Source organism: Phoenix dactylifera, chromosome 8, assembly GCF_009389715.1.
Source record: "Phoenix dactylifera cultivar Barhee BC4 chromosome 8, palm_55x_up_171113_PBpolish2nd_filt_p, whole genome shotgun sequence".
In the NCBI taxonomy this organism is placed as follows: domain Eukaryota; kingdom Viridiplantae; phylum Streptophyta; class Magnoliopsida; order Arecales; family Arecaceae; genus Phoenix; species Phoenix dactylifera.
In genome coordinates, this window is record NC_052399.1 from 21,745,104 (window position 1) to 21,879,451 (window position 134,348).

Below are 134,348 nucleotides of genomic sequence, written 5' to 3' on the forward strand. Positions count from 1 at the left end.
ATAGTTGTGGAGAAGCAGAGTAGCACAATCTAAACGTGGATGGCATCAGAAGTGGAGTGCATTACCCAAGTGCTTCGCATTGGCATCTCGTGTTCCAGGGAATTGCCAAGAGATGGAAGATGGCATCGAGGAATTGTATGTGATCAGGGATTCTTTCCGTAAAATTAGAAATTCGAGGTTTGGGAGTGATGGTGCTTAATTTAAAGGTGAAGCTCCATCCGCCCGCTATCTAGTAGTAGCATGTAAGGAATCGAATGAAATAAATCATGACGTGAAACACAGCATGCTCCATTCAACTGGCGAAGATCCCAAATCATTCAGGAAATGGATTAGCATCTATCTTTTCTCCTGTTTTTCTATTCTGTGTTTTTGGGTCTTTCGTATTATAGTAATGTCAACTTTTTCTTTTATGGGGAAAAATTATCAAGTGTTCCGGTAAAGTTTCAATCAGAACAACTCCATCTTCCCAGCCATTGCTTGCAGAAAATAAATATGCTACAGGGTCGCTTGTGGATTAAAATTCATCCCCTAGGATTGATCGTTGTAAATAAATACTCAAAGTACGCCATACCGGTCCGAATCGAATGGTATGGAACATACCGTAACAAACCGAGCAGTACGGAATGTACCGTAACATACCAATTTAATACCGATATTCGGTATGAATGGCGTATTGACACTCAGTATATTAAAAAAACTGTACTATATCGATACTGTACTATTGTGGCACTGGTACGGAGTTCGGTATCAAAATGGTGAACCTTTCAAAGACTCATAATAATAGAGAAAAAGATTATTTGAGAAGAATAAATTTGAAGAGAAAATCAATAAAATTTATTAATAAATAAAACTAACAAAAATTGGACCAAAGTTTTTGGCTTTACTCTAAGGGCTCATTTGGTTCGCGAGAAGCATTTTTCCTCCTAGGAATATGTCTGAAAAGCAGATTCCTGGAAAGAAGATACCTGAAAAAGTATTTTTGGCATGTTTGGTTGACAATGGAAAAGTGACAGATTTCCAAAGTGCTTATGTTTGGTTGACCATCCACTTTTCCGAAAAAGTTGTGTAATTTCTATTTACCCTTAATAAAAATTAGATTTTTAATGCCTCTTTAATGCTGAGGGGCTTTTTTGAAAAAAAATAAAAATAGAGTGATTTCCGGCTCACGGAAAAATAACTTTTCCATATTTTTCATGGGAAAGATTTTTTCATGAAACGTGGGAATCATACTCTTATGGGAATACAACTTTTCCGTCTCTCTTCTTTGAAAACTCCAACCAAATAAAAGGCATCTCATTACTTTTCCGTTGACCACACTCTTCTCCCTTTTTTTCCTGCGAACCAAACGAGCCCTAAGAATGGCTTGCAAAATTCTCTCCTACAGTCCATACACCAAGAATCAGAAGAGGAATAATGGCATCTAAAACAGAAGACTGGACCAAAGTTTTTGGCTTTACTCTTTTTTTGGGTAAAACAAAAGACTACTCTTCAAACTCAGAAAAGGATCCTATAGCTTGGTGCATCTAAAACCAACTTCTAGACCTGAGCCAAGTCAATCCCAAGATATGAATGGTACAAAAATTCAAATGGGGTTAGATAAGGTTAGACCCAACCATAGTGTAGTCTTGAAGCAAAAGGAAACCCTATGCTTGACCTTCCAAAGTAGTGACGAAGGAAGTAGTTAGCAGGAGTTACTACGCCATCTAATTAGCACACACTGCTCATCCGAGTTTAAACTAAGACCTACCATCTCACGGGTTTCTGCACAACCTAGTATTGATTGAGGTCAGCTGTCATTGACGTTGAATTTAAAGGCAATGCGACACAAAAGTCATAGGTTTCATATTTAAAGATGGACCCACCAAGATCCACCGAACACTCCAAGCAATTTGATGATAAGAATAGGAAGCACAAAAGCAACATCAACAATAGGAAACAATAAAAGCAATCGGAAATCAAATCAAATAATAATAATAATAATAATAATAATAATAATAATAATAATAATAATAATAATAATAATAATAATAAAAATAATAAGAAAACAACAACTCACGAACGACTAGATGAGGAATAATGGCATACTTGGTAAAGTTTATGAATGGCTAGATGATGAAACATTCAATAGACCACGACGTCAGATTGGTGACGGCTGGAGGTCGGCAGATCTTTGATTCGTCTGTCATTAGTGTCGAACTTAGAGCCGCATGAGAGGGTATCACCTATGCGAGATGTGTTTTGGATGCGGATCGTGTTCTCCTTGAGGGGGACTCAGCCACGGTGATCGAGTAGGTTCAGGGTCGAAGATGCGCTGCCAGCAGAATGCGGTTACTCAACGACATCCGCAGACTTTTGGATAAGTGTGTCTCTCATCAGGCTACACATGTCTACAGGGAGGCGAACAATACTGCGGATTAGATGGCCTCCTATGCGGCTCATCACTTCGGAAGTTTTTCTAGGAGAACCACGTGTCTACCCCTTCTCGTTTGCACTATCTCCTTTTTCTGATTTTGTGGGCTGTACCCATTCCCGTTGTGTATGAGTCGTTGATGTATTAAAAAAAAAAACATTCAATAGTTGGCCAATAATTAAATTGATAATGAAAAATTACAAAACTATCAAATAGAACAAGAATAGAATACAGAAACTAAAAGAAAAAAAAAATCCAGTCATAAGAACTTGGTGATTATGGTTCAACTTGCATCATTTCAGTAATCTGGAGGAGCATGCCAACAAAATCATGAGTCTGAACAACTCTGCTCCAGAAGATCATCGCATTTAAAATATATGAATAAAAAAAGACCAGTTACAATCTTCCCTGCTCCAAGTTTAAATTCATCTTGCAGTCAATAAAGAATATGAAGACAACAGGAGGATGGAAGCCTGAGGGCCGATGACCAAGGTTCTGAATCCTGGAAAGACTCTGTTAGGTGATTTTTGTTTTTTTAAGAAAGAAGACTGACTGCGGGGGTATACCTTGTGTTTACACCTTTCTTTTCAATTTCCTTATATCTCATGTATATTAGTAATTAATCACTTTAAATATACAAAATGAAACCCCATGTCACTTGTTTTGTCCATTTTCCTTAAAACAAACTTAAATCGTTATCATCATCCATAAATTCATTGAAATCTATCATTATATAACAAGTGAAGAAGAATGCCATCCAGAAAATAATCCTGTTTTCAACTAATCAAATGACTTGACTGAACTACAAAAATTCCAGGTTTTCACACTTGCAAGCTACAGAGACTTATATTGGCAATTTAGTAGGTGGTGGCGTTATCTCCCCAAAACTAGTCATAGATCATCAGGTACGAGCATGTGGCATTCCATTATAAGCTACCATGCATGTACATGCAATAGAAGTTTAAACCAAGAGTGCAGCTAACTGAAAAGCCTCTATAAAGTGAGGGAGGAGTCCCACTCCTACTACACCCAACCAATGCTCATGGAGTTCTACTATGGCTCTTCTGTCTTGAAGACCCTTCAAACTTACTTGATGTGCATCATTTTCTTGTTCTTCTTCCATGCAAGCATTTTAGCATCCCAAACCCCCACTCTCGCTCCCATCATGAATTCCCTCCCTACTACCAGCTCAACCGATCGCATCGCTCTCCTCTCCTTCAAGTCTTCGATATCTGATGATCCATCAGGATCCTTGACATCATGGAATCACTCCCTCCACTTCTGCGATTGGCGAGGTGTCACATGTGGCAGCAGCACCAGAAGGGTCACAGAGTTGGACCTTGCATCCCTCAGTCTGGTAGGATCACTATCACCATCCTTAGCCAACCTCACCTACCTCAGGAGAATACACCTTCCTGGAAACCAATTCCATGGAGGCATCCCTCAAGAACTCGGTCGTTTGCCGCACTTGAGATATCTCGATCTAAGCTTTAATTCTCTTGAAGGGGGAATTCCAGCAAGTTTGTCTCATTGTTCACATCTTCAAACAATCAGTTTGAATGACAATAAGCTGCAGGGTGCGATCCCTGGCAGTCTCAGCCAATGCTCGAGGCTTGGAACACTCAGTTTATCGAATAATATGCTTCAAGGACATATTCCAATGTCATTTGTGAACCTCTCCTCTCTAACTTACCTGCAGCTGTCCAATAACAGTCTCACAGGAGGCATTCCACATTTCATAGGAAGTATGTCGACCCTTAATTATCTTGATCTGTCAGCCAACAATTTTATAGGAGGCATCCCTCCTTCACTAGGGAACCTTTCTACTCTCACTCATCTTGATCTATCCCAAAATAATCTTGAAGGAGGAATCCCTCCTTCATTAGGGAAACTCTCTTCACTCACAACTTTCTTATACCTAGCCTTTAATAGTCTTTCCGGAACCATACCACCTGCACTTTGGAACCTTTCTTCCCTCACTTTATTTGGTGTTGAGAATAACAATCTCCATGGGTCCCTTCCATCATATGTGGGAGATGCTCTTCCCCAGCTTCGAGTTTTCAACTTGTATGGCAACCAGTTTCATGGTCCCATTCCAATGTCATTTTCCAACACCTCCAGACTTGAAATCATCGATCTATCTATAAACAATTTTTCAGGAATTATCCCACCAAGCCTAGGAAGATTACAAGGTCTTTCAAAAGTGATTCTTGCCTACAATATGCTAGAAACCAGGGAAGCTGCTGGTTGGAGCTTTCTTGATGCTTTAGCAAACTGCAGCAACTTAAGAGGATTGCAGCTAGACAACAATAGGCTTGGTGGCATGCTACCCAAATCTGTGGCCAATCTCTCCACAACACTGACATGGCTTTCCATGGGACATAACCAAATATATGGAAGCATACCTTCAGAGATCAGGAACCTTGCCAACCTGACCCTTCTAGATTTGGGTCCAAACCTTCTAACAGGTTATATTCCTGCCACTCTTGGGATGCTACAAAACTTGCATGTATTAGACTTGAATGGAAACAACTTTTCTGGTAGAATCCCAATAAACCTAGGCAATCTCACTCAGTTGAACCAGCTTTACCTAGGATTTAATGAGCTGAACGGAAGCATACCCACCAGCCTTGGCAACTGTCAAAACTTGGAATACTTGAGCCTTGATCACAATAAACTTACTGGTAGCATCCCTGTGGAAGTCCTTCACATCTCCTCCCTCTCGACATTGCTTGGCCTTTCACGCAATGCATTGACAGGGCTGCTACCTTCAACAGTCGGAAGCTTGAAAAATCTAGACATTCTTGATGTCTCAGAGAACCAATTATCCGGCGAAATTCCTGATCGTCTTGGTGAATGTCAGGTCATGGAGTACCTTAACATGAGAGGAAACTTCTTCAATGGAACCATTCCTTTGTCTTTGGCCAATTTAAGAGGCCTTCAGCTGCTAGATCTCTCATGCAACAACTTATCCGGGCGCATTCCAGAATTCCTAGAGAGCTTTCGTCTGCTGCAGAATTTGAACCTCTCTTTCAACAACTTGGAGGGTGAAGTGCCAAAAGGTGGTGTTTTTGGAAATATCAGTGCTATTTCAATCCAGGGAAACACCAAGCTCTGTGGGGGGAACCCAAAGATGAACTTACCACCATGCTCCATTGAAATACCTGCGAAGCGACACAAGTCTCCTAGACTCGCAATTGTGATCTCTCTTGTAGTCTGTGCAATTCTCTGCCTGATCGTGTTCTTCTCTCTATTTGCCGCTCGCTGTTGGTCTCAAAAATCACGAAGAGAATCTCCGGCCATGACATTAATCAAAGATCAACATATGAGAGTATCATATGCTGATCTTCTGAAGGCAACTGATGGGTTCTCTCTTGCAAATTTGATCGGAGTCGGAAGCTTTGGTTCAGTGTACAAGGGGATTATGGATCATGGTGACCAAGAAATTGTTGCAGTGAAGGTACTCAACCTCCAACAACATGGTGCCTCTAGGAGCTTCTTTGCTGAGTGTGAAGCCTTGAGAAATATTCGACATCGTAATCTTGTGAAGATCCTAACTTCATGCTCGAGCATGGACTTTGAAGGCAATGATTTCAAAGCTTTAGTATTCGAGTTCTTCCCTATTGGAAGTCTAGAAAAGTGGCTGCATCCAGAATCTAGCGAGCAGAGCAACTCGAGAAAGTTAAGCCTAACCGAGAGGTTGAACATAGCTATTGATGTAGCTTCTGCAGTAGAATATCTCCATTATCATGGCCCAAAACCTATAGTTCACTGCGATCTTAAGCCAAGCAATGTTCTGCTCAGCGACGACATGACGGCACGTGTGAGTGACTTTGGATTAGCAAGGTTCCTAAACAGGACCATCAGTAATTCATTTCTCAATCCGGTAAGCTCCATGGAATTGAAAGGATCCATTGGATATGTTGCTCCAGGTGCGTGTTTTATTTGTTAATTTTCTCTATTATTTTGACTATAGCTCGTTAAGTAATTGATCATCATCTGTAAGGTCAGGATAGATACAGTCCAGATTGTTTTGTAGACTTTGATGTTACTAGTAACTAGTAAACTGTCGAGCATGCTTACAGGCATTACAGGCCAAATACTAATGGTTCCTGTTATTACTAAGTTTGCTATCTGTGCAAGACTTCATACCGCCATTAGGTAAGATGTTGCATGAATAGATGTTCAGCTCGAACAAAGCCATGCTATTTATAAACTTCCTTTTAAACATTATCAGCATTATATTCAGAAAATTTCTACTCAAATGACCATGATCATATCATAATACTTCATTTTTGTCAACAATTGAATTGCAGATATTGCTTTTGTTAATCCTTAATATATCCAAACTGTGTCTATATCCGCACTCACTGAGTTTCATATGGCAGAGTATGGATTGGCCAACAAAATCTCCACTAATGGGGATGTCTACAGCTTTGGAATACTCCTGCTGGAGCTATTTACTGGAAAAAGACCTACTGATGATATCTTTACAGAAGGATTCAGCCTTCATGAATTTGTTCAAATGGCATTCCCACATGAAGTCCTAGGCATCATGGATCCGCACATGGTCTTGCAGGAGGAAGATGGAGAAGCCAGTGACTACACTCGAAACCTGAGTGACATAAGAGGAGAAGCGGAAAAGTGCATAGCTTCGGTGCTTAAAGTTGGCCTTTCGTGTTCCAAGGAATCACCGATTGAGCGAATGCAGATGATGGATGTTACTAGGGAATTGCATGCAATCAGAGATGCATTACGCTTGGATATCATAGGATGACAGCAAAAGGGGCTGGCTGTGAGATGGTGTTATGATTATTGCTCACTAGTAATAATAGGCCATTGGTGTCAACCATTTCGTGCAACAGATCTTCGTCTATTTAGTTGAGCTAAGCTTAACGCGCGGACTGCAGTTTCCAGAGATCAGCAAAAGGATACAATTTGTAGGAATTGCTGAAGATGTCTTAAGATCATTTGCCATTGTTCTTGTTATCTTCAGATGAATGGAATCTATATGTATATTTGCAAGTTGTAATATACTATAGTTAATTTTGAAAGAAAAATTCAAAGGCATGTATAAGATCAGAATGAAGATTTTTTCAGCATTCAGGAGATGAAAATATTACATCTAATAAAAGATTAGCTCAAAGGCTATCAATTAGAATCCTTAGCCCTACTCAAGTTGGGACCAAACATGCATCCATGCGGGTGCTCTCACGAGTAGCTACAAGGGTTCTAAGCTAGGTCCTCTCTGATACTCTATGTAATTACCCATGACATCACCCTTAAAGGACTACCTAGAAGGTCACTTGGTCTTGCCAAGATCTCCCATATGCATACCCAATATAAGACTAAACATAAACCTGCATGGCTCCTCATATTAATTATTCTATCGACCTTGTGTAAGTTCTCCCTCTAGCCTATCTACCAAACTTAATGCTATGTCAAGGCTTCCCCTTGATTTCAATGAAGGCGTAAAAGCTTCAGATAATCGATGATAATATATAAAATAAAGAAAATGACGGTATCTCCCAACTAAGTTATAATAAAAATGAACCTTTTTGCATCAAAAAGTACATAATCTGGCGATGTTGGAGGAATCGTTTGCCAAGAAAGAGCAGTCATGGGGATTCGAGGAGGTGGGAATTTGGTGTTCAAGGAGATGCCCTTTTTCTCAAAAAAAAAAAAAAAAGAAGCAGATTTTCCCCTCTAAGAACCGTTGCTGACCAGTGAATTTACTTACATGTCCACCTCTTGTAAGTTGTGAGTCGTGCAGTCCACCAAAATGCTTTACTAATAACAAAGAAATTTAATTTAAAACGCCATCTAATTGGTGGATTTGCTGCAATCTTAGGCTGGCTAATGTTCCTTTTAAGTTGATATTGTGAAAGCGTGCCATCCGAATAAAACAAAGCGATGATCAAAGACCATCCGAGTAACTCTTTTTGAGTGAGATTTTTTCAATTGCAGCAACACTGCTGCACAGCTGTTAATTTCATGATAGATTTCTTTGGAATCGAGACAAAAAGAAGGTTTGGCAGCCAAAATTGAAGGAATCACGAGATATGCCGACATGATCACAAGTTGGCATGAATTGAGTCTTCTATCAACATCTATATCGGTTGCAGCCATAGATGTCAAGAATACATCCAAAAAGAGGCTGATATGGCCAATGGGGTGGCGGACTTGGCAGCATCTTTTGTTGCTAACTATTTAAAAGACCACCTATGGGAGGGCGAGACAGATCTACCTACGGCTCTTCGTGATGTGCTGCTTTTTATTTTTTTTAACTGCATTCGTACACGTTATGTATGATGCTTCCGTTTTAGCAAAAAAGAAGAAGAAGAGGAGGCTGACATGGCCTACCACCTTCCAAATTTTTTGAGGACAAACTGGAAATTAGCTTAGCATTTCCCCGAGTCATCGCTCCTTGGCATGGCATCGCTTCACAGTTCACTCCCATTGCCAGAAACGTATTTTTCGTGGACTTTGACATGATAAGACTCGCAAGTAAACTAAAGCAGGTGATTTCAATGAAACCAATTCTAGCATTATATTCTGAATGGATACTCTTAAGAAGCCTTGCACTCTCAATGGATCTCTCGGCCCCCAGTGGACTTAACCCGGATCTTGGATAAGTCAAAAATGGGGGCTGTTGCAAGTCAAAAATGGAGGACTCGATGTTCCGCTAAGTCGCACATTCCAACTGCTGCAGCTGGGAAAAGCTTCCAAAATGCGCCTGATTGCACGACGCTTGGCCCTGGCATTGGCTACGGCTCTCGTCAGACATCGGTATCACCCAAAAAGAGGTCGACGTGATGATCACCTTTGAAATTTTCAGACTTAGACACAACAAGATTCACACGTAAACTAGAGCTAAAGCAGGTGATTTCAACCATCCAACCCAAGGATAAGCGTATATTTAGGTTTTGCAGTCCCAATTTACACGCTCCGGCAGCCACTCAAAAACAGAGCAGCCATCGCTTATATTAGATGGAGGATGCCTGATGGATCGTATTGTGATTGCCCTCCCTTCCTCCATTATCCTCCCAATGGATCTCTCATTCATCCATTCCATTCTCAGGGCGCTTTGGCTAATGCATGCCGTCCTTCTTCTACCAAGCTATGCCACCTCACCTGCCTCCCGTTCTTCAACTTCCACCACCACCATCTTAGAAGGGAACAGGAGTGCTGCCGATCGTCTTGCCCTGCTCTCCTTCAAGTCCATGATCTCAAATGATCCATCCCAAGCCTTGGCCTCATGGAATGACTCCGTTCCTATCTGCCATTGGCAAGGGGTGGCATGCGGCCGTCGCCACCCCGAAAGGGTCGCTGCCTTGAGACTCGAGGCCCTGAACCTACTGGGCTCCATATCACCCTCCTTAGCCAACCTCACCTTCCTCCAGAGGCTCCATCTCCCCAACAACCTCCTCCATGGCCGCATCCCGCCGGAGCTTGGCAATCTACCCCGTCTACGTTATCTCAATTTCAGCGGAAACTCCCTCGAAGGCGGAATTCCGCCCGCTCTTTCTCGCTGTCCTCGTCTCCAAGAACTCATTCTTGGGAACAACATGCTTCAAGGGGAGATTCCGTCTGCTCTAAGCCAATGTCGAGAACTCCAAATCCTGAGCCTACGCCGCAACTTTCTCACGGGGAGCATCCCTGATGAGCTTGCCTCCCTCTCGAAGCTCACCTACCTCGACCTCCGCGGCAACAACCTCACAGGCAGCATCCCTCCTTCCTTGGAGAACCTCTCCTCTCTCATCGACCTCGACGTCAACACCAACTCCCTTTCAGGCATCATCCCCTCCTCCTTGGGTCAGCTCTCATCCCTCGTCTTTCTTCTTCTACAATATAACAACCTCGTGGGCACCATCCCTTCTTCTCTTGGAAAACTCTCCTCTCTTCAGTACCTGGACCTATCGCATAACAATCTAGATGGAGACATCTCACCTTCGCTAGGAAACCTCTCCTCTCTTCTCGATCTGAACCTATCGTATAACAATCTAACTGGAAGCATCCCACCCTCGTTAGGGAACCTCTCCTCTCTCACCGAGATGGACCTCAGCATCAACACCCTCTCAGGAGAAATCCCTCCTTCCCTTGGACTCCTGCCTTCAGTCATCGCTCTCTATCTCTCGGGAAACGCACTATCTGGAGGCATCCCACCTTCATTCGGGTCCTCCAGTTCTCTCACTCTCACAGCTATCGGGCTATCGCATAACAAGTTGTCGGGCAGGATTCCTTCCTCCTTCTACAACCTCTCGAGCCTCACCATCCTTGGTGTCGCTGATAACGAGCTCATCGGCACTCTTCCACCTGACTTGGGCCGCTCTCTTCCTAATCTCCAGTCACTCCTCATGTACTTCAACCAATTTCACGGGCCCATCCCCGCGTCGCTCGCCAATGCATCAGGCCTCCAAGACATCGAGCTCACAGGAAATAACTTCACCGGAACGATCCCCACGAGCCTGGGTGCCCTGCCGGAGCTATACTGGCTGAGTCTGGACAGGAATCAACTAGAAGCCGGAGATACCCATGGCTGGAGCTTCCTCACTTCCTTGACGAACTGCAGCAACCTACAGGTGCTGCAGCTTGACGACAACAGGCTCCGAGGCACGCTGCCCAGCTCCATCGCAAACCTCTCCACCACCCTCCAATGGCTGGTTCTGGGAGGGAACCAAATATCAGGCAGCCTTCCTTCCGATATCGGGAAATTCTTCAACCTGACTCTCCTCGACCTGGGCCGGAGCCACCTCACCGGCAGTATTCCTGACTCCGTTGGAGAACTCCGGAGCTTACAAAGACTTTACCTGTCTAATAACAAGTTGTCAGGTCCGATTCCCACCTCCATCGGCAACCTGACTCAGCTGAGCGAACTTGATTTAGTAGTCAATTCTTTGACTGGTAGCATCCCTGCGACCCTGGGTAACTGTCAAGCTTTGGTTTATCTTGATCTTTCGTACAATAAGCTTACAGGCGGCATACCCAAAGAGGTTGTCAGCCTCTCCTCGCTCTCCCAGTACCTCGGCTTGTCGCATAATTCGCTCGTCGGGGCCCTGCCTTCGGAAATCGGTAGCTTGACAAATCTCCGCGGGCTGCAGTTATTTGAAAACAACTTAACTGGTGAGATTCCTAGCAGCATTGGAGAATGCCAGGTCTTGGAGTTCCTATACATGAACGGCAACCACTTCCAAGGGATCATTCCCCAATCGATGAGCAATTTGAAAGGGATTCAAGAGTTGGATCTTTCGAGCAACAACTTGTCAGGTGGTGTCCCACGGTTTCTAGAGGACTTCAGGTTTCTGCAGCACCTGAATCTCTCCTTTAACAATTTTGAAGGTGAGGTGCCAACTAAAGGAGTTTTTCGAAATCTGAGTGCCTTCTCGGTTGTTGGTAATGACGATCTCTGTGGTGGCGACCCAAAATTGGGGCTGAAAAAATGTTCCCCACGAACCAATAAGAGAAGAAATCGATCGGCGCCGATCAAAGCGATCATTCCAGTTGCTGCTGCACTGCTGTTTCTACTCCTGATAATATGCTTGCTAATCATTCGTTATAGGTTATATAAATCAAGAAAGCAGGTGCCATCAGCAGCCTTGGTAGAAGAACAGCTTATCAGGGTCTCTTACTCTGACCTTCTTAAAGCAACAGATGGGTTCTCATCGGCAAATTTGATTGGTGCTGGAGGTTATGGTTCAGTGTATAAAGGAATTATGGAACTTGCCGAAGAGAGAATTGTAGCTGTGAAGGTACTCAACCTTCTGCAGAGAGGGGCTTCCAGGAGTTTTATGGCTGAATGTAATGCTTTGAGAAGTATCCGACATCGGAATCTCGTCAAGGTAATAACATCCTGTTCCAGTGTGGATTATAAAGGGGATGATTTCAAAGCTCTAGTTTTTGAGTTCATGCCTAATGGGAGTCTGGAGAACTGGTTGCACCCACAAGCAAGTGATCAAAGTCGAGAGACAAATCTAAGTCTCATCCAGAGGCTGAACATAGCCGTAGACGTTGCCTCTGCATTGGATTATCTTCATCACCATGGCCCAGCCCCAATCGTTCACTGTGATCTCAAGCCAAGCAATGTTCTTCTCGATGAAGATATGACTGCTCATGTAGGCGACTTTGGGCTGGCAAGGTTTCTTACTAAAACGGTTAGCAAGGCATCTCAGAATCCATCCTCATCAATTGGAGTGAAGGGGACCATTGGGTATGTTGCTCCAGGTAAGGATCTCATCCATGACTGCTTTCAACTTTTGTATGTTTATTTTCCTTCTTTTTTTTTTTTTTTTTATTGTAGGCAGCATCTAAGTCGTAACTTTTGTTTGCTAACCTGAATGTTTCTTTCATGCATCATATTTTTCCATATATCAGAATGTACGTAGTTGATTTCCTTCTGCATGATTCTCCTTCTGCAATTCTGAAAGGAAAGCGCATGCTTGCTGACTTGATTTGTATTAAAATAAGTAATGCATTCTGTGGCAGAATATGGGGTGGCCAACCAAGTATCTACTGAAGGAGATGTGTACAGCTATGGAATACTTCTGTTGGAGATGTTTACAGGGAGGAGACCGACCGAAGAGACACTGAAGGAAGGCACAGGCCTTTGTAAGTCTGTTGAGATGGCCTTTCCTGAAAGAGTCATTGATATCATAGATCCATGCCTACTCTCAGAAGAGAAAGATGGAGGAGTAAGACGAAGAACACGAGAGTTCTTGGTTTCCATGCTTAGGATTGGCCTCTTATGCTCGAAGGAATCACCAAAGGAGCGAATGCAGATGGAAGACGTGATCAAGGAATTGCTTAAGGCCAGGGATGCATTAACAGGTGGAGAAAGGAGAAACAGAAACCGTCCTAAAGGAGAAGGTCCATCAACCGTTGATGACGATGAGTGGGTGTGAGAATAAAGAGCCAATGTGTTTTCTTTGGGATATCAAAGAGATCATGCCTTGTTGTGACGTTGTCCATCCTTTCAGTTGCCTGTGTAGACTTATGGAGAGATGGTGTAATAAAACGAAACAGTTTTCTCTCTCTTTTTTTTTGGGTGAGGGGAAAAAGGAGGAGGTGAACTACTTCCCCCAGATTTTATTATTAATTGGATTTGATATTTACGAGAATGAGATAGACAAGTAAGATAGAAGAGGAATTAGTTACCTTTTTTTTTTTTCGTGACAACGAAGAGAGGATGCTAAGAAGTGCTTGATTGCTCTCCTTTGCTTTCCCGCAACTTAGGTTTCCCCATAGTTGGAAGGTATTCAGGGTGTTGTTGAGGATTGAAAGCCGCCAAGTTGTTTTCAGAGTGTTGAAATTAAGCCTCGTGGGCGGAGTATTTAGAGTCTTCAAATTCGCCAAGTTGTCCATAGATCTTGTAAATTTGTCATCCAATCTTTTATCCTAAGATGCAACTTCGAGGAGAACCAAATACTTCGAGTGAATGGGCATTTGATGAAAAGATGCCAGAAAGCTTCTGCATTTGCACTGTACAAGGAGCATTCCGATCAAACTCCCCAGCCTTTTCTTGCTAGTATCTCATTAATTCTCATCTAATCTGTTCTTCAAAGCAAGCCAAAAGAAGACTTTAGCTTTATAATAAGGCCATAAGATACCTCCGTGATTGATAAATTTGCAGTATGAGTTCGCAGTATAGTTTCCATTATTTGTGAACTTCCACGCAGGCACATCAGCAATTTTTGCAGGTCAGACCAGCTCCAACTCCTCCGTCAAAAGCTACAATTGTTCAAACTCAAGTAGAATGAGAGCAACCTGGATCATAAGGATCCTAGAAGGTTGATTAAACCATAAGTATCCTATAACTTCTAATCATAAATGTCAAAACCATTAATATAAATTAATGGTTCCTATTCTGAGTCAACTTGTTGCTCGAAGGTTCCAAATGAGTCATTATCTATGTTAATTATTTTACTAATAACAAAGGTCTTCCAAGGCCAATGCAAAGTTAATAGCACAGAAATTGGGTGGATTGGGTGGTTTGCCTGTCTTGCCTGATTAATGCATCAAGTCTCTTTTCTCTCTCTCTCTCTCTGTTCCTTTTTTTTTTTTTTTTGATAAGATGGATGAATCATATAAATTTAATATGAGTGCAACCAAAGAAGTCAGGAAACAAAAGAAGGTGGCAAAATCAAACCGCTAGTCTACAATGCTTTTCTTGATTTCTTGACAACCAAGAAACTTGGAGCAAGGTTTATTTTCCTACATCGGGAATCGATAACGCATGAACGTCGCAGGAATTTTAAAAATGGGCGAGGGATGGGGGAGAGTGGAGTTGGTCGCGATAAGGAACTGGTCGCGTCAAGAACGCAGAACAGAAAAATTCAGATATCGCTGTCACGTTAGCGTCTAAAGTCAAAACTTCTACCGATAGTTTATTAACTTTAGAATTCCGAGAGTAGCTGATGATAAGGATTTGAACGGCCATAGGGAACTTCCGGACGAGGTACTACACTCTCTTTGCCACTGATGAAATGAGAAGGTATCCGTGCTAAGATATTCGGCGATCCGGATACTGAAAAAAAGAAAAAAAAATCTATTTTTTGATTTTTTAAATAAAATGACTGCTTTGGGACTCCCACCTTGCAGCCTTGCAGCCTAAAATCAAGCAAATCCCAAATCTTTCATCATTGCACCAAGCAATGATCTCTCATAAAATAGTCAACTAAAACAAATCCTGAAGCGTAGACTCTAGAGTATTTGTCTTGTAGTGGAGGAAAAATTACATCTTTCTTGGATAATACGAATGGCCTACTATGTGGGCTCTACATAGACGCCATTCACCATTCCACATAAAAGCCATTCATATTGCATACTCGGGTTCGAATTCATGTTTATTTATTTATTTTTGCTAATCAACACCACACCTGCATGCGAAACAGAAATCCCGATACGTGGCATCTTATAATCCCTAGTGTACACACAAGACGGATGCAGCAATTCAAGGGCAGAGGTGGATATGTCACTTGCCTCACAAGTAATCCACCAAAGAATTCTTTTATATGTAAACACGGCCGCTAAGCAAGCAAATTCAAGCAAACATATGACTCCAGCTCCACATAAACAACGACCCATTTCTTTATGTCTTTATATCCTCGGTCCTCTCTGTTGAGCTCTGATTCCTCGTTTTAGAATTAATTTAAAAGAAAAGAAAACAAAAAATAAGAGTTAGGTAACTTCTTTGGTTTATTTAAGGTTCCCCTTCCCTCCATATGATAACCTGGATATCCTAGAAACTGCAATCCTCCCAATGGCGCTTGTTTGTGATCACTTCTTCCTGAGACAAACTTGGCTGCCTTCTTTGATCATCCATGCTGCCTTTCTCCTCCCATGCAAAGCTGCCATCTCTCCACCCTCCAATTCCCCAACCACCATTGCCGCCTTAGGAAAGCTTAACAATGTCACCGACCGGCTCGCCCTCCTCTCTTTCAAGTCCATGATCTCCAATGACCCATTCCAAGCCTTGGCCTTGTGGAACGACTCCACACCTACATGCCAATGGCAAGGGGTGGCATGTAGTCGACGCCACCCCGAGAGAGTCACAGCACTGAACCTCGACTCCCTGGACTTAATGGGCACCATATCACCCTCCTTAGCCAACCTCACCTTTCTCCAAAGGCTCCACCTCCCAGGGAACCAACTCCATGGCCACCTTCCATCTGAGTTTGGCAGTTTGTCTCGCCTACGATATCTAAATTTGAGCATGAACTCCCTTGAAGGAGGGATTCCACCCGCTCTGTCTCAGTGCCGTTTTCTCGAGGTTCTCAGTTTAGGGAATAACAAGCTCCAAGGAGAGATTCCTTTCAACCTCAGCCAATGTCGACGTCTCCAAATCCTTAGCCTACGCAGCAACTTTCTAGCAGGAAGCATCCCCGGCGAGCTCGGCTCTCTTTCGGAGCTCACCTTTCTCGACCTGCGCATCAATAAACTCACAGGCAACATCCCTCCTTCCTTGGGGAACCTCTCCTCTCTCATCGACCTTGACGTCAATACCAACTCCCTTTCAGGTACCATTCCCTCCTCTTTGGGCCAGCTCCCATCTCTGGTCTTCCTACTTGTTCAGAGTAACAACCTTGTGGGCTGGATCCCCTCTTCTCTTGGAAAACTCTCCTCTCTTCAATACCTGAACATGTCAAATAACAGTCTGAAAGGAGGCATACCACCTACACTGGGGAACCTCTCCTCTCTTCTGGTTCTGGACCTATCCCATAACAATCTAACCGAAGCCATCCCACCTTCACTTGGGAATCTCTCTGCTCTCACCAACATGGAACTTAGCTTCAACACCCTCTCAGGTGAGATCCCACCTACAATTGGGTCCCTCCCTTTTCTCACCAACCTTTATCTCACTGCAAACACTCTCTCTGGAGGCATCCCACCTTCATTAGGGACTCTCCCTTCTCTCAAATTTCTCGGGCTGTCGCATAACAAATTCTCGGGCATGATTCCGTCATCCATCTACAATCTTTCGAGCCTTATTTCCCTTGGTGTGGCTGATAACCAGCTCGTCGGCACCCTCCCACCCGACATGGGCCATGGTCTTCCCAGACTCCAGAGCCTCTTGATGTATTTCAATCAGTTCCATGGCTCGATCCCTGCATCACTAACCAATGCTTCCGGCCTCCAAGACATCGAGCTCACCGGAAACCAGTTCACCGGCACAATCCCATCAAATCTGGGGGCCTTGGGCGAACTGTATTGGCTAAATCTAGATAGAAATCAGCTAGAAGCCAGAGATGCCGACGGCTGGAGCTTCATCACCTCATTAACGAACTGCAGCAACCTACAAGTATTGGAGCTTGACAATAATGGGCTTGGAGGCACATTGCCCAGCTCCATAGTCAACCTCTCCACCACCCTTCAATGGTTGGGATTGGGAGGAAACCAGATATCAGGTACCTTGCCAAATGAAATTGGCAAGTTTGTCTACCTAAACTTTTTCGCCATGGACCGAAACCTTCTCACTGGAAGTATTCCTGCCACCATTGGAGAACTTCAGAATGTGATAATCCTTGACCTTCATGCCAACAACTTCTCTGGCGGAATTCCATCCACCATTGGCAACCTGACTCAGCTGAACGAACTTTATCTAGGAGACAATGCCTTGAGAGGAAGCATCCCTGTGACCTTGGGGAACTTGACAGCCTTGGGACATTTAGACCTTTCATACAATCAGCTCACTGGCAGCGTACCCAGAGAGGTTGTTAGCCTTTCCTCGCTTTCCAGATACCTCGGCTTGTCGCATAATTCGCTCGTCGGGGCCCTCCCTTCAGAAATTGGTCGCTTGAAAAATCTCCGTGAATTACATGTTTCTGAAAACAACTTGACAGGTGAAATTCCTAGAAGCATTGGAGAATGCCAGGTCATGGAGTATCTGTATATGGAAGGCAACCACTTCCAAGGGATCATTCCCCTATCAGCAAGCAATTTGAAAGGTATTCAAGAATTAGATCTTTCACGCAACAACTTGTCAGGTGCCATCCCTCAATTTCTAGAGGAGTTTAGATCTCTGCGCTATTTGAATCTCTCTTTCAACAATTTTGAAGGAGAGGCGCCAACCAAAGGAGTCTTCAAAAATCTGAGTGCCATTTCAGTTGTTGGAAATGATGAGCTTTGTGGTGGTGACCCAAAATTGCAGTTGAAGCAATGCCCCCTACAAAACCGTGAGAGAAGACACAAAACTCTGCTAATCAAAGTAATCATCCCAGTTGCTGCTGTGTTACTATGCCTAGTCCTACTAATATGTTTGCTAGCTATTCGTTCTTGGTTCGATGGTTCAAGAAAGAAATCTCCACCAAACACCCTCTTGGAAGACCAACATGTCAGGATCTCTTACTCTCAGCTGCTTAAAGCAACTGATGGATTCTCTGCAGCAAATTTGATTGGGACTGGAAGTTACGGCTCAGTGTACAAAGGGATTATCGATTTCGGTGAAGAAAAGATTGTGGCTGTCAAGGTACTAAACCTTCTACAGCGAGGAGCATCTAGGAGTTTCACAGCTGAATGCAATGCCTTGAGAAGTACCCGACATCGAAATCTCCTCAAAGTAATAACATCCTGTTCCAGTGTGGATTATAAAGGGAATGATTTCAAAGCTATAGTCTATGAGTTCATGCCTAATGGGAGCCTAGAGAAGTGGTTGCATTCAGAAGAAGGTGATCAAAGTCGAGAGAGAAATCTGAGCCTCATCCAGAGGTTGAACATAGCCATAGATGTAGCTTCTGCATTGGATTATCTTCATCATGATGGCCCAACTCCAATCGTTCATTGTGATCTCAAGCCAAGTAATGTTCTTCTCGATAACAACATGACTGCTCATGTGGGTGACTTCGGGCTGGCCAGGTTTCTTACTAAAACTGTTAGTAAGTCATCTCAGAATTCATCCATATCAATTGGACTGAAGGGGACAATTGGGTATGTTGCTCCAGGTGAGGATTTAATGCATTCCTTCCTTCAAGTTTGACATGCTGGTCTTCCAAAATCATGAGTTCTCTAACATAGGCAATATGCTAATTGAACTTATAAAGCATTGAATCAATATAGCTCAAGCTTTTTCTAAAATTTTGATACAACTTCAATTGATGTTCAAAACTAGCACTATGATGATCCAATCATAAATGATTAGTTTTACAAGCTCAAACTGAATCTTCAATACCAAAATATTATTTTTATGCATCAATTTTCTAAATACAAATTCAGAATATAATTACTTTCCCTTGCCTGATTCTGTATTATAATAAAATAAAACACAAGCATACTGATATAGTTTGTGTTAAAATATAAATTCCATGGCAGAGTATGGGGTAGCCAACCAAGTCTCTATTGAAGGAGATGTTTACAGTTATGGAATACTTCTGCTAGAGATGTTTACTGGGAAGAGACCAACTGATGAGACATTGAAAGAAGGCCTAGGCCTTCATAGGTTTCTTGAAATGGCCTTCCCTGAAAGAGTCATGGATATTGCAGATCCACGCCTGCTATCAGAAGAGAGTGACGGAGAAGCCAATGATAGAATTCAGGATGCTGGTAGTATAAGTACACAGGAGTGCTTGGTTTCTGTTCTTGGAATTGGCCTCTTGTGCTCCAAGGAATCACCAAGGGAACGGATGCAGATGGCAGATGTGATAAAGGAATTGCTTGTGACTAGAGATGCACTAACTGAAGCAGGAACTTATGGGGATAGGAGACGCAGAGACCGTTTTAATGGCGAAGGCCCATCAACCATTGACAACAATGGAATGAAGTAGAAATAAATAACCAATACATTTTCTTTGATAATTGAAGAGGTCATATATAATTGTCTATGACTGTCACCTATGTAACTTTTATTCTTGATTCTGCAATTAAAATTTCAAATAAGCTGGATGGATTTTATGCCTAGGAGAAGAGATATCAGAGAACCATTTGCTTAATCTGAGATGCAATGTTTGTACTCTTGCACTCTTCATATTTATCATTAACATTATATTACATAGTTATAGACTTATAGTGTTTTGGTAACTAACATATTATCATATTTAAGTTCACAGTTAATTATAAATTTACTACGGGTGTATTTGTCAGCCAACTAGGTGTACTGAGTTCATTTCCTGCATATGTCTTGCACCACTTTTAACTTTCAAAGGGTTTTTTTCTTGTTTTCAAGTTAGTGTGCTTCCAAAGGAGAGGGGAACAAATAATTCACATGAAATAGGAAAAGATATGCCATCACAAGAATTTTGATGATACGGAGCATAATTTTGAAAGAATGACCTTCATTAATTGGTCAAATAAACAAGTTCATGTCTCTAAAAGGTGGTTAATTTCATCTATGAGGAGAAACGGGGAAAAAAACAATACAAGGACTTGATGATTTTTAGCATCTTTCAAAATTAAGGTTCACCTGGAGATGGCTTTCACAAACTGGTTTAGTGAACTAAACATGCACATGGCATTACCCAACAACGAAGGTTCCTTCTCAAATTTCTCAGAGACCTTTCAAACATAAGCTGCATATGATGGATATGAAAGAAAAAGAGATGAATAAACAGAAAGTGGGCACATTCAATACAAACCACATAGGAAAGTGTAGACACATTTCATATGGGACCTTAGTTTTTGCAAATTATTAAATAAGAGGAATTGAATAGAAAGAAGTTCAAAAATATGTAGTGCCAGAAGCTAACCTCAGTATCTTATCATCAGGACAGATAGGCTGTTCTTTAGCTAGCAAATATCTATTTGGCCTATTTACATCATCATAGAACACTTTCCACAAATCTGCCAAGCAAATCAGACAACCAAATGATGTTAGCTGAAATCCATACAATCTGCTCAACTTGATCTACTTAAATAGGACAAGCTGAGTATATGATTTTGCTCACCCTGGATGGCATCTAAGAATTGCACCAGATGGCAACAGTCTCATCGAGTAAACAACAGTAAGTGCCGCATGTCCAAGGCAGAATGTTTAGCACCTGAGAAGACAAAGCTAAAGAACAAGTAGAAGATGACGCTAATGATTGATTAACTACTGCAGCCTATCAACAAAGTCAAAGCATACGTATGTATAATTTAGAAGTTTCCCAGACAAACTGCTCAAGGATAACCCCTTTTTCTTTGTTTGTTAGGTTGGATTTGATTTTAGGACAGGGCATAAACTGAAGAGTAGTGAGAGCTGAAGCTGAAAGATCTCCTTCATGTCATAGTCATAACTGACATCTTTTCAAATGTCAGCAATCAAACTGTGTGGACAACTCCACTAAAATAAAGGTCATAGCCTACCATGCCATCAATGGCAAACGTATCCAAAATTTCTTCTTTGAAAGTGAAATTTCAACAGCTAAGGATTACTAATTGAGATAGTTTTTTAATTAGAACTTGCGAGATAATATTGAGCAAGTTTTGGATAATTTTCTTGATCTAAACAAATTGTTCAAATATCAACAGAATTAGAAAGAAAAAAAGAGGATCAATTTTCAAGTCTTGCTATTAAACAAGATTATTTGTTTAATGCCTAACTTTTTGCTTTTGTCATGCTTCTAGGAAGTTGTCCTCAAGTCAATTCAAGCCTCGGCAAGTTCCTAGTTTAGCATGCAGACTTAGCATCGGAAAAATAGTACCCATGCCATATGAAGTAGCTAAAAGAGTATACCAAGTTTGATCTGAAAACACACTTTAGGACTGCATGGATTTTTAGCATGTCTTGATAAGTAGCTTCTTGGGTCTGATATTATGTTGATGGAATATTCTTACCAAAATTGGGTGGTTGATAACAACCATCATTTTTTAGATTCTCCATTTTACCATGTATCTTTTCTTTCTGTAATGTCCTTGCCAACAGGTGTAAATGAGTATATTGATTTCTAGACAAGATTTTCTAGGCATTGAATTAGTGACTGAGCAAGTGCTAGGCATAATATGATATGATACAATATGCAAAATCCTAGGCCGAACGTTAAATCTCGCAAAGCTTAACGATGTGAAAAAGAAGACCAAGGGAAAGAGATCCATGCAAGTTCTAAATCTTATTAAATATTAAATTATGACTTCTAGCCTATATCCTCTATAGATCCATACACATGGCAGTAGAGGGATATTAAGTATGCCATGAGTTAAGGAACACGATCACCTTAAGAAGTATTTATGCAACTTGCGGACATAAAATCCAACTCCAACATCTTCACTGACAAGGCATGGCTTCCACAATATAAGAGGTCTTGGCTAATTAAAAAAAAAAATTACTCAAGAAGGCTATGTAACAAGAAGGATTAACTTGGCATGTAAAACTGCACTGCTTAAAGTACCATAAATATGCCTCAGGATACTACATAAGTTCAATTTGATTTTTTTAATAAGGATGAAGCTTCATTTCACAGTATTAAGCAACAAAGGAAAAGGTGGACGACTAACTTAAGGTTGATAGCATATCATAAAAGAAAAGCTAAACTTACATAACGGATCCTAATTCAAATAGATGGCAAAGGAACATTGATAAAGTAGAAAATACCAGGAATAAGGCAACTTCATTATAGTTACACTTATGGTTGCTACAATGACACGTGTGATGCATGTGATAGGATTTAGCCTCATAGATTGGACTGGTGGAAACGCAGAGCTTCACAAGCACTCCACTCTAGAGTTTGGGCTATACAGTAGAATAGATATACAACATTACGTGTCTCTCACATATTAAATATTACGTATGTTAAAACCCAAATAAGTTAAATCTTCCAGAAATTTCAAGGTTACCTTTAGGGTACAAAAAAAATTTAAATAAACTTCATAGCCAGTATAGCTGTCTATAGGAAATAATAATAGATATAGTATTAGTATTGCAAAGATGTATAACTCACCTAAATTGTGTTCAGAAAAAGAGTATTCAAAACAAACATGTAAATAATGTCAAGGTCCAGTTTCTAAAATACAAAAAACTTGTAACTGTTGCTTTTCTTTGAGAAATAAGTTCTGCTAAAGAAGAGCCTATCTGAAAGCACACATTTTATCACTAGAATTAGAATTAATCTTTCGGCATGCAATGCCAGTCTTTAACTGTACCAGTAAAAAAAGAAAAACTTTGGAGTTTTCATTTAAGATGTAAATCACATAATGGAACATCTGACAGAATATTTTTCTTTGAAAAGGAAGTCACACACAGGGTCATCTGAAAGACGAGCTGCAATCTGTTCCAATATTTCAACATCTGATAATCAGGACCTATCATAACTATAACTTCAACTTCATCATCTGCAGGCTTCAGGTCACTTAAGCTGCACGATAAGTTAAAAGAGAACTGAAAAATACAAATAGAAAGATCTATGAATAACAAACTCTCCAACCATCACAGCCACCAGCAGACCAGTAAATGGTAACTACAAGATACGAATGTAGTTTTTTTTTTTTTGGTGAAATAGGATTGTAGATTTTTTTATGCTAGGATTGCAAGATGATAGCAGAATGCAGCATAAGTGCATAGCAGAAGCCAAAGATATGCTTAAGTTTCTCATAGTTATCACTGTAATAGTTGAGAGTCATGAGATTTGCCTATTTGACTAATAATTTGTTTATTAGAGTTGAATGTTCTTCCTTTGCCAAACCTTGCCTTTTTCTCCTCTTCACCTAGACACTTTCCAAGTCTACGATAGCCAAAGATATGCTTAAGTTTCTCATATTTATCACTGTATTAATTGAGGGTCATGAGATTTGGCTATTTGACTACTAATTTGTTTCTTAGAGTTGAATGTTCTTCCTTTTGCCAAACCTTGTCTTTTTCTCCTCTTCACCTAGACGCTTTCCAAGTCTAGGATACCCTGGAGGTTTTCTCCTCAGTATCCTTATGCACTCTAATCTACAAGGTAATTTCTTTACCAACCTATTGGTTGTTGAGGCCTGTCAGCAAACCCCCTGCCCTTCACCAGGAACTCAACAGAAGTCCAGAGGATTGACTTTGAAGAGGGTGGAGCCAGTCCTTGAACACTTGTCAGTGATATTAAGGGGAAGATCCCCTAGCTGCGACAAGAGGTGCTGGCATTCAGAGGATTGACTTCCAAATAAAAACTACTAAAAACTTTTCAAACCTTGATGTATCACATGCTGGGCCCTTGAAGGTGACCTTGTATGTGTTGGACAGAAGTTTGTTGATTAATTGGTTATGTCAGCAGAAAATGCAATACATTGCTCTACAGAGTTAAACAAAAAAATGAGCAAAAACTGAAAAGGTAGTGTTAAGACCGTAGGCGCTGCCATCTCACTAAAACCCGCAGATGATAGTGAAGGCTTAACCATGGTCTTTAAACCGACCATCCCAAGCCTCCCCCCCCCCAACCCGGGATTCGATTGCGACTTGGCCCACACCGGCCTCCGCCGCGGGCGAACCTTGCTGACTTGGCCCACACCGGCCTCCGCCAACAATCCCCCCCAGCAAGCGAGCCCTACTGACTTGGCCCACACCGGCCTCTGCCAACAATTCCTCCCCCCAATAACGAAGTTTTCTTTTGTTTTTTTTATAATCGCTTATCCTGGGAATCAAACCCGTGCCGCTGGCTTTGATACCACTGTTAGGACCGTAGGCGCTGCCATCTCACTAAAACCTGCAGGTGATAGTGAAGGCTTAACCATGGTCTTTAAATCGACCATCCCAAGCGCCCCTCCGGCGTTCGATTGCGATTTGGCCCACACCGGCCTCCGCCGCGGGCGAGCCTTGCTGACTTGACCCACACCGGCCTCTGCCAACAATCCCTCCCCAGCAAGCGAGCCCTACTGATTTGGTCCACACCGGCCTCCGCCAATAATTCCCCCCCTCAGCAAGGGAGTTTTTTTTTTTTTTTTTATCACTTATCCTGAGAATCGAACTCGTGCCGCTGGCTCTAATACGATTGTTAGGACCGTAGGCGCTGCCATCTCACTAAAACCCGCAGGTGATAGTGAAGACTTAACCATGGCCTTTAAACCGACCATTCCAAGCGCTCCTCCGGCGTTCGATTGCGACTTGGCCCACACCGGCCTCCGCCGCAGGCAAGCCTGGCTGACTTGGCCCACACCGGTCTCCGCTAACAATCCCCCCAGCAAGCGAGCCCTGCTGACTTGACCCACACCGGCCTCCGCCAACAATTTCCCTCCTAGCAAAGAAGTTTTTTTTTTTTTAATCGTTTATCCTGGGAATCGAACCCGTGCCGCTGGCTCTGATACCAATTTCTTGAGGAAGATCTGAATCAAAACCTTCGAAACAACGAGTATATCACGAAACAAGAAAGGGGAAAAATAGATCGCACACAATATTTACATGGTTCGGCAAGATTTGCCTACGTCCACGGTGAAGACAACAAACTAGAAATTCAGTATGTAACAAGAGATTACAAAGTTTTGTTTTTTCTTTTGCTCACAAACCCAAATCCCCATATACCCTATTTCTTTACCTAGTTTTAACCTGGTTCATATATATATATATATATATATATATATAGGGGATTGATAACCTACTCTCTGTTATGGTAGGTTATCAATATACCCATTTTTCATTGGACAAAAATATCCTTACTTTTTTATAACTCTTAAGGGTATTTACGTCTTTTTACAATCCCACATTAACTCACCTTTCTCAACCCCCCAATTAATACTTTTTTCCTCTCTCTCTCTTTCATATATATATATAAACAAACATACAAACAAATACAAACAAACACACATACATGCATGCATACATACGTACATATATGTATGTATATATATATGGGTACATACCCATATATATATATATGGGTATGTACCCATATATATATATATATATACCAAGGAGAGAGAGAGAGAGAGTATTAATTGGGGAGTTGAGAGGGTGAGTTAATGTGGGATTGTAAAAAGACATGAAATACCCTTAAGAGTCATAAAAAGTAAGGGTATTTTTTATCCAATAAAAAATGGGTAGATTGATAACCTACCATAACAGAGAGTAGGGTATATATATATATATATATACGGACATATATATATATATATATACATATATATATATATATGTATATATATATGCTGTAGGGTTAGAGAAGGACGGGAGGAGGAGATAAGAGGCGGCAAATAAACCGGGTTTACATGGGTTTGAAACAAAGGAAACTAAATAAAATAAGGAATCTACAGTTGCTACTGCATCTGGGTTGAAATCAAGACACGTTCAACAGGTAGAACTTGCTCTCTGTTGATTGAAACTGAGAATGAATAATATAGTGATGACAAATTTACACAATTAGCTGAGACTACACAGTCTTTTACTCCCATCTATATTCTATTTGGTTTTAATGATAATCTGGCCACTAACAGTTGACTTGAATTGCATGTATTGTACTTCAATCTCAGTTAGATATATTATCTATCCAAAATTAATTCTAAATACTGTTATAAAAATTTATCACCGGATATCTTCTGCTGGAGGGACTGATAAAGGAAAAGGTACCTGGAAAATCCAAAGTTTGCATCTTTCCTGATATTTTAGAACAGCAGCTGCTTCAACATCAGGAAAAATGACTTTTACACTCTTAAAGTGAACCAGCCAGAAGAATTCAGTGAATGAAGATTGAAAGAAACCATTTTTGACAACAGAACTCCCTTAAAAAAGTATAGAGAAAGGACAACTTTATCCTTTACATAGACAGAACAGGGAGTTACATAGTTATGCAAATAATGGTAAAGTGATTCATCAGTTATGCAAAACAAATATGAAAAAGACCTTCTGACAAGAAGAAACAGAACCACAAACTGGAAGACAGAAGGAAAAAAGTGTGCCTCCGTGAAACAACTCAACCATACTCATGTTCTACAGGTAATATATTAGATTGTATTTTAGTCTACACTAATTTATTCTCCAGCATAGCACCCAAAACATTTAATCAATCTATAGACATTTCCCCAGTCCATGTGGCAAATTACATATCAAAAACATACCTAACGTTAAAAGTGCACGCAGCTAAAATTAGAGTGGATAATCTATTCGCATAAATGCTACTACTTCAGCTATAACCTGGGATCGCCTCTTATAGACCAACAATTCTAGTAGTAGGTTTCTTGAAATGAGATTAACTAATCTCCAGCATGATGTAAAAATGAGGGGGGGAAATCAAAAAGTCAATTATAGAGCATGCTGCAGTGCATGTGACAGAACATAAAGAAATCATCCAACAATACAAATAATACATGGAGCCCAAAATAGAAAGGATAATCTTTACGGGTGAAGGTTAATCCCTTAAAATAGAACCTCAAAGCATCATTCTATGCCTTCATTCCTAGTTTAATTATACACATTTATCAAAGATGCTTGTCAATGTTATCAAATCTCTCCAAAAAAAAATAATAATAACCAGAATAAATGAACTCATGCTTATAGACCAATTTGCTAAGATAAACTGGTTAACAAAATATTGTAGTTAAGAACTACAATGCACTGATTTTGGACTGGTACTGCTTTAAATTGTGTCATCAGATTTAACTGCAGTAGTGCAGCATACAATGCCACTGCATTTGGCACATCCCTTGTTCAAAGGAAATGCTTCATGTCTTTTCCATCCAACTTTCATAGTTTCTATTGTTAGAAAGTAGAATAAACAATTACCAGGTGCATGATCCATGAATCAATTCTGTTCCCTTCACTTACAAATGGATCTATAGTATTTATTTTTTTCACAATATTGTCTATGATGATATGTAACATATGGAGTTGGCACTGCCTCAGCATAGAAGTATCTATCAGTTTGAAACATGTTATGCAATGCAACTTTGGTACAGAACTAGAAAACGAACCATCAACACAGATAACAGGGTGCAGATGGAACAAAGATTTTGATTGTCTTAATGTACAAAATTTACTTTCTGAAGTTAAAGATTTTAGATAAGTGTAGCCTGCCTCACACCAAAATCACATATGCAACCTTGAATATGGTCTAATGCATGCTTATAATGCCAGCACATTGTCTCGGTTTTGTGCCATGTTTAGTCTAGAAGAAAACATGTCAGGGTAAGGCCAAGTAGGGGTGAGACTCAAGAAATGGATATAACATGCAACTTAAAAATAATTTTAATTCAGACCTGGATTCCTGTTTCTTCTATTAGTGACTCCAAAATTATTCTTGATAATTCCCACAGCTCAGCTTGAGCCCCATGAGCCTCAGTTAATTGTAATTGAGGTAGTAAAAGTTCTAACTGGGAGTAAAAAGAACAAAAAAAAAAAAAATCTTTATGATTGAATCGATATCAGCAGCAAGAAAATATACGGACAGCATACCTTTAGTACATTACAAATAATTGTGGAAGCATCATTTGGGACTTATCATAAAGCAACTTGCATACATTCCTCACCCTATTGTACTTAAAAAAATACTCCTGTTTTTGGGCTCCATCCTCTTTTAATCTCTTCTTATGTAAAATTTTATTCATATTTCTTGTTAGAGAAGGTAATCTCAAAATTGGATTGTGTTTGTGGATTAATCGAACTTGAGTATGATATCTCCAGTTGGTCGGAGGCCTCTTAATGACAATGTGACGATTAAGAAGATCTCAACTTGGTTGGAGCCTCAATTCCTTGGGTTCTTGGGCAATCTTTTGTCTTCCAACACAAACATGAGAATAAAGTAGACCAAATTGGGTTGAGAGAAACAAACATTGATCCCTTAAGCTGTGATGTCATGAATATGAAAGGAGAGGGACCAAAGGTATTTTGTGAACAAGCTCAAGTTGAGCGGTCATTTAATTGTTTAAACTAAGAAGGAATTCGGATCTTTGATCCAAAGAGGCAAGCATTTTCAACTCTTGAGTCAGAATGCTTGAGATTCGTTCGTGATAATAGCTGTTTGAACTTCTAATCGTTGGTTCAAACCAAAGAATAAAGAAAGAGGATTTATTTTGTTCGACACTCTCAACCTTACCTCAGTAGCTGGTTGGTGATTTGGTGCCCCGGTATCTACTTGAAAACATGTCTCGACCATGTTATTCTCAACCATTCACGAGTAAAATGGAAAAAAAATAAATAAATAAATCATAACTACCGGGAGAAGGATTAGATTATGGAACAATCGCATGGTGAGTTGGTGACAGATGAAAAATTTGCTCTAGAGAACAAAGCATATAAGACAGAAAGGAACTTAATTCTTGCTATGAAAATAAACCAAAACAAACATTATGAACTTACTAACGATCTCATTCCTCCTGTAGATATAAACACAGCGCTCTTTCGACTTTCAAATCGCATCCACCAGGTCTGAAGGCAAGAAGCTGCAGAAAGGAGAAATCCAGTAAAAAAAAAGGGGGGGATAAACAATGTTATCAAGCAGTAAAACCATCCATTATAATCCAGAAAAAGAAAAGAAAGGCAATTTATCAAGACATAATGCAAACGAAGACCATAGTTCTTGAAGATTACGACAAAGATCGCAGTTCTTGGATATTCGCGATGCAACCCTATCCACATATTTTATCTGCAAACGAGATTCAGTTGGTGTCGTATCGAATCTGAGGATTAAACGTAAATAGGGATTTCAAGAACCGTCGTCCTCCGGCTCTTGCGGCTGTTGTTGATCAGCTGCCTCGGATTGGTGATTGGACCCACGCGGTCAATCTCCTGGAACTTGCGACGGGCAAGAAATCTTCGGATTCGCGAGGTGGCAGGCTGAGTGAGGAAGGCGGAGACTGGGGTTGGAAAAAGGCAGGCCGACTGATGATGCCGTCCTTCGAACAAAGGCAGGCCCGGTCTTCAGATAGTCCAACGGATATCAGAAAAATAATTAAATTAATGAAAAAAATGTTGGGTGCTAAGATTTTTTTTAATAAAACCCCTCTTACCGTAAAGGGATTGCGTGCAAAATTTTTAGGTAATAGACTAGACAGCGGGGGTTGGCCCTCTCCAAAATATTCTTAATGCCCAAAATATTTTCAATTGCCTAAGACTTTTTTAAGCTTGCACGGGCCTCACATTAAGCTATAGTATATTTGCAATTGATGTGAGTAAGGGATTATAATTCCCATTATATCATCTAATTAAAAAAATTTAATTCCTATTTTTCTTTTTATTGTTATTCTTTTAAAATATTTGGTGATGAATTTGAATTTGGGTCCTGAATAATTACAAGGTTTCATTACTATTAGACTTTATGTTCCTTGCATTACATTATGAGTAACTTTTTTGTTTTTTTGGGAATGAGTAACTTTTTTTTTTTCAGATGCCAGATCTCCCATTATGAAAATAAAGTAATAATCTTTTTTCTTAACCAACGGCAATCTGGATTCGCCCACTATTCTGTTATAACAACCATCATTTTTTTTTCCCAAGAAAATGAGGAGGCATTGTCCTCCACCAATGCTCCATTAAGAGAATGAAGACTAATCTATAATATAATATAATGTGAATAAAGGAGTTATATAAATGTTGCATAGTTTAACATATTAAGATATTCTTTGTAATTTAAATCTCTATGCAATTTTGGAAATATATTTAATATGGTTCCAAGCATGGTGACTGAAGCAAATAACACCACTTCCTTTTTGGTGTTTGCCAAACAGTTATCACGATTGGATAAAAATGGCTGTTATTTAAGGTAAATTAGGTTTTTGAGGGGTCGGATATGCTATGACAAATTAATTGCATTATTAAAAGTACTCAAGAAGGAAGAACCATACTCCAGGAATAACCTTAGTCCTGAAACCCAGGCAAAAATGGTCTCCTCTGCAGTTTGTTATTAAACCTCAATTTTGAAAGAGACTTATTTTGGCGTCAGCCAGATCCTATGGTTGGAACAAGCTAGACTACATTTTTTTATGCAGAATTCGACTTTGAATGACTTACAAGCCATTTGACAGTGAACCTGTTAAAAATTGGAATTGAATATTGCTTATATTGTTTCAATGGAGAAGGGTAAGCGTGAGAGAAAAGGGGCAGTGTTCAGGTATGGACGGATGGTTCAGCATGTGAAAATGCAAAAAAAAAAAAAAAAAAAAAAAGAAAAGTAAAGAATGTAAAGAAAATAACAACTTGAATAGATCTGAATCCAGAATAATAATCAAACAATCTCCAGAACAATCTCTATTTTTTCTAAGTTATACAAGCACAAGGGATGAGTTCCCCACCAATACAGAATTACCAACATATATCTCGGTTATTCAATTCACAGACATTGTCCAGATTTAGGACTCGTACTCTTGTCAGCAGCAAAGGATTTACCACAACTGCAAGTTTGCATTGCGTTTGGGTTCTTAAATGAGAAACCTCCACCAATGAGTGCATCACTGAAGTCCAGCTGCATACCATATATGAAGAGAAGGCTCTTCGGATCACAAACTGCACAAGTGAAAAAAGGAAAAAAAAAAGGTTGAGTCAAGGTTTATTGCCAAAAAAATGGAAGGAGAGGAAAAAAGGCTGCTTACTCATTATAACAAACAAACATTCAATCAACTTTAACCCCGCTCCCTCCCTCTCCCACAAAAATTAAAAAAAAAAAAGGAAAAAAAAACATACAATCAACAACCCTGATTGTTCTTTTCTGATCTTTCCCCATTAAATGGGTAAGCAATATTCTACCACAACCTAGACTACAGTATTATGGCAACAGACCTAGATAGCAATTTTATGTAAGTCACTCAGTTCTACCATGATTACCCATGGTTGTCATCTAAGCAGACAACAAAACAAACAGCTAAACTACTACCAAAATCAGCAAAAGTAATATCATCACTAATATGTAATCCATGAGTATTTCATCAAGAAGTCATAAAATTTGCAGATTCTTCAAATTAGTCAAGAGTTATTGGATAATTTTACTGTTTGGGAACAGTTTGGAGAATCATATGCCAAATAAAAATCAGGAATAACTCGAGATTCTTATTATAATTTATAGAATAATGTTATTATGCAGTCATTCAACTTTCGTAAAATAGGTACAATATGTGTTTGTTACACAAGCTGCACACGCTATAAGTAATATAAGCTATCATTTTATAGCTGATACAAATTATCACGTTGTTGCTCATCTCTTCTAGCTATGCATTAGAACAGAGAATACACAAGTTTGGACAGGTAATACAAGTTAAAAAATATTACGAAATTATGAGTTGTTTAATAACAAATATGTATGCATGGCTAATAAATACTATGGGTTAAATTTTTTGTTGGACCCATTGACTTCCTAACCTTTTTATGAAGATGTTATGGAATTTGAGCAAGAGGTGAATGAAACTCATCAAATTTTGATGATTTTCGACATTATTTAGGAGAGAAAAAAAAGACCCTACCCCCACACCTCAAGCTGCCTTAACCAGCGCCCAGCTGCCTAAATCCTTGGGCAAGTGCACAGGCAGCCCTCTAGACCTAAGGGAGCTGCCTATGACCTAAGATGCTTAGGGAAAAAAGCTGGATTGGGTGTTGGGGCTGGGCGGGCATGTCAGGGGAAAAGTAACTTTGGCATGGAGTTATCCCAAGGCAGCCAACAGCTATGGGAACAGCAGGATTCAGTAGCAGCAGGCCAGTGGCCGTGTCAAAGGTGGCAGGAACAAGGCACAAGAATAGCTGCTGCTGTGGTCACTCCCATGGGAAGCAACTAGTGCTCCTTGCAACAGCCCCCATAGGCAGTGGTACCTGCTGTTGTCCTCAAATTACCGTAGGCAGCAGCAGCTGCAGCTATTGTAACTGCTGCTGCCATGGGAAGCATGCCGGCACCTGCTGCTGCAGTGGGTGCCTTGATACCTGAGCGTCAACCTAGTCAATGAGGCACCCCCAGCCACCCAGTTAAGGCCTACTGTGTTTAGAAACATTGAATTTCATGTATTCTTGTCCTTGTTTGGCTTTCAGACACTATATGTTCAGCCTATATTACAGTTAAATCTATATTCAGTTACTCAAATATTTCTTCACTTCAAGTTAGTACCTTACTCCTCTATATGACAATACTGGAACTTGAACTGCCAGGTAATGATAGTTAAAAAAACAGAGTGTAAGTGCCAAGGGTGAGAATTTTCTTTGAGTGATTCTGTTTCGGCGCATTCTCCCTGTACATTGCTTTATTCAAAAAATGGAAACCCAGAAAGAGAAGATTATCTTTGTTTCTTGCATGTCGTCCAGTGTGTAAACTATGAATAATCACTGCATGTCAAATAGTTAACACCTATTGATGGCTAGCCAATTTGAAATCTGTATATCATAGCCAAATTCTCTTAACTATTTTAACAGCTAAAGAAGAACTTATGTAAAAGAGATTAATATTAATCAGGTAAAAATACTCTATGCAGTATTGTCAAATTATATTTTACAGTCGGAGGGAAGGAAAGGTTTTTTTTCTAAAGAATTGATCAGGAAAATCACTAAATATGATGTCTTCAAAAATTATGCTTATAAGGAATTGCCTCCCTAAGGTTTCAAGTTTCATGAATCATCAGCATTAAAGAGCAGGTTCCTACACTTCTTCATCTTAAAGGATGCCAAGCTATATTTCATCACATTTTAGAATGAACAACAAATATGATATTTCAATAGAATTTTTTTTTAAAGTTCCTGCATGCAGTAGTAATCGCTCTGTTGATGTCAAAAGAAAAGGGAGAACAAGAATCACATGCAGATCAAAAAAAGCTATGCAATTTTATGATGGATTAGTTACATCTTGTATTGATTTAAGTGTCAAACATCAGGTATGAAATACTGGTTGAGCAATAAATAAAATCCACATAAAAGAAAAACAAAACCTTACCAATTGTGAAACCATCATATTCTATAACCGAATCATCAGATCTTGTATTAGCTCGACTATCAAACTCCATAGTGTAAGACATGCCAGAGCAACCACCTTGCTTAACTCCAATTCTTAAGCACAGATCTTCATTTCGTTCCGACCTTACCTTATTCAGATGGTTCAACGCCTTGTCAGACACCGAAATTGCAGGTGCAACATTACCAGAGGCCAGTGCTGCTGCAACTTCGAAGAAATAACTATGAGATATTGTCTCCCAAAAAAAAAATATATCCAGCTAAAACTTGATATTTGTCACAAATCTGATTACCCATTCAGAATAACGAAAGTCCTGAAAGAACACTATACATCAAAAAAAATCCTGTTTCATATTGAAAACTTGGTCCTCTCACAGGTTATTTATTACACAGAACCAAGAGAAATGACTTATCCAATCCTCATTTGTAAGTTGACAACTGCTATGTGGGAAAAAATTAAAGATACAATAAGTAAATGGCATAAATACATAATTATAAGTAGAATATACTTTACTGATGTGATCTACACAAAAATTGCCACAATAATACATGATCAAGCCAAAAATCCAGAAAATTATTAACATTTTTCCATTTAGATGAAACAAAATCAATTTGAGATCAAATCGGCAGCCAAGCATGCAGGATAACTATGGATGAGGTAACATACAAGCAGGTAACAGGAGCTTAAGAACAAGTGCAGGGTACTCTCTTGACTTAAAAGAAAAAAGAAAGAGAAATTAGGGGAAAAAAGAGAAAATGCATACCAATTACATCATATGAATGTAAGCAATCAATCTGCAAACTTCAGAATAAATAGGTTTCAACAAATCTTAAATACATGCTGAGAAAATGCCCTCAGAAGGTGGGATGAGTATAAGGTAAGAAGATGGGGATCAGCTCCTCCTAATCTTAGAACAAAGACATTCTAGCTTTTTGTGGAAGCTGTAGCATCTAGCCTCCATCCCCCCTCCCAGAAATCCAGATTCTGTTCAGCGAACTTTAAAAGTTTCCATAGGTAAGTGTTAGCCACTTAAAATGTCATGAGAATTCAATTACTTCCTCACCACATGGTTTAGGTTTCTGAGGTCAGGCAGTACTAAATCTTAAAAAGAGTACCATGGAATTCTGTACCAGTGGAGAAGAGGGAAAGCAGACAGGAACAAATAAAAGAAGATAAATTGAATAACTCCACTTGAACAAAGCTTCAAAAGTCTATATATTGTAAACTCATTATATCTCGATATTCAAACTCTCTACCCTAAGGGGCTTTTTGGTTAAAAAGTTTTGATAAAACAAATTTATATAAAATTTAAAATCAATGAGTTTTACAAAAAAAATAAATAGTTGCTCAGTTCTTCTTCAATAAAACTTTCTTTGCTAAAACTGATAAGTCGTAAAGCCCACAAAAAAAGTTTTACAAAAAACAAGTTCCCCTCCATTTTTCATGAAACATGTGTTACATAAATCATGTTTTACAATTATCTGCTTTAGAAAACTCATAGACAACCAAAATGTCCCTAAAAGATTTAGTATAAGGCTACCAGTAGAGAAAGAAGAATGATTCCAAAATGAAAAAACTAAATCCTGTTTATTTGATTATATGGCTTTTGGAAACCCTAAAATCACAATCACTATTTCTAAGCCACATTCATAAACTTTATAGGCCAACTGTAGCTCAAAAAAAAATATTACCAAAGGAAAGACTTTAAAACCATTTTTGGGGCATTAAAGGAAAAATCATTAATTTGTGGCAGCTTCCACAGGTATTCATTGAAAAGGTCATAACTTCGCTATCTGAGCTTCGATTTGCATGACTCTTAAATCACTGGAAGTCTAATTCGTCTGAATAAATTTTAACCACGCAACCTCCCACTTGTGATGGTTTTGGAACAGACCATTCAATTATTGTTGCCAGTAACCTTTTTTGGTCAGCAATTTGCATCCGATGCTTTTGTTACACTACCCAGAAGCTTGTTCTCAAGATAACAGAAGAGTCACTGAAACTCAAAACGCATATCCATAATCCTAGATTCAGTAAAAGAAATTTCAAGATTTCATCATAAATAAAATCTTGAAATCTAATAAAATGAATATGATCCCTTTGTCGCAGTAAAACAAAACATTACTACGATTCCTTGCATCTTGATCAAATGGCGCCTTTGCCACTCTTGTGACCTGAATATTCATGTTTGTCTTTGCATGGCATCCGAGCACTATATGTTACATCTACATATAGTAACTGAATATATCTACAGTCTATATATATATATATATATATATATATATATATATATATATATATATATATATATATATATATATATATATATATATATATATATATATGCCTTCACCAAAACAATTCCAGGGTTTCAGAAAGAAATTTCTTTTTCTAATCTCTCTAATCATCATCTGAGTCAGGTCAATTTTCGATACATAGCATTAGCGACAAGAATCGATCATCGAAATCAAGAAATAAACAAAACCCATAAACCTGAAAGCAAATCTCAGCGTGCCATGAATAGTAAAATTCCCAATCAAGAATCCAAGAATTGCAAGGCAATCAATAAACCGGAAGTTTTTAACAAGAGAAATAATATCGGATAGGCGAGAGATCTGGAACAAATCTAGAAGGAGCGGAGAAGGGGTGTGGATCACGTCACCTGAAGCCGCGGAGCATCGAATGGAGATGGTCTTCCTGCGGTTGAGAAGGGTAGCGAAAGAAATAGAAGAGCGGACGGCGGCCGGTGTCCGGGGATTCCCAGGTAAACGGCAGAGGAAGGAGCCAGGGGTTACGGAGAGCGCCATGAGAGGCGGGGAGAGAGAGACCGGAATTCTTGGAGAAAAAAAGTTCCAACAAAATCCAAGAATCCTCGCTTCTTTTCTTCTGAAACTCTCGGTTCAGTTTTACCCCACCGCCAGAATGGGGGCTTGCCCGCCTGCCTCACTTCTGGTTCGGTGGGACCCACTTCCAATTTTTTCAATTATAAATTTAAGTATCTGGGTAATATTGAGACGCGGTGGAGGTGAAAATGGATTGGATACCGGTATATTTATATTTATATTTTATTTTATTTGATAAATAAAGATATGAATATAAATATTGGTATTGGTATAATATAAAAATTTATATTTATATTTATTTTAAATACTAGATATTAAATATATATATATATTGATATAAATCGAATAATTAATTTTAATGACTACAAAATTAAAGATCTTACTAAATAGATAATAAATTAAGTTAATAGCACGCTAATATGATTACATATTTTCTCTAAAAAATTATGAATGCTACATAAAATGAAATAGAATCAGATATTCAGAATAGTTGTCTTTCTATATTCATATCTATTTTTCTTTAGATATAGAAATGAATACGAATATTAGTTGGATACTTAAAATTTTATCGAATAAATTCGGTCCATTTTTACCCCTATAAAAGTAACTCCACGCTAAAAATATTTTAAAAAAATGCATCATGGCATTTTTATTTCTATCAAAATTCTTATAAAGTTACTGTTGAACAAAAATGATGCACAAGAATGATGATTGATGGCTCTAATCCTACTAAAATATAATTTTTATTTTTATCCCTGGTTAAATTTATTCTTGCCGGTTTAGAGATATATTTGTCTTTTCTCTTTGTTAAAGACTTGATAGATGACTGTGCAACTCACACAGCAAGTCAGCAACGAGAAGTCATGTCTAGAGTCCAGAAAATATAAACAGTTGCTTGCATGACCACATAGAGGATCTTAAATTATAGCTCATCCAGGCCCTAAAAGTTCCTAGATCTAGTCATCTTTTACCCTAAATTATGATCAACATCAGAATGACAATATGCAGAAAAAACATACCTACACCACAGGTTTCTTCAAAATGTTTCAATTGAAAAGCTTCATTACCCTCGTGGAATTGAATATAGAAGTTGATTCTTCGAGTAAGTCCTTTTTAAGATTACCAAAACAAAAAGCACAATGTAGGAAAGCAATAATCCTTTTTGATATCAACTTTAAATTATTCCCAATCTATGCTTGCTCGCTTAAGTACATAATCTATTGATAGGCCACCCTTATTAAGAAAAAAAGGGAAGAAAAAGCATAAGGTTACATCAAGCTCGCTTCTTACATAAACAAACTAGAAAAGTAGAAATACATATATAACTGAACTTTCTACTCGTTATGAGGCAGATTTGCCCCCTCTTCAAAGATTTCGACCACTGATAACTTGTCTTTAACTACCTTGAGTTTATTGGCAACATCTCGCATGTCCATTCGTTCTTTGGGCGATTCTTTCGAGCACGAAAGTCCAATTCCAAGTAACGAAGTAATGCATCTCCTCGTTCTCATCCTGGCAGTATTTTCATTTCTACTGTTGTTATTAGCTTCTTCGCATTCTTCTTGAAGGATCTGGGGATCCAAAATCTCCATGATTCCTTCTGGAAAAGCCGTGCTGACAAATTTATGAAGATTTAAACCATCCTTGAACATGTCGTCTATAGGTTTCTTTCCCGTAAGAATCTCTAGCAAGAGTATTCCGTAGCTATATACGTCTCCCTGTGTAGAGATTTTGCTGCCCATCGCATATTCTGCATTTCATTGGTACATCGATTGCAGAGTTATTGATATATAGTTTAGAAATAAAGATAATTTTTCATTCAAAACAAAACATAGGCTTATGTCATGAAGTAATCCATATAGTTATCTACAATTTCATTCAAGTATGCATATGAAAGGGCGATGAGAGAATATTTTTGAGCTCTAATTACCTGGTGCGACATATCCGATGGATCCTTTTATCCCCATCCAACTTGTTGAATTCTTAGATGTTGCAGAGCTGGAAGTCGAGAGAAACCTTGCTAAGCCAAAATCACCCACATGGGCAGTCATATCATTGTCAAGAAGAATATTGCTTGGCTTAAGATCACAATGAACAACGGGCACTGCATTGCCGTGATGTAAATAGTTCAAACCAGAAGCCACATCGATGACTATGTTTAACCTTTGAGTAAGGTTCAGCTTCTTTGCCTGGTCATGTTCGGGAGCTTTTGGATGCAACCACTCTTCTAGGCTCCCATTAGGCATGTATTCAAAGACTAGAGCTTTAAAGTCATTACCTCTTGAATCAATAGTCGAGCACGAAGTAATAATCTTAACAAGATTCCTGTGGCGCATGTTTCTTAAGGCTTCGCATTCGGCGCTGAAACTCTTTAGCGCGCCAATTTGATGGAGGTTGAATACCTTCACGATGATGTCCTTCTCTTCAAGATCGATTTTTCCTTTATACACGGAACCAAAACTTCCGGTGCCAACCAAGTTGCCTGACGAGAAGCCATTAGTTGCTCTGTGGATGTCCGCATAAGATAATTTCTTGTACTTGTCCCCTATATTGGAGACACAGAGAGATTTTTCACCTGCCTTCCTTGGTCGACAACGAATGGCCAGCAAACACAGTACAAGGACTATAGTGGCACCTGCAACTGGTATTGCAACCTTGAGGAACGTTCTCTTTGAGCCTTTGACATGGCAAGGCGGCAGCTGCAAAGCTGGATCACCCCCACCAAGCCTCCTATTCCCGAGGACAGAAATTTCGGTGGCATTATCGAAAATACCACCCTTTGGGACTTCGCCCTCAAGATCATTGAATGAAAGATTAAGATACTGCAGAGAACGAAGGGACCTGAAGAAATCTGGAATTGGCCCGGACATGTTGTTTTGAGAAAGATCCAAGTCCACCATGCCTTTCAAAGATTCAAGTCCTTGAGGAATGCTGCCTTCAAAAAAGTTGCCTTGCATGTATAGGTGTTCCAAGAGCTGGCAAGCACCTAAGGTGGAAGGGATGCCACCGGACAATCGGTTCTCGGAGACATCTAAACGACCAAGGTTAACCAAGTTGTCTACTTCCATTGGCATGGGCCCGGTGAGATAATTATGTGATAGGTCCAGATATTGTGCAAGGAGGGAGATGCCTACGAGTTCCCTTGGTATGCTTCCAATGAGAGCATTGTGGGAAAGGTTTAATAGTTCCAAATTTCTGCAATTTCCAAAGCTTGCAGGGATGCTGCCGCTAAGTTCGTTTTCTTGCATATAAAGCTCGTTCAATTGAGTGAGGTTGCCAAAAGTAGAGGGGATCGGTCCTGATAATTTGTTTCCTGATAAGTACATCACATGTAAGTTCTGAAGCTTTCCTATGGTCTCTGGAATTTCTCCCATGAAAAGGTTTCGATCTAGGAAAAGCACAGTTAGGCTAACAAGATTCCCTATCTCTGCAGGAATGGGCCCGGATATTTGATTGTCCCCAATCGATAGCCATGCAAGCTGTGTGGAGAGATTGCCAACCGAACTAGGCAGTCGGCCCTCAAACTTGTTTTGGGCCAAGATTAATGTCTCCAAAACGCTACAATTAGTCAGAGAAGAGAAGACGCTCCAGTCATGGGCTTGGAGCTGATTCCAGCCGATGTTCAGATCGCTCAGGTTTTGTAGGGATCCCAGATTGGAAGGCACTAATCCACTGAATGAATTATTGGAAAGATCAAGCATCTGAAGCCCAGAAGCATTGCATAATGAAACTGGGATCGGTCCATGAAATTGGTTCCCTTGCATGACCAAGTTTTGGAGGTTAGGAAGAGTGAGGCCCATATTTGGTGGAAGTGTCCCGGAGAGCCTATTGCTCCCCACACCGAAATAGGTGAGCGACGAGCAGTTGTAAAGAAAAGTTGGGATTTGGCCAGACAAGTTGTTGAAGGTCAGATCCAACTCTTGTAGGTCAGGGATGTTGCCTAGGCTTTCTGGAATGCTTCCCATCAAGTTATTGCTGGCAAGATAAAGATACTGGAGAGAGGAGATGTTCCCCAATGAAGACGGGATGCCTCCTGAAAGTTGGTTCATAGACAGCCCGAGGAAAGAAAGGCTCGAGGGGATGGCTAAGAAAGGTGGCAAACCTCCCATCAGATTGTTCTTTGCTAGATTGATAAAGGCTAGGGATGAACTGTTACCAAATGATTGAGGGATGCTACCTGATAGCTTATTCGATTGCAGATCCAGATGTTCAAGTGACAGACTGATCCCTATTGAATATGGGATCTCTTCCGTGAGACTGTTCATTGATAGGTCAAGATATTGAAGGGATAAGCTAGTTCCTAGCAAGGAAGGGATGCCTCCTGTCAGACTATTGTATGCTAAGTTAAGATATGCAATTGGGCTGCTGCCTAGCATGGGTGGAATTTCGCCAGTGAGGTTATTGTTTGATAGATCAAGAGCATACAAAGAAGAGCTATTTCCTAGCAATTGTGGGATTACTCGAGCAAGGTTGTTATCAAATAGGTAAAGAACATTGAGGGTTGAGCTATTGGCCAGGAATGGTGGAATGCCTCCTGTGAGACGATTGCCTGAAAGATCAACCAAGGTGAGTGATGGGGTACGTCCCAACAGAGGAGGAATGTAGCCTGTGAGATTGTTATTGCTTAGAAAGAGGGTGTCGAGCTTTCGAAGAGAGCTGAAGTCGGTGGGGATTTCTCCGCTGAGTTTGTTGTAATCTAAACTAAGGGTTTGGAGGTTCAAACACTGGCCAAGATTGGACGGGATTTCACCTTCAAGAGAGTTCATACTTAGGTTAAGGTACTGAAGTCGAGAGAGACGACCTAGCTCTTGTGGGATGTGCCCGTTGAGTAGGTTATTCGGGAAATGGATTCTCCTAAGAAAGGTGAGGTTGGCTATGTTGGGTGATATGATGCCCGTGAGGTTAAGAGAATCAAGGTCCAAAGCCGTGACCCTTTGTGGGTGTCGCCGACCGCAAGTGACGCCCAACCACCTACAGTGATTGTGGGATTCGTTTCTCCAGGAGGCCAAGGCTCCAAGAGGGTCAGATAGCAGTGACTTGAAGGAAAGGAGAGCTAGCTTGTCGGTGGCAATGTTTGGTAGGATGGGATCATTAGCAGCGGCAGCTAGTGCGGAGTAGGCGTGCAAGGAGCATAAGCTGAAGAGAAGGATGAGAGCTATTGGCCGGAGGACTTTGATATTCTTTAGCTGTGGTTGATCCATTTGATAGGAGTAGGGAGATATGGACCGTATGGTTGCTAAACTAAGGTAGTGTGGATTAACTTCACGGCAGAGATGCCTTTTTATAGGGAATTTGACATAGTGGTCATGTCATGCATTCTTAGAATAATAAACAAAAAGAAAAATATCGGTCTTGTCATGCAAAAGATGGCGTGAAGAATGGATCTGCTCTTATGGAAAAGGGAGTGCTCCAGTCCAAACTAGAAGACTTGAGAGTGGTGTTGACTGAAAGAGGAGGGCGTCGACAGTATGGGATACTTAGTAGGACAAGAGACTTCTAATTTGTTTCTAAGCAAAAGACTTGGCCGGGCAGACCTACTTGTGGAAAATCCATTTGATAGGAGTAGTGACGTATTTTTGGTTAAACTAACATAGCATGGTTTAACTTCATGGCAGAGGTGCTTTTTTTTAATAAGGAACTTAATGCATCGATAATATCATGCATTCTTTGCAAAATTAAAAATAAGAATAAAAATGTCGATCATGCCATGCAAAAAATGGCGAAAAGAATGGAGTCATGGAAGTGAGGATGAAAATGGCAAAGACAGCTCCTATGGAGCTGAGAGTATTATATTGCAAACTTGAAGACTTAGGAATTGTGTGGACTGGAATAGGATGGCATGGATGCAATGGGAGACCTAGTAGAAGAAGAGACCTCCAATTTGTCTGAACATAAAAGTTTTGTTCTGAAGCAGAAGACATGGCTGAGTAGACCTACTCGTGGAAAACCCATTTTGATAAGAGTAGGGAGATACTTTTGGTTAAATTAAGGTAGCAGGGTTTAACATTTCGGCAAAGCTGCTTTTTTTTTAATGAGGAACTTAATGCATCGATTATGTCATGCATTCTGCCGAAATAAAAAAAAAACGATAAATGCTGGTCATGTTATGCAAAAGATGGAGAGAAGAATGAAGTAAGGCGGAGGCTGCTCCTGCAGAATAGAGAGTGCTTTAATCCAAACTAGAAGACTTGGGGATAGTGTTTCCCGAAGAGGACTAGAGGAGGGCATCAGCAAAACGAGAGATGCAGTAGAAGAAGAGATGTAATTTGTGTAGACCTAAAAGTTTTGTTTTGGAGCAGAAGACTTGATTGAGTAGATAGATTCTTATCGCCCCTCCGCGGGCTGATTCTTTCTATGTTAAGCAGAGTAGAATGACTTGCTTAATTAGAATATAAAAATGCTTCAGTAACTCAGTAATGTAAACTCATGAGGCCACCCTGCAGGCTTTTATTGTGAATTGTGCCGTGTGATGAAACATAGTGGACGGTGCAAAATAGCTGAGCGATATTTGGAGTGATTTTTCCGAGTTACCGTTGCACTGCTCATGAATGTCATAGTAGTACTCTATTTTGGGTTCGATAGATGAATCCTAGTTTTAATTTGCGTGGCTTCACTTGGACCTCATCAAAGGTAGAGATGGGCACTGGGCCGGGCCGTGGCGGCCCGGCACGGCACGAAGCGGGCCGTGCCTGGCACGGCCCGCCAGCTACAGTGCCGGGCCGTGCCTGGCACGGCCCCTTTGAGAGGGCCGTGCTGGGCTGGAGGGTCCTGGCCAGCGGGCCGTGCCAGGCACGGCCCGCTTCGGGCCTGGGCCGGCACGGCCCGGTCTAGGCCCGCGGGCCAAGCACGGCACGGCCCGCGGGCCAGCACGGCACGGCCCATAAGGGCCTGGGCCGGGCTGGCACGCGGGCCTGGCACGGTCCGGGCCTGGGCCCGGCTCGGCCCGATAAAAATTAATGCTTCATAAATTTTTTTAATAAATTAATAAATATTGAACACTAAGAATTTATGATTTATGAATATAAAGCCACCTTAATGGTGGGAGGTTTGGCATAGACCCCTACCAGTTTATTAATTTAAATCAAAATGGTACATGAAGGGAGGTTTGGACCTTGGTCTGACCTCTAGAATACAATAAGAAACTAAGAAAGGGCCGAGGTTTGGACCTTGGTCTGACCTCCAGAATACAATAAAAATGTACAATTATAAAAAATTAAGAAATCTTACTAATCATCAGTGATTCAGTGAATCAGTATTCACTCTTCAGTCTTCAGTCTTCAGTCTTCAGTAGTGTTTGTATCATCATCATCAGAGGATGTTGTATTATGTCCACCTTTATCTTGAAGTCTTGCCTCAGCATCCAGCCAATCCTTGAAGCAGAGAAGCATCTCCACCGTTTCGCCCGTCATCCTACTTCTCTTTTCGTCAAGAACACGCCGACCTACACTAAAAGCGGATTCCGATGCTACCGTGGACATCGGCACAGCTAAAATATCGCGTGCAATTGCAGACATAACAGGATATTGATTTCTAACACTCTTCCACCAAGATAATACATCTAGATTCTCTATTTGATTTTCATCATATGCAGAATGAAGATCATTTCGTAAATAAAATTCTAGTTCACTACTTAAACATAAAGAAGATGAAGAGGAACTTGAAGCATGTTCTTCTCTGTGCAATGAATGAAAAAATAGATGACGAACGAGAACTACTAGAAGGAGAAATAGAGGTTTGTATTTGTGTTCTAGATCCACGAATTTTTTCATCATATATAGCATAAATATCATAAAGAAGTTTTTTTACCTCATCTTTAGCAGATTCAGCATCTTGATTCATATTTTCAGAGTATGCATCAAGTAAAATTAGCACGCCATTTAATTTAACTCTAGGATCAAATACAGCAGCTAAGTTATGCATAGGACATATCCTGTCCCAATACTCATTCCATTTAGATTCCATTAGGTCAATAATAGGCATTAAAACATCATCATATCTATGTTCTGCAAATTTTTGACTAATTATATATGCTTGTTGTAAAAATGAACATGAAGTAGGGTAATAAATACCAGAAAGAACATTGGTAGCATTATAAAAACTAAGCAAAAAATCTTCCAAAATTTTTCCTTTATTCCAATCAGTTTCAGTCAATGTAAATCCTAATCCACGATCATTAATATATGCACTTAATAAATTTTTATATGGGTATGCATCATGTATCATGCTATATGTGGAGTTCCAACGAGTAATTACATCAAGTTTAAATTTTTTAAAACGTTTACCATGATTTATGCATAATTCCTTAAATTCTTGAAGTCTTGATCTAGAAGCATGAATAAAAGAAACTGCATTTCTAATTTTTGAAATCACATCTTGAATCATGCCCATGCCAGCTTGAACAGAAAGATTTAAGATATGACATGCACATCTAATATGCAGTAAATTTCCATCTAATATGGGATGCAATGAGTCTTTTAATAATACAACAGCAGAATTATTATTAGATGCATTATCAAAAGTAATAGACATAATTTTATCATTAATATTATATGAACATGCAGTTTGATAAATTATATTTAAAATTTGTTGCCCAGAATGTGGAAAATCAAAAGCACGAAAAGCAAGAATACGTTTATTTAATTGCCAAACATTATCAATATAATGAGCAGTAATGGCAATAAAACAATTACTACCTACAGATGCTGACCAAATATCAGAAGTTAATGAAATTTTTACATTTAAAGTAGAAAGTGTTTCAATTAAATTTTGTTTCATTGCTACAAAATTGGTCATAGCTACTCTTCTAAATGTACGCCTACTAGTTCTTTTGTAAGCAGGTTGTAGGTTTAATTGAACATATTCTTCAAAATTAAAAGATTCACATAAACTAAAAGGTAATTCATCCTTAACTATCCATTTTACAAGTGCTTTTCTTTAATTTTCATGATTATATGCAAAATTACCTACAAGTAATCCCCCTTGTATATTAAGGGTACTTTGAGTTTGAGCATGAGAATCATGCATCCTATGACTCTCTTGATGTCTTTTTAAATGCCCTGTTCCCCCACTACTACTACAACTATAAAGTTTGGCACATTTTTTACATTTAGCTTTCCAGACTCCCTCAACCATAACTCTATCAAATTCATTCCATACAGTACTAGTCCTCTTACGAGAAGAGGTTTGACCTTCACTCGGTTCACCAGTTCTAGAGGAACTAGGAACAGGGGGTTGGGGATTAGTTTCTTCTCCCTCAGAAACAGGAATGTCAAACTGACTTTCCTCAAAAGATGACATATCTATGATTAATTTAAAAAATAAAAACTAACCGCAAGGAGGAATTGAGTAGAGGGTCGGAGGGCAGAGGCAGAGCCGAGATTCCGAGCTTCCTCTTGTGCTCTCAACAGAAGCGACCTTCTCTTCTCAACAGGAACCTCCTCTTATGTAGCACTTGAACAAACTAAAAATTAAATTGCTAGAAGAGCACTTTAGAAGAGAGAAATAATAGCAGTAGAGAAGGAGAGAATGAGAGGTTTGGTGTGGTGAGAATGAGGGAGGAATGGGCTATTTATAGAAGCCAAAAAATTTTTTTTTCCCAAAATACCCCTCAATTCAGCCGTTATTGGACTGTTGGGAGGGGTAAAAGGGTCATTTTCACGAAAATAGCCGTTGGAAATGGCTATTTTCCTCCCCCCTCTCCAGACGGGCCGTGCCTGGCACGGCCCGTCTGGAGCCGTTACGGGCCGTGCCAGGCACGGCCCGTTTGGAGACGTTGCGGGCCGTGCCTGGCACGGCCCGTTTGGAGACGTTGCGGGCCGTGCCTGGCACGGCCCGTGGCGTGCCGTGCCCGGCCCGGCCCACCAATAGAGGGCCTGGGGCCGGGCCGGGCTGGCCTTCCGTGCTGGACGGGCCGTGCCTGGCACGGCCCGTTTAGTTTTTGGGCCCGGGCAGGCACGGCCCGTTTAGTTTTTGGGCCCGGGGGGCCTGGGCCGGGCCGGCCCGGCACGGCCCGTTGCCTACCTCTAATCAAAGGCCATGTTAATGCAGAAGAATTGATCGTCCAAATGGAGATGAAAAGACGTATGGTGGACGGTAGAGGGATCTGGAGTGCCGTAGAACAAGGATAACGAAAATGCCATTTTCTCCCTTCTTGACTCCTCTTCTGTCTGCTTCCAGCTTCCACCTTTTTCTCCGTGGAGCCCATTTCGACCGACATTTTTGCTCGTATTCGAGCAGGCTTGGAAGCAGCCTGGGAAGATGCCAACACCTGCGCGATGTGGAATATTCGTACCTCTTGTCATGACTCTGGAAGAAGAGAGAGTATCTTCCACACTTGTTCCAGCTAGCGGAAAGAATGCCATTCGAAAGATGCGGATGAAGTCATCTTTCACGACTGATTCAACGAAGACTTCTTCTTCCATCTCTCTCTTCTGTCTCTAGAGTTTATTTCTTAGAGATAGTCATTGCCTCCTACCTCCTAATTCTATTTTCCGGCAGGACAGCGCTTTCCTCGAAGTTTCTTATAGACAGTCGTCCACAACCTGCTTGCCTACAAGTAGGAAATGTTCGCGGATGTTGGACGGGGCAAGTTTCGTGGTTGGGAATAGGATGGCTTGGAAGGCTCTTCACATTCTCTCCATGCTCCTGCTACTTTCAAGCACTTCTCTCGTCTCCCTTGCCCGTGATACCGGCGTTGTAGCAAGCCCGCCTTCGCCACCACGTAGTGAGTATCCCCAACTAATGCTTTTGTAACTCGAAAATATCGCCACTCAGCCGGGGTAGTGTGTTCTCGCTCCTCCCTTTGAATTGGTATCGTGAACTATATATACTATACCATTTAATGAAGCAAGGTGATTCGTAGCAATTTTTAGTGAGTTATCGTAGCATTACTCTAGTTTGTACCGAGATGAGAGGGAAAAACAGGGAGCAATCTGCACAGAACCCTTGCGAAACAAAGCGAACGCGGCAGGGATGACGGCCATGTAAGTGGGTGGCCGGTAGAGCCCTAGAAACACGACTTGCTGGACTGGGTTCATATTTTGAGCAGCCAGACCTGGGCTTCAGATATCTCGATTGACCATGGAACCGACTCGGGATTGGCTGTGGGGACAAAACTCATTTATGTATATGGAAGCCGTTGCTTTATCCATGTGATGATGGATGTATCGAGGGAACTTTAAAGATATTTGTTATTTTTTACTCATAAAACTCACAAGGCTTCATAATCCAAAGTCCGTGTTACAACAGCTCTCCTTGAAAACGCTTGTCGACCATTGCAATGATGATAGGGGCCGTTATTTGATTAGTTAGGTGAATTAAATTTTAATTATTAATTTACAACAAAGCCACATCGACTTTGATGGAGTGCCAAGTTGTGATTCCAATAAAAAGAACCACAATGTTTTTTCACGCTATCAGAGCCATTTCTAATCTTTATTTTTAAGCAATACCGAGGATTTGCATTTTTGACCTCCTCAAAGGATAAATATCTATTTCTGAATTTTACGCAGCATGTAGTATGTATGGACTTTGAAAAACTGACGTACCGATCACTATAATTGATGCAGAGAAGGACGGACCCGGCGCGAGTTTTCCCTGTGAAACAAGAAGTCGCAAGAAAGGTCATTTACACCCTTCGTGCGGAGCTCCAGGCAATGCGTATCCCCAGAATCGCCCCCCACCTGTTCGCCAGAATTTTATTACTAATGGTGCTTTGAATAGGAACAGAGCGGTTGCATCTACGTATCGCAAAGGATGCGCGTACCGCCGTCGGGGAGGGGCATGCTAAATTTTAATCTCGGAGAAAATTCAAGATCTATCCTCCGTATCTTTCGTACAGCCGTCGGAGAGGTATCCTAGAATTTAATCCCGGAGAACAGGCAAGATCTGTCTTTCTCGTGTGTGTTCTCGCGCGCGTATACACACACACACACACACACACACACACACACACACACAGATGGCCAAAATAAATTTCCTCAATTCTCCTCTCCGTTGATACTATATTTCTAACGCTTAAAATATAAGGATATCTGAGCTTCAGGTTTAGTAATTTGAGTTCTGAAATAAAAATACATTTGAAAACTCTTGTATTACATTCTGCATTGTTGCTACTTTTTTTTCAGATTTCTAACAATAAAAAATACGTTCAGTCTGCTCTCTCTCTCTCTCTCTCTCTCTCTCTCTCTCTCTCTCTCACGATGAGGACCAACAATGAGGGAGAGGAAGGAGGGATGGGGCCGACAACATGGTCAAAAATAAGAAAGAGCTCAATGTTGAATGGAGAGGTAGTTAAAGAAGCCGAAGAAGAAAAAAAAGTTTGCCATGCACAAGAGCTGTCCCTCCATCAGAATCATACTGAAATGCTTTGGCCTGATTTAGAGACGCAGCCGATCTATAAAGTTCTACGTTGAATTGCTAATATGATTCTCTGATTCAGTAAATGATTGTTGGACCAAGACATATATGATCATGTAGACTTGCTCTCATGCCTTGTGCGGATGGCTAAGATGATTTCATAGATCGCGGCTCCACTAATCTAGCGTGGGCACCTGAATGCATGCACGAGAGAGGGTTTTCAGAGTATCTGAACCCAAATACTTCATACGAAAAACAAATAAGAGTCAAAATAAAGATCTACACTTTGATACTGATCTATAATGTTTAATTTTCTTTTAAATCCGGAATTAGCTTATTTTTCAGTTTTCAATCGTGCAACGTTTAGTCCAAAATTTAACGTATGGTATGAAATCTTTCTCATAAATCAGCAATCGATCGAGTTTATCAATTTATTAACTTGCCACGTGGTGGACAAAAGCCCCCCAATGCAATGGCTACAAACCTAGCTTTCATATCTAAAAAGCTCGAGTTGTAGCAAATCACAGCTGAACAATGCTTTCCCGCCCATCTAGTTTTGCTCCTTGGCCATACGATTTTTTTTTTTCCGCTAAAAACATAGGTAAGAAATTCACCTTCACAAGCAGCAGCAGCATTAGACGCACACAAGGTATACCAGACTAAGCGATCACAACCCTCCTCGTAAATGATAAAAGATTCTCCGCATGAAACGTAGATAGTGCACAGGTAACATCTGAGTAGATCTTAATACATAAATCTATATTAGATATATGGAATACATCCAACTTCCAATTCCCTGGCAACCCATTCACAATAATTCGTACAGCAGGGGAACTTGCCAGTAGCCAATTTGGGGCGGGGCACGGCAACCAGGGACCTTGAACTGCCGAGTTCAGGCACAGGATATTGCTGTTGCTGAAATTTCCCATGGGCCACCAGCAGGAGTGTGGGGAGGTTGTAATGGCTAATGATAGCTTACAGGTCTATCTCCCATGGGCCACCAGTGGATAGTTCATCATTTCACCAAAATGAGTACAGTGGCAAAAATACAAATATTGGCATCATGTTGGAAAGGAAAAAGGGAAAAAAAAAGAAGAAAGGACAAAATTCCTAAACGTTCATCTATATTTTTGACGAATATTATGATGCCAACTTTATGAAGCTTTCAGCAGAGCTGCCTTCATTTCATGTTACAAATGTAGTTACAAAAGAAATGCTCAAGTGGCGCATGAACCTATTTGTTTCCACCTTTGGAATAGGAATCGCGAAGGGTAACAGTTCTATTGAAAACCAGATTTCCTGGAGCCGTATCAGAATCCACAGCAAAGTAGCCTGAAAACAGAAAAGAAAGAATTGCAACACAAAGCAGAGTCCAAAAGAATGCAAATAAATAGGTAATCCTCAGTTCAGTAGAGAGAATTGCAAAAAAATAAGTTCATGCAGAATTGCGAGTTTTGCATTCAAATAGTTCAATTCAGGTCTAAAGCAAACTGGAAACAGGAAACCAGATGTTACCTAGCCTTTCGAATTGAAACAGCACTAGCAAGTGAAGGTACTGCATATGCTTCTGGTATCACATCCTCAGAGCAGGGATTCGAATCAGATAGCCAGTCTTCCAGTTCGGCAGGATTCTGATGTGCAACAGTTTTTAAGAAGAACTTATCGCACAATCATTTGGCAAAGGTCAAAAGAAACAGGCAACTGAACACAGCAATACCCACCTCTGAAATAAATAAATTCTCAAATAATTTTACTTCGACTTTGAGCGGATCGACCCCAGGAGAAGGTTAAGCAACCCAATGATCAACACCCTGCATTACTTATCAAGAAGATTAATTGATTATCTATTATCTCTGGAGTTGCTGTCTGTTATGTGCTTTTCTGATAACCATCAAAAAGCAAATTAGAAACCTTCGGTTTTGTTTTCTTTGAAGGATCATACTCAGCTCGGATCTCAACTATAGTATCTGAATTATTCCCATGTATAACTTCTGTGCATTTTATAGGGAAGGTGTATCTGCAATTTGGAAAGAAAATGAGGAACACTTTGTATACAAGCAGTTTTTTGAAGTATAGAAGATTGATTTTATAGTTCCATGCATCCTTGCCTGAGGAGAACAGATTTACCAGGGGCAAGCCCATAATAATCTTTTGAATCCTTGAGGCGAAAATCGGAGCGTTCGATGTATACAACATTTGTGAAAGGAACCTATAGCAAGACCTTTAAGACATTGATTAATATCTTGTTAAACTTTGTCAGTTTATACAACAAAAATGAAAGATGAAAATATTTATCTTATCATGGTACAAGAAGTTTTCTGCAGTCAACAAAAACAGAACGTGAACTCGTATGCAGTAGGCCCTAAGCTAAAATCTCTCCCAGAAAAGGGAAAATAATGTCTCTGGCTGTTTTGTTATCTGGAAAGTTTGTTGGCTTAAAACTAAATAAGAAAAATAGTTTTCCCACATTGGAAATTGCAACTTCTCAGTCCATATGGAAAACTAATTTCCATACTCATAATTCCCTGCAGAGCAAACAACTGGAAAGTTGGTTTTCCAGAAGAAAGTAATTTCTTAAATCCATTGCGAAGAACCAAACAGACATGCCACCAAGATGGTAGCCCAGTTGGAACGGGGCGTTTGCTTCCAACCAAGTGGTTCCAAGTTCGAAACGCGCGGGCGTCGATTAAATTCGGGGACCGGATGCCCCATGCCTGGACACGGGGTCTGGAAGCGCTATTGGTTGGCTGGTAGCCTGGGTGGTGCCAGGTGTGACGTACTCACACGGAGGATCGGATCGGGTAACCGAGCCGGCCCACGGGTGGGGAGGGTATGAGTAAAATAGGTCGGGGTGCCCAACACACGACTCGGTCTATCCGTATCGAACATTCTCCTGGTGGGGTGGGGGCCCAGTGGTCGGGGCTGCTACGCGGAGGTGGGCTTGTCCCTTCCTCCCCCCTTCCCCTTTTCTTTAGCACAAAAAAAAAAAAAAAGAACCAAACAGGCATAACAAGACTATATTCATTTGACATATAAAAGCTACGCTACAAGCAAAGAAGGGATAAGCTGTTGAATGATAGGTCAAGATATTGAAGGGATAAGCTGGTTCCTAGCAAAGAAGGGATGCCTCCTGTCAGACTATTGTATGATAAGTTGAGATATGCAATTCGGCTGCTACCTAGCATGAGTGGAATTTCACCAGTGAGGTTATTGTTTGATAGATCAAGATCATACAAAGAAGAGCTATTTCCTAGCAATTGTGGGATTACTCAAGCAAGGTTGTTATCTGATAGGTAATGAACACAGAGGGTTGAGCTATTGGCCAGGAATGGTGGAAATAATGAGAGAAAAATATGAATGAAGAAAGCTATTCATCAATATAAAAAATGAAATATTTACATATAGTGAGAAGATCATGGACTCAAGTTACCTTCTAAAAAATAATTTTTTGGAAGCCTTCTCCTCTCCTGCACTCCCGTACAAACTCTTTATAAGAAAGCCACTGGGAAGAAAAAAATAAAACTTAAAAACTAAAATTACATACCATCCCATGACATAAATAAGAACAAAATATTTAGTTGCAGCTTTTAACTCCAAAAAATCGGTGCAGTTGGTTCCTCAGCTTCTAGTAGATTTCAGGAGACATCAAGCCCATAAAGGCTCTGCAATTTTCCCAGGCTCGGAGGGATCGTGCCCGTGAAGTTGTTAAGATGAGGTCCCTCGAACTGATTGTTTGAAACGTTGATTCTTTGGAGGAAGATGAGGTTGGCAAGGTAGGGTGATACGAGACCAACCAGGCTGAGAGAGTCGAGTTCGAGATACACAATCTCTTGGCACAGAGATATGGTATTTTAAAAAACAATTTTGCATAACATTCTGCATTCATGCATAACTATTTCTTTAATCAACACAGAGAGACATGGTGTTTTAAAATCTTAAAACTAAAACAATCTCTTATTAGAACATAATCTAAATTACAATTTCTATTAAGCAATCGCATCAAGTGAAAGTATTCTTGGTTACCATACTCATGCAGTCAATTTTTTTACATTTTGGATCATAGTAACTGGCTAAAAATGAATTTTGTATGTAAATACAAGTTCAAGTTGATAGTTGTATGACAATATGACAAGCATTACAAGGTTTATGGAACAACCATGGATGTCCGGTTAATACACAAAAGTGCTCAGGTGGATGGTATTGGTACAATAAAACACGAGTTCGTGACTTCGTGTTTTACTTGGAGGATGTACTTCCATGCTTGCTGTGCGAGTCCAACAAAATATGGTACATTGAGTCTTGATAAGAGAGCTGGAAAAGCTGAAGAACGATGTACGCACACGTAGCAATGCTAAAAAAGAAAAGGAGAATCTTAGTACCAATACCAGTATATAAAGCCCAATAGATAGAGACAAGCACACACATGGATATACAACAAGCTTAACCAATTGGGTCAACATTCATCCAATGTTTAAATCTCAGGCGAGATCACGTTTTGTGTCTGTGTTAAGTATGGCAATGAGAGAGATAAAAAATATTGGTCCCAAAAATCTCAGGGAAAATAAATCAATAAAATCTATTATATAGCCGAGATGATAAGAAGATATAAAGTGAGATATTTTGCCATGAAAGCAAAAATCGCAACTGAGATGACAATATTATTGATAGGTATTTTTCTTCATATCAGCTGATTAGGCAAAGTATCTTTTATTTTTTAAATAGTTCCAAAACTCCTTATTGAAATCTTGGCCAATATAACCAAGATAATCCAGCACCCGACTAAGATGAAAAAATGGCTCATGCAGTTATTTATATTATAATTTTTTTTCTAAACATGAGCACATGACAAGACAATTCAAAATTAATACATTAACAACCATTTGCACTAAAAAAAAGGGTCTGTGAAAAATAATATATATATAAATAGGTTAAAAATATGATATCTGTGTCCTACTCTAATCTTTAAAATTGAAAAAAACAATCAATAATAATTATTTTTTTTTAAAAAAATGATGGATAACCACGGGAAGGGCTCATCAAAATTTCTTTAAGATCATGAAATAGATTCAGGTCATGAACAAGATACAGAGGTGGGCATAAGAAAATGCCCATGAAAAACAAAAATAGGTAAGATTACATATATTAAAAAGTAAATGATATAAAATTTTAAAAATTAAAAAATGATGTGATTATGTGAATGACCAAATGAGGGAATCTCTGGAGCATAGTCATGGAAATCTCCTATGGAACCATAGGCATTTCACAATAATACACAAATAATTGTTCTTCTATATACTAAAATTTAATTCTATTCTTCCTTGGTTCTCAATTTAGAAGCCACCAATATGTCAACCTTGCCATAGTATATCATTAATTTCCTCAAGATTGTGAACCGACTTATTTATTGACAAATGGTTCCATTTAAATTTCATTCAACTGTTGTTGACTCGAAAAATGATTCCACAGCAAGTGATTGCAATTAATAATGATTACTGGAAGTCTATCTGCAAAATGATATAATTTGCTTACTGACAATATGTATATTGTTAACTACAATTATATAAATGAGTAATATATATTTTTTTCTTTATTAACTATATGCATGCATCTGTATTGATGCTTAATTAAATGAAAAATGAAATTTTTCCCTAACATTTCAAGGTACCAACTAATAATTTTCAGTTATGGCACACATTAATAAAAATTATTTAAATTAATTTAATAATTATAATAAAATAAAGTATTTGAAGTGTTTGTATAAATTAGATAATATTATGCATACGTATCTCAACGGTTAGCATATTATCTTCATTCAGCATTGAATTTCACAAAGATAGTCAATCTCAATTTAACTATATAATTTAATGCATATTTAATATTTTGCAAAACTTAATGTTCTTACAATTATCAATGTTACATTATATGTTCATTGTTAATAATTTAATTTTAGTTTTAAGTCTGAACCAATTATTCTTTAATACCTTTTAATCTATTATATTAATGATTAAATATCATTACGTATACTAAGTGATATGTAAGGGATAATTATCCCTAGTTTCTATTATTTGGCATTTTCTAAATAATAATCTCTATACTTTATATTAAATATTAATCACAAAAATAATTTACAAGTCAAATTCCGATCTCAGCTGATATTATGATATCTTGGCCGAGATATACCAAGATATCTCGGTCATTAAAAAAGAATTATTTTAGCGTTATTGCCCCAATCAAGATGACCTAGATCGGTCTTCCAAAATTTTGCACTCCTCCATAAAGTCAAGAAATATCAGATGAAACCTTATGAACATTCTGGTAGTTTCTCTAATGCTCCCTATTAGGAAGAATGCCATTAACAGCATTATCCACAAAAAAATGGCAAGGATAAATGACTAATAAGCAACTCTCATATGTTTGGTTCTGTTACTTTTAAATCAGTACCCTTCGCATTGCAAGAAAAAGCTAGAATATAATTTACACTTGTAATATTAAATAATTGGTCAAACTATCACATATGACATGATTGTCTAATATGAAATGCTTTCTCAAACCTTACAAATAATTTTATTCATTTCATCCAAGCTTTGATGGCCATTTTACCAGTATTTAGACACAACCTTAACTAGTTAAGGCATATGATAGTTTTAAAGGAGATAGGGATCTTAGCATACGTGGTGATGGCAAAAACTTATCTGTGGAGTGTTTGACATGAAAAAATAGGGTGGCAATGCAAGGGGAACAAAAACTTAGCAAGGCTGGAGATCTTAAAGGGCATGGAGGAAGATGATCTTATTCGGTTTTCCCTTAGTGCTAGCATAGGTCGTAGAATTTGTTAGACATCCTTGATAAATCAACCATGCCTGGATACAATACCTGACCCTTCAATTTGCTTTTCGTTTACTTCTAACAGTACCCCCATAATCAAACAAGAGACGACATTTATTATATACTAACAGAAAAAATCAGTCCTCTGTGGTTTTTTTTTTCATTATGGATAAAAAATGATGTCTATATTATTAAATAACCTCCATTATTGATTGCAATTTTATAAGGTGATGAAGGCTTGGATATCAACAGATAACAGCTTTGTTTGCTCAGAAGATGCAGTTGATGTTAATTACAGTAAAGTAATAGCCTATGTTGGGACGATAAAATGCATTATCAAGCTTGCATTAAGAGAAGTACCTGCCAAAACATATTAACAAACCAATCCAAATTAATGCACTTATCCATGTTGATTCCTTGTAAGCAATCCACACCTGTACGGCAAAGGCTCATACATGAGCAAGTGTTCTTTCCCATTCTGACTAGAATAAAATTCATAGAAATCTACATGGTGAATATGCAAATCAACATAATCAAAGAAATATATACATGCATATATATCTAGCAGTTTTAATACTCAAAGCTTGTATCTAATAAAATTATACCTTGGTGCCAAGTGCATACTGAATCAGCCATTTTTTCTAAACATTTTTTTTCTGAAACAGTCTTGAAAAAAGACTCTTGAAGCATTAGGTTCTAAGTAACAAAAAACTTCAAAGCATATAACATGCAGATCTTAGGCTTTTCTTTAATATCAGTGGGAAGCAAACAAAGTGTGAATGTATATTATTTATGCAAATATAGAAGCAAGAATTAGTAATAGCAATTCTAATTTCTGAAGGAAATGTGGTCTGAACCTAATAGCTTAAAAATAAACAAAGAATCATGCCGTAGCTACTTATCCTAGAAATGATGAACCGTAGCTCTCATAAGATTTGAAATGTGAAAGCATCTAAGAATCATTCATGTAACCATCTTGAAGGACCTTCTATTTCTAGAATACAAGATAAGCCACTAAGGTGAACAGGCCTGACCTTTAGATTTTAGAAGTCATCCCTACAACTTGCTCCATTGAAAAGGAAAATAACTGTTTAGAGGAAGTTTACAGCTTGTACGTTCTTCACCAAATCAACCTTCTAGAGACTGGAGAATGTTCCTTGATTGAGATCCTCCTCATGAAGCCAAGTAAAATTCTTAAACTTTTGCTTTAAAGCTATATTATATTGGAGTTCTGTCAAGATCTGTAATAAATGCTTTGAAGAAGAAAATCTTATGCCAAATGAAGGATATGGTCGATAGTTTAAGTTTGCGAGAATATGGATCGAGGTATTGGTGAAATGTGTTAGGTGGTCTTCGTTCAAATTCTGAAAAAAGGTTACTGATATATGCATTTCACCAACTGTAATCTATTAGCAGTTCAGCTTGACAAACCATTATTATCAGTTTTTTGTAAGGTTAAGAAGATAACGGGTGACTGACAGGGGTCAGCACAACTAGGCATGCATTGTTAATTTGGAATTACATAGTTAGGTCAGCAAAGGAGGTTGCATAAAAGGTGAAGATTGGATATTATGGTTGAACTCTGCATAAGGCTATGGGATTCTTTTGTCAGTTTGAGAAGGACCAATATCAAGTAAACAGCAGCATGACAAGTGGACATATCTACAGGAAACTTGGTCAAGCTTAATATCATTCCAGCCAAAGCAGGAGCTTTCATGCACAACCCCAATGAGGTTAGTTAATAATTATGATCTGTAAAAGAATAGGTGGATGAACCATCTTTCTACATTCTCAGATATTAGGACAGAGATCCCTGCATTCTTCAAACTGGGATGCATCCTGCTATCTAAATGAATGAATTCTACAAATCACATTAAACAGCTTTTGAAATAGTCAACAATTTTCAAGAAGAAAAATGACAACTACTTTGCTAGTGTACCAGGAATGGCCCACAAGTTTCGCATTCTCCCAATTATTTATGCAAAATCTTTGCCTGTCTATTTTCTATGAAGAACTTTAAGTTCAAAAGACGTGCATCATAATTTCTGAAACTATCTTTTGAAGTGCTGAAGTTACAAGTCGTAACCACTTGCCATTCAGGTTTCTAATTAAAAATAAAATTGTTTAATATAGAACAAAGGATAAAAGTAATATATAGTCATGACTTACTGATATAGCAACAACATTTATATAAAAGTCAATCAAGGTTGCAGCCATCCACCTGCAAAATTATTAAGCAATAATTTAGATTAGGTTCAATCGTTCAGATGACATACCTCCATATATAACAATAAAGAAATAGAGCAATGGGTGGTAGGCCATTATATTGGACAAGTCCCACAGAAAGTTGATGCATCATACCGCATTCATCAGCATGACATCAGATGGATTCACAAAAAAAATTTAAATGTCATTCATAGCCTCAGCTAATGTCATGCTTATGAACATGGTATGACACCAGCTGTCCCAGAAAGTGGTCAACCAAGCATTGTCCAATACTCACAGAGAGAGTTCAAGGAGAAGCATGTACTTTCAGAACCACAAGAATGACAATAAACAAAAGGACTATAAAAACACCACTCAAATGATAACACCTACAAAATATATAGGTTATGTATGTTATGACATAAAAATCCGCAACAACAGGTTCTGCTTAAGAACTAGCAAGGCATGGAATCAAAAATCATAGCATATTGAGAGCAATCTCAGCCACATAATTTTTGTTCATGCAAGGACATAAATCATAAGGGTGCCATGTCAGAAATAATTTTAAAAGTCCAGGGACATATTGATGATTACAATTAGAATATGATGACTTAATCAGCTTTCAAAATTTGAAACCAACAATGCTTTGAAAGTTAAAGATAGATGTAATATGCTACCAAAAATAAGATAGCAAGAACAAATCAATTTTTTTGTGTTTTGGCCCCCAGTTTCGGCTCTCAGTCAAGTTTCAACCGACGCTGATAGGTTTCGGTCCAGATTCGGTGCTTTCGACCAATTTCACCCCAAAACTGACCAAAACTAGCTATAGATGCTTCTTTTAAGTATTATTTTGGTGATTACAACAATATTGAGCTCATTTCTTTATTACTTGAGTATACAGGCTATATAATATTGTTTCTTAATAATTTTCCTTCTTTTTTTATTCAAGAGATGACACAAATAATGGGCATAATCTTGATTGGCCAAGATATCCAAAAGAATGACCTTATTACAGCATATTGCAAAGATTTTAACAACAAATACGAGACATTTCAAAGATATAACATCTTTTTTTTATATAAAAAACAAGGAACATTCTTTAACTACCTGCAAATGATTAAAGCCACTTATTAACTTCAAAAACATAAGAATCCAATGTAACTGCGAGTTCTATTAGAAAATGAGAAAAGATTTGAATGCATTTAGCACGAAAAGGCTTTATAATTGGTAAATTTAAAGAACTTTTGAGCATCTGAAGTTCAAGAAGGAAATTCTATACATATTATACATATAATATGTTCACTGCAAAAACTAGCATACATAGTTACACTCCTAAGCAATACTAGTGTCAGCCTGAGATTGTCAAAACTACATAAATAAAGAATATATGACGCACAAAATGTTTTGAAATGTTATCTACTAACTTTTCTTGGCTTCTTTTACTTCTACTTTTTTTATTAAAAAAATAGAACTTCTTTGAGGCCAAAACTCTGAAACTTGGAGCAAAACCCCAAAAATCACTTAAACTACTGAAACCGAAACTCCATAAACTCAGCTGAAACCGAAACTAAACCGAGTTTTTAAACCTTAGAACAAACATCGCTTCTTTGAGCTCAACATTCTATAAAGTAAAAACTAAACAGAAAGAAGCTTTTTTCTTAATCATTTATATAATTAATTTCTTAAGACTGACGTTCTCATCATTTTCATATTTTTTGATATCAAGTTTTGTATTAGGTACTTGGCATGGTGTTAGTTGTGTGCAATGCTCTATGTTATATTATATGTATTATGTATGTATTATTTGAAGTAGAAACAAATTTAGGCCATCAACGAAATGCAATGCTAACCTTAGAAAAGAAAAAGAAATAAAGAAAGGGCAGCAAGTAATAGCTTACGGTGTCAACAACTCCTTCCGAAAAGGAAAGCCATCAATAATGATAGTATATACGACAGTTGCCAATACAAGCACGCCCAAGATGCTGAAAAGAATTCTTCCAAACATGACAAAGGAGAACTTTAACTTATGTTCATCATCATTCCTGAAGAAAATTAACAGTGCTCATATTAAAATATGACAGATGGGACAAAATAACAGAATCAGACTGCTGATAAAAAGTTTTGTCCTATCCTTAAACGAACATTTTTTTCTGAATTATTGATGTGCAATTGATAAAGAAATGAGAAATCCATATATTATACAACATGGGAACTTTGCATCATCATTATTTAAGTAATTTTCTATATTAAATATCTCTGATTTACACACTGAAACGTCAATAAAATAAATATGCTCTGCATCATGTGTAGAATACAGTTCCAAGATTTTTTTCTCTTTCTCAAGGATTATATTGCAAGGGTTATGCCTAGGGGTGCAAATGGGTCGGGTCGGGTCGGGTCCTGAGTGACCCCGATCCGATCCGATTTTTTGTTCGGGTCCTAATTTTGGACCCAGATCCGACCCGGTTGAAGATCGGGTCGGGTCCGGATCGGGTTCGGGTCCGGATCGGGTCCAATTTTTTTGTCCTTTTGGGAAAGAATTTGGGCAGATCTAATTTGGTCATATCATAATTATGAGGTGCTGGGTGACCCATGACTTGAAAGACTTGCAATTGACCTCCACTCAGAACAGAGGACCCATGACGTACTAACTAAGCCGGTCTGCAAGCCAAATTTCATATCACACTATTTTTTTATCTGTATGACTGATTGGACGGAACTTGGTGTCTCCCAGCTCCCCTCTCACGACTCACGAGGGCAAAAAAAATCCCAGACCTTCTTCCAAAATCCAATTCCATTGCAGAAAACTGGCACATGACCCATATTCAGTTCAGCGTTCCCTCACTTTCTCCCTTCAAAAGTTAAAAGAAACAAAAACCAAAAAACAGAAGGAAAAAAAAAACAGCTACCGAGACACCAGAGGTATCAACAGTGTAATAGATCAAGAGAGAATCCTGACAGGCCGAGGTTCCTTTGGATTCTGTGAACCTATGCCTATTGCTATCCTTCCAGGCTTCAACCCGACTCCCCTTAGGCTTTTCCACTTCTTTTCTCTCTCTCTCTCTCTCTCTCTCTCTCTCTCTCTCTCTCCGGGTCCATTCGGGTTGGGTCGGGTCGGGTCGGTAAACCCAGACCCGACCCAAAAAATGATTCGGGTCTAATTTTCGGACCCGACCCAGACCCGCGGGTCCTAAAATTCGGATCGGGTCGGGTCTACGCGGGTCAGGTCGGGTCGGGTCTACGCGGGTCAGGTCGGGTCGACCCGACCCATTTGCAGCCTTAGTTATGCATGTTCATCTGACTTGATTTTGGGAGGAAGACTACAATTATATCCCTTGTTGGAATGTCTTAATGACACCTTACTTGACAGGCTTGTCCAGTTATTTCACCCATTACTGCTGTTACTGGACAGATGAAAGTTGTCCATTGCTTGATTTGCATGTTGGAGATGCCAAGAATATATGATCGAAGTAACCTTCCTGTGTCTGGTGGGCTCCATTTGAAAAATATAGAGTACATCGGTTAATCCGCTGTCAAAATGAGCTTAACAAATCCAGTCCCCAGGGAAGAGATGCCCGTTTGAAGGCATGGTAAACTTTGCAATACAGTTTTTGTTTCACGGAATTGTGATGATAGAACAATATATGCACTTGTCATAGAAAAAATTTCTTAAATAACTATATGGTTCACAAGTCCATAAACTCCCATAAACATTAATAAGCAATAGGTGAGGCAACAAAAACAAACCAAAACCAAATGCCTATTTTCATTTCTTAAAAAAAATAATAATAATACCAAACAGATTAAAGAGCATGTTTTATGGTCTAAACGTCACAAATTTGTTACATCAACATGACCATCAAGGTAAATCGTATCCCATCTATTTTTGGCTCATTAAAGATATTATTTGTACAGCATGTATTATTTAGGTGCATGTAGTTGTATATGAAAAATTCCATGAGTTACAGATTTGAATAAGCTTCATCATTGTAAGAAAAGGTTGAAACGTGCAAAGAAAATTAAATTTCTGAGAATCCTGTATGTAAGCTTATGTCTTACCTCAACAAGACATGACTCACGGGATCTTTTACATCCGCAGAAGAAATGGTGAATAGTTTCTTGACAATATATGCACATGTTGCTATGCTAATAGAGAAAAAAGAAAAATGTATTAACCCAAGAATATATTAATGATATACATGAAGAACACATGGAACTTGAAGGGAAACCATTGAGTGAAGTATGCGTAAGTCCTACCAAAAAATAAGTACATATAAGAAATACAAAAATAAGTACACATAGAAAACAAAAGCTGATAGAGTTTGAATGACACTTTAAAAAAAGCCAATTAATATCCTGCCAGCATAATAACAGAACATTTTTAAAATATTGGAACTCCTTTGAAAAGAGAAAAATAAGACAAGCACATAATTTTGTAAATTATCATTCCTAAAGATACAGAAAGTTAAAGAAAAAAATAAGAACCTAAAACTGATGGTAGATAAGACATGGATGTTTGGAAAACAAGTACAGAAAGTCCAATTGCAGCAATAGTAGTGGAGAAAAGGTCATTATGTCCACATAGGATTAAGAATATACACTGGTTTGCAGTAATTTCAACAACCGATGGATAGCAGAGTTGCACTCCTTGACACATTTAGACTTGCAGATAAACATGAGACTGAGCATTTTAGTGTTCAGTATAAGACAAATAAAATATAATAAGAAACATTTACTAACTTTAAAAAAAAAAAGAAAAAGAAAAAAAAAGACGAATAAGAAGGATACCTGCCAAAACATGTTAACAGAACTACCCATAATACCGTATTGAGCCATTTTGATTCTCTGTAGGCAACCCAAACCTGAAAGAGTAGAAAGAGCATAAAAGGCATGATACTGTTCCCTTCTAAATCCAAGCTATTATAACAAGTAGGCAATTTGATAAAAGGTGTATATCTACCAAAAAAAAAACAAAAGTGTCTCCTTTTCTCATGAATCCCAAAAGAGCCTGCAAACCAGATGGTTTTCCTGCTCTACCTCTTCTAATAGTTTAAAAAAAAATCAAACCAAAGAATTTGAATTGGATTAGATGGATAAAAGGAGAAAAGAGTGACCATGCAAGGAAAGGAACCTTTTTCTTGTTAACGGATTAATCAGGAGTATGCAGGAAGAATTTTACAACTGCACCAATTGTTTTCCCTTTATGGAAAAAACCGCACCATGGGTTTAATTCAAAGTAATGCAAGCTAGATATAGGAAAGATGAGGATATCTGATGGTAAGGAGTTGGTATGACTAAATGCTGTGCTATTTGGCAAGGATTAGCAAAATAAATAAAAAAAAAAAATCTCATTATGTTGCTCATTTGTAGTCTCACAAGAATCAAGATGTTCAAGTGGCATATTATGCTTTCCACACTCCAAATAGACATACCGGACTCATCATTTAAAATGGAACCTTTTCTTTTTGGTTTTTTTTTGGCTCGATGAGGAAAATGGAACCAACATGATAATCAATTACTGGATTTCTTGATACTAACTTCTTGTTGTGGGGTCACGGGTTATCCTTAGCTGCGTGCCAGAACAAAATCCGGGGAAAATGCTAGAAGCAAAACAGCACTAGGACCAGTTGCTGCGAATAGGCTCTTAAAATCCTTCAGCTAGTTTTCCCTTCATTGAATTGATCTAATCCATTCATTTGTCTATTTACCCAGTCACAAAGCATTATTAATGTATTCTGCTTTAATTCTATGTTTCTTCCTTCCCATTGTATAAAGGAATACCCTGTCAGAAAGAAAATTAGGAATGGAGCATGCATCACCCACTATTGTTCTTGAAGAGGATGCTTTACTAGTTTTGGCTAAATATAAACATATTAAGTAGACATCCCAATTATTGACATGAACCATGAAACATGCGATGTGCAATCCCTCTTTGTATTCCTCAATCCTCTCTAAGATGAAAAAATTCTGCAAAGTTAAGCACTAATAATGTTTTCGAGCGTTCTTCTCTAATCCTTAGAACATCTTCATCTCCAATTCATCTGTGGTAGGCATTTGATAGAACTTTGTAACTACAAGAAATTAGATTTTCGCTGATCAGTGGTCATTATTAACTTGGATCTTTAGTTACCCAGAAAACTGAACCACATGATGACAATTAAGAGAACCTTGCTGCTATTTGATGGAAGAAAATATGCAGTAATATTCAGGAAAGTGGAAATTTCAAAGTTCAAGCTCTAATGAACAGATTAATTGGAAGAAACAAAGCATCATTTCATCAAGTATATAAACAATGAGGAACTTTACTAATTAAGAGAAGTGGATGTCTTGCATGCAATTTATTTCTGTGGTACACAAGCAATAGCAGATATATAGCTTTGTTACATGGACATGGACTCAGGTGGGTGTCCAAGCACTAGATCCTTTCAATATCTAATATGCTTTTCTTGTGGAGCCATGTCTGACTGTCGGACAAATGTCTTGAGTGTTATGTGTGAGAATTTCAGGCAATTAAAGGGTTTGGGTAACATAGATGTATAGAACGACACTTGTTTCTGTTAATATGCAACATATGTTAAGCTTGAACATGACAAGAGACTAAAAAGATCGAATCATTTAATTAGAATTATTAACTAAAGTATTCTGGATCTTAAACAAAACAATAAATTAAGCATCAGCTAAGCATGCATGGAAGCAGGATCTAGCTTTCTCAGTAAATCACAAAACCAGGAACAATTTTTATTCTTAGTACAAAAAAGGAAAGCATTAGTGATCCAAACTTGTTAAGTCGCAAGAATCCATAGATTAGTCCAGCTTTACGCCAACATTCTTCTTCTTCTTCTAGAGATGTGTGTGGTGCTGGTGGTGGCAGCAGCTGTGGGAAGGGGCACTTCATCTGAATCCTAAAGGGACTGGCTCCTAAATATAGTACTTTAGCTTCGATTTCAAACTTGTATAAGAAGTGTTGCATAAGACATTCGAAGGAGGCTGGGATGCCAATTCTAAGGTGACCAATGGACAAACTTTGCAAACCGCAATACCAATTCTGCATGCTTGGCCAAACAAGACTTGCTTATAGAGGCTAATTTTCTCTATAAGAAGTGTTGCATAACATGTTCCAAGGTGGCCTGGATTCCGATTCCAAGATGAGCAATGGACAAATCTTGCAAACTACAATATTGACTTTGTGTGCCTGGATGATAAAAATGAACCAATTGCTTGTGAGTTCATGTTTCGACCACACAACATTATCCACCATTAATCAAGGAGGGTGAAGCACTTAGATATGACATCTTCACCAGCCTTAGGCATCTCAAAAATATCATGTCTCCCTCCATACAATCAGGTTGAAAAGAGCGGGCAAATTCCACTAAGAATTTGAATTCCTAAAAATACAGACCCATCAAATTTTAGAAGACAGAAAAGTAGCTCATTGCACCATGGTCGGAGGAACTGGTACCGGGCACCATACCGGTTCTCCGGTAGAACGACTCGGTATGGGCCATGCCGGTCCTGTATCGAGAGAAGGCACAACACCGTAGGAGAGAGAGAAAGAGAGAGAGAGAGAGAGAGAGAGAGAGAGAGTGGAGAAAGGAGGGCCAGAGGAGGGTGGCGGACGCCTCAGGGGGGCGGCGAGGCCGGCAGAGGCTGCGGCAGGCGACACCGCAACCGGTTCCCCAGGGTCCGGCCGTAGCCGATTCCCCAGGGTCCGGCCGTAGCCGGTTCCCCAGGCCCCCTATGACTTCCGTCGGCCCTCCCTCCCCCGCTCGCTATCTCTTTCCTTCTCCTTCTCTGGCTCCGGCAATGGGTCTCATTTTCATTGCCAGAACCGTACGGGTGAGCCACCGGTATGGCTCGGATTGGCCGGAACCGCTCAGTTCGGGACGATTCCGCCGACTTTGCATTGCACTCTTGGATAAAAACATTGACACCTTTCATTCTTATGTTTTGCGAAAAGCTAATATCAACATATAAGGGGCAAAAAATTAAAAAGGACTATAGCCTGCAAATTTGTAACTTGTAACTCGTTACTATTCAATAAGTCAAAATTCAAGGAAACAAAATAAGGAAATAATAAAGGTGAAGTTTTGATATGGGTGTAAATACAATACCAGAAAAAACTTGTATTAGCAACCATTAAAACTATGTTTCTTGCATATATAATACTTATCATGGATAGATGTTACCTGGTTATTCATGTTATGAATATTATGAGATAACATTTCTACTAATACAAAAAAAAAAAAGATAAGCATGTTAAGTTATCAGAAATCAACTTAACAATATTTGAAGCTTAGCAAACAAGTTTTAGGACTTACCACTATAGCCACCACATTAACATAAAAGTCAACCAAAGTTGCATCCATCCACCTAGAGAAGTTTGTGAAGCATAAGATGTAAACAAACAGATTTAAAATTGCATGTACAGTAATAACTTACACAACGAAACTTGACTCAAGCGTGCATGCACATATATATCAATGTAAACAAAAAGCTGAAAATACATTCACCAAATAGTAACAATGACATTAGTAAAGGTGTGTTCAAATTGTAAGCCGCAATGGTGGATCAAATGTTTTACACTTTTTTTAACAGTCAAACAGTACAAGTTTAATACAAGTGGCCCAGGACAGAAGCAACCTCTTTGGTGATTCCCGACCATTTTGCTGGTGAACTCTTTAGGATTATTCATGTACGTTATAGGTCTCAGTTATCGAATCTCTACATCTATGGCATAAACCTTTGCCCTTTTTCTCAGTTCCTTGATCCAACCCATATAGAATCAGGTTTAAAATCCCAAAGGACCACTTTATTTTTTTTTCATCTCATTGAATAGACATCCAGACATGATGTCAAACCCACACATCAGCACATCATCACCAGAAGGTATTCAAGGGCTTACATCAACATAGGCATGCTACAAACAAAATCTATTTAAAATCCAATAAAATTATTTCTCCAAGGCTGTTAAAATGCCCAAATTACATGGTGCTGCCTTATCATGCTCTTCAGTTACTTGGCATTCTGTCTATTCAATACTTGATCTTGGAGAAACCTGTGTCATCCAGTTCCCTCAAAAGGGCCAAATGTGATGTAATTTTTCCAAGAATGAACTTTTAAACTTATCTGTTAGTTTTGGATAGGTTCAAGAGAATATTGGAAGTCTAACTTACATGAATTAAAGAAATCCACATGCTACAGTAATATGCTTTTACGTTTGTAGATATCAAGTTATACAGCTGACATTTTTTTGTATTTACTTATTTCAGTATCTAGCGCACTCTTCATGTTATTCTGACTTTCATGAATTTTCTGGCAGATTGATGATTTCATCGTATCCATTTTTCAAGTCATGGATATTTTGCTTGTTAATAAATGATTACCAACATTTGTAATTTGCCATAATTAAGATAGAGAACCATGATTTGATGATTTAGATTGTACAATCAAGTTTAGGAAGATAAGGAGGATAAAGTTTACAAAGGACAATATCATAATGTGAATTGGCATGCATCATAGTGGTTGACAACTTGACAAATCAGATTAGTTTCACAGGTGACATAGCTGTGCTCCAACATCTATCCACCATGGTGCAGTCTTATCCTTCAGATTTAGGTCTAGACATCAATATATTCTAAAATGAAAATCTATATAAATCCATATTTCTTAATGTATTTTCACTCTGTGTGGACATCCATCAATTTCAGCCTCTCTACTCAGATCGCTGTCTTGCCACGAGCCACTTAATGAAATATTCTAATATTGCCATCATCCTATTCTGTCCAATATCTTCGTTATTGTTTTTATCCCCTCTACTTCAAATTTTCACTCTTGAGCAACTCTTCAATTTTAAGACTTTCCCTTTTGTTCAGATTGCTCAAAGTGGTAGCAATTTTCTCTCCTTTGCATATAAATCATAAATTTTCTAAGAATTGCGGTACAACTTTACAGCCACCTTCCCAAAAACCTTCACACTTCATGTGCAAATGGGCACTATATTCCCACTTATGTTATCAACTTCCAATCACCTTACCATCCCAGTCATTATGCTTGAACAGCATCTTCTAAAACCCATAGGGTTAGGTTTTCCCTCTTAATAGAGTATAGAAGCATGATCCTAGCAGATGCAGGAACTCACATCTAGTAAGCTAGTGAAATCTCAAACAATCATGATAATACATAAGAATTCTATTTATTTGTCATCATAGCATCCTCAATGATATTAAATCAAGTCAACCTATTTCCTTAGAGAGTATCAATTACATCTCCTATTCCAACAAATTCAAAAATACAATATAATCTTAGACATTTTTATACAGGTGAAACATTGTCTGTGATTGCAGACACCTCAAAGATCACTGTAGCCTCACTTCATCCTACTAGGTCCATTATTCCGTACTTTGATCCTTAAGAAATTAAAAATGTAGATTCACCTTAATCAACTGATTTCTTCCAAATCTACTTGGATTTTAGAACTCTCCAATATAGAATTTTCGTACAGATATTGCCTAGAATTCTTTAAAATCAGTACTTCCACAAACCAATTGTGTGAATCTTTCACAGCTCAACCCCAAATCTGAACGCATATATCAAATGCCATAATGGACTGCCAATTTCCTAGGTCTTAGCTTATTTTAACAAATTATGTCCAGATACTCTCTTATAAAGCCTTCAAATTATGTTGCAAGTTTTCCTACTCTCCAACATCACCTGGCATTGAGATGTGGGTTGAAAAAGGAATTTACTACAAATAGCCAATGGAAAGCTCATAATACAAAATTTTGGTCATTATTCTTGGGAACCTCACTAGATATAAAAACATCTAGGAGGTCACAAATTTTTGCAATGGTGAGTATATTGTCAGAATCCTGTTCCATGAAAAAATTCCTTCACAACTACATCACAATTAGCAATTCCTTAAAAGTTTAAGATCATGGGAAGATGGTAACATATGATGAGCGGGAGATGTCTTCCAGCAAAAGAAACATTCAAAAATAAAAATAAAAATAAAAAACACTAAGAGTATCATCTGTTCCCTTGAATCCGTTTCTCCTCAAAACGCTTCATTTATCAATTCTCCGAAACCACTAACATTGACGAGCACTGATCAAATATTTGCTATCTTTTCTGCCCCCCCAAACCCAACGTTTTGGAGAATAAACCATGGGTTACGCAAGTGACCAAATCCCCCTCTTAAACCCTCAATCCTTGCCCACTGCCACAAAAGATCCAACGAGACATCACTCTAATTGTGTGTGTTCATGATTAGTATCAAAATCCTTCAATTTCACTCATCATGTTCGACTCTTTTTCTAGACTACGTAGTATTCAAGAAACGCCAGGACTAACAACCTACAGAAGAAAGGATAGAAAGAAAAAAAAAAAAGAACGCTTGCTGATAATTAGAATGGTAAATCGAAAGAAAGCCTACGGGGTCAAGAGCTCGACGCGGAAAGGAGAGCCGTCGGTAGCGAGAGTGTAGATGAGCGTGACAACCATGAAGCAACCCAATGTGGCGAACAAGATTTTATATGCCGCGAGAGCTGGAACCGCCGCCATGTTAGGCCTTGCAACAGATGTCCCTGAAAAAAAAGAAAAAAAAATCCCAGCTTTCGTAAAGAAAAGGGAAGAAAAACGTAAAGAAAGAAAGAAACAAACAAGAATGTGGACGAATACATTACACGTCATAGGAATAAGAGAAAGGCATACCGTCCGGTTGGAAACTCTAACACGTAAAGCGATCTCTGTGCTTAGGTCCACCACATAATATCAATTCTTTCTTCTTTAGCTTCAAATAACCCATCATTTCTCGGCCTTTAGCTCCTCTCGGCCACCGTTTTTCTTGGCACGAACTTCCACCACGAACGCCGGATCTCTCTCCGCCCTCTCCGACTCCGGCGAGACCACCCTCGAGCCCAATTCGCATCTGGGAAGACTCAAAAAAGGCAAGAAACGCTCGCTAAGAACCTCGGATTCGATGGCCGTTCCCGAAGCGGAAACCCTAGATCAAGGATTTTACTCTACGAGAGAATGCCGGGTGGAGGAGGATCGACAGCGAACCTGCGCTCGTCCTCGAGGCGAGCATCATGAGCGAAAGCCGCGAATTCCGAACTCCGCGAGTTGAGACGCTCCATATTCTCTTGTATCGAGGCGGTGGAAAGGCGGTGGAAATCAAGAACGGAGGGTCTGCGTGATTTCAAGTAACGGTCATCTTTTGTAACGTGTACTTTTTCTTAGCGGAGCGGTTTGTAATCAGAACATGGTCGATTTTTAGGATGGCAACGAGGCTTGGCATTCTCTCTCTTTGGTTGAAATCGACTCAGGGTGAAACACTGAAACACCCAAAAAAAGAAATTTATATAGCCCTTGTGAGAAAAAGATTGAGAAAAGGTTTGGCATAACTCTATTTTAGAGTCAAGCATTCTTCAGAAAAAAATAAAAGAAGATAAATTTGTTAGGCTACCGAGAGTTTAATTTCACACAAAGGCTAATAACTCAAACAATCTACATATTAAAGAAGCATAGAAAGAGTCCCGTCTATTAGCAGAAGCACCGTCCAGGAGAAACTTCAACCTTCAAAGCTTTATATGCTATCGAGGCCGTTTTCTTTCCTCACTCTCTCATTAGTTTGCCCCGGATCCCATTATCAAGAAATATATCCATATCTTCTTATACCAATTTTGAGGGTTCAAATAGTTATATACATATAGCATAAATAAAGACTAATCGAATCAAAATTATCAATTTACCTAATTAATTTGTGGCCCAATAAAAAAAAAAAGTCCCAAGCCTCTAATTGAGCCAGCCGATAGGGTCTGCGCTTGAAGGAAAAGAATGTGAGGTATACTCGAACAAACCAAAGAACTTCACCGAGCCAAGGCGAGCAAGGACAAGCAGGTATGTGGAAAGGGCAATGTGCTAGTCTCGGATGGTGGGGTGCGCCGGTTCTACTAGGATCTTGAAAGGTTTAGTGATTCTACTAAGATCTTCATGGTCATGTTGAACATGATTGGAAGGAACTGGAAATATTGAGTCCTAAAGACCCTATTGGTGGATGTTATGGCCAAAGCTTAAAACCCTCCGAGGACAAGCGATTAGTATAATTCAATTTGATCCTAGCTACCATATTGTGTGTATAGTTTTCTCTATTACATGTCCCAAAGCTTATGATTATGTACAAGGTCAAAACCAATTTTCACTAAATTTGTGACAAGATCTTGAAAGGTTATAGTTATTCTACCAAGATCTTCATGGTCATGTTGAACATGGTTGAAAGGAACTCGAAATATGTAGTCCTAAAGAACCTATTGGTGGATGTTGAACATGGTTATTCTACCAATTTTCCCCTGGTGCCTGATGCAAACAACAGCCTGCCAAATATCGTAGATCCGGCACTTGAAAGTAACTTTTTTCTCATCATACATGGATACACTGCACCACTCATAAGAAAAGCTAAAACTAGAGAACAGGAAATATGAATCTGTGGTTGTAGTGTCAAGAACCCCATCAGCGAAGAGAAATTTATATACCTGATCGTAACAACAGACATTCAAGAGATAATATCACTCAACAGTTATTTTTGTTTCAGACGCATTCAAATAAAGAAGACCTCATATTCATATAGAACTCGTTTGGTTTGTGAGAAAAGAAAAAAAAATGTGGTCAACAAAAAAAATGAAGAAAGACTTCTTATTTGGTTAGAATTTTTAAAGAAGAGAGATGAAAAAGTAGCATTTTTATGAAAATAAATTTTTCATATTTCATGAAAAAAAAATCTATGAACGATATGAAAGAGCTACTTTTCCGCCGGTTGGGAATTAGAATCTTTTTTTCCAAAGCTATTCTTAAGCCATCAAAATCTATGAAACATGTCTTTTTCTTTATTAAGAGTAATATTTTACACAATATTTTTTAAAAAATAGATGCTCAACTAAACATAAGTCACTCTGGAATGTATCATTTTTTTTATAGTCAACCAAACATACCAAAACCATTTTCGCAGGCATCATATTTTCAAAAATCAGCTTTTCAGAAAAAATATTCCGGTGAAGAAAAATGCTTCCCGCAAACCAAACGGGTCCTATATTTAACATCAAAATCAAATGAACCACGATAGAGAAACCATACATGCATTTAGGATGCATTTGATGTTTAGCATATAGGAAAGTAGCCGGTAATATGACAAATTACAATCCATTACAAAACCTGATGAGATTTCACATGTCATCATTCCCGAACCGAAGGATGAGCCTTCTCAGCGTACTCCAGGGTGAGACTTTGCAGAGTCTCCATATATAAATCCACCTCATTTGAAGTCGGCAAATTCGTATAAATAGACGCTCTATGAAATCGGCAGATAATGATAGTTTATCTCTCCCAATGCGTGATACGTTGCCGCTTACCCGAACCTCTTTTAAGTTTTAAATGCCGTTGGCGCGTATAAAAGCCTCAAGAACGGCGATATCTCTCCCCCCCTCTCCCTCATCGTTTAGCCCACTGCTGTGATCGTTCCGCCATGGCCGCGAGGAGGGGACCCTTTCTGAAGGTCATCGTTCTTGGTGACGCCTCGTGGGTTTTTCTAACCTTCTCTCTCTCTCCCTCTCCCTTCCGTTGATTTGCTTATATCATAGTTCAGAATCATGCTTCAAAACCTTACGATTCCTTGCGTTTATATGTTTCTGCGTTATCTTTCTTGCTTCTTTGGTTCATACGTCTGTTCTTTTACTGTTGTCCTGTTCTTTGATCTCCAGAGTGGGGAAAACATCTTTGGCGAACCGGTATCCTTGCTAATCTCGGTGATGAACTGCACTTATATACTTGTTTCCTATTTCTTGTGGCGATTGATGTGATAGAGCTTTAATTTTCTTTCTAATACAGGTGGTTATTTCATTGTTTCTTCCTTTTTTTGATATTTATAAGCATTCTTGATTTCATGAGGGTCAAGAATTCCGGCCAAGTTTCACAGATATTCTTGTTTCCTGTCTATTTATTCTTTCTTGTTTTACTCTTATATAAAATTTTCTTTTAATTTTCTTTCCAATTTGGAAGGGTTTTTTATTTTATTTTATTTTATTCTTTCTGGTTTGAATCCAGCGGCATTTTTGTTCTCCTTGGGATCAAGAAACATAGCCAAGATCCATCCTTTTTCTTTTGAAATTCCGACTGAAACAAAGGTGGCAAGAGCTATACGAAATAGTTCTCGTTTGTAATGATTCTTGTTCTGCTTGACAAGATAACAATACGTGGATCTCGTCAATAATATGTGGATTCTTGACCATAATTTTAGATTTATACGCAACAGATTCAGGGAAGACTCTAAGTCTACGCTTGTTGCTGATATATCTGCAATAGAACTTCGGATAGGCGACAGGCGTGTGACTTTGCAAGTGAGCTCTCGTTCTATTTCTTGTTCATTCTTTTCTACTTCTTGAGAACATTTTGCATTGCTGATATTTTTACTATTGTTTGAGTACGTAGCTCTGGGATACAGCTGGTCAGGAAAAATTTCAGAGTCTTGCTCCAGTCTTTTATAGACGAGCAGATTGCTGCGTATTGGTCTTTGATGTCACTAATCCCAGTTCTTTTTCCTCTCTTTACGACTGGCACAAACAGTTCCTTGAAATGGTTTGTAATTCATCAGCTCCCTTCCAACATTTCTTTAAAGTTCTTCAACATAATATTTCATTCTCTCCTGGAAGATTCAATATAGATCATGTTCGTCGCATTCTAATGCATTTAAAAATCAATTTGGTTCTTGATAACGCATGTATAGTTCTCTGGCTCAGCTTGATAAATTACAAAACCCCAATTTCTGCGTATGGTTTAAAAGCTTTCCAGGTCCAATTTTCTGTCCGTATATTAATTAACTAAATATATCCGCCAGTGAATGATGTATGAAGGCTTATTTTACATGAAATGATGACATGTCTTGTGCTCAGATGAGCATCGAACATTCAGATTTAGGGCCTGTTTGGAAGATTTGAACGGCTCGCTCCAAAGTTAATTCTGGGTAATTATGAATACAGGCCTCAGCCCAGCCTGTAATCCTATGTGTTTACTAGTTGTATTGGCCCAATTAACCAATGAATCCTATAGAATTTTGAGCCCAATCATCCAAACACGAGAGAATTTGTGTCAAATAATACTGTGCAAAAAACTTTTTCTTCTATGTGAAAGCTACTTTTAATTGCTTAGCTAGAAATAGGTTCAAGAAGCTTAAGGTAACCCAATGCTTGAATGCGTTTAGTAGCTAGAAATCTAGATGTTGGGGACCATCAGTCCTAGAATATGATCTCATAGAGCTGCTCCAGCTCCCTTTTTTATCCCTACAAATGATAAAAATTAATCAATTAAATGAAAATTCATTTACTGTCAAAAATCAAAAAAATCATTATAATACACAATTAAGTTATTTACTAGGACTATAAAACTTTTTAATATGCATATATTAAAAATAATTTAACATATTTTAGTTTTTCTCATGTTAATTTTAGGTAATTCTACTGGGAACTTATGTTCATGTGTAAGAGGCATTAGTTCACATTCCAATATTATATGGCAATTTGTCATTAACATCATTTTCTTTAATTTTGCATTCAATAATTTGTCGAATGAACTGATCACTAATTATTTAAATATTAATACTTAATTGTTGCTATGCCACTTATCCTCCTCCTATACACATAAACAAACTGCAATCATCTATTTTTATATTAAGATATATATTTTATTAATTTTCTGATGACATGTAAAAACTAGGAATTATGAAATTTCATGATTTATTAACTTGCTGCAAATATTATCAATAAAACAGTATATGAATAATTTGAATTATCATATATCTTCGATAATTATATGTTTAAATTGAGAAGAAATCAACGAATTCAGTAATTATTTCTATATTCAAAGGGGGGGTATGCATTTGGTGATGTGTAAATCATCCCTATCGATGGAAGTGTAAATCCTTATTTATCTTTTTTCAGATTTTTAGATATTTCGGCCCAATTCTTCCCCTTAATCTCTTGATTCTATTTTGGGTTCATTGTTCCATGCAAGCAATGGATCCATGCTTTTACAAAACAGAAAGACTAACAGGAAGGAAATGAGTTTCAAAGATAGGTCTGCTCCAAGACTTAACATTATTTTTGACTGACAAAAAAATTATGTCAATGTATTAAAAGAAGGTATTTTCTTTACATAGGATCTTATGTGGATAGCATGGCTTTTCGGCTTAACTACGGAAAACAGGCCATATTAAGTGTAATGTAAAATGTAATGCAAATAACTAACTTATACTCCAGAATCATGAATTTCCCTTCAGGTTGCAATAGATATGTGTCAATATTTTGTCTCATATATATGCATGTCTGTATATATGCCTGCATGTAAACATGCATGCATGTGCTGATGCACATAAATACAAATATTGAAGCTTAGGCTCAATCACGTTCCAATGTGCTTAGGGAATTTTTATTAATGAACCGAAACTTGGACTTCCTTGTCATGCATGAGAATTAAATTTGCCTGTTGGACGAATAACCATTAATGCTTTGAGAGCATCTTATATCGTATCAGAATACTGCATGCTATATATGTATTTTCCCAGAAAATTTTGCATTTGTTGCTCTTTTATCTGTTCATCCTTTTCTAATTTATTATCAGTTTCACACTTTCATGTATATCAAGGCTAGTTGTGTCTGTGGTCTTTTCTGTTATGAACATTGCCTAGCAAATTAATAGACTCAAGGCTGCAACTCTTACTCTATTTCAGGCCAGGCCATCAGACCGGGAGAAATTTCCATTTGTTCTACTTGGAAACAAGGCTGATACAGATGGACAGACCAGAAGACGGGTGAGGAACGCAATGCCTTTATATATTTTGTTCTCAATTCCTCCTTGTACCGTGTTCTTAGATTTTTTTTTTTTCTCCTCATCACTACTCATATAGGTTCCTGAGGTCAGAGCAAAGCAGTGGTGCAGTATGCGTGGCAACATACGTTACTTTGAGACTTCAGCAAGAGACAACCAGAATGTTGATGCTGCCTTTTTCCATGTTGCTAAACTTGCACTAGCCAATAACGATGAGCAGGATATGTAAGTATCCCTTGGGTTAAATATTTATTAGCTTATAGGCTTCCTGTATGATTATTTATGCTCCCTTCTGAAAATAGATGTGAGGACCCGTGCAGGCGTGTGTTTAGCCCCACGTTGGTTATTCGCTGGGTAGATCTTGGGTACTTATGCAGGATCAAGGAATCCAAACAATACCTTCCGGCTAGCCATTTTGGGTGAGGTCCTGAGTTGTTACAAATGGTATCAGAGCGGACCCGGCCCATAACTTATGTGGACTAGGGGACACTGCAGCACGGATCCATTGGGGTTGACCACGGACCGATCGTGGTGTTTGTGATTAGATTTGAATGGATTTGAACCCTTAGCCTGACGAGGACGTCAGGGCTTGAACGGGGGGAGTATGTGAGGATCCGTGCGGGCGTATGTTTAGTCCCACATCGGTTATTCGCTGGGTAGATCTTGGGTACTTATACAGGATCAAGGAATCCAAACAATACCTTCCGGCTAGCCATTTTGGGTGAGGTCCTGAGTTGTTACAATAGAAGTTATAATGAAGCATGTTACCTATAAGATTCTGCCTATCAATCTTATCTATATTCCTGATCCAATATTGTGCATATCATTCTTTAATGGATCCACATGCCACTTTGATATTCATATCCAATCCAATATCCTACTTTTCACAACAAAAAAGAAAAAGAAAAACCATTGATTCCTTGACATAATTGCTGTTTATGTCAACCTTCAAGCAACTCCTTAACTTGTACTTTCGCGTAGTTGTTGAAGAAGAAGTTTGAATGCCAAATCTGCTGTTCTGTTTATGAAAATAATATAATATTCTGCTCGCAAGGTCGCCTTCTTTTGTTCACCTTGCATAAAGATGTTTGTGCGACCTAATTATAGGACCTGGTTCCATTGCTGGATAGGCTTGATGTGGTACTGTCCCTGAAGAATTTAAATTTTCCATGGAGTTATTATTGCAGCTAACCTTTGGACCACTCTTTTAAGCTTTCATTATCTCAGTGTAGAAATATGAGTCCAACTCATTCATTTCTCTTTTTTACTCAGATGACATCGAGTTATACAATATTTCTATATATAACTGTAATAATCGAGGACTTCAATCAAAAAAAGCTACTCGGAAGATATTATTTGGATTTCTTGGTATCATATAAGTATCCAAGATTTACCAAGTACATAACAATATGGGACTAAATACACGCCCACATAGGTCCCTTAGCATTCTCCTCATGTTTAAGCTCGAACATTCTCGCTAGACTAAAAATTCAAATCCAATCACAAGTACCACATATGCAATTACAAACATTACGATTAGCTCGTGGTGAACCCAAATGGGCCCTTGCTACAACGTCCCCATGGCCCATATGATTTTAATTAATCTATGATTAGCTCGTGGTGAACCCAAATGGGCTGTTTAGCCCCACATCTGCTACGCACTAGATAGATAAGTGGTATCAAAACAGATCCGTCCCATAACCTATATAGACTATAAGACACTATAGCACGAGCCCGTTTAGACTAACAACGAGTAAATCGTGGTGCTTGTAATTAGATTTGTGGTACTTGTAATTGAATTTAAATGGATTTGGAGCCTTAGCCTGATGAGAACACTAAGACTTAACGAGGGAAGCATGTGAGGACCTGTGCAGGCGTCTATTTAGTCTCACATCGATTATATAGTGAATAGATCTTGTATACTTGTATAAGACTAAAGAACTCAAATAACACCTTCCAGTTGGCTTTTTTAGATGAGGTCTTAGGTTGTTATAACAACTTAAGTCTAAAATTTGGGAACTACTTCATTATATGTGTGAATGCACCATTTCTTTTTGAAACCTTTTGCTTTGTGAGCAACTTCATTATATGTGTAAATGCACCACTTCTTTTTGAAAACTTATATGGCTGATGAGTTGCACAATTCCACCTCTACTTGTTTTTTGCGGGTTGGGGCATGTGGTACGCATGGGAAAAAGGAAGGATATAACACAGTAACAACCTAGGACCTCATCAAAAAATGCTAGCCAGAAAATGTTATTTGGGTTTCTTAGTCTTATATAAGCACCTAAAATCTTCTCAGTAAATAATCGATGTAGGACTAAATACACACTCGCATGGGTCATACTCTTTGGCATGCTCGCTAGGTTACGGAGCCAAATCCAGTCAAATTTAATTACAAACATCACAAACAACACGTGGTTAGCCCTAACGAGTCTTGTTGCAGTATCCTCTAGTCCACATAAGCCATTGAGTGGATCCACTCTAATATTATTTATAATAATCTAGGACCTTATCTAAAAAAATTAGCTGAAAAATGTTATTTAAGTTTGTTGGCCTTGTACAAGTACCCAAGATTCTTCGGACAAATGACCTACGTGTGACTAAGCACATACCCATATGGGTCCTCACAAACTCTTTTTTTGCTCTTTTTTTTTTCTGAATGGTGCCACCATTGTCGCTCTGTAGGGATCCAGGTTGTAACTAATAAAGAAAAAGTTCTGTAAATAGAGCATGCATGCTGTTTGTTGTTATAATACATGTACTTACATAGACAATATTATTTGTTAGTAGGTTCAGAAATCTGTTGAATGAGCTGTCATCTCTCCTCAATTAAAGCTGAGGAATGAGAGAATGAATTTTGGTTCCCATGGAGAGCTTACCGTGTAGAAGTTAATTTAGTTGTCATACTATCATTGCTTGAATCTGTCTTCTCTCAAGGGAAGCAAGTCAGAAGCCCAAAAGGGGCAGATTTCTGATTAATATGGAAAATAATACAGACATATGTATGTATGTATCTATGTATGTATATAGGGTGTAAAGAGAGAACTCTACACTGTTCAGCGTTGGAAAATGCAAATGTATGCTGTTGCATTTGACTTACAAAGCTTAAAATGCTACTCTACAAAAAAAAATCACATCTTTGGAAGACTCCTTGTCCACCATCTAAATAATTTTAGTGGCACAATAACATGTGCTGATTTTCTGCAGCTTGATGGATTGCCAAGAGGCTTCAAAAACATGGGATATTTTATATCTAGGCATTTTAAGACTTATAAATCTTAACCCCAAGACATGCATTGATGCATGCATACAACCATCCTTGACTGTTCAAAACACATCTTGTTGTGGTTCAAATCTGGCCCGAGGGTGACCACACCGGAGGAGTCGTGGGAGCGGCCGGAGTACGGAGGAAAACGGGGAGAGAGTCACCTCCTACGACTGACGGTGTACCTGCACAAAGCTTCACCGGTGTTTCCGATGAGGGCCCTCCGACGCTCAAGTTAGAGTGGAGCTTAATTAGTAGATCCAGCCGAAAAAGTCCCTTAGGCATTACCTATTGGGATCCTTTATAGTCCTGATAGGAGCGCTTAAGTGGCGGAGATTGGCCCGTTCCCATCATGAGAGGGAGTGGCGCGCAGCCTGAGCTTGCTTGTGGCGCGCGGTAGAGTCTGCCGTTGGGAATGGTGAGATGTTGACAGCCGTAGCAAGGTATGGCCTGTTCTCATCATGAGTAGGAGTGGCGCGCAGGTTGAGCTTGCTTGTGACGCGCGGTGGAGCCCGTTCTTGGAAACGGTAAGACGCTGCCCCTGACTGTCGTGGGTCAATAAGCGGAGCACGGCGTGGCGGTGTCGCAATGCACGGCCACGTAGGAGGGCGAAAGCACGCACATGGGTGCGGTAGTTTAGCGAGACCGAGCTTATTGAGGTCGCATCAGGTATTCAGTGAGGTCGACTAGACTGGTGCTGAGCCAGCCTAGCATTACAGGCTTAGAGGTGTGCTCAATGGAGTGCTCTGAGCTGGAGGGTCGAAACATATTACTGGAGAGGGCGCCCGAGCTTGGTCGGGCGAGTCGGCGAATAAAGGAGGGTGCCCCAATCTTGATCGGGGCGCGTCGGCGAATATCCATGGTTGAAGGAGCTTTCGGCGAATATCCATGGTTGAAGGAGCTTTCAGCGAAGTCCGAGGTCGGGCTGGTTCTGGACCAGACCGAGGACACGTTGGTGTCTGTTGGGCCGAAATTGGGTGGCCCTTTTGATGTGGGCTGGACGATCCATTTTGCCCCCCATCACATCTATTTGCTAAAGCCGTTAGAAATAGCTAGAGAAAAAGAAGAATAATACTGCTTTTTCTAATAATCCAGTTATGTTTCTTTGAGAATCTGTTTGTGGATGTTGTGTCAACATGGGTTTGGTCTGTTGGTGCAAGATGCCATGGTAAAGTTGGGGAAGAAAACTATTGTATAAAGCAGATGCCATCGATTGCTATTGGTTTGGAGTAAGACTAACTTTTTATGCTTAACCTGTTGGCTACAACCCTTTAGCGAGTGCTGTTAGTTTCATGCATGGGTTAAAAGCTTTCTGTTCCCATTTGCAGATACTTCCAGCGTATTGCAGAATTCGTTTCAGAACCAGAGCAAGGCAGTGGATGTGCCTGCTGACTCGAGCTGCTATCCCAGCTGCATGTCAGCTTCTGTCCCTGATCATGATATTTCAGCATTCTTTCTATATTACCACTAGTACATAAAGAGCACGGGAGATCAGTATACAGCTTCTCTATTGCTGTAGATAGTTGGTGCAATTGATTTGGATGGAAAAATATACTTTCCATCTCCATTGCTGTATGCAGCTGTTAGTTTCCTTCTCTGTTGCTGTTTTAAGATACTGACTACATTTGCGTCTTGAAAGAAAATTTATAGCGAGCGATCTGTAAAAAGCTGCATGTAGATCGTTAGCAATTCTTACACCACAATAATCTTACCACCGCCATTTTTAAGTATGATAGAACCTTGTAATCCATGGCCCTTTTTTTTGGTACATTGTAATCCATGGCTTTCGCGGGAGCAGAAACTCTTAGGTTAAGGATCTTTGCCTGCATGAGAATGATAGCCAAAGGACTGATGCCCCTCAGTTCTCGCTGAGGGGACTGCTCACCGGTGTCGCGTCAGGAAGTTTTTAGGGAAGAAGAACTGGACGACGCTTCTGAATTTTGATTGTTATGAATTTGAAATATGATGATAGCCTTAACTTGAAACTTGCATCCACTCAAATTATTGTATTAGTGATAGGCCTCAATGAGTGTGGTTGGAAGTTGGTGAAGAGCAATTGATGATAATTCATAGACTCGTATAACAACGGGTTTTCTCACTTCTTTCGATTTATATGCATGTCATTATGGTACACAAGTAACACAATTTAAGTTTGATCGCGAAAAACCAGAATGCCTCTGAACTGAGGTGATTATCAGAAGCATTGAAGGAACCATGAGATTAAAATACTTGGTTTTATAGACATAGTATAGGTGCATAAGATTGGTGCAACAAAGATAATAATAAAAAGATAATCACCTATATTTAGTTGTTCGAGCTGGTTGGCTGCTGACTACCAACTGTGGTCGGTTTGTGGTGTGTTCTAAAATTGAAGGATGCGTTTAATCTAGACGAGTTTTATTAGATAATTGGCATCACCTATATTTAGTTCTCTTTTTTTCAGTAAATTGGATTTATTAAACTAGTTTAGAATAAATACATTTGTGGGAATCAAAAGTTAAAATAATGGATACTTCGGAAGGAATATCTATCATAGCCATCTAGAAAGTAGTTCCACTATGATTGGCAACATATTGTAGAACGGCACGCTATGCGGAGTAGATCGACTGTGCCGGCCCAAGATCTAGAACAAATACCAAACAAAAAATACAAAAAGAGACCGGAAGAAAAATAATTATGAGGAAAAAAATATTTTATTAAAAAATTGAGCCACACAAAAATGCTCTCTCCCACGCCTCACCAAAAGGGACAACTCTTATTCTCCCCCTCTATCTCTTTTCTCACGCTATATTAGGAGACACCAAAGGTCGCTTTAAATAGAGCATCATATGGGTGGGATCTTTGATTCCTACCCAAAGTCAAAAACCAACACCCACTAAAAGATGAGACTTAATAACCACTAAAGGATAAAGATAACTATTTTAGAAGGAATAGCTAAGTAGAATAAAACTAGAAATAGAATCCTAAAATCATTAAAACTAATGACTAACAAAACAAAAATTCTAATAGGAGACTTGGCAATGAATCTCAAAACATATATTGTCATCCAGTCTGCAGCATTGTTAGCTTCTCTATGGACATGTGTCACTTCGTAAGACTATGAAGCTGCCCCCATTCTCCAACAATCATATCTTAAAAGATGAGCAATGGTCTCTAAAGATGGTGAGCTAAATAGCCACCTAATAACCGTTAGGGAGTCTCCTCAAGTATGATGTGAGAAGCCTTCAAAATTTTTATAGCCTATAACAAACCTTCCCATGCAACATACAATTTTGCCAAAGGAGCAGTAATGTTAAACAATCTAATACCACCTGCTACAATCAATGCACTACTCGCATTCTAATGATGAAGCTTGCTCCACTAGAATCTCCACTATTTTGAATATTGCCACCAAAGTTGATCTTGAGAAAACGAGAAGGTGGTGGCTCCCAAGTGAAGTAAGTCATCTATGGATTGCAGAGCTTGCAAAATAAGAGCCACAATTTTTCCCAACTATAAAGGATCCCTTTAGGGTAGTTACATTAATGTACTCCTAAGCCTAGCTGAATGCTCTCACACAAGAATCATTCAGGGATTTTAAATAGGGGCTAATATAGCCTCTGTGCTCAAGTTATATCTAATAGATCTTTCTTAAATAATCTGCATGACGACATCAAGAGAGAGACTTCATATGGTTGCTATATCAGAAATAGGGGCCAATCTTTGGATCTAGGTCGCCAACCTGCAATCTATAATAACATGAGAAGTAGATTCCTTTATATTGGGGCATAAGTCACGGTGGTTTGGGATGAGGAGGCCATGTATGAACAAAGCAATCTTAGAATGAACGCCAATTCTCCATATCCAATCAATGTTATAAATTAATGGAGCTTCTGGCTTAGAAAACTTATAAAAATCTGCAACTCTAACCAACAACATAGATACAAGATCTCGTCCCAACCTATGCACACTATCTCTACCTGGTACAGGAATAATAAGAATTTTATCTACCAACCTTTCCAAAAAATATTGATAGATCACAGCAAATTCCCATCTATTCTCATCGACCAACATAAGATGCTTAATTTTAAGATTTGGCAATGAGCTAGTATCAACATAAATAGAGGTGCATATGGGTCAAATTATGAGTGGCCCCGACCCAACCCAGTTCCTTGTTTTGGATCCAGATCCAACCCAATAGAAGATCGAATCAGATTGTTTCGGATGCACAACTATAATTTTTGACCCAACGGGTCATTCGGGTCGGATCCATATATAACCCGACCCAACCCAAAAAATTTGGGTATGGTTCGGGTCTGGGTCAGGTCAGGTAAAGAGCTTCAAGGGGAATAAGAAAAAAAATGCATAAAGAGCTTCAAGAGGAAAAAATGCTGGTAACAAAAATTAAGAGAATGAAAAACTAAACTTCCTACTTCCTCTTAGTCTGTTGGGCAATGATGAGTAATAAAAAAAATTTTATATTTATCTTCCGAGTAAATATATAATATAAGCATTAATGAAAACTATATTCGATCACAAGAAAAAGCCATTCATAGGCAAACAGCATAGAAAAAATCGAAAAGCCATGAAAACACGAAAAAAATCGAGCTAAAAAAGGAACAAAAGTAGATGCATCGGAGGGAGAAGGATCGATAAGGAGGAATGTAAGGGGCGTTGCAACCTACAGAAGAAGCTTATCGTCGCCACATTGTCGGAACCCTAAGCGCCGCTACCAGAACCCTAAGAGCCGCTACCAGAGGAGCTCCGCTTTGACCACCGCCCTCCATCTCTCTCTCTCTCTCTCTGACCCTCCTTCTCTCTTCCTTATCCCTTATGCCTTCTTCGCCCCTCCCTCTCCCTCGCCTCCACGACTCGCCGACAAAACCCTCGTTTTCCCCTCGACTCTGAGCGACTGAGCACGGTTTCATAGCTCACAAGACATGACCATGATAGAAGTCTCGGAGATCGAGCCGGAGCACTGGGTCGGCCTTAAGCCCCAGCTCTGGGTCGGGTCGGATGACTGACTTGTTCAATTAGAGTGTAAGATAGTAATTTCAGTTGTTTGGTGTAACCCAGTAACCGAGGAAGCCAGCTGCTGCCGGGGTTCTCAAACGGCGAAGCCTTAGGGCGTGGGGTCCTCTCAAACGGCGAGGCCTTGTTTACTCCCTCCCTCAAGGTCGGTCAAGTTGGCACAGGGGTAAAAGAAGACAAAGAGTACCAATTATCAAAAGGTCTAAAAAATAAATAAAATCATCATGGCGAAAGATATGGCTAAACGAGTATTTTTATTGATCACTTTTAGTCATGCGGAGAAAAGGGCGACAGATAGGAAGGAAGTACTACTAAGGATACTTGAGTGCTTCCAAACAGAAAATGTCAAAACCATATTAATCGCAAAAGAGAATCATGCTCAGCAGGGGTATCACTATCACGCAGCAGTATTGGCAATGGTAAGCAGGTATACTTTCATAAAAGATCTCAGGGCCAAGTTTAAGGAATTTGATGGAGCTCAGTTGGATGTGCAGACAAGAAAATCCTGGGCGACTGTATGTGATTATGTTTTGAAAGAAGACAATGATCCTATTCTTTGGGGAGATAATGCAACCCTGCAGCATGCAGGCACAAATAATTTTATAAATTTGGATCAGATCGAAACGGAGCATAGAATTAAAAATTCAAAATTATCCAAAATTCAAATAGGTTAGGTCGAATCTAAATTCAATAAACTCATATCTAACTCGAAAAATAGAACATGTCCCATTTACAGTCTTAAACATAAATGGTTCAGCTTCTCTTGTTCAATAATAAGCTTTATGTACATCCTATCAATTACAGAATTAGACAAGGTTGCTCCTAAAACTCTCATATTTTATTTAAAAATTTCCAAAGGTTGCGCCATTGTGCCAGGGATCAACGCACGGGCACTCGTCAATGATGATCCTGTCGCTTCCCGGATATGCTATTACTTTAGGGCTCGTTTGGTTCGCGGGAAGCATTTTTCTTCAGGAATCATATTCCTAAGAAGATGATGCCTGAAAAACTACATTTGGCATGTTTGGTTGACCATGAGAAAGTGACAGATTTTCAGAGTGCTTATGTTTAGTTGATCATCCACTTTCCTGAAAAAGTTATATGTAATTCCTATTATACTTTTAATAATAATAGGTCTTTAATGCCTCTTTAATGCTAAAGGGCCTTTTTTAAAAAAATAAAAATTGAGTGATTCCTAGAAAGTAACTTTTTCATGTTTCTCATGGAAATTTTTTTTTAATAAAATATAAAAATTATATTTTTGTGAGAATATTTTTTTTTTTTTTTTTGAAAATCTCTATTAAATAAGAGATATTTCATTTTTTTTTTTTAATTGACCATGCTTCTCTCTCTTCTTTTTTTCTGGGACCAAAGGAGCCTTTAGAGGAACCGCTTCTTTAAGTCGGTCGTGATCCTGTCGCTTCCCGGATCCTATCTGAACCGCCTCGCTCGCACCTTAATATAAAGCAAGCCTAAAGAACGGCGATGTCTCTCTTTTCCTCCTCCCCTTTTTTCCCTTCTCCGGAGTTCGACCGTTTCTGCGATGTTTCAGCCAGGGTTTCGAGGACGGGGCGGACATGGTTTCGATGACAGCGGGTGAGATTGTTCTGATCCTTTTCTTTCGCATCCCCTCTTTTGATTCTCGTATTTCTTATAGAATCTTCCTTTGATGGATCTCTGGTCGATCGGCGTCCTAAATTATCTCGCTGAGGTTTTCTCATTCTCTTACATTTCTTGAGGTCTTGTGGCGATTGATATGCTAGAGTTTTGTTCTTGCTTCTGATTCTTGTTCATGCGATATTCTTTCGTTTTCTTTAGGATTTTGGTTCGTTCTGATCACCCGAAGTGATCAAGAATGCCAACATTTTACATAGCCCTGATAATAAGGACAAGATTTTTGTTTTCTTATTTTACTCGTTCCATGATCGTATTTTCTCATTTCATGCCAGGAAACCCAGCAATGATTGATGGACAGTTATGAGATAATTGTCAAGAACTAAAGTAAATATTCCTTATTTTTAAAATTCTATATTTTTATTCTTTTAGTTTTCTTTCTAGTTCATGGGATTCTTGATTTGCTCAAGAAATTCAGCAATGGGGTTAGCAGAATCATGAGAAAGTTGCCTTCTGCAGTGATTTTTTTCCCCCGTTAAAGCATCGAGAGATGACTGTTTATGTGATAACATGGGACAATTTGTTACACTGAACTTGTTCTTGGCATGAGGCTGTCTCTGTCAGAAGCATGTGTGCAGTTATCTCTAGAGTTAGATTCTTGGCCATTAATCTCAGATTTGCACACCAGAAGTCTAGCCAATAGTAGAAGGCTGCGATAGGTGCATATTTTGCCATAAAGTAACTTAAGATTGAGAACGAAGTAATAAATTTGCAAGTGAGATCTTATTCTATTTCACTTTTACTAATTATTTTCTTTTCCCTGAGAACTTTATCTAAAATGTAACTTCTTTTTTCCCTCTTTCGGGGTGGGGGGAGGGGGTATTTTCAGATCTGGGACAGAGCAGGACAGGAAAGGTCTCAGAGTCTTGGAGTGGCATTTTGTAGAGGGACTGATTGCTGCATACTGGTTTAGGATGCCAATGATCTGTGGTCTGTTGAAAACCCTTGGATTCTGGCACCGGGAGTTTCTGGAAAAGGTTTGTAATTCACCAGTTCCCTTTCAAATGCCTATTTGTAGAAGCACTAAAAGGATAAACAGCTTTTGCCTCTTATCTTTCTTTATCTAAAGTTCTTCAACTTACAATTCCATTTTCTTGAGAGATTGACCAGATCATGTTTGGTACACTCTATTGTATGTTAAAAGGAGGTTTTTATAGCCTATGTAGTTCTCTGACCAGTAAACTGCAACTTCAGAAATGTGTGAGATATAAACTCATCAAGCATACCAGTATTTGCATGAACCAATAATGAGATGAAATGAACATTCATTGCCTAAAAGCTGTTTAGCTCAATTGTCCACTCATATTTTAAACAAACATATGTGCTGAACAATGATTAACTCAATTTTGTATTACATTGACCAGGATGGACCGTATGTGCACATTAAGTATCAAATCCTTGATTTGAATGGGGTTGATGCAAATCTGGAAGGATAGCTTTACTCTGGAGTTGTGCCATTTGAATTCTACATGTCAAGCCTTATCTGTCTTGCCCCTCCTGAAAATTGCAATCACTTTTTTGCATTTATTGCTTCTACACTGGAACAAGTGAAAGGAGTCTGGAGGGCTGTTATGAGAAGTTCGGCAGGCAGTTGGCTATTTGAAATTTTGAATGATTTGATACATGTAGAACGTATTAGTTTTTGTGACAAGAAATCATGTTAGTATTGCATCTAATATTTGCTAGTTTTTGGCATATGAACGACATCTGATATTGATGATCATCTCCAGTGCTTGGATGACTGAGATCAAACAGAGACTTTAACTCTGACAGTTGTAATCACATTGAGATAATTAATTGGATTGGTTGAACAGATGGATGGCTATGAAATTATGATTACGCATGAGAAAGATAGGGAAGTTAGTGAGGGATTATGATCTAATTGAGTTTAGAATTAGGGATCAATTATCGGAGCGATCTGGCCTAGGGATGTCTTTTCCAGAAAAGGATTCACAATATCTGTAGGTAGCCTTAGTTCATGTACTTGCACCAGTGGTCAACAATTAGTTGTGAAGATTTGGCCATTATAGAACTTTTTATAAATTTAAATTATTGCTGGAAACTTGACTAAAGTGAGCCTCTACAAGATGGGTTCTGTCTCTCAGGCACTTCTGTGTACATTTTCTAAAATTACTCAGGCTTGTTGAGATATATGCTATATGCTGTTTTCTGGGGATACAAGGAATGGGGATTTCCTTTGAACTTGCAGGTTCATAGGAAACTTATGCAAAGATTTCAATTGTGCAGGTGTGGATAATTACTGAATCTTCTAGATTGAACTTGTAGATTGAATCTAAAAATAGCAAGATTTCTCATGAATCCTTTAGTTTCATGTGTAATTATTTTAGAAATTTTTTATTAATTTATTAAATTCCATACGTTTGTTAAATTTACTGTTTATGTTATTTGGAATATACTATATAACTAATTTAAAGTTTGCATATTTGGCTAATGTTTGTATTTTGATAATATATCATAATTTGGGAAAATATAGGAATTTTTAATTCCAAAATCAAAATTTATTTTGAGGATGTGGTGATCATTTCTTATCGTGGAAAAAAACACATCATGCAGATAACTAAATAAATAAATATCTTGTTGGATATAGCCCTTCAATGAATGCTTTTGGTTCCATATTGCTTTAAATGTTTTATGGAAAATTACTTGCACCTCCCATTCTTTAAAAATTTTCAATTAGACCATGAAGAAGATCTAGATTTCTATCTTCATATTCATTTAGTGTTCCCATGAGTAAGATTGCATCATTCTGCTGCTAGATAGCTAACTCTGTTTGCAACTGCTAAATTGTAAAGTGTAAAAGATGCACATTGATTATCAGCAACTCTTGTTCTGCACTCTTTTTTCCACTTTTCTTTGCTGGACATGCTGACATGTATTTTACAATGTCTCAGTAACAATATCAGTTAATTGTACTCCCATGAATGTTTGAGCTTATGAACAACCATGCCTGTGTATTGAATCAGAAATATGGTGCTTCATGCATGCTAACATACTTTTTGTGCCTAGAGGATTTCAGGCTGTTTTTGGGTAGTGATATAGAGGTGTATCAGCAGAGGCAAGACCAACGGATGGATGATTATCCCCAAAACTCAGATCTAAACCTTCGAAATTCTCCTTTCCTTCACTTTCCAAGCACTCTGCTTGATATGCTGATTGATTGTTATAGTTGATGGTTTTACATACAATATATATGGGTTCATGGAAGAGCCAGGATCCGGTATTGAGACCAAAGGATATAGGACCAGTTGTAAGGGGGAGAAATAGGGCAAGGTGGGTCTTTTTCGAGGTTTAGATGGCATCTGTATCTTACCATAGTAATACGCTGATAATCTGTGCAATTTTATTTGTTACATTCATATCCTATATATATGCAGCTGGACTAAAATGTTTTTTCTGTTTATTCTAAATATGTAAAGAGAAGATACACGAAGAGAATTTGTAGCTATAAAGGGTTACAATATACATAAATAAAATTCCTATTTGTTACTATGGTTATTAATTTGTTTAAATTGAATGAGAATCTAAGCGCTGCAGCTTTTGTCTCTGCAGAAAATGACACATAATTTCAGCGGCTCAAATGATGATCGGGCAAAGAGAATATATTGCATAAAGGCAGATCTGTAAGTGCTTTTCATGGGTTTGATTCGAGATATTGGCGCATGGATATTTTTTATTCTTATTTTTAAACTGACGAACAAGCAGCCACATGATTCGCGCATGAAATATAGGCAAGAATATGATTGCTGTCGTCTGGATATCTACTTTTTGTTACAAAATATTTGGAGAACCTTCATCTTATATCATCAAGAAGAAGCCGCCATAATGGTTTAGTACTGAGTGATTTTCTCATGAATCATTACATAAAAATGAGAGCTAACAGCTCAATCAGTGCCTTTTACACAACTTAGATGGGTAAGATGTGCTCTCTGTTCTTTGTTGCAGGACAATTTTGTTGTAAGGGGATTCAGCCAAGAGTAATCAGTTGGATTTCCGCTCTACCTTGGTTTGGTTTTCCGTTCAACTTGTGTTTCATGAGGCTAGTTCTGCCTCAAATATTTTTTTTTTTTTTTTTGATACATCGGCACCTCACACACAACGGGGCATGAGTACAGCCCAAAAAGTCAGAAAGTAAGAGCCCATTGGTTTTGTTGCTCTTATTCTCTTCTGGTTCTTCCCGTCTTTGTTCTCTGTAGATTCGGCTGACACTGTATTTCTCCTTTGCTCCACGAAAACAAAAAACAAAAAAAGAAAGGAAAAAATTAGGCAGATGGCACATTGGTCAGCCTTGCGCAAGTCTCACACCCTCGCAGGTCTGTCGTCATATTAGATTCTCCCGCCGTCTATATGTTATCTTTCTCGGTAGGTATGTACAATTTTAGGCGGCTGCACGAATGAGCATCATAGCCAACAATCTCTGGAAATTCGTGGTACACCCGTCGAACGTGTTACACGTTCTTTAGCAAAGTTTGAGACTGGCAGATAAGAACAATCCGGCTTTCTAACAACTCCTCTTTCAGTCAACGAGACTCGCATTTTAGATTCCATTATCTTGGGCCAGTCGGCTTTCCCACACTTCATTCAGTGGCTCATCAAGTATGAAAAATTATACACTGCTAGGCAAAAGTCTTGCAAGTCGCTTGGAGGACCAACCTTCTGAAGAATAATGGTAAGATGCGAAACGTGGCTTGCTTGGAGAGCTAACCTTCTGAAACAATTTCCAATTTCCAGGAGTCCTTTGTATCAGGGCAACGCGTCCCTATCTGACAACATTTTCTAGCAGCAACCGAATCTTCTGTCTCTTTTGTGGTGGTGCTGAATTCACTCTCAGTTTTTCAGTTGATATACCAATATATGCACTTGGCAAACCTTACCCATTTGTACCATATGATTGTGCCTTGCCGTTATGCTCGACTGTCCTGACAAACAGTACAGTGGAATAAAAGGTGCCGAGGTTCTAATTTGTAAGAGGTTGAGCACATACGATCTTTTTAAGCACTATATATCTTGATGCTCATAGTAGATTTCACATTAAAAAGACCTTGTACATAGTAAATCCTGGATGGATTTCTATCTTTCCGACAACTGTTTTCCCTCCATACATTTTGAACCCTTTGGTGGTTATAATAATGTGATATGATTTTATTTTTCAATATATTATCTCGGTGCAGGTTTTAGAGACATCTAATTGAATTGCAATGCATTCTTCCCCATTTTATCTCTAGTTAAGGGATTAGATGCATCCTGATATATCACGGGCATTTTGTTCTTAGAATCGTATCTTGCATGAAGGCCAGCTGGTCCAACTCTGTTCTGAGGCAGGAAAATTATGTTGTCCAAGCTTGCAAGCATATCCGCACGCATGTCATCTTCGGATCTCAAAAGATGCTCGCAACCTCTCTTCTTCTTTTTTTTCCGTGTCATGGGCATTAGGAAAAGGTAACAAGGATGTCATACCAACCTCATGACCTTGTCAAAGTTTCATCTTTTTCATTTGATTGGCGCAGCATTTAATAACCAACAATAAAATCTAAGTCTTTTCTTCCTTTTTATTTCAGAGATTCCGTCTGCTAACTCGATCTATAATTCTATCGGGATGATTAATAGTTTGCATCACATGTTTTTGATCGTTAAAATAATATTCTCACCGAAATTGATTATACTTGTTGTTTTAATTAGAGACTTTATTATATGAACTTTAGACATGTAGAACTAGTGAAATACTTCAAACTAGTTTGTGATTGCTCATTTTCATCAGTGTGAATTCATTACTTCGGCAGCATGACCCCAGGAACAATGGCGTTTACTTATCACCAAAACTTTTGGACTTATTAGTATATTTTATTGTAACCATGAATGAAATGGTTCCCTGCAAGAGTTGACCCGCAACTTATACTACAAATGATGAAGGTTCAATGTATTGATATCATATTTTGGTTGGGAGATGCTTCTCGGACAGCACGTTATGGGACATATTCCAATGTTCAGCCAATGCAACATACTTCTTTTATCACCGTGGCATTAACTGGACCATGACATGTCTTATTCGATTCTTTTTAAAATATCTTCTGATGTATACATTTGAAGGGAAATGATGCCATGTTTCAAGACTCAAAAACGTTGGACATCCATGGACGAGCAACGGGGAATGCGTTGGCCCGATGAGCTGGAGGATCTAATCGGGTTTCCGGACAGACTTTTGGCCCAAAAATGTCCCGCGGGGCACAAGTCAATCGCTCTCGTCGACGAGCGGATCTACTCGGGTTTCCGGACAGACTTTTGGCTCAAAAATGTTCCACGGGGCACGGGTCAATCGCTCTCGTCGCCGAGCGGATCGGTCCTTCTTCACCTAGATTTGACCTGCCCATTCAAAAAAGTCATCCGCTAATTAACCACGCATGGGGAGGACTTTTCTTTTCGTGAACCATCTTTACACCCTGGATGATGTTACGGTCCATCGACCCCATTTTACCGGAGCGTAGCATAATAAATGAACTAAGTTATAAAAAATATTAAAATTAAAAATAAATTATATTTATATTTAACAGTATAAAAATTTATGCTTATTTATCTAATACTTTAATTCGTAACTTAATAAAATATTAGTCAAACCGTTAATTTTAATAAATTTAAGTACCAAATCAGAAATTTTTTTAAAAATAACCAAAATGACTTTATGCCATATAACAGCCGACATAAAAAAAATATATGTATCTTCCACTTCACTCACTCAAAAATAATTTTAATTTTTTATACAAGATAAATAAATTTACTTATGTTATTAATTTAACTGAATGTAAATATAGATTTTACAAACTATTTAGTATAAATTTAATAAATATAAACCCTAATGGGATTTTTATAATTTATTTTAATAAATATCTCGTGGGAAGTGAAGCTTTGGGATTGGTTAGCGTTGAATTTGGGCGGACCAATGGTTCAAAAAGGCAGTGGGAACTGGGAACGAAGTCGAGCCTCGTGTTTTTGACCAGATCTTCTCCAAATCATGATCTTAGACGAGCCGAGCTCTTCTTCTTTGTTTTCATTTTTTTTCATATATATTTTTCTTGTTGGAGGAATTCTTTTGATAATTTTATGAAAAATATTTTGCGGCACCTATATTGTATATGAAAAGTGTATCAAGCCTATACGCCTGTATGCACATTAGCAGAAGCTCCACATGATTACTCTAATTTTAATGCATTGTTTTAGGAGATTTACTTTTCTTGCATTTTTGAAAAGACAGACTTATTTGCAAGTTTGCACTAAAATGGATTAAAAAGAAAGGAACGTCGATAAATACTTTCATGCAAAAAATACAATAATGATGAATGGATATTATATCCTATATAAATTATTCAGTAAAATTTATAGAGTATAAGAATATGCCAATAATGCTTATTGGAGTAATCTCTTCCAGGAACAGCCATATTGATTGGGGTTGCATATAGATTAGAAATTTTTTGAGAAAAAGAAATATTAGATTTTCATCTGAATTTGTGCATATAGTAACTGCAAGTGATCTATTAAAAGATGTACACAATTTTTCTTTTCTTTTTTTTCCCCTTAAACAAAGTTGAGGACCGGACAAGCCACATTTTCTAGGTTGAACTTAGGCGAGATGCATGCACTGGGAATAAGAGTCAATATGAGTTGAATTTTCAAATCGTGACACCTAAAAGCCAGCGATCAACGACACGCAACACCCTGGCTTTTTCCCACGGTCGCCGGACAAAGAAGTTGCGTAACGAAAGGGCGACTGACCAACCTAGCTTAAAAAATGATGACAGCTCGGCATGGTCAATTGCATTTGTTGTTTCTCGGAGCAAAATGAGTAGCCATGTATTCATGACACTAACTAAAAAAGAAGAAATAATACCATACACCACTATCACCACGTGGGTCATGACGGCGCATCACACCAATCATCTCGTCTTATTCCTGTGATATCCATTCATCATACGCTCGTCTTAAATTGCTGTCTCGTTCACCTTATCGAAAAATCATATCCCACACAGTGTGCACCATACGGTGAATCAAGATAAACGTTTGATGAACGGAATCTACAGAAACGAGTGGTTGTGCATGGCTATGTGGTGCACGCCGTGTAGGATATAATGACCTCACCTTATGTCGTTTTGTTCCAGCGGTGCACCACTGAAGTGGTGCATGCAGTGTAGGGTATAATTTCTTCACTAAGGAGGACAAACAAATAAATGGAAAATCTAACTCGAGGAGGATAGCGATATCATATGAGCAAACTGCCTACACGGGAAGCCACCGCTGATTCAAGAAACCATGTGCTGGAAATCTGTGGATTCATGGCACTAACTTAAAAAATAGGAGAAATAATGCGCTACACCACTATCACCACATGCATCATGGCGGCGTATCACACCAATTATCTCGTCTCATTTCTATGACTCTCATTTATTATATGCTCGTCTTAAATTGCTGCCTCGTGCACCTTGTCGAAAAATCATATCCCACACACTGTGCACCACATGGTGAACCGAGATAAACATTTGATGAACGGAATCTACAGAAACGAGCGATTATGCACGGCCATACTGTGCACATCGTGTAGAATATAATGGCTCTACTTTATCTCGCTATGTTCCAGCGGTGTACGCTGAAGTGGTGCATGCAGTGTAGGGTATAATTTCTAACTTGAAGAAGGTTAAAGGAGAGCCCAAAATCCCACGCCTTTTGCCCATAATATGCTTCTAAGAAAGAAATGGTTGACAAAGAACTTTATTCTCGCTGTTTTGTCTAACGTAGGAGTTGATTTATAGGAATGGTTCTTTCTACGGCTTGGTACGATGTGCGTCCATATGGAACATTAGAGTGCAGCTTGAACCCAAGTTTTGGTATCCCTGTAGTTCTAGAGGTGCGTAGAGGTCTACTTCTTGAAGCGTGCAGCGAGACAACGGTGGACCATCACCTGACTATAGTATTGCCGTTGGATCAAGGCTTTGACACTAAAGATTGGTGGTCCTGATCCCCCAGCTTGTGGCTCAAATCCTACCAAATCACTGTCCAGTCTCAATCAGATGGTCCGCCAACAGCGATATCATACGAGCAAACTGCCTGCACGGGAAGCCACCGCTGATTCAAGAAACCATTCTGCTGGAATAACGCTGCTGGATTCAAGAAATCCGTGGGCGAAATCACCTCAATTTCGAAACTGCTAGGCGAAACCTTTCCTATAGAATAACGCTGCTGGATTTGGTGTTAAATATTCCTTTCACCATTATTGCTGTGCGTCCACGTGTTGATTGTGATTTGTCAAGGACTTAGTACACCATTTGAGGCTAATTTGTCCCCAGCAGTGCTTCTATGGTTATTTATTTGTTGTTTTTGGGTAAATCAAATGATTTAAATTAAACCAAAAAAAACATATCCATTAGAGTTGGAAAATAAAATTTTACAAAATTGTAAAAAAAATCAGCCATAGACCCCTATAAAGTACATCCAATTTGATCCGCCATATAAGTTACCATCCAACCAGCAGTTCGCAAAATCTCAAAAATTATAATGAATATAATAACCTCCTACGGTTTTATAAAATAAGATGACATGTACGCTTTGAATGAGTTGGATATGGTTATTTATATTCAAAAAATTTTAATTAAGTCTTGGTTTTTTTTCAGAATATTATGTAACCTTCCTTTGCAATTTTTTTTTTTTAACATGATATGGAAACGATTTCTCTTAGGTCTAGATGCTTTTGCTGTGCATTTCTCATATTAATGTTGGTTTTGCATAAGTTGGTAAACCCTATGTGTTCTATTTAAAAGCTGCCTAAAATGTCTGTGCATCATGTATACTATGAATCACTAATGGAGACTAATGTTAAGAAATATCTTGGGTCCTAAGAATTATTTTAATTATCATTCGTATGAGAATGCCTTGGCTGATACAAAAGATAGAAATATTGAGTTGGCTGTTACAATTTCATCGAATAATGACAATTTTACTATGGTTATTATGTTTTCTATTCTTTTTTAATAAATTTGGGTAGGGCTTTTCCAAACCTTTCTAAAATAAAAAAGAAAATTAATTCGTGTTTTAGCTTCTTTTGCTTGTTATTTAGATGTCTCTGTTGTTGTTGTCTCGGTTAGGTGGGGTGGAAGATTCTATTTATTAAGACAGATGGAGACTCTGTTCTTCCACAAAGCCCACAGCATGGCAAGGTGAGAGTGGACTAGTAGTGGCTGATAGTCCCTTAAAACGTTATATATATACATAGGTAAGTAACTACTACCAAGTGTCATCCTCTGTCACTCAATATTAGACTAGCCCACAATCTAGATATGTGATTTTCCTTTCTCCTCCCTTAAACTGCTAAGAGATAACAATACAGAGAAAAAACTATATTCACTAATATTATGAAGAGATTTGCAACCAATCATTCGCTCATTAACCGCTCGATTTACTACTCGGATGTCTGCGGTCGAGGATTGGTTTGATACATATATAGGCAGCAAGTAGTGTCGATCACTTAGATATCGCTCATCCAATGAGCAATTTTCATATATGACCTGTGATTTGAGCAGCCCTATAATGGATAATTTTGCATTTTTCTATTTTGAATTTTTATTTAAATATGGATGGGATTGAACCTAGCTTTGAATACAAAAGTAAAGGTAGCATCCATCCATCACAGGAACAATGAACCGTATCTAATTGATGCTTGCAATTTGTTAATGATGTTTGAAATCATGCACTTCTTTTTATTCCTTTGTGTTGAAAAATATGAACTTGGAAGAAGACTTCATATATGACTATCTTGGCATGCATGGTGACCATGAGTCTAGTTGAAGAATTTCTTGGGCTTCTTGGGTTCACACGCCTGTACTGCTTCCAAATAAAATACCATATTACCATGAATATTCTACAAACGGCTTGTGGCTTAGGATTGGTCATATCAACTGAGCCGCCTCCACCCCCAACATAACAACATTTTGCCAAGAGTCCACAGGATTCCCACATCCAGTTCTATTATTCTATTCTTTGTTTAGTTGTTCCAAGACTTATCACAGAAACATGGTAGCCACAAGCGCCACCTGCTTATCCTCCCATATCTATTTGGGAGTCACTATCATGCATGCATCCTTCTTAGCTTGCTTGTTGTGCCAAGAACCATGGAAAGCTTGATGATAATCATAAATTCTTCAGCCGATTCCGATGCCAGAAGAGAGTTTTGATTACAAAAGAGCTTTAATCTTATCATCACTAATATTGTTGTTTAGTAATTGCTATTATTATTCCTTTGATTGGTGGGCATGATAGATGTGTGGCTTCCACATCAAAGCTAACTACAAGCTGGGTTGAGCACAATGGCGTTTATGGTTCGGGCATCAAGAGGTCGTTATCTCAAAAAAAAAAGTTCAAAAAAAAATCTCAATAAGAGATTTCAAGAGGTGATTCTGAAGTCTTGGATATAGATAATTATTGAAATGTTTGTGATACTCTCCTTATTAGGTGAAAGGGAAAAAAAAGAAACAAAGAACCTGCATGACTCTTTAGAGAGAGCTTTGTTGATTCTTGTTCTTCTTCATGCTTATTAGCAAGTATAGTGTGCCCACTCAAGCTTCTTTATCAAATTCTTCATAAGAAACAATAATAAATCTTATAATATCAAGGCCTTTTTTTTTTAACAAATAACAAGCAAATCTTAACCAATTATAGCTATTGTTACTGCTAGGATCTGGGTTGAGGTCAGTCACAAGACGTACTGAGGCTAATCGGGACTAAGGTACACCAAGATCAGTTGAAACCGAAGAGGAAGGAGAATGGCTTCAAGATGCCGTGAGCTCCACACCTCTGCTTTGGAAGGCATGAGATCAACGTACAAAAAAGTCCACTTGCTGGAAGATTTCCGGCGGAGGACTCTTCGATACTTAAGTTAGTGAAAATCTAGAACAACAATGGGATCGACAGAGATTGAGTGTGGAGGATGCTCTAGAAAAAGGGGGAGCTTAAAAATGGCCCAAATCACCCTGATGAAATCAGTGTATGTTATCTGATTTGTTGGAAAACGCCATAACCACACGATAACAGCTAATTGTGCATTAACAGAATGGTAACGGCCTTCCATGATTGACATGCGGCAATAATCATATTAATCGTGTGTTTACTACTGTACTAGCACAATCGTTGCCTAGACCATGATTACAACTCATTCAATGATCTTTGGCGCAACTCCTAGGCTAGACAGACAAAGGTTATTCTCCTAGAGATTATAGTACTTTTCAACCTTCTCATGTCTACAAAAAAGCGAACGTAGCAGCGGACTGGGTTGCCTTTTTTGTTGCTTAATATTCGGGTTGCACTTTTTAGTGCAGCTATGAAAGCATGCCTTCTTTAAATTCTTTTTTGTTTTTCCATCTTATGGGATGTATTCATACTAGATATGTATGATCTCTCCAATTTATTAAAAAAAAAAAAAAACAGATCAAAGTCAAAAAAGTCGGTACAAATTGAGATCAAGGTAACCATTGCTCTCACCCATGATAATTTTTTATTGAAAAATATTATATAATATAAAATGATTGAGAGTTCCAAATTTAAAATAAAATGGAAACCAATTACCTCTCGACGAGCTTTGAAGCATTGAACAAGGCCTTGCCATATCGCGATCTTGCTGTTACATAACTGTCATCAACATGGCTGCAGTTAATGAAATGAAGCATATGACTTGGATAAAATAATATCAATTTAATATTTAAGGGGGAAGAATCATGTGACCAGTAACGGAGATAATTATAATAATCTCATGTACCAAACTTTTTTGGTCATAAATCGAGGAGAGAACCCCTTTCTCCTTTGCTTGCTGCAAGCAGACAATTTACCCACCAACATGCCATTAATTTGACGGTGTGAACAACCGAGCACAACTAGAGTCTGCATTTATGGTGCCTTGGTAGTGAAACCAGGGAATAGGATAGGATTCCGTAACCCTTTTTCTAGGATGTATCTTTCAAACCAAGCAACACAAGATAAGAAGAACTTTTTATTTTGTCACCCCTCTAACCTTTTCCTCTTTTTAGAGGTGATTTTTTCTTTTTCTTGGCCAAAATATGCCACGCAACTGCAGGGACAAATACGAGAATATAGTATTGAAAGAACTGTAAACTATTGGAGGAAGGAAATCTATTGATCCATGCTGATATGGGCTTCCCTTGGTCTCTTTCATTGGGTGGGGTGGGTGGGGTGGGGAGGTGCTGGCTCTGGACCGTTCTCCTGTGTAGGTCCCTTCTCCCTTTAAATAGGGGTCATGCCATGGCTCTCGCATCACTGCAATCTTTTCATCAACATCTTCTTTAAATCAGAGGCCTGAGGCAGCTTTCCAGACAAAAAAGAGAATGGTGGGTACCCTTTCTCTTTAACTTTCAATAGTTTTCCTTTCGTCTTCCCTTTGCTCTCATGATGCGATCCTTTTCTTCTTTTCAGGGGGTTCTAATTTATCCTTCGTATTTTTTGTTATTCATGGCAGGAAGAAGGGCGTGAGACGGAGAGATGGGTGGGATATGTGGACTGGAGGAACAGACCTGCCTTGAGAAGCAGACATGGAGGCATGCTTGCAGCCTCCTTTGTCCTTGGTAGTTCTCTGAACACTTGAGCTTCTTAACTCATACAATGAAAAGGGAAGAAAAAAAGAAATTTAAGCGAAAAGATCTTTTTTTCTTTTCTTCTTAGTATCTCATTTTTGTAGAGAAAATTATTTTCTTGTGGCTTCTTATCAGCAGTTGATTAATGGAAAGATCCAGTAATTCCTAGCTCTGCAACCTCATTTCATGATGTCCTAGTTTCATTTATATTTCTCACAGCCTTTTAACATAGGACGGAAAGCAGCTCGTAAATTTTAGATGCATGAACCTTCCTGTTCACTGATTCTCCTGCTTGCTTTCCTCTTTAATTGACTTTATCACCTTTAAAAAGAACCACCCTTCTTCCACTTATTCCTTCTCTGATAGGGTGCTTTGGAACTTTCAGAGTATCGTTTGCAGCAATCTCGCTTTGTGCTATGTCCTTGGTCCGTCTATCAGGGGCAATTATACTGCTAAAAAAGAAGGAAAAAAGAAATCACTTTTTACGACTTTTTCTTCTTTACTAGGCCGTTTCTTCGGACCAGAATCTTCATGCATGAACTTTTTCTTTTATATATTTCTGATGCCTTTTCTTTAAGTGCCACAAACGAAAAGGAAGACACCCATACATACATATATATATACAGTTCTGATCTCTAAAGTTTAACAAAGTTTCTTTTTAAAAATGAGCATTTCAATAGGATTGGAAATGTTAATTTGAGCACATATTTGTAAGTTTAATAATAAGAGTGACGCGCGCATATATGCGAACAACAAAAGCGAAGGCACTAATTGGTGGTGATGTTGGGACTCAGTTGTGGAGATAATGGAGAATCTGGCGTTTCTGGCGAACGCGAGCAACTTGGTCACCTATTTGCAGCACTTCATGCATTTCTCGCCCGCCCGCTCGGCCACCGCCGTCACCAACTTCATGGGCACTGCCTTCCTCCTGGCCCTACTCGGGGGCTTCCTATCTGATGCCTTCTTGGCCACTTATCATATCTACCTGATAAGTGCTCTCATCGAGTTCTTGGTAAGCCCCCTTCTCTACCCCTTCAGTAAACTGCAAATCAAGTAGAAGCATACTGTTGTATATATAAGATACTTCTACTACAAACAAATACAGCTATGCTACTTCAATTTCATTCGTTTTTAAGTATTTCAACTTGTATCATTGCTTATCTTTAAAAAAACAATTTATGTGGGGCCTTATCCAATGATTTATGTCGTATGGCCCATATCTCCCACACGATCCATCCGTTGATGGTCTCGTCTCCTGAGGTGTTTGCTTAGGATTCCGAGGAATCATTCTTGGTACGTAGCACTGTTTCGACTTGCTAGCCTTGGTCAAAGGGAATCGTGTAGCAAGTGGGCCAAATCTGAGAACAAGGTCTGGTGGTTCTTGGGGCCACTCTAGAAACACAACAAAATCTTGCTTCCATAGAAGATAGCTACCTAAACGAGAGATGATAACCGACTCCATGTCATATTCCTTGATTGGAGTTATCTTCAGAAGTGGACTCTCGGAGGAAAACTATCAAACACCTGCACTTCGTCCTATGTGACATGGGAGCTGAACGCTCCTTACCGATCCGATCCGCATACCCTATGCGCCACACACGTGCACACGTGGTGCCCCCCAATGAGAAGATAAAATTCTAGAGAAAAATTCTAATATAAATGATTTCAATGGGACCCACCGCGAGATCCTACTCATTTGTCCCATTGGATCAGCGAATGAGAAGGTCCGGACGCGTGCAACGGAAGGAGTCGTATCGCACACATTCTGATAGGGAGGTCGTTGGTTCACGAGTTCCTCTACAACGGCTGGCTCTCTTTGATGTCATTTTTTCCCTGTTCACTTTCCCTTTGGGAAGGCATTCTTCCTCAGATATTTGGATGAATAAAATGAGAACAAAATTAAAAAGAAAGAAAAAGCGATTCACGTACGTGCAAGTGATTCACGTGCCCCTTGCCATGCAAAGCATCCCCTAAAAAGTACGTCAAATTACACCCGCAGCCAATCACTGCTAAGGCCCACATTCTTCTGGGCTTACCGTTTCACCTGGGCCCTTATTCACATATCTGTATAATTTTTGGGTAATTTGTTGGCCCGGGAAAAGCATTGAACTTAACGTTCTTCCGGCCCAAACAGGGGCTGGTGATGCTCACGGTGCAGGCCCAGTCTTCGGCGCTGAAGCCACCGTCCTGCGACACCCGAAAGACCGCCGCAAATAGCTCATGCCAAGAGGTTTCCGGTGGGAAGGCGGCCATGCTCTTTGCCGGCCTCTACCTCGTAGCCTTAGGCGTCGGCGGCATAAAGGGATCGCTCCCCGCCCATGGGGCGGAGCAGTTCGACGAGAACACCGTGGCCGGCCGCAAGGCCCGGTCCACCTTCTTCAACTACTTCGTCTTCTGCCTCTCTTGCGGCGGCCTCATTGCGGTTACTCTGGTGGTGTGGGTGGAGGACAACAAAGGATGGCAGTGGGGCTTCGGGATCTCCACCATTACCATACTGCTCTCCATTCCGGTCTTCCTTGCAGGCTCCGCGACTTATAGAAGCAAGATACCAATCGGAAGTCCTCTGACGACCATTGCCAAGGTACAACTCAAAACATAGACACAGACGCCCAAAAACTTAATTCAGCCCGAATTAACTTGTTTCATCACATCAACAGGTGTTGATCGCAGCTATCTTTAATGGTCATGCTGCTCAGAGCCCAAGCAATGCCATCGCGGACATGGCGCCCAGTCCTGTGAAAGCAATCCGAACGGAGGAGGCGGCAAAGGAAGAAGACAGTACCGGTAAAGGCATAGTAGCAACTGAAGCGCCGTCCGAGGAACTAGAGTTCCTTAACAGAGCAGTGGAAAGGAAGGCCATTCACAAGGCCCTCGTGTGCACCATACAAGAAGTGGAAGAAGTCAAGATAGTCATACGAATCCTACCCATATTCCTTTCCACCATAATGCTGAGCTGCTGCCTAGCCCAGCTCTCAACCTTCTCAGTCCAACAGGCCGCCACCATGGACACGACCATCGGCGGGCTAACTGTCCCACCGGCATCACTCCCGGTCTTCCCTGTCGTCTTCATCATTGTCCTCGCGCCGCTCTACGATCATCTGATCGTCCCCTTTGCTCGAAAGGTTACCAGGACCGAAATGGGCATCACCTACCTCCAAAGAATAGGCGTCGGGCTAATTCTATCGACAGTGGCAATGGCCGTCGCAGCATTAGTCGAGGTAAAGAGGAAGAGCGTCGCAAGGAGCTCCGGCCTGGTTGATTCAGGGGAGCCCTTGCCTATAACATTCTTCTGGGTGGCGTTGCAGTACTTGTTCCTGGGCTCGGCGGACCTCTTTACGTTGGCCGGCTTGCTCGAGTTCTTCTTCACCGAGGCGCCGTCAGGGATGAGGTCCTTAGCAACGTCGCTCTCATGGGCGTCACTGGCGATGGGGTACTACCTGAGCTCGGTGCTGGTGTCTGTAGTGAACGATGTCACCGGCTGGGCACACCATAACAAGTGGCTCTCAGGGAGCAATTTGAATCACTACCACCTCGAGCGCTTCTACTGGCTGATGTGTGTGCTGAGTGCTCTCAACTTCGGGCACTTCTTGTTCTGGGCATCTCGGTATAGGTATAGAACGGCAGGGCACGAGAAATAATGGGAGTTTAGAGCGTGAATCGTGTTATTAAATGGTAAAAGGGGTGGATAGAGAGGATTGGTGGTGTCTACAGCCTCCACGATAGAGGCGAGTTTCTCCTAAGCCTGAGGGCATATATATATAGATAGGTTGGTGCATGTATACCTGTAAGGGGATGCATGGGTCCATTGCCCAAATCTTGTACACATCAAGTACTGGTGAAGAGACTTTGGAATGGGAACAACGCAGCCACTTTTTATACAATGTAATCTTCCTTGCAAGGATTTGTTCCGTCGTGATTAAGGCTAGAACCGAGCAAGTATTCCCTGCTGCTCGGAGGAGTAAGAGAGTTGGGAGCCAAGACGTACGAGAGCCAACCTGCAGCAACCACAGTAGTAGAACAAAGAAAAGATCACCCGATCTTCTTGCTAAATCGGTTCATATGGGCAATCAATGCGGCCATGTTTATCGTAGCTACGTGATGAACCCACTAGGGCAAAAATAAAAGAAAGGAAGAAATCTAGAGGGCCATATTTGTAAGCCTAAAGGTTGAATGGCCAATGCCATTTTGATCTTGGGCCAGGCCTACTAGCCAATAATGGGGCCTAAGAAAGTAGTGTTTGGGTTGAAATAGGTCAGAATCAGGCCTAGCTTGACCTGGCCGAGAACCAGGCTCTTTAATCTGCACGATTTGCACGCACTGCCAACTCACTTGACGCAATCTGGACACGGTGGGTTAGCCTTTCAGGAACCATATGCTCAAATTGATTCATGGGGCTTAGGCTTGGGTTATGGAGCTTACGGCCTTCGTCAATTGGAAGAGAATTGCGTTCGAAGAAAATTCGACTAAAACTTGGTCAGAATTGAGCTTGGTCTTGTTGCTTCGTGCTTTAACCCAACCCAAACACCAGACTTTGAACCAGGCTAATGTTTACCAAGATAACTCAAAAATTACGGATTTGGTTCGCACGCCCTTTTATATGATGCATGTCACAAGAGCTATTTAAGCACCATGAAAGTTTAGTTTGGATGCTACAATCCCTTGCCAATCTAGGCAAGCGACATGGTTCAATTCTGCAAGGTTTCCATTGTTTGAATCGATGGCTCTTTACCATCAAGCTACAACTTATATTATTTTTAAATAAGAACTGTTTATTTAACCTATTAATATATATTCATGTCATTAAAAAGTATTTAATGTGCATTTTAATATTTGATATTTTAATCATTATTTTTTTAAAAAAATTCTTTTTACAAAAAATCACAAATGAATTTAATTTATTTAATTCTTTATGATATTTTTCAAAGTTTTATTGTTAATGATATTAGTTAAATGCCATTATAACAGTTTTAGTTTTCAGTGCTCTAAATTATATCTCGTAGAATACAAATTTATAACAATATTTATAATTAACTTATTAAAAGATAGCAGGCATTTGTTATGGCTCCCTCATGCCTCTGGTCCTGTGCTCTGGCTAAAATTGGGGGGTTGGGGTTCGAGCTCGTCCCTCTTCCCAGAGAGACATGATACTGTTTAGCCGTAACTTTACTGATTTATTGGAGGAAAATGGGCTGTTAGGTAAGGACATTCATTGCCTGTACTTTGCAAGGGTGGTGCAAGCTGTGGTGCCATGGTGGATTTTTAGATACTGATTTATCTTTCTCGTTATGTGCAGCTCAATCTCCCACCACAATTATGTGATAGTTGATTGAAGTGGATAGATTGCACCGGTCCATTGGACTTGAGAAGATCCAAGCTATAGTAACCTCCTTGACATAGAGGCTGATTGGCTTTGTACGAAACCAAAGGAGGAATTTCCCTTGCTCACGCAAAAGTTTTAAGCAGTTTTCACCTGCTTAAGCGGCGTATATATGTAAATCAAACTTCCACGCCAACAGGAAATAAAGTTAAGAATCTTACGATAATAAAAAGAAACAAAAAGTCCGGAATATCTTTCTATTTCATATTCGGCAGTGATTGTGGTAATAAAAGCCTTGAAACCTCATGAGTCAGAAGCAAGCATTTGTTACGGAAATATCAAGCATGTATGCCATTGGGATCTTCCTTCACAAAGGTGCGAACTCGCACACTCAGGTCTGCCTAGAATTAATCATTTCTTTGCATTAGAATTGCCTGGGCTTATCAAAGCATGCATAAAGGAAACAACTACAACTCAGAGAAAAATAGCGAGCAGCCTGCGTCCTGTTCACTCAAAAAGGGCAGCTGGCCGTATGAAACCCATGCGGAGGTTTTGGCCTGACGAGGGTTAAAATTGCAGCAAAGAGTGCCCGGGCTCGCATGGTTGTGCACTCCTTCGTACGTTGTTATCACGTAGCGCGAGTCTTCACTGTCTCTTTCCACTCTCTTTTTCACCGCACAGCCCTCCTTGGAGCACCGGTAGTAATTCCTGCAACCATTCATCGGTCAGAGAGTCTCCATTAGAAAAATAATATTAAACCATGATTAAAAGAGCAATAGGCCGGCAAAAGGGCGCCTTTGTTATGAGATTTTAAGAAAGTTTAGGAAGATATCATATTGGTTCAAGTCATGGTGGTATTTCAGTGCTCATGTTAAGCATCTAGACATGCAAAGCTATTTTTCATGAGCTGCTAATATAATTTGTTAAGAAATGTTATGCTTTTAGTTTCAGTTAATTTGTTTTCACGATCTAATAGTTACTCTCTAATAGCATAGATACCTTGGATTTGGGCTGCTCTTCACAGACTTCCTCCCATACTTCCTCCATTTGAAGCCATCATCTAGGATGTCAACCTGAGACTTTGTTCTAAATCCAATGCGACACCCCGTATCCACTTTCTTCATGATATTCCAGCCATTCCTACAGCAACATCATCAACTACCCAGTTACTACAAAGAAGAAAAAGGCAAAGCCCCATCGCTAGTTAAAGAGGGGAAAAGAGACTCGATCGATTTAACTGAAATAAATCAAATGCCACCACATACATCGCCATTCTAGATGCTGGGGCATTTAGGACACAATTACTAGCAACCTGCAGCTTTGTGGGATCACCGGCCACCGACGAGTACTCCTCAAACAGGAGGCCTTCATCAGGGACTACACAATGGGAAACACCAAGCATGCAGTCATCGGAGACCACGGCAGGAATGAATCCACCACCAGGAACTTTGGAAGGACCATCTACAAGGAAGAAAGGAGAGTCGTAGGACATGTCAGTGAGCCCCAAAGGAGCCGCCATGACCATTAATTTCCAAGCACGAAGTAGTTTGATAGCTATTTATAAACACAGATCAGAAGCATGTACGATCCTTCCTACAAGGTGACGGGAAGGTTCTTCAATGGTGCACGCGCGTCACGTGTCAAGTCTTGATGTGGACTCTGGCATCCATCGATCGATCTCAGTTGTCACCACCCTACTGATGATTTTTTTTTTTTGATCCATCGTAACTTCGTATATGATGGGTCAATATAATTGCCGAACTAATTAAGGATGGTGTTCGGCCATTTTTAATCAGCCATTTGATAAAAAGATAAAAGAACTAAATCACTGAGGTGTCTGTTCGTGAGAGAGACAACTAGAAACGTATATGATACAATGTCTTGTTTGGATATTGGACTTTTGTAAGGAAAAGTAGACGCCCAAGTCTAACTACAACTTCCAATACCTTCTGGATTAAGCCTGCTAAGTTGGCAGCAACAGGCATCCTTCCTACCCCTGCCTTGTTTTTTTCAGCGCATGCTCACAAAATCTACCCCAAGGAGGCTTCGTATTGGTAAGATCCGTTACTGTGTTCCTTTGGAGTCGGACGTACGCTTTTCTTGGCTACAATTTTTGGTCTGGATGCCTTTTTTTCAGACAAGGTTGCTTGCACGTTGATTCTTTGAAGTATTTAGATTCTATTTTTCTCTCAGAGAAAAAGTAATCATGCTTTATTCTTCCAGCGTACGAACTATAATACTAGATGTATTGAAATTTTTAATTTAAATAATTTATTACTAGTTTTTCGATCAATATTTTTTTTCAAAAATTTGATGTAAAATTTATATAATTCTCGTAAGTAAATATTTTTTTTATCAGTTTTCAAATTCCAGAGACATCGGCGAGCTCGATGGTTTCTCTTAATCTAAAAAAACTAATAAAAAGACGGATACGACTCTCTGATTCGACAGCATATTTGTCTACCTTATCATGGCTTAGTGAAAACCGTCCACCATAATTGACTCGCTAAAATATACGGCTTTGGCTTCTCTCCTTCGGCCCCACAATTTTAGTGGTGGGGCAGTCCTCAATATTAATCTTAATTTGCGTAACTTTGGCTCATGGAGTGAATGAAACGTTTGTATCACTTATTTATTCCAAAGTCCACCTTTGCAAGCGATTTCTTCCGCTGCATCCGGAGAAAAATCATACCCTACACCGCATGCCCCATATGGCCGTGCAGATAATCACAACCGCGCTCGTTCCTATAGGAGTGCCCTCACCATGAGGTGTTTTAGTCGTCATAAAAGATCACGCATGTTTATGAGTTTTGCCGCAATATATGTGAAGAAGAAAGGTAAACATTGCATTTGAAAGATTTGGACACTATTGTTGGTGATATTATATGTTGACATAGCCACCATGATACTAGCAATAATATAGTAGTGAAAGCGTGCAAATGCCCAAACTTTCTAGCTCCAATTCAACAGGGATGCCTCAAGTCCTCGTCAAATGGATTAGGCGGTCATTGTTGGGTTCACTAATTTAGCGTGGTGTGCTTATGTGATATCGGACCAAAGGCCACTGCCTAGAAATTAGATCTTTTTTTGATAATAAAGGGAGGCTAAAGGGAGCCACCGAGCTTTTATTAATAAAAATTAAAAAATTATATTTTGAAAGGGAGAACAAATTAATTTGAGAGATAAAAGGATGAATTATAAGAGGCCCAATGAAAATCAAACAATAGAAAGAGAGTAAAGAATATTCTTAATTTTGTTCCAAATTTTTTCTAAAAGCTGCAGGTAGCTTTGTTTGATTGCATAGAATAGACTACCGCTCATTAAAATTTTGAAGACCAGCATAAGTAATAGAAGTCATGGAGGATTGTTTGTTAACAAAAATCCAAGCATTTGTCTCCTTCCAAACTGTCCAGATCATCACCACGAACAACATGAGAATAATAGGCTGAGAAATTTCCGTATCTTCATTCGATACAAGATTCTGAAAGGACAGTATACATCCACATGGAATTATATCAAACATCATATACCAATACTTGTTGCTCATGCTTTTGAGGAATTTTTGAGTAAAATTACTCTATAGTGCTTCCTGTAGGAAAATCTTACAACTGAAAAACATGAATTTTATTTATTTATTATTTAAGGTAGTCCAGCTCCGAGTCTCATACAGTTCTATGCAGTATTTGCTCTTTTTTTTCACTTTTGCCTATCAAAATCTTCTTCCACATACTCAGATTATACAAAATCGATACAGCTAGTGTTGTAAATATTTAATCGATCAGACTACTAATTACTAATTACTGAGTAATTCTGATTACTAATTAGTAATATATAGAAAATCTATATCAGATATTATAGATTAGTAATCGATCATATTACTAAATACTGTTGAACGCTATAAAGTTTTTCACGTGGTCGTCGCATGTAATTCAAAAACATATATAGGACTTCACATAGGCATGCTACGCTCCAAATCTTTCTAATGGTCGACCAAATGTTTGCTGTGGTGTTATTGAGTTAAATATCCTCACTCATCCCACTGCATTCTCCTTGCACGACTTGATGCAATGAATGATGCATTCTCACTTGATGCAATGTGTCTCCTACTTGTTTACTCCATGTCCATAATGGTATATCCATAAAATAGCTGTAGGGAGTTGCTTTGCCTGCAGAGCTACAGTTTGTGTTTCAAGTCCATTTTCTGGCTCAAAATGAGCGCCCTAATGATTCACACACACGCTCTTCCTTCATCTAGGCTCTTGACAAGTCTTGTCTTAGCAAAGCTAGGAGATAAACGTGCAAACACAACAGAAATGGAGAAAAAAATGGGCACAGAATTGGCTTCGCATGCAGGCATTGATCCCTTTTAATGATAAGACAGGAGTGGTGGGTGTATCAGCACATGAACATAAACAAATCCATTTTGTCACAAGTGAATCGAAGAGACTGGTTGTCATCTACTGCACCTATCCAATTACGCTTGTTGTACGCTCCTACTAATATTGACCCAAAGCGAGAATTGGCGCACGGAAGCCTTTTTGACCGCTAGGTTTCTCCGGTAGTTGGCTGCTCCAAACTTCAAAGGCATAGACTCGGCCTTGGCCTCGGTAATTTCAGCGCTGCCCGATGAATGGCCGGCCGACCGGAGTTCCACTGACAAGGCTGAAGACAATGAAACAAGGCTCAACCTTTTTTAAACTCTTCTAAATACGATCCCCACCATCTTTGTCTTTCTTATGCTCATATTTTTCAAAGCAACCGTTGAAAATATTTGGAATTTTGATGGAAATCTTTAGCAGATTAGAGTTGGTTGCCATTCTTTGACGAATTTAACTTAAAAATTTGCTCTATCAGCTTTCCTCCCTATGGAGAAGATTTGCTTTGCTTGCCTTCCTCCCATAGAGAAATGCCGATCGATTTGCTTCATCAATTTACTTTACGTGTATTTATATTTTTTTTTTATGAGAATAGTGTTCCTTTCTTGATCAAGTGCACTATGAGGTCTCTAAATACTCATGGATGTAACTATTGTAAAGTGCGACAAAAAGAAAATTTCTCCTGCCAAGCTATGAGCCGAACCATGTGATTCTTATATCTTATTCTTGGTCCATTATTATTTTCTAGTTTTAATTTTTTTATAATAGCGATTTCTTTCTCACACCCTTTAATTTCACCAAGTTAATAGAAGTCTAAGATGGTTAATTCTACAAATGTAATGATTATTTTTTTTTCTTATCCTTCCCATGCAATAACCTGCCTTCTATACAACTTTCATGGGAGCACAAAAGAAGGATTCACCATTCTTTGCATGAATGCACCGTTGGATCATCAGCTGCTCGCTATGAGATTCATGACCCATTGGCTTTTGGGATGTTTTGCCGTGCTCTCTACTATTCATGCTTGCTTTTACTTCAGTCTCCCAACGTTGATGCAGAATAAACAAATTGAAATCTTCTAAAATTAGTCATTATAAGATCTAATTAGATCTACGTTAGCTTACTTGGCACCTCTCTTCAACCGATCTAAAACGATAAAATTAAAAATTTTATTAATTTTTTTCAAGAAAAGGAAGGTATACCATCACCAGCCAATAGTATGGACATGCAGAGCACAGAAGAATGCGTCCAATACTTTGTTTTGGACTACTTAATAATTTTAAACAGTGCATGTCGACCAAATATTCCACCTTCGAGCTGATTTGTATAGCAGATGCATCCATCTTTCGTGCACTCACGACTTTTCATCTACCCTCCCTCTCATGCATCAATTTACAAGAAAAAGATATGACATATAATATGGACATGCATGAGGCCGCCCGTCACACAGTTTTCTTGCTGTGATCTGCAACTTAAATCGTCGAATTATTGCTTGCACCTCGACTTCAATTCCGTTGAAAACTCTATCAACAATGGGTGCTTATCATCAACGCCGTGTCCAATTAAGTATGCAATATTTGCTGCAAATCAAGATATGTGATCCTAGTCGCTCGCCATGTCTCTTTCTGGACTTCAGAAAACACATGCAGACATAACGATTTCAAACTCTTCTATTGTCCCATTTTGGATTCACATCATGCAGCTTGCTAGAATAGGAAACGGGAATTTGGCCAGGGACCATACTCTCATTCTTCATTCCAGTGATTAATTTTAAGCTGCTTTGCTGCTGTATCCAGGTAGTTAGATTATATTCTCGTCCTTCACTCTAGTGATTTTAAGCTGTTGCATAGGTTTTATTGTTGAAATTTATTGTCAAATTCTAATTTTATTAGAATTTCTATTTAATTGATCGCTCATTTTAAAAACTTTAGAATTCAGATTTATGTGAAGTTAGGTTGAGGGTTAGACTCAATATATTTTAATTTATTTTTTAGTTAAAGTAATAGGGATGTTATATAAAGAAAGAGAGAGAATGATGTGAAAAGTTGTAGAGAATTTTTTTTGAAGCTGCTGAGCTAATTATTTTGGTATTGTTTTTGGAATAAATTTATATTTTTTTCTCCCCTACATTTTTTCTTTGGTTACTGTTAGTTTGATGTAACTGATGCTTATTTTGAATGATCAAGCTGTTCTACGGTATACATCCTTGGATCATTTTTGGGCTACATTCAATGCGTTCGTCCTCTTATCTCGCATGTGTTTCTATCACGACAGTCAAAGCTTTGGATGGTGGCACTGACACGTCAAATTAGACGATTGGCTGAACCAAGATACATAAACGTCGCCTGAAATGTCTCCATATTCTCTATCCATCTATCAAGCATGAAGCAGTAGAGTGTGGACTTGATGACAAATAATTGTTTTTTCTTTTTTTTTTTTTTGAAAGAGAGATGGTAAATTAAATGTTTGAAGGAGTAAAAGTGGTCGTAGCAATCCCTGCTTTTTATCGAGACAAATAGTTATATATTTCATATCATGTCAATTAAGATGAGATCATATGACATGTTGTCCATGTCTGAAGGCATTTAGCCATCTGTATTCTGGACCCGAGCCTGAGAACGACGGAATCCATTTCAATCATTCATCATTCTGCCGTATAACAGAGGAATGCCACGGCAAGGTAACTAAAGTTGCATCCAGTTCCTCTTCCCAAGAGTATGATTTGGTTTCAAACATTATCAAAGCATCCAACGTTTTTCCTACTCAGCAAAAAGTAGAAAAAGAAGAGTAGTTTCTCGCTCTTTTCCTCTATGATGTGACACCGACTACTTAATTAAATTTGAAAAACTAATTATATTCTAAGTACTCTTGTGCTACGCTACCATTTCCATAAAATTCAAAAAAACTATAGATGAGATTTATTTATTTTTTTTGTTAGAAAACAGCATTCATATAGCTCTTACATGAGTACAGCATGCTAGGCTTGTTAACGAGCCGAGCTGCTCGGGCTCGGCCCGTTAAAAGCTCGGCTTGAGCTCGGCTCGTTAGTCAAACGAGCTCGAGCCCGAGCCTAAAATGAGGCTCGTTTAAATTCGAGCTCGAGCCCGAGCAGCTCACGAGCCCAAACAGGCTCGAGCCACAACAGTAAGACCAAGGAAATGGGCCTCATTTTAATGATGTAAGGGTCTCATTTGTGGTATTTAATGTACATTTTTGTTATGGGACTCGAGCCTGAGCTCGAAACGAGCTTTACGAGCTCAAGCCCGAGCTTTTCTTTTACCAAACAAGCTCGAGCTCGAGCTCAATACAGAGCTCGGTACCAAGCCCGAGCCCGAGTTCTGTGAAACGAGCCGAGCCCGAGCCTCCCCAAGCTCGGGCTCGGCTCGGCTCGTTAACAGGCCTACAGCATGCCAAGTCAGAAAGCACAAAATGATACAACAAAAATATAATCTCAATGGCAGCAGTCCAAAAAAACTCTTTGGAGTGCCACACAACAAAGGAGGCAATCCAGTCAGCGGCTCTAATCGCCTTCCGATACACGTGTGCTGCCTGAAAAGAGGTCAACCTCCTGGCCAGCCTATGTACGAGTCTTCCGAATCAATGGATGACCATCTCAATATCGGTCACCTTTTCATATCCAATCGATCACCAGATCTAATTCAAAAACCACAATTCAAACACATAAGTACGCATATAGATCTATAAATGAATTAAATACATCGTTGCATTCCAAAAACAAGGCTATCCACATAATATTTTTTATGAAGGAAAAATGGAGTGAGTGAGGCACCTCCCTCATGGACAATTTATTATTAACTTTTAATGTAGTAGCATAAGGAGACAAAAAAGATGGTTGCCGATGGGTGCTGCGAGCGGCCTGAAGCCATAAAGGGTTTCATCGTGAATGTACGATTCACACGTTGCATGGACTCAACCCGCCCGGCCACAGCTTCCGTCACCTTCCTGCGCCCGCGCCCGCGCCCGTGCCCGCGCCAACGAGCCGCATGAAGGGCGAAACTAAAAATCCCAAGGATATCCGAAATAGGTGATCGGTCATCCATTCCAGCACTATTCTCATCCAAATATTCTGAACTTCAAAATTTTGATCGTGTTCCGATATGTTAGTGCTGATATGATCATGCTCTATTCACATATCATAGATTATCCTATTCATTAGAGGTGCGTTAGTGCTGATATGATAGTACCTATTCATGCATATATCATAGATTAGCCTGTTCATCATACTTTTTTGATGGTTATTATATCCTGGGTCAATGCTGCAATTGTCCGCTAATGATAATGGCAGAATAAGTACTTATATTCAGACAGTTTGTGAAAAGTTTTAATAATTATAGTATTAGAAGATTTCTTATGAGGTTATTCTTTCAAGAGGAGCACTTGTTACATATATATAATAAACGATATACGAATATTTCTAGAGTGCATTTGGTTCACAACCGAAATTGGAATCGGAATTGGAATGAAAATCTAAATAGATTAGAATTGAATCGAAATGGCTATATCCCTCAATATGTTTGGTTCGGGACCAGAAGCGGAATTGGAACCGAAATCAAAATATAATTTGAATATTAGAAAAAAGTAGAAATTGGATTTTGGAGGATTGGAATATTCCATTGCTCCTCGAATTGTATTGGAAATGGAGCTCCTACATTTCCATTCCCATTCTAAAGTCCAACTCTCTCCAACAAAATTGCTCGAATGAAAGTTCCTTATTCTCATTCTAAAGTCCAACTCCTCCTAACCAAATATGATATCTACTTGCCGACACGCAACTTTTAGCGAATGGTTATTGATAGTGAGGGTCTATTATTTCCACAAACATCAATTTCATAGTTCATTTTCTACAGCTTTGAAGATGTTGAATTGGAAGTGCTGCTTTTCTCATTTACAATATTAGCATGCTTTAGAGCACATTTCCTAGCTAGATTTGCACTTAATCAAAATTGTCAATCATCATTAGATTACTTCCTGAATTTCTTTCATCATCCTATAATAATATTGTATGATTATCTTTTATCAGCAGTTAATTTGTCTACATATAGTTTTAAGAAAAGGAAACGCTGTATCGTTGCGAATTTTATATGAAATGAAGCCAATTGCGGTCTTGCTAGCTATATGCCTAACGTGTTTAGTGCAAGATGGCCGTTTGTCTCTTTATCATTCTCCTTTGAATCATACCAACCTCGTGTCATGCATCACCAGGATGCCAATGTATCTGGTGCAAGATCCGAAGATAGCAGCCCTATTCATAGATGACAAATCATCGAATGGATGCAAAAAGCCTCTCCGCATGGCTGCTAACTCGGCCATCAAATCAAATCAGATATCTTGCGATGCTGAAAGGTTTTGGCGGCTGCGGCAACCTCGAAGCTTCCACAGTGACAAGGGAAGCTCGGTAGAAGCCATTGGAAGAACCCCAAGTATATCCACAACGATGAGAAGAGAGAATATTGTGCTATTCTGATGTCAATAGTTCTATTACGGCTACGTTTAAATACAGAGTTGCATGCCTTAAAGTGATCATCACGGCAAGGGTGACATGGCCTATTTCCCCTCCGAGAGGAGTGATTGGAGGGCCATAGCCATGAGCATGGCTTTTGGTCATCACTCCGGCTGGCCCAGGGTAATGAATGCCTCTGACTACATGCTCTACGACGAGGCCTCCGTAGCCTGCCAACTAGAAAGACCGGTTCCTCTGATGGCGAGTGGCAGTAGTAGCAGCAGGCAAGTGCTCTGAGTTTGCTTTAATTCTTGTTCCGCTGTTTATATTGTATATATTGCGACTAGTTTTGTTGTGATGCTGAATTTGATTCTGGTTTTATTTGATGATCAGAGTGTATGGGAGTGGGATGCAGACTCCGAAGGAGCAGGGAGTTTCCAGGGTTGCATTCAGAACAAAGTCTGAAATTGACATCCTGGATGATGGTTTCAAGTGGAGAAAGTACGGGAAGAAATCAGTGAAGAGCAGCCCAAACCCAAGGTATATATATATGTTTTCTCTAAAAACAAATACAAGTTATGTCGAGTGACTGCTCGTGCAATTGTATACGAGGGATCTGTAACTCCTTTAAGGGATTGTAATCCTCGCTTGATTCATGTAATTATCTGAAAGTCCAGCAATCATCTTGCTGAAAGAAAAGTTCTTAGGGGTTTACTTTAGAAAAGTTACAATTTCATAGACTAGCTAGCTAGTACGCCTACGTGATGATCCGTATGGGCATGTATTTAGTCCTACACCAATTATTTGCTGGATAGATCTTGAGTACTTATATAGAATCAAGATTTCGACTAGCTATTTTAGATGAAATCCTAAGTTGTTATAATCTATGAGCCGATTAATTCCATCCATGATAGTTATACTGGCTAACTTCTATAATTCCTCCTGCATGCATGTGTGAATGGATGACGGGAAAGCAGGAACTACTACCGTTGCTTAACGGAAGGATGCGCGGTGAAGAAGAGAGTGGAAAGAGACGGAGAAGACCCTAGCTATGTGATAACCACGTATGAGGGGGTGCACAACCACCACACCAGCCCGGCCGCCCTTTATCTCACGCCTATCGAGAATGCCTTCGGTGCATCTCTGGTTGCCGGAGACGTCTGATGCTGCCCGCTGGCTCTCTCTCTCTCTCTCTCTCTCTCTCTCTCTGGGGTGGGCATTTCGTGAGGTGAGTGGTGGGTGTAATACATTAATATATTGGATATTTGGCGAAGTTCTTCATTCTAATATTTTCATTACGAAGAAGATACAAAATGTCCCACTCCATGGCATTGTGGCATGAATTAATCCGTTTCTACCACCTAGTTCGAATGCCTAATTACCACGTCCCGTCTGCATGCTAATACCCTAGAGAAAAGAAGCTTGTACCCCCTCAAAAAAAAAAAAGGCTGGATAGAGACCACGCGCGTCTAGGATACCGGAAGGCTGACATCTGCCATCCCAGGAGATTTTTGGAATTGTAGGATCCATGCCGCCCTTCGTCCCTCATCAAACCTTCCCACCTGTGTGCAGAAATACCACAGGTATACGAATGCGGGATCCAGGTGTTCTTAAGACCTTCGGAGCGAGATAAGTTGCTGGAAACCTGGTTCGACTCCTGTTGAAATATTTATAAAAAAATAATAATTTTATTCCTATATTCTACCATATACGGTATACTTTTGAAGTTATATATATTTGTGTACAGTTTTAATATAAAAAAAATTATATAGACTGATGTAAGATCATGATAATAAAAAAACTAATACTCAGTGATACAAGTTATTATGTAATTTCTAAAACTCTAAAGGGATCATGCAAATAAAGAAAAATAATACCGACCAATATAGAGTCATGCTAATAAAAAAAGATAATACTGTCTGATAAAAAATAATACAAACTAATGGTAACTTCTAAAGTTATGCTAACAACTCTAATCATTACAGATTTTTTTTTATTGACTGCAAAGTGCAAACTCGCACTCAGTGGAGCGGGGTCGTTACCTCTGGACGAGGGCAACAATGATCAGGACTATTTTGTCAGCCTTCGACTACAAGCAGATCTCACCCAACTACCTTTTAACAGTGATGACGCACGGTCGACTCAGAGCAGTATTGGATTAATTATTTGGACAGCAGTTACTCTCCGCGTATATCTCTATTTAGATTGCTGCACATGTTATTGACTAACTAGTCTTTTTCTCGATAAGATGGTCAATGACCTGTCTATTTATCCTCCTTCGGAAAAAGAAAAAAAAAAAGGTACGCCGGAGCTTGGTTAATTGCCGTCTTGACCAATGGGCCTAGTCACTAATTCTAAGCAACGCAACTAGAACCTAATCGGCCGAGCAGCTAGTTCCTTCAAACTGTCGGCGACGTCAAAAGGAAACAGAAATTAACCAAGATTTACAACAAAATCCAATTCAGTGGTGCGGACCAGTAAAAACAGAAACCATGTTCTAATTCTTGTATCTTTATTTCTTGTTTTGCATCAGCCGAGTATACTGAGAATGGGCGGCCTTCAGCTTCCCATTGATACACACAAAAACAAGAAAAGAAGGAAAGAAAGAAAGAGATACATAAAACAAAACTAATTACACAGGTAATAAAAATGGACTGCATGGTATTGTGAAAACTAAAAGTACTAAATACACAGCCAATAAACATATCCTGTATGGTATTGTGAAAACTAAAGCACCCTATGATGATGTCCTCGAAGGGCCGGCGCGTGAGGATAAGCTCCTCACTGCAACCTTCACTTGTCCCACCACACCAAGTTGCCTCATCCCTGGGCTCAGTCCATGTTCATCATTCTTTGAATTCTCATCTTTCTGAACCTCAACATAGAATGCAATCTGCAAAGACGTTATACAGCATTAGAGAGGCAGTTCTTTCTTTTTCTTATACCCTAATGGTTCGTTGTTTAACCAAGTTAATCACATTAAAGAATTTCTCCAGTAAGGTAGTTATTCATATCATGTATGACCAACCAAGAGTGGTCAATTCATGGAAAACTCAGCTCAGAATTGGTGCTCGATGGAACTCTGATGGCAAAGCATCAAGACAGCAGACTTGATCCAAGAATACGATTAAGGGCCAACAAAAATATGACACGTATCATGACGTTTCTTTGTTGAGCCCCCCAGTATTGAAATGCATAGCATATGGACTAATGGAGTTCTCTGGTTTCCCTTTCAATTAGAGTGTGCAAGAAACGGTGAACTTCTTTATCAACTTGCATGAGGTTTATAACCAAACCTTGCCAGATGCATCCCGTACAGGAGATATGTGAAGAAGATTCCAGAATGAGCTTCCATCTTTCCTGAAATTTTAGATTAATTAGAAGTAGCACGAACAACAGTTCTCTTAAACACATGATCAGAAATCCAGAAACTTTTGGAGAGAGACCATATTTTGGGAGAAAAATATTCACCCATAGTTCAAAAGAAGCACTGAACAAGCTTGCTCTGCACGAATGCAGTCCTTTATCTATAAAACCAAACGACGGGCATCAGAAATTCTGCTACAGTAATCATAAAAAAAAAAAGAAAAAAGAAAGAAAGAGTGTCATCTTAGAGTTGAATACATATTGAAGTTCTTTTAAGGCAGGTTAAATATAGGCTTGATGATTATTAGGCCCCATTTGGCAAAACTTTTAAGAAAAGTGCTTTCTAGCCCTCCAAAAGCACTTTTGGATGATATAGTGGTGTTTGGTAAAAAATCGAAAAACTATTTTGGCTTGTCAGAAAGCAAAAAAAGTCTACTTAGAAAAAACTCTATTTTGGAGCTTCTTTCAAAAAGTGCTTTCTGACCAATATTGAAAATTTATTTTGGTTTTAATAATTTTTATCTCGTAACTAAAATGCCCGCCAACAAATCTCATGATTACATCTTATACTATATCATATCATATCATAATATATTATTATACTATAAATATAATATAATAAAATAATAATATATTATGATGTATTATATTATATTATTACATTATAATAGCATAATATATTATATTATTGTAGTAATACATAATTATAATATAGCATATTCTTATATTTTATTATAACCATAATATAACATATTAATACAATCATAATTTTATATTATTATTATTATAATATTTATATTATGATAATATACGATATTCTTATTATTATAATATTATAATGTATGATTAAGAACATAAATATAATATATTAGAATATACATATTTAATAATAATATAATCTAATATATTCTTAGATTAGATTCTAATCCGTTATATTATATTATATCATATATTATATTATATATTATGTTATAAATATAATAATATAATATTATATTATGGTAATATTGTACTACTAATAATACATTACTATATCCTATAGCATTCAATATTATATTACATTATATTATAATAATATTATACAAAATAATAATATTTTAATATATTATATAATATTATATTGTATTATACTCTACTAATGCAATATTCTTTATTGTCATTTTATTATACCAAAAGTATTTTTTCATTTTGGTTACCAAACATATGCGAAAGCAAATAGCTTTTAATAAAAACTCTTCTTCTAAAAGCCCACAGCAATCTCAAACAAGGCCTTAGCATCCACCTGATGTAGAACTTCAGCATCTGTACCAGGCCCATTTAGAAATCTACAGTTACATCCCAAGACTTCATGTCTAGAGTAACCTGGAACAGGAAAACTAACAACTTGGTTAGAGCACGTCATTGCAACTCAGCAATCAGGTGCTGCATCACATTCATTTTATGGTAACATTCACAATATATGAATAAAATGTTTGATTACAAAAATTGATAATTGCATGCCGATGACATTCCTTAGGTAAAAATAATATAATAAAATTGAAAAGAAATGCACTTAAGTTCTAATGGATATAGGTAAAGCTCAAGAGAGCTTCCCCATTTAAATCCACCACCTTTTGATTTCATGGATGGGGTCCTACCCACCCTTAGAGTGTGCATTCCAATTCTACCTGCTATACAACAGTTAACCGATTTGAATCATTGATCATCCAATCTCCCAACAGGTTATAATCATCCAATTGACAAAATTTACATGGCGCAGAACAATATTCTGTCGGTTTTGTTCTCTTGCTTCAACAGAATCTAAGGTCCTGTTTGGACAGCAGAAGAACTTATCAGCAGATAAGATCTTCCCTTGCCAAGTCTCTTGGTTCCTTGTTCCAGTACCATATAAAGAGAGCCAAGAAACTCAAATATATTGGACCCATATCATAGCCCAAGGTTCACCTCTCAGCATCCAATAGGCCAAACAAACTCCTTCGGAAGCCCTCTACAATCTCTTGTAAACAATGCCAATCAGTCCAGACCTATGTACATGCTCCACCACCATCCCATCCGGGTGCATGCACTGAATCAAGAATAGACCGAGGCAGAAGTAGAGTATATGGGTAAAGGCAAAAGGTGTATGATTGATCAACATTAGACCTTATCGGTTTCATCGCATCCTATGCAACCCTTACACTAATGACTGCAAGTGATGTGAGAAAATGGCATGACAGCATAACCCTTAAAATTGGAACATTGTGAGATATATCCCTCTATGCGGCAGCATAGCTGTCTGCAACCATGTCACTCCACTACAATCAATAATCCAGTCGGTTCCCTTGAAATAATATAACACTATCAACCCAATAACAAGAGATGCATTCATCAGGGCTAGGGATCGATCAGACACGGAGAAACTATTTCTCCAAAACATTTTGCAAAATTGTAAATAATTATACAATAATTTATTTAATTATGCAAAATCATTTATCAAAACAATTCTAATAATACCGTCGTTGGATTTTATTTTGTTCCGATCAACACAATTTCCCTAAGCTTGTTATTCTCCCTTTCACGTAGGAGGGCTAGGGTACAATCAGACATGGAGAAACTATTTCTCTTAAACATTTTGCAAAATCGTAAATAATTATACATTAATTTATTTAATTATGCAAAATTATTTATTAAAACAATTCTAATAATACCATCTCTGGATTTTATTTTGTCTGATCAACCCAGTTACCCTAAGCTTGTTATTCTCCCTTTCAGGTAGTGGATTCCTTGTGGGCCATCTCATACATTCTCCACGCAAGTCTTATACATCTAATAAGCCACCGTAAAAAGATTCCTATCTTGGTCTATATAGTCTGGCAATCAAAGTGACTAGTCCTACACGTTCACATAAACCTCTCAGGTCAAGAGAAATGCAAATGCTATCACATTATTTATGAGAAAATAGTGTGATTTTTCCCTAGATGTGTTCTCATGCTAGCCAGTCAGTGTGATGTAACACACCCATGTGTTGACATGCACTCTCTACTCTAGCAACTAAGAAAGGGTTACCACCATCTTGTGGTCATCATCTACCATCAGCAGCCATATAAACAAAATCTCCCAACCTCATCCTTCGCAGTGGCAATTTAAGGAATAAGAACTGGAGTCTTAGCTCTTCAATCGACAAATCAATCAAGTCTCCTGCATTGTTCCTATGGAGCATAGGTATATGCTACCAAATAAATATCACATGCTATTCGTTGCACCCAAAAGTATACATGAATAAAAATAAATTACTTAATTAACACCTCAAAAAATGTATCTCATTACAAAATCAAGGCTTTCTTAGGTCACCATTTCCAACAGGATATACACCTTATGCTTGCAATATAACAGTGCCTTATGTCCTTCAGTCTTATTTTTTTTAGTAATATATTGCATTATCATTCTATATGACATCAAGAAAAAAATGTTGCACATAACATAAGATTCTTATCATATTATGAAGAAGCAAGTTAGCAAAAAATTTTAAACAGCATAAATTAGAATCATGAAAGAACCATTTTCATATTTAATACAATGAAAGAGTAGTGAAGTACCATACCAATTAACTACTAAGATTGTAAAGCTGTTGTATTTTATCATAACAGAAGTGAACTGTTAATTTTTGTAGACTCCAGATGACCTTGATTGCGCCAAGAAGAAGACAAGCCTAACTCATCACAATCATTCGAAATGACCATGCCTATGACACTAGTAAGATTGTTCACCAAAGTTGGAACTAGAACCAGAAACATCAAGCCTACCAAATATGTGACGTCAGCTTTACAAATATAACTTTACCAACAACCGCTAATAAGGAGATATGTCCTAAGGACAACATTTGCTCCATCAATTCCTTCTGCCAACTAACTGAGGCTGGCTTTACCATTATAACTTTACCAATTATTACTAATAAGGGCAACATTTGCCATCACTGCAAGCTTTATTAAATCCTTTCTCTTATCTTCTGTTCAGACTATCATATATCTTTCCTTCCTCTCTCCCAATCCTTTTGTAGGCAACCAAGCTCTTCAGTACACATGCTGCAATAGTTCAGTCTACAATCTTATTTGGCATTCAGTCTTCACCCTAGTCATAATAGTTCTACCACCATCTAATCATCACTTCATCATCCAGCATTCTAAAGGATGGAACATTGCTAGCACCATTTTCATGTTCTATGGGTACTCCAATAATCCTCAAAGACATTAAGACTCAAAAGCACTGATCCCCTTCATCCATTTGGTTCTAATTCAAATACGCATGTTTCTTCATCTCTCACTTCAACTAACGAAACAACCATCGTTGAGACTAATGGATCCAATATTAGCATAAAGATGAAATCAGCAATCGGAGATAATGCAGAAGTTATTGAATTGAACCTAATTAATTTACATAAAAATGATGTTGTATGTATCTGAATGACCTGTGGTGGAATCAGTTACATAAGCAATAAATGAAACTACCTGAGCATTTTAGAATCAGCAGCGAATTATCTAATAGAAGATATGCTTGGATTTTATGATTATCTTTTAAAAGTGCTCAAATTAATGGAAGGAAAAGGATATAGAACTGAAGCACTGAAGCACCTGTCAAAAATAGGAATTCATCACTGGCGTAAACAATGGGCATGTCAGGTAAATGTGGATCAGTCCTGCAAGAATCAAAACAGTCTGTATCAATGCAGCAAGCATTGCATCTTGAGGAAAAAATTCTTTTAATATGGTAAACCAATAGAAACAGGAATCTGTAAAAACTCACAATACAAAGCTCTGTTTGATTCTACCAAGAGATATATTTAGGGATGAACTGAGAGGCACAATGCCAGCTGAAATGCATCCCTTTGTGCAGACCACTCTGCCTGTAAGCTTGCTATAGTGAGTCAGTGTTGATAAGATGCTGCTAGCAGCATTCAATGCTTTCTCCTTCTCTCGATCACTGGCTTTGCAAGACTCTTCAACATCCAACCCTGTAAGAATCAACAAGTAAAAATGCATTTGAGCTTCTTTTTTTCCTATTATTGTGGGTGTGTGTGCAGGGGGAGGGAGGTAAAGAAAATTCTTTGTACAATGAATCAGTTAGAACAATGCATGAATAAACCCATGCAAAACTGACATGAAGCCCCACAGGAATACCTAGAAAATCATGAAGCGATAAGATCTGAGAACTAAACTGCGGGTTGAAAATCCAGTTTAATCAAGAACAAGAACTCGTATCCAACCCACTAGAATCAACTGGGAAACAAATCTGGGGTCAAGATGACTCTGTTCAGAAAAAGAAAAAAGAATATTTTTGCAATGAAATTTAATTAGAGATCTTGAACTGAATACCGCTGAACAATTAAAGATCCAATCAGCATCTATATGAATCAATAAGAACCAAAACAAGACCAAACACGATTCAGCCAGGCCAAGGAACGGAACCTCTGTTATCCATATCAAGAAACGAATCCACCGCAAGATTACACCCATAATCTTCATCCAAACGCACCTCGTTCCGGCACGCCCCGAACACCATTTCCCTCGCTCCCGACCTCGAACACCTCGACCGCCTCGGAATCGGCACCTGAACCGCGACGAAGTGAATCACCCGCCCATCCTCCATCGCGAACACAGGGCACAGGTGGAACAAGATCCAATGCGGCGTCCCATCTTTCCGATAGTTGAGCAAGCTGATCTGGAGCGTCCGCTCCTCCCGTATCGCCTCCCGGATCTCCATCACCGACCGCCGGTCGGTGGCGGGGCCCTGGAAGATGCTCCCGTTCCGCCCCACCACCTCCTCCCGGGCGTATCCCGACATGGCGAGGAACCCGCGGCTGGCGAAGACAATCGGGTGGCCGGAGATGACCGGATCGGTGATCAAAAAGTTGTCCGGGAGCTCGTCGAGCGCCTCCAAGATCCACTCCGAGTAGCGGGGGGTGAGGGACCGGTCAATCAGCCGGTCGCGGCATCTCCCCATCCCTTCCGCCATGGCGGCCGCCGCCGGTGGTGGCGATATCCCTGTATGGTCGAGGATGGTGGCGATCGGACGGAGCCTCAGCGCCACCATGTGCGCCGCCCTTCTACCTCATATCAAGGAACGGGAAGAAACCGGCGGCGGGGTGGAGAAGAGTTTTTATTATGGTTGTCGGAAAGAAGAAGGGGTTTGCGATCATTACTTGGAGACGATAGAAGAAAGGAGGAAGAAGGAAAAGATAAAAATAAAATCTTTGGGAACGACGATGGCTATCGGCCGTTTCTTGCGCCGATTTTTCTCTCCCTCTTACCTCATTTGGGTGGAGTGGATGGAGGAAGGGCAAAACCGGCAATGAAGGATCCGGAGAAAGATTAATGGGATTAAAGCCCTGTTTGGATAGGGTAGTAGCAGTTGGAAATAGAGCATTTATAAGAAGATAACTATATTTTTAAAATATTATGGCACTTTAACATGTGTTTGGTAAATAAACTGACAAAATAATTTTATGTGATAAAATGATCATAAAAAATATTACTAGTATTATATAATAGGGCATAATAAAATATAATAGGTATTAATACATAAATATATGATATACTATAATATTAATATAATATAATATAATATTATTATAATATAGTACTATAACATTATGTATTATAAAATAATAATTTAATATAATATTAAATTATTTAACATATCTGATATAATATAATATAATATAATATTTTATAGTATAATATAATAATAAATATATAAAATATTATAATTATTATTGTAAATTAATTTTTCATCATTCTAATGACCATTTATCTCTCTAACAAATAGAGAGAAAGGAAGAAGATTGAGAGGGAAAGAGAAAAAAGAAGAGGCGGGATAAGGGTTTTGGGAAAAAAAGTGTGATTTAAATGAGGGTATTTTGGTCCAAAAAATAGCTTTTCGATAAAGCTGGAAACAGTATTTTCGGAAAGCTCCAAATTGGAGCTTCTTCCAAAAGCTGTTTTCAGCTTCCCGCAAAAGCTGAAACAGCTTTTCAAAAATTTTAACTTTTGGAGGGTCAGAAAGTGTTTCTTGTCCCTCCAAAAACTTCCCAAACAAAGTCTAAGATTTATTGGATCTCGAATTATTTGGATTTGTTTATTTGTATCACCGGACTCAATAATAGAGAAAGCCCAAGATGTGGACTGTTCCAGCTACCGGTGCGAGAATACTTGTCCGTTAGTCACGGCGCATCCTTTGATATTTATATGAGCTGGGGCCCGCGGTTTGTTGAACGGCAAAGGGCAGGCTTCCACGAGGCCAGCCGATGAGTTGAATCCATCCGTGTGCATGTTTTTTTTTTTTTTTAAAAGTACATCGACTGCACGCACTAACCTTACATGAGCACTATGAGCACTGTCATAAAAATCTAAAAAAAATACACTCCAGCAATAAAAAAATAGATACATGACAAATCCAGAGAATATCACTGAAATGGTAAACCGCAAAGAAAGCGACTCAATCGGCAACCTTAATAGTCTTTCGATAGACATGCACAACTAAAAAGGTACACTCGCTCAATAGTCTCCGGATGTCGACTAAAAGCAGATGATCAGTCTCTCTCATCTCCTTCTTTAGGATCCGCTCAATAATCTCCACTGAATCACCCTCTAGGATGATGCTCCCAGCCTCAAGCACCTGTCTACAATAGAAAATTTCCTCCCACACTGTCCTGAGTTCCGCTCCAGAAATACCTACCTCGAAAGTATGCCGACCTCCTGCAACTATCAACCTGGAATAGTGGTTTCTGATAACAAATGCAACGCCGGTACAGTCGCCGTCCTCTGGCAGACTACCATCAAAATTTATCTTCAGATGACTTGGAGGTGGGGGCTCTCAGGAAGTAAGTAGTAGAGGGGAAGTCTAAGATGCTCCTGACCAAGCGAGATGAAACAACCATGCTAACCTTAGTGATCTCAGCGGCTTGACGGATGGAATCCTGGCGAGCCCATCTGTCGTTGAAGACGTAACTGGGATAGCGGTGAGGTGGAGCGAGGACGAGAATAACGAGAAATGAGAGGGGGACGTGGAGGACCGGGAAGATTACAACTGGAACCGCGGGCGTGTGTTTCTTTGAGAAAAGAGCTAATTCGACTCCTCTCCAGTCCTCGGTTGCATTATCAGATGGCCACAGGTTCTCCCCTTGAGCTGCCAAAGGGAAAATCAGGAGATGCCTTGGGAGAAGGATAAGGATAGGATGACAAACTCCTCACTAGTCGCTTGAGGCGGGCTTACCCATTCCAAGGCTAAAAGACAAACAAGAAGAAGACGACGACAAGGAAAGAGAACAAAGGGAGAATAAAAAAAGAAAAGAAGAGGCTGAACCAAAAAAAAGCAGTAAATTGTTGGATGGGACGTCAGGAGATATAGGATTTGTGATCAGTTGGGGCAGAGCTATCGGCAGCTTGGGAAGATATCTCCTACGTAAGGCGGGCTCTTAGTGCCGAGCGGATAAACCTCGAGGAGGATCCATCTATAGTGATCGATTGGATCCTAGGTGCGGATAGGTATGGAGATGGTCATCCTCTTATTCGTGAAACTCGCAGGCTGGTTATGGAGTTGGATGAGTTCCCGGTGACACATGTGTTCCGGGAGGCGAACAGGGCAGCAGACTAGGTCGCCTCCTTTGTTGCGCGTCATTTCGGGGAGATATTTTGGTCGTCCGTAGTTGATTTATCGCTTTCATTATACTTTTTACTTTCTTCTGATTTGGCAGGATGTACTCACGTTAGAGCTATATGAGTTGCCATTTTCACCAAAAAAAAAAAGCGGGGAGGAAGGACTAGAAAAGCCTCCAAGCAGCAAGGCAACCAGATGAGCTCAAGGCATAGGTTGAAAACGAACGTCGAATGTAGGGGTCGAAGCCACGGATCTCCGAAAGATTAAACTCCCTGAGAGGGTAAGGAGGAGAGGTCAATACCCTTTATATAAAAGATTGGATGGTCTTGATCAACGCAACCAAATGACTACTCGGCTTGATGGGCTACCATATGCCATCTCGGCAATCAACACTATATGATTAGGGGTGCAATAGGTCTAGTCAGACTAAGTCATTAGTAACCTCGACTCAACTCAGTCTCTTATTCAGGTCTTAATATTGGACCCAGACCCACCCCAATAGAAGATTGTATCAGATTGGGTCCACAACTCAAATTTCTGATCCAACGGGTTATTTGGGTTCGGTCAGGTCCATATATAATACTACTATAAAAGCATACATGAGCTAAGATGAGGAATATAGTTTTGATAATGATACATGATAGAGTTCAATAGCTGCAAAGAATTCATCATGAGCCGATCTTCTTCCATATGACAAAATTATACTCTATCATGCCTTCATTAGTCTAAACTTCCTTCTTGGGAGCATAATGTTCTTATTTAATATAACCAACCTAAGCTTTAATATAAAATTCATGCTATTCGACAGTACACAAAAGAAAGTCTCGTCTATTCCTCTCATCCTCAAACACAAAAAGAGATTAGAAAATAGAGAGTTAAAGACTCTTAAGCACCCATGCGGACCCTAACAGTGTACAGGGTTTGGGTCGTAGGGTAGGAAACCCAGAATTGCCCCAAAAATCAAATAAGTTGAGTTAGATTTAGTAAATTCAAACCTGATCCGAAAAATAAAATAGGTCCAATTTTAAAATCCGATCTGGCCCTACGTGTTCTTTAAAACAGATCGGATCGAGTCTAAGCGGGTCAAGTCGGATCGGATCATAGGTCAACCCGATCTATTTGCAACCTTATGTATGATTGTCTGGATTGCCCTTTCATGTCACCTCAAGAAATCCAATCGATGCGGTGAAAATCAGCCAAATTTGTTGTCACCTCGAGAAGACCAACGGACATTAAATGTTGTTTCTAGAAATTTTTGATCCTGACCCAAATCAAATAGGTGCACCTCTCAAATAATTTGGCTACTTTCTTAGTCTGAGCCAAAAAAAAAAAAAATCGGACTCAAAAGTGGGGGCAAGTAATGTGTCTCGAATTTGCTCGCTCGCAATCATTACCCACCAAACTGGCCGACCAATAATACAATGCCATGTATCCCATCGACCGACCAATCATGGAATGCATGCATCCGTAAATCAAGACGCATTGAGGGCAATTAAAGCCTGTTAAGGAGAGCGGTTGTAGCCCCGTACACTTATGAGATATGTTGCAGGATGGTTTTAACTTGTCTCACATATCCAGACAGTTATTGCACATCCGACGGTTACATCGTGCCCGTTTATTGGAAAATAGCTCTATACCCTCCTTCTTATATATATATATATCGGACTCAAAAGACTTTTAGGTACGCTTTTTTTCTCTTGCTCCATCCTACTTAGCTCGCACTCGAATCTCTACTATTCTACCAAAGCTCAACTTGACTTAGGCATTGGAAAGTTCCCCTTCAAATCAAATCCAACAACCTTCCGTATTTCTTTTTCCTATATGTACATCAGATTCTTCGCTCCAAGTTGACCTACCAGTCCGCGAAAACTAGAAGCCAATTGTCGCTCACCATTTCAGCTAATCCACCTCATCTCGTCAAGGCCGATTTTGGCGCCAGCCCACCAAGCCCACCGAGCTCAATTAGGTTGGATTTTGGCAACAACACTCACTATGCTTAGCTTTCTTGGGTACCAGGATTGGGCCTTACAGTATTCATCATATTAAAAATAAATTGTTAAGGTCTTGTATGTTATGAAACAAAGGGCTTAATGTCAAGATTGGTGCCACTGCAAACTGGAAACTTCATTCCTAACTTTAGCTTGCTACCATGCTTAATGGGCTCCCGTTTATGTTTTCGAAACCATAATTGAAGTAGTGAACTAAAACATATGATGAGAAAGCAGCTTTCAAATCTCAAAGCCCGCCATGAATGGTTGGTAGACCTAAGTGAAAACTTCGTTTCTGAATTGAAGAGAAACCACGGTTGATTGGACCGCAACAACCCACCTTACAATCATGCCACCAAGAATCTTTTCATTTTTTAAAGTAAATTATAAATTTTTTTTCTAAAATTAGAGTTAATTTATATACACTCAACTCCAACACGTTGAGCCATAACTTAATTTAGACCTAAATATCATATCAGAAAAAATTTCAAAAATGACTAACATAACCTTAAGTAATGTAACAACTACCGAAAAACATAAGAAAATATGTATCCTCTAGTTTCACTAATGCGGTTAATATAATTGGGTGTAAATGTAGGTTTTGCAAATTGTAGAAAATATAATAAACGTAAATTTTAGAAAAAAAAATTATAAGTTTTTTTATATGTAAATGACAAACAACTTCATGGTATTTTTTCCATCTATCATTCATACAATTTCATATATCTTTGAAACTTAAATGAATAAAATATGTACTAATCTAATGTGTGAGACAGGTTAGCTAACATGGACAATAACGTTGACAATTCTAATTCATCTGGCTGGATTTTCCTCGGGTCTCCTTCGCCAAACCAATTTTCTTTGTCTAAATTTGTCCTCCACCGTTTTCTACACTCTTCGATGGAGACGTGGTTGGAAGGTTGGACAGGGTGGGCCTAGCCTTCGGTGGAATTCGAGCGAGGTGAAAGTGAAGCCCCAATTGTGGATTTCTTGATATTGTTTTCTTTATATTTAGATTTTTTTCAGATTATTAACAAAAGATTTTATTTGAATACAAGATTCTCTGAAGCCGTATTCGTTTATTATATTGCTTATCATATCTATTTGGAACGGAATAAATATATATTTCAAAATTTAACACAGAGTACTTAATTGATTTTGCTAAAAAAGTTTACATAAACTCATAAATTCCTCTATAGTATTTCTTCAGAGGGTTCTTGGCAATCTATGACTTTTCTGGAGAAAGATTTTTAGATAATTATTAGATGGCTTTATAATCTATTGTCTACTGAAATCAGACTTCCTCTTCTTTTTCTAGATTCCTGGTGTTTGCTACGTTCATTATTCATATTTGAGGTTTCTGGAAACCGATGATGCAGTTGGTTGGATGGCATCATTTCTGACCAATCGTACAAGATTAATGTTATAATGGCATCTTTTCTGGCCAATCACAGAAAATTAACATTATAGGATTCTAGAACTCATCTGTATGTTCATTTGCTAGATATTTTGTTTGCTAGTTTTTATAGATATACATATACTTATTTGGTTTAGTTTATCTGAATTGCCATGAAGAAAATCATGGGATAATAGATCAGTAGGTCCACCTACAATCATACAGGTTCGCTGTCTTTTTTACCCTACTTGAAAACAAGTTCATCGTTTTGGTCCAGCATCAATGCGTGAAACACACGCACTATCTCACGCTATTTAGCACAATAACGTAACATGGCGCACGTAAAACTCACGCATGATCCATCCTGTTTTTTTTTGCAAAAAATCTTCCTTATATTTTTTTATTCTTTGTACTAATGGGTTGTATCTTTGCATCTCCTCTCATGTGCCTCCACAGCACTAAATTTTCATATAGAATTATCATAGACTCTTTAATGAAAAAAGGAAAATTTAGATATGCAAAATTCATTTTTCTAGCAGTTGAAGATTAAGATTTTTTTTTGCAAAAATAGTCTTAATTTTTTAGATAAAATAGGATAAAATTTTAGTGGTACAATAGATATTTTACATAATTTTTTTAAAAAACAGTAAATACTCATCAAGCATACGTAAATGGGCAGCATCATATATTCGTAGGTTGACAGATAAATATTCCAAGAGGAACCAAAGGAGAGCCTTTATGATGATTTGGAACTCTTGTCGCTATAGATAAAGAAGGCGTAAAATCCGGCGAGGGTCGTGGTGGCCGCCATGGCCCAAACTATCAGCTTAACAGCCCATGGCATGATGGCTGCGACTTTGTATGAAAACATGGCCGTGAGCAGCGCTGCAAGGGACCACACCACCGCCTTCAGCAGCCTCCTTTTGGGCGAGTTTTCCGACGTCCGCTCGAGCGCACGAAGGAAATAGAAGAGGGACGTGAGATCAACGTACGACCCCACGACGAAGGCCACCATCCATGGGTTATCGATCGATCGGTAAACGGCCAGCACGGAGTTATAGGTAAGATAAAAGAAACCGAGGTAGGATAGCCAAGAATGGTCGAATGCTTCGGCCAGAGGATGAGGCATAACGGGCCTCTGCGGCTATTGTTTCTGACGGCAACCTTTCGCGGTTCCACGGGCAGCACAAAGGTGCATCAAAGGCACTTTGTGGACGCCATGGTACTCTCGGGGTTGTGTCCCTTTATAGTTACACAAAAAGATCTACACCCCCGGCGAGGGGCATTTGTCCTCTGTCTGGTGGCGTGACACCGACGGCGCGTTCGGTGGCATTTGTCCAACGCTCGTGACCCTGACATGGTCCCCTGCAGTACACGAAACACCAACCGGCAAAAGCTCGGAAGCACAAGAGAAATTTAGAATTTTTTATTTTATTATAACATAATCTTTATGATACAATATATAAATATATAATTAATTTTATAAATTTTATGGACAACTAAAATCATATGCCTAGGTTTGTTCTTGTTTCTTAAGAGCCCCTACCTTCTATTATCTTAAGGTGAATTTTGATGGGAGCTTCCCCACCGGTGATGATGGTGCTGAAGTAGTATTTGTGATTAGAGACTATGAGGCCCTTCTATGCAAGACATACTCTGGAGGCAGGCTATATCATTCTAGAGAGAAATTCAGCCTCGTTGATTGAGCGCCTACGAGAAGAGGCCGGAGGAGGCATAGCACCCTCTTCTAGATCAGGCATGTCCTTCGGAAGGCGAACTAGACGACGGGAGGTGTTCTCTGGACCCAACTGTCTTATGTTTTTTTTTTTTTTTTGGTTTTGTGTAGCCTTATTGCTAGTGATGCAGCTGGCTGTGCTCACGTGAAAGCAGTGTAAGCAGCCGATGTAAAAAAAAAATTATAATTTTTATTAAAAATTTAATTATAATAATTTTGGTAAAAGTTTTATAGCAGTTATGGGAGCATGACTGTAGTTTAAAGATCCCCGTCCTCGAGTATCAGCCATCCGCTCTGGAAGAAAAAAAAAAAATCCAAAGCGGACGGATTTCTATATTGGTTAGCTTGGATGATGGTATTTTAGACCGCTCACCTGATCTTTGGTTCGATCGTCATGGATGACGCATCCTAATATTTTAATATCGAATATATACACAATTAAATGCGTTGATTTTACTTGGACAGAGCGTGACACACGACGTGAACGGTGGATCGGGTAGACCAAAACCGCGCCTCCTGTGTCTTTTCTTTTAATTTTGGCAATCTTTGGAATAGCCACCGAGAAAGCGTCCACTTTATCGGTGCGTGGGCCCCCGATTAGAATAAGACCGGTCGGCCAAATATCTTATAGAGAGTTGCTATCTTCCACAGTTCCACCTCGATCTTTCCACAGAATTTTATTAAGTTATAAGAACAAAAATAAAAAATGACAGCAAGTGGTTAAAACTTAAATAATATTTGGTAGATGGAATAGATTTTGAAGGCTTGCATGTTGTATTATAAAGAAAAGAAGGTTGTTCACCAACCAAAAAAAAAAATTCCACGGGTCATTTTATTGAGAGGAATAAGTACAGAAAATAAAATATATTGATGCTGCGGTAGTTTTGAATTCAATCACAGATATAAAATCATCCTTCCCCTTTTTGATTAGACTAAAAAGTGGAAAGGAATAAAAATTATTCCATCATTTGGGTGGAATATAGCCCCTATTCCTTGATCATTTTTGTTGTTCGATTCTTGGCAACATAATTATAGAATAAGGTTCTCATTCCACTTTACTCCAAGGATTATAAGATCTACCAAATAAGCTTTTTATAATGACCGGATTTTAATAAAGCTCATCATAAATTGATAAATCAAAATGTTAAAATTATACAGTTTTAAAAATTGAGTAAAATATAGTATTACCAAGAGATCGAATCAATGCAATGTTCTCATCTCCTCATTTTCTTTTATTATATAAAAAATAATATTTATATCTACTCCATAAGTTTTTTTTTTAATAAGGACTAAGCTTTTTTTAACCTTTTCACATGGTGGATGATTTGCTTTTGACGGAAACACCATCCACACATGAGGATTCCACTTCTAATTTTATACGATCTTTTTTTTTTTTTAAGACTATGTATACACAAACAAATGAAAGAGCAGAATTAAAATGGCCACGGTACATTCCTCTTTCCCTGCAGGGATTAAAGGTAAAATAGCAGAGATTATCTGAATTACGCGTATCAATTTATATTTATTGGTGGAGATTAAGGCCATTAGATTTAGATCCATGCAGAACCATAAAAATATAACCCCTTCATAACTCACATCAGCCAGGTCTAATAGCCCTCTTGAATCGCTATTTCTCGACTGGTATTGATGCTAGCAGATCGTGACGGGTTGAGTTTTTCTTTGAATAATTAAGTAATCTTGCTACCTAAAAAATAATAATAATTTTTTTCTTGAATACTCCTTTAAATATTAAATTTTGTATTAACATTTTTTAAAAAATTGATGTTTACATATACACACACTCCTAGAAAACATCTATTTTTCTATTCTTTTCTTTTTTTATATTTTTACATATATATATATATATATATATATATATATCCATATCATCTAACACTATTTAACAATTAATGATTTCAAATTAAAATAGCAAAAAAATATCTTTAATCAGTAGATGTGCAAAAAAAAAAAAAAATTATAAGAGATATTTGTACAAAAAATTATTTTATTTTTAATTAAAGTAAATATAGTTTTTATAAAAAATCGTTGTATTAGAGATATTTGTGCAAAAATAGTGTTTTATGAGGATACATGAATAAATATAAATTTTAAGAAGATATCAAAGCAAATTTGAATTTTTTAGAAGGATATTTATAAAAAAACCATAATAATAATTAGGTATCCTTTATGCTTTATTTTAAAAAAATAAAAAAAATAAAAAGACTAAAGAAGGAGAGGGCAACCATCATGCGTGGAAATTTGACCTTTTCACGATGTGAAGACGCGTGCAGAACCGCCGTGCGCGGTGGCCGGACGGACCCCTCGATGCCCGCCGTGATACATGGACACGGAGAGCTGCACCCCAGAGAACCGTCGGCGCGATCGGACCTATACGGCGCCGAAGGAGACTATTTGAAGGTGGGTGGCCGGGATCTATGGCTTGAATCCCGGCGTCGTGGGGAAGAGGATTGCTGGAGAAAGGATTCAGATGGTTTTTATCTATAAAGAATAGAAGTGCCTTCTGCCGATATAAATATATATTGGCCGGACTAGAATGGCGAAGGTACCCGCGATATGTCCGACGCTTAAGGGGGAGAAGGTGCATGCATCCATTCCGATTTGGGAGCTTCCATTGAAATTATTAGCTCTAGATCGACGGTGGCCTGGGTCCACTCGATAATTTCTTCTTCTAACCCGCGAACTCAAGCAGTTGTGATCCAGTGACATCATTCCTCCTCTTCATGGCTAATAATAATGGATTTGCCTCATCCCCGAA

At 38.9% G+C, this 134,348-nt stretch overlaps 13 protein-coding genes and 1 long non-coding RNA gene across 33 annotated transcripts; 7 read left to right on the top strand and 7 right to left on the bottom strand.

Moving 5' to 3' along the window:
- Window positions 1-4,037: 4,037 nt before the first annotated feature.
- Window positions 4,038-7,390, top strand: LOC103721334 (receptor kinase-like protein Xa21). Its single transcript, XM_008811501.3, has 2 exons — window positions 4,038-6,342; window positions 6,799-7,390. Exons 1-2 carry the CDS (start codon window positions 4,050-4,052, stop codon window positions 7,185-7,187), a joined length of 2,682 nt encoding a protein of 893 aa, XP_008809723.3. The 5' UTR covers window positions 4,038-4,049; the 3' UTR covers window positions 7,188-7,390.
- Window positions 7,391-9,063: 1,673 nt separating this feature from the next.
- On the top strand, window positions 9,064-13,753 carry LOC103721324 (probable LRR receptor-like serine/threonine-protein kinase At3g47570). Its single transcript, XM_039129249.1, has 2 exons — window positions 9,064-12,631; window positions 12,893-13,753. The coding sequence occupies exons 1-2, from the start codon at window positions 9,415-9,417 to the stop codon at window positions 13,306-13,308; spliced, it is 3,633 nt and encodes a 1,210-aa protein (XP_038985177.1). The 5' UTR covers window positions 9,064-9,414; the 3' UTR covers window positions 13,309-13,753.
- Window positions 13,754-14,524: 771 nt separating this feature from the next.
- LOC108511808 (receptor kinase-like protein Xa21) lies at window positions 14,525-19,959 on the top strand. Its single transcript, XM_039129250.1, has 2 exons — window positions 14,525-18,843; window positions 19,211-19,959. Exons 1-2 carry the CDS (start codon window positions 15,666-15,668, stop codon window positions 19,660-19,662), a joined length of 3,630 nt encoding a protein of 1,209 aa, XP_038985178.1. The 5' UTR covers window positions 14,525-15,665; the 3' UTR covers window positions 19,663-19,959.
- Window positions 19,960-30,878: 10,919 nt separating this feature from the next.
- Window positions 30,879-36,544, bottom strand: LOC103696346 (iron-sulfur assembly protein IscA, chloroplastic). The gene is made up of 3 exons (XM_008777941.3): window positions 36,281-36,544; window positions 33,601-33,819; window positions 30,879-31,202 (listed from the first exon to the last, which is right to left on the bottom strand). Exons 1-3 carry the CDS (start codon window positions 36,423-36,425, stop codon window positions 31,030-31,032), a joined length of 537 nt encoding a protein of 178 aa, XP_008776163.2. The 5' UTR covers window positions 36,426-36,544; the 3' UTR covers window positions 30,879-31,029.
- Window positions 36,545-37,634: 1,090 nt separating this feature from the next.
- Window positions 37,635-41,678, bottom strand: LOC103696350 (receptor kinase-like protein Xa21). The gene is made up of 2 exons (XM_026800855.2): window positions 38,392-41,678; window positions 37,635-38,211 (listed from the first exon to the last, which is right to left on the bottom strand). The coding sequence occupies exons 1-2, from the start codon at window positions 41,660-41,662 to the stop codon at window positions 37,796-37,798; spliced, it is 3,687 nt and encodes a 1,228-aa protein (XP_026656656.2). The 5' UTR covers window positions 41,663-41,678; the 3' UTR covers window positions 37,635-37,795.
- An 8,135-nt stretch (window positions 41,679-49,813) lies between these two features.
- LOC103720814 (glutamine--tRNA ligase) lies at window positions 49,814-52,850 on the bottom strand. The gene is given in 7 exon segments (XM_039129617.1): window positions 49,814-50,150; window positions 50,334-50,353; window positions 50,355-50,449; window positions 50,540-50,629; window positions 50,730-50,835; window positions 50,927-51,027; window positions 52,842-52,850. Coding segments are annotated over 7 exon segments (519 nt in total). The 3' UTR covers window positions 49,814-50,052.
- On the bottom strand, window positions 52,818-70,171 carry LOC103720797. Its single transcript, XM_008810688.3, has 9 exons — window positions 69,558-70,171; window positions 69,280-69,430; window positions 66,167-66,218; window positions 62,637-62,710; window positions 61,908-61,994; window positions 59,747-59,890; window positions 57,813-57,864; window positions 56,004-56,077; window positions 52,818-53,169 (listed from the first exon to the last, which is right to left on the bottom strand). The coding sequence occupies exons 2-9, from the start codon at window positions 69,405-69,407 to the stop codon at window positions 53,055-53,057; spliced, it is 726 nt and encodes a 241-aa protein (XP_008808910.2). The 5' UTR covers window positions 69,408-69,430; window positions 69,558-70,171; the 3' UTR covers window positions 52,818-53,054.
- Window positions 70,172-73,108: 2,937 nt separating this feature from the next.
- LOC103720815 (ras-related protein Rab7) lies at window positions 73,109-80,675 on the top strand. Its single transcript, XM_039129618.1, has 5 exons — window positions 73,109-73,234; window positions 73,326-73,472; window positions 75,619-75,699; window positions 75,796-75,941; window positions 80,313-80,675. The coding sequence occupies exons 1-5, from the start codon at window positions 73,109-73,111 to the stop codon at window positions 80,374-80,376; spliced, it is 564 nt and encodes a 187-aa protein (XP_038985546.1). The 3' UTR covers window positions 80,377-80,675.
- A 4,712-nt stretch (window positions 80,676-85,387) lies between these two features.
- LOC103720798 lies at window positions 85,388-90,647 on the top strand. Of its 18 annotated transcripts, none has more exons than XR_005513026.1 (5): window positions 85,397-86,645; window positions 87,033-87,915; window positions 88,706-88,959; window positions 89,239-89,309; window positions 89,632-90,647. XR_005513026.1 is itself a non-coding variant. In XM_039129251.1 (5 exons), the coding sequence occupies exons 1-5, from the start codon at window positions 85,538-85,540 to the stop codon at window positions 89,665-89,667; spliced, it is 405 nt and encodes a 134-aa protein (XP_038985179.1). In that variant the 5' UTR covers window positions 85,409-85,537; the 3' UTR covers window positions 89,668-90,647. The 18 variants fall into 18 exon arrangements, 3 of the variants coding, with proteins under 3 accessions (XP_038985179.1, XP_038985181.1, XP_038985180.1); XR_005513024.1 differs by having other exon boundaries at window positions 89,392-89,836; XR_005513025.1 differs by lacking the exon at window positions 89,632-90,647 and adding an exon at window positions 89,418-89,592.
- A 4,729-nt stretch (window positions 90,648-95,376) lies between these two features.
- Window positions 95,377-98,880, bottom strand: LOC120111630. Its single transcript, XR_005513029.1, has 2 exons — window positions 98,474-98,880; window positions 95,377-98,346 (listed from the first exon to the last, which is right to left on the bottom strand). It is a non-coding gene; the product is annotated as an uncharacterized LOC120111630 (long non-coding RNA).
- A 37-nt stretch (window positions 98,881-98,917) lies between these two features.
- Window positions 98,918-103,188, top strand: LOC103720800 (protein NRT1/ PTR FAMILY 4.6-like). The gene is made up of 5 exons (XM_008810691.3): window positions 98,918-99,059; window positions 99,188-99,293; window positions 100,097-100,314; window positions 101,437-101,883; window positions 101,960-103,188. The coding sequence occupies exons 1-5, from the start codon at window positions 99,057-99,059 to the stop codon at window positions 102,938-102,940; spliced, it is 1,755 nt and encodes a 584-aa protein (XP_008808913.2). The 5' UTR covers window positions 98,918-99,056; the 3' UTR covers window positions 102,941-103,188.
- Window positions 103,189-104,845: 1,657 nt separating this feature from the next.
- Window positions 104,846-106,301, bottom strand: LOC103720799 (probable WRKY transcription factor 50). Its single transcript, XM_008810690.3, has 3 exons — window positions 105,885-106,301; window positions 105,619-105,759; window positions 104,846-105,327 (listed from the first exon to the last, which is right to left on the bottom strand). The coding sequence occupies exons 1-3, from the start codon at window positions 106,142-106,144 to the stop codon at window positions 105,087-105,089; spliced, it is 642 nt and encodes a 213-aa protein (XP_008808912.1). The 5' UTR covers window positions 106,145-106,301; the 3' UTR covers window positions 104,846-105,086.
- An 8,039-nt stretch (window positions 106,302-114,340) lies between these two features.
- LOC103720801 (WRKY transcription factor 71-like) lies at window positions 114,341-115,754 on the top strand. Its single transcript, XM_008810692.2, has 3 exons — window positions 114,341-114,740; window positions 114,850-114,996; window positions 115,434-115,754. Exons 1-3 carry the CDS (start codon window positions 114,556-114,558, stop codon window positions 115,618-115,620), a joined length of 519 nt encoding a protein of 172 aa, XP_008808914.2. The 5' UTR covers window positions 114,341-114,555; the 3' UTR covers window positions 115,621-115,754.
- A 1,180-nt stretch (window positions 115,755-116,934) lies between these two features.
- LOC103720802 (protein TWIN LOV 1-like) lies at window positions 116,935-124,150 on the bottom strand. Of its 3 annotated transcripts, none has more exons than XM_008810693.4 (7): window positions 123,264-124,148; window positions 122,602-122,809; window positions 122,430-122,494; window positions 119,105-119,184; window positions 117,928-117,983; window positions 117,753-117,816; window positions 116,935-117,349 (listed from the first exon to the last, which is right to left on the bottom strand). In XM_008810693.4, the coding sequence occupies exons 1-7, from the start codon at window positions 123,886-123,888 to the stop codon at window positions 117,194-117,196; spliced, it is 1,254 nt and encodes a 417-aa protein (XP_008808915.2). In that variant the 5' UTR covers window positions 123,889-124,148; the 3' UTR covers window positions 116,935-117,193. The 3 variants fall into 3 exon arrangements, 2 of the variants coding, with proteins under 2 accessions (XP_008808915.2, XP_038985182.1); XR_005513030.1 differs by having other exon boundaries at window positions 117,309-117,349; window positions 117,903-117,983; window positions 123,264-124,150; XM_039129254.1 differs by lacking the exon at window positions 116,935-117,349 and having other exon boundaries at window positions 117,741-117,816; window positions 117,903-117,983; window positions 123,264-124,150.
- Window positions 124,151-134,348: the final 10,198 nt, after the last annotated feature.

Excerpts from the sequence above, each read along its gene's own strand:
- LOC103696350 (XM_026800855.2), bottom strand. The coding sequence starts at position 41,662 with ATGGATCAACCACAGCTAAAGAATATCAAAGTCCTCCGGCCAATAGCT. Across the intron at positions 38,212-38,391 it reads CATCGGATATGTCGCACCAG|AATATGCGATGGGCAGCAAA; the intron begins GTAATTAGAGCT and ends AATGAAATGCAG.
- LOC103720800 (XM_008810691.3), top strand. Across the intron at positions 99,294-100,096 it reads TGCAGCCTCCTTTGTCCTTG|TTGTGGAGATAATGGAGAAT; the intron begins GTAGTTCTCTGA and ends GTTGGGACTCAG. Across the intron at positions 100,315-101,436 it reads GTGCTCTCATCGAGTTCTTG|GGGCTGGTGATGCTCACGGT; the intron begins GTAAGCCCCCTT and ends CGGCCCAAACAG.
- LOC103720802 (XM_008810693.4), bottom strand. The coding sequence starts at position 123,888 with ATGGTGGCGCTGAGGCTCCGTCCGATCGCCACCATCCTCGACCATACA. Across the intron at positions 122,810-123,263 it reads TCTTGATATGGATAACAGAG|GGTTGGATGTTGAAGAGTCT; the intron begins GTTCCGTTCCTT and ends TGATTCTTACAG. Across the intron at positions 117,984-119,104 it reads ATGCTGAAGTTCTACATCAG|ATAAAGGACTGCATTCGTGC; the intron begins GTGGATGCTAAG and ends TTGGTTTTATAG.
- LOC103696346 (XM_008777941.3), bottom strand. The coding sequence starts at position 36,425 with ATGGCGCTCTCCGTAACCCCTGGCTCCTTCCTCTGCCGTTTACCTGGG. Across the intron at positions 33,820-36,280 it reads TCGATGCTCCGCGGCTTCAG|CAGCACTGGCCTCTGGTAAT; the intron begins GTGACGTGATCC and ends TCGAAGTTGCAG. Across the intron at positions 31,203-33,600 it reads ATATGATGGTTTCACAATTG|TTTGTGATCCGAAGAGCCTT; the intron begins GTAAGGTTTTGT and ends TCACTTGTGCAG.
- LOC103720801 (XM_008810692.2), top strand. The coding sequence starts at position 114,556 with ATGGCCTATTTCCCCTCCGAGAGGAGTGATTGGAGGGCCATAGCCATG. Across the intron at positions 114,741-114,849 it reads AGTGGCAGTAGTAGCAGCAG|AGTGTATGGGAGTGGGATGC; the intron begins GCAAGTGCTCTG and ends TTTGATGATCAG. Across the intron at positions 114,997-115,433 it reads AAGAGCAGCCCAAACCCAAG|GAACTACTACCGTTGCTTAA; the intron begins GTATATATATAT and ends ACGGGAAAGCAG.
- LOC103721324 (XM_039129249.1), top strand. The coding sequence starts at position 9,415 with ATGGATCGTATTGTGATTGCCCTCCCTTCCTCCATTATCCTCCCAATG. Across the intron at positions 12,632-12,892 it reads CATTGGGTATGTTGCTCCAG|AATATGGGGTGGCCAACCAA; the intron begins GTAAGGATCTCA and ends ATTCTGTGGCAG.
- LOC103721334 (XM_008811501.3), top strand. The coding sequence starts at position 4,050 with ATGCTTCAAGGACATATTCCAATGTCATTTGTGAACCTCTCCTCTCTA. Across the intron at positions 6,343-6,798 it reads CATTGGATATGTTGCTCCAG|AGTATGGATTGGCCAACAAA; the intron begins GTGCGTGTTTTA and ends TTCATATGGCAG.
- LOC103720797 (XM_008810688.3), bottom strand. The coding sequence starts at position 69,407 with ATGGCGGCGGTTCCAGCTCTCGCGGCATATAAAATCTTGTTCGCCACA. Across the intron at positions 66,219-69,279 it reads CGCGTCGAGCTCTTGACCCC|GTGGATGGATGCAACTTTGG; the intron begins GTAGGCTTTCTT and ends AAACTTCTCTAG. Across the intron at positions 62,711-66,166 it reads TTAATGTGGTGGCTATAGTG|GTTTGGGTTGCCTACAGAGA; the intron begins GTAAGTCCTAAA and ends CTACTCTTTCAG.
- LOC103720799 (XM_008810690.3), bottom strand. The coding sequence starts at position 106,144 with ATGGTCATGGCGGCTCCTTTGGGGCTCACTGACATGTCCTACGACTCT. Across the intron at positions 105,760-105,884 it reads CCAGCATCTAGAATGGCGAT|GAATGGCTGGAATATCATGA; the intron begins GTATGTGGTGGC and ends ATGTTGCTGTAG. Across the intron at positions 105,328-105,618 it reads AAGAGCAGCCCAAATCCAAG|GAATTACTACCGGTGCTCCA; the intron begins GTATCTATGCTA and ends GAATGGTTGCAG.
- LOC103720798 (XM_039129251.1), top strand. The coding sequence starts at position 85,538 with ATGTTTCAGCCAGGGTTTCGAGGACGGGGCGGACATGGTTTCGATGAC. Across the intron at positions 85,591-86,497 it reads CATGGTTTCGATGACAGCGG|ATCTGGGACAGAGCAGGACA; the intron begins GTGAGATTGTTC and ends GGGTATTTTCAG. Across the intron at positions 86,646-89,238 it reads ACCGGGAGTTTCTGGAAAAG|AAAATGACACATAATTTCAG; the intron begins GTTTGTAATTCA and ends TTGTCTCTGCAG.
- LOC103720815 (XM_039129618.1), top strand. The coding sequence starts at position 73,109 with ATGTGGATTCTTGACCATAATTTTAGATTTATACGCAACAGATTCAGG. Across the intron at positions 73,473-75,618 it reads ACAAACAGTTCCTTGAAATG|GCCAGGCCATCAGACCGGGA; the intron begins GTTTGTAATTCA and ends ACTCTATTTCAG. Across the intron at positions 75,942-80,312 it reads AATAACGATGAGCAGGATAT|ATACTTCCAGCGTATTGCAG; the intron begins GTAAGTATCCCT and ends TCCCATTTGCAG.
- LOC108511808 (XM_039129250.1), top strand. The coding sequence starts at position 15,666 with ATGGCGCTTGTTTGTGATCACTTCTTCCTGAGACAAACTTGGCTGCCT. Across the intron at positions 18,844-19,210 it reads AATTGGGTATGTTGCTCCAG|AGTATGGGGTAGCCAACCAA; the intron begins GTGAGGATTTAA and ends ATTCCATGGCAG.